A 143,197-nucleotide genomic window follows, 5' to 3' on the forward strand; every position below is an offset into this window, starting at 1 on the left:
AGAGCAAGTACAGATCTGGGGGAAGGCTGCATGTGAGTGTAGCAGGAACCAGGATGGAAGAGTTTGCCTCAGACCAGCTCAGGATGCTCCCCAGACTATGCAGGCCAAACAAAGAGAGTATCGTAGCTGTTTTTAAAGTCCTTGCTTTGAGCTGAGCCTGCAGTGCTGGGCTAGATGTAATCCCCTCCATGCTCCCTTTCCAGTCCCCTGTTGGATGCATGATAGACAGCCCTGGTGTTGTGCTTTGCCCTCCCCTTCTCCTCCCAGCCCTCAGCTCAGTGTGGAGCAGAGCTCGTGCTGCACCACATCACACCCACAGGTGCCCAGTCCTGGCCAAGGCTAAGCAAAGCTGACATTGCAATAGCCTGCTGGTAACTCGCTTCTGGGTCAAGTCACCTGTGTCTGGCTCTCTCACTACATTCACCAAACACTCAAGCCTGGGGGAGGAAGCCCTCACCAAACGTTCACCAGGAGGCTCTTGAGTGGGCTTGAGCAGGAACAAAACACCATCACAACTAAGGCTTTGGCATTTCTTACTAAAACAGCCAGAGGCTGGGCAGGTGGGAAGGTATGGATGGACACTGAGGTATGGATGCTCAGAGCAGGGCGAACATTTCTAGAAAGCAGAAAAGCACCAAACTGTTCAGATGCCTCTAAGCCACCCACAAGCAGCATCTGCCATGGCCTTCAGCAGCCAGCACTTTTGCTCTGCTCTGCTGCAGGGGTGACTGGGACTCAAGTGGTCCGAGTTCAACATGTGCTTGAAAATAAGTCTACATGCTTCAGCATCCCAGTGTCAAAGTAAGGCAATGAGTCAGCATCTTCCCTAAGAAGGGTGGGGAATTTGTACGGTGTTTCATCATTTGCTAATTTGTGCTTTACTGGCATTTTGTTACCTGTCCCTTGGGGCTGCAGGGCTCTGGACTGGTTTGACTCCCAGGAGTTGATGGGCCAAGGACCACCCTCAGCAGGGCCCCTTGGCCCTGTGGTTATCTTGGTGGGTAGGAGAGCTCCTGCTCCATTTCCAGCTCAGCTCTCCTCATCCTCCACTCCCTGACTTTGTTTCTTTGAAGACTCATACAAAGCCCAAGGGGAAAGAAGCTAACCTGGCAAGAGGGACGGAGGCAGCTCTGGGAATATAAATCAATGCCCTTACAAGACAAAAAAATGAAGTGTGTTTTATCTAATGCTGGTAACATGCCAGCAGTGGGAGGTGAAATTGGGCCTTCAGTGAAACTGAGGTGCTTAGCCAGAGATCCACCACCTATTTTCCACACCAGTTGGGCCCTGCCCTTCTGTGAAGAGAAAGGGGACAGGAGCCAAACATGTTAGATGCCGTAGGCACCTCTTACGCTCTTGGTGATCTGGAGGAGGGTCTGCTCCACCTCTTCTGGGCAGACACCGAAATCCTCTTCCCATCAGATCACTTCCCAGCCCCAGGGCCTGAAGTCTCTCGACATCTCATCTCTCTCTTCACTCCTTTCACCAACACTCTTTCATCTCTCCCCTTCCCTTCCACTCTCCCCCTTTTTCGGGTGAAACAGGGTGACCAAACAATTAGTGCTAATTATTCCTCCAGAACTGTGCTGCAAAGGTCATAGTTTTGCAGGAGGCCATAAGGCAAATTAACATTTTATCAGCCCTGGAACAGTCTCCCTTTGTCCCTGGGCCACACCCTGCTGCTTATCTTGTGTCAGCTCTGACTCTGGGAGCAGATTTAAGTCACTCAAATATCCCAAACTAACTCATTGCAAAAAATAAAAACCAACCAACCCTTAAGAGCGAAGTGGTCAGACTGCATGGGCTGGAGAAGGGGAGAAAGCCATGAGGACAAGGGAAGAAGGCAGCAGGAAAGGGGAACTGTCCTCTCAGTGACAACAAGTCACCGGGTATGTTCAGCCGCCAGTGGAATGACAAACGGTCAGTCAGTGCCCTCTAAAGGATGGCTGGGCAGGGCCATGCTCCCAGTCTTCAAAAACACCGAGTTTGGCCACGTTGGGTCCCAACTGTAACCCAAAATGGACTGGAAGCCACAGACACCACAAAATGCACCTGAACTTAGCACTTACTATGCTATATACAATGGCAGTACTCTACTTTCCACCTCTTACAGGTAAGAGCAGTGTTATAAGGCAGTTATTAATTGCCAGTACAATCTCTTTGAACTGAGAGAACTCTGCTGTGGTGTCAGTGGTGGAGAAGAGAACAAGGTCAGCTTTGGCCAGAAAGTCTGTGTCATGCTATGGGCAAGCTGTCTGGCTCCTTTCACAAGTGATGCCCACAGTTTGATGGTACAATAAATTGAGCTGTAATGTACTAAAATTGGGTTAAAAGCAGTGTGTGACATGAAGCACTCACTGACATAAACTCCTCATGGTGGATCACATTTGTCCAAACAATTATGGGTTTATATCATACTAGCAGGGCTTTATGCAGGTTCTGTCACCATGTGTCCAGGCCAGGGTTTCATCACACCTCGTACAGCTACCTTGGGGGTTTTGACATCTGTTCTTTCTTGCTCTCCACCTGCCCCTTTATCCTGGGCATCACCAGCTTCCTTCAAATGCAGATCCTTTCAATCCTGTTTGCTCCTTCTCTCTGCTATATGCAGGTCTCTTCCTGCCTCTGATCTCAGGTTTTGTGTCTGACTCCTCCAGAAGATGTTTGCCCAGACCATCTTGCAACTGATGCAACGATTTCAAGTCACCCTGGAAAGGTGAGCACACCACAGAGATTGTGCTAACAGTGTGAGAGGGGAGCCTGGCAAACAGATCTGCAAGGTCCTTAGGTGGGCGCAACATTGTGGAGGAGTTCAATCAAGCCAGCAGACTCAATGGGAGCTCATTCAAGTATGAGTCTCATTTTGAGGGTTCCATAGGGGCTTATCGTCAGCAGCCAACGGCTCATACTGTGCATGAGCTGTGTCTCCATGCCCTGCACACGCCTTCCTCAGCAGGCATCCTGATCCATGCCCCACTGCCGCTGCAGACCACCCCCAGTGCGGCAGCCCCAGGCTGCAGGAGGCACTGTATGGCTACGCACAGAGACTAGCCCAGCCATGCCACCCTGGCAGCCACCCTGCCTCTCTCTGTCCTCTCTCTGGCTCAGTTTCATGCAGGTCTGTGAAACATATTCTACTCCAGTTTCGTTTTGCCTTTTGTTTTTCCTCTTTGCACTTCATTTTCAAACAGTCCTTGCACTTTTCTTTGGCTCACCATGTGAACTGAGATAATTAGTTACAGGCTGCCAGGGCCTGCAGGGCTGCACTAGAGGAGCTGCAGGCTGACATTTCAGAGCCAGCAGGGTTTCTGCACTGCGTTAGAAGATGCCAGGCTACTGCTTCAAAGGTGGCAGGACTACAATAAAATGGTTAAAGGGCCTGGACTGAGACCTGTGAGAAAAGTTTAGGGGAAAGCATCATGCATGTAGTAAGAAACACAGAAATACGTTCAGCATACGGGCAATCTGAAGTCATAGTGAACAGCTAAAGGATTTTATGTAGAGAAATTGGCCAAAGCATCCTTTGCAATTTGGTCCTTCCAGTTCTCATGGCAAATGAATGAACTGTAGCTGGTCCAGTGACAGTCCGTGTTTCCTCTCGGGCAACACACTCTTACGCTACTACCATCAGCCTTTTGCAAAAGGAATATACACACAAAATCCTGACAAACACAAAAGGGCTGGCTCCCCATCATGCGCACAGTGTGCATGTGGCAGAGCAATAGCGGCTTGCTTTGAAACAGGGAGCAGCAGATTGGCACATGCTGGCACAAAAATCACTATCACGAATACGTGCCAATTCAGCAGTGCCCATCCGGAACCTGTTCACGCCAGAGCTCAATCCAGTCTGACCCACTCACTGAGCCAGCACCACAAGACCAGAATGAACATTTTCCAATGCATACCCTGCAAGAGAGACACGGCTTTGTTAGGAGAAAAGGAGTTGGGGGAGAAAAAAAAAAAAAAAGAAAAAAATGCTCTGCACTTCCACTGGGGATAGAACAAGAAGGAACTGCAAAAATGGGAACTTGGGTCAGATATTGGGAAAATAATTTCCACCTTAAGGAGAGTAAGGCCCTGGAATAGACTGCCTTAGAGATTACTGTATTGCCATCCTTGGAGGATTTCTATGAAAATGCTTGAAAAATATCGGTCAGGATGATACAGTGTTCTCACCTGGGGAGAGAATGGACTAGGACACTTACCATGCTTCCCCCCTCCCCCAATTCTGCATCTTTAACAGTCTACAACCTGCCATAATCAAGGTGTTTGCAAAGAAATACAGCAATAACTGTTTCCCCAAGTATACAATGCTTACCAGTCACTGCGCAGCGCTTCAAGGACACTGAGGAACAGCAGCATGATACTCAAAAATGTTTTTGCTTCAAGTATTTTGGCTCTTAAGGAAGAAATACTGTAGCTACTGATGAAGGGAGCAAGCCTCAGAGTTAAGCAATTCTGATTCTATCGAGTAAAGGGCAGAGGGAGAGAGAAAACACAACTAATCTGTTTTTCACAATACCTTAATTTGATGGTTTCTAAGTGAGGGGAGTGGACTGCATCTGGCAGAGGAGGACAGGAAAACAGAGCAGAGGATGTGGCTGAGAGAAGGTGGCTGTATTGGGACAGGGCAGCACAAAGCTCGCTCTCAGGGAAGGAAGAAGGGGTGAGAGGAAAACCGGCAGGAGACCCGGAGCAGCTGAGCCTGTCCCGCAGGGCACCTGGTGACAGCCAGGTGCTGTCTCCCCCAGCTCCTGCATTGCACTGTCCCTATCCTCCAGACAGAGCCTTCCCAGAACAGCTCGGTGCCCAGCCCCAGCCCCTGCTCTGGGACCTCTCCCTCTGCCCATCCATCTTTCCACCCCGACAGCATCTCCCGAGGCTTAATACTTAAACAGTTCTTAGAGTGAGGAGCAGGAGACAGAATATACTCTTGAGGAGATACGAGGGGAAAAATGCTGCAATATTCCTGATCAAACAGCTCAGCACCTTCCTATTCCTTCAGCTGCACTTGGCATTGGAAAAAACAATCCCACCGCACAAACCTGTTGCTTTGTTTGCTTCAGACACATTATAAAGTAATTAACTATTACCTTCCCCGCATCATGACTGCCTGAGGATGATGCTTCTTTCCCTGTCGTTGCCAAAATGACTTTTCCTCCACAAGTTCAGTAAAGGAAACAGACATACAGTTCTTTGTACAAGTGAAAAATACTTATCAAATAGCCCCAAAAATAAGAAATCAAAACTGCTTTTGCCCACATTCCAGAGGATTCAAATTACAAAGCTCTGAGACTTTGATCTAGGGGTTTTTTTTTCCTTTTTTATTTTTAATTAAATAAATTACTCAGAATTTGGGATTGGCTCTGCTCAAAAGATTATCTAGCACTGGAAAGCCTATCCAGGCTAGGTAGACTACCAAAAGCAAACAGTGTTATCAGCTAGGCGCTCGGTTTAAAGAAAGTGGCACTCCCCTTCAAAAGGTACATGTTCTTCCTTATCTCTTTAACACAGACCATCAACGTTTTAGCTTTCACAATGCAATTTTAGCATATGACATTGCTCCCTAGCTAAACAGAAAACGCCAAGATGTGAAAAAGATCATGCAGCTCCTGAACTCAGAAACACAGCATGTGCATTCTGAACTATAAAACTTTCTTTTTTAAATCAACTATCAGCTGTGTTTATTTAAAAAAAAAATAATCTTCAATATTAGCACTTTTCAGATACAATTTTTAAATGCTTCCTGTGGCTAACTACAAAGCTGGGTTTGCATAATTTCCAACAGCTTAGTGGAATCCATCATGTATCAAAAAGTCGTAATTCCTAGGCAACAAAGAGGAAATTTATTGAAGTCTGAACACATTTCAATAACTTCCCTATTTCCACGATAGCCTAGAATAAAAAAACAATTGCATTCATAAATCATTAAACTATTGGCACAAAAGAAAAATCTTCTTTCTGCTTAGAGCTTTAAGTTACAAAGGATCTTTAACTTTGGTAGAACTTAAGTTTAGAAAACACATATCTGTGTAGTCTAAAATATTAATCAATTGCTGTTAGTGAAAAATACTAGGTAAACTTTGCTCTTTTTCCTGTTTGGTAGTTCTATTAACATTTAGCTGAAAGGAAGCAACATGTCCATCGGGTAAATTGTCTTATCTGGATTGTGAAATACTTCAAAGATTTATAATTAAAGAATTATTACCCCTCATTCAATTCCTGTTCAGTTTAGAGTCCTTGAAGCTGGTAACAGAAACACTGAGTTACATCTTCCAGCTAAATCTCAAGCCTGGGGTTTCCCAAAACATCAGTTTCTGTTAAGAAGGCCACCTTCCAGGCCCAGCCACACATGTAAAAGCAGCAATGACAGGGCGTACACTGGGTCTGGGCAATAAGCCCAGCTGACGAGACAAGCGTGCTACAGCAACTTTTATCAGCCACCATATAGAACTTGAGCAGAGCTAAAACGGATCTTGGAGAGACCCAGATGAGAATATCAAGTAACACTCAACAAGGGGTCTCCTGCCAAGATCCCTTCCAGACCCCAAACCTCACTCGGGGCTCTGGACAGCGGTTCTGGGTGGGCAACCAGCAGAACCAAGCACGCAAGCATCTAAGTCCTGTATGAGATTTAATCCTAAATGACTAGCAGAATTTGCCAGCACCAGAATCTAAAGCTTAATGCAAATCTTGTGTCTCAACCACAAAACCATCCCTTCTTGTTGCCTGAAAACACTTAGGTCACATCTTGAAAAGTAAGTTTAATATGTTTGTTACAGGAAGAGGACAGGATAATTGTTCTGGGCACCATCAGCTAAGTATACCTACCTCCTACCGTGAAGGGTTTTTCCTCTTATAAAGGATATCTAAATTTCCCGTTTAACACTTTTTGATGGTATGGGGGTGTGGGGGAATAGACAGCAAAACTTTTACTAACTCTACATCCTTGCTTCAAGTCAAAGCAAAATGAGTGCAATCTATCAGGACAAGACTCAAGCAGCATATTATTTTGCTGAAAGAAGAAATACGAGACATGTTTAATTAGAAAGGTCCAGTGCTTTTGAACACTAATTTGAACTCTTCTGGATATCCACCTAAAGTTGAGTAGATTTTTAGTGCCCTAGTAGCATTTAGTGTTAGAAAACTCTGAAGTCATATGTTGTTATGAGGCTAATAGCAAGATCACTGAAAAGTCGCTCTCTGCTGAACAAAACTTGCCAATTTTTTTAAAAACCTGGGCAAGAGAGAAGAAATACCCTGCCATGCTCTGGGTTCTTTCTCGCCATGATCCAGGAGGACAGAAATGGAGTGACTTAACTCACATGAAAGAGGAAAAACATGCCTAGGCAAGAAGAAACATGTAAGAATATGCCCAGGAGCCAATGACAGGGAAGTGCGAAAGAAACAGTAGTATGAAAAAGGACAGTCTGGACAAAGGAGATGTGCTGAATAACAGAACCAGGTAAGGAAGGGAGAGAGCAGAAACATTATATAATACATCCTAGGGAGGGCATTATAAACCAGTATTTAAACTAGAGATCTTTTTTCCTCTATAAAAATCACAGTTTCAATTTTAATAAACACATCAAATGTCACTATAAGATACTGTTGCCTCTAGCCGCTTGCTTTACTCATCCGGCAGAAGTAACCATTTCTACAGCAGGGCCAGCAGAAGAGGACACGTTCATTTGTCAGCTGCTTCAAATCCAAAGTCGGAATCTCAGTTTAAAACACCCGTGTGGGGCTGGGAGGGGGGTGGGGGGTGTGGGTGCGGATTGAACAAAGATGTCATACTTTGCCATGCAACAGATGGGGAGATGCCAGTTCTGCCGTGGGCTTGGTGACCTACAACAAGAGGCAGTAAAACTGCAGCAGCTGCTGAATGCAAGTGGAATCCTTCACATGTGACAGCAGAATTCCGCAAGTACTCCCTCCTACGGCTCTATTTAAACTCGAGATGGCAAATGCTGGTGAAAGAAAAATAAAACAAGATACAAAATATGAGAAAATAAAACAACATAAGAAAATGCAGACAATTCTTCCTCTTTCTGTTGAAACTATGTAAAAAACAAACAAACAAGACCCCAAAAAACCCTAACCAACCGAAAAAAAAAAACCCAAAAACAGAAGAAAAACTATGTTAAACATAAAAGAGCTGTTAACTCCAAGACTTCTGCAAATCTAATATCTGGCTACATTTGTACTAATTTATTTAGCAGGAATGAAGTACATTTGATTCTATTCTTTTGTGTGAATCTGAAACACATTAAATTGGTTGGTAATAAAAGCCCCATAGAATTCTAAAAGACAGGAAAATACTTTCCTTTTTTGTGAAAGGCTTCATTTTTTTAGGACTGGAGAAGCTAGCTAAAAATAAACCAGCAGTACGTTTGTCACAGGGTTTTCTAAAATCCACAGGATTACTTCTCCTCTGAAAAATTCTTTATATGGCACAAATCACGATTTGACAAGCTTCTGATGGGACATTATTGCCGTGTATTACCCCCCCCAAACTGCCCAGAATAACGGCAGCTGCCCTACACACACGTTAAAACTACAAAAAGATGGTCAGCTAACACCCGATAGTATTCAATCCACAACCAAAACTTTCATGTTTTAATACCAAATACAGCAACAAAATACATTAAACTTAAGGAACAACGACAGCAGAACCTAAATGCTGTTTCTGCTAAACCCAGCTCTGCCAGTCTACTGACAATCCTCCTCCTGGAGATGCAGCTTCAAATTTTCCCCCAGTCTTTCACTGCTTCTTGAGCAAAATCCGCAATACCTAAAAGGCGCTGTTCTGGTTTGCACAGCTCGGGGGGTTAATTAAAGGCATCACCGGGCTTCTCATGAGCCAGCTGTGCTTCGCCAGCAAAGCTCCTGAACCCTGGCGCAAGCATACCAAGCCCATGAGGCGATGTTACCTAACGCCAAGTCGGCCTTGAAAACATGAAGAAAGAAAGAAACTTCCGAACGGGGCTCGAGCCTGTGCACCGGCAGGAGAAAGCCCTCACTAACTTTTAACAGCACGGCTGCGGCCCTGAGGACTAAACATCCCCCCCCCCCCCAGCAGAGGCAGGGCGCTGGGAGGCACGGCGGGGCCCCGGGATGCACCCGCGAGCCGCCACAGGGAGGGAGGGCGGACGCCCGTTTCCCGTGCGGCAGCCAAAAACCCCGGCACGGAACGGAAGGGGGACACGGGGCGGACACTCCGGCCCGGCCAGGCCCAACCGCGCTGAGGCACTGCTACCAGCACCGCCGGCCGCCGTTACAACGGCGCCGCCCCCGCCGCGGGAGGCTCCGACGTGCGGCCGCCCCGGGGCGGGAGGGGCCCCTCCGCCCACCGCCGGCGGAAGCGGCCCTGCGGCGCGTGCGCGCGGGGCCGGCCAGGCCCAGCCCTTTCCGGCCGGCACGCGACCTTCCCTGCCCCCGCGCGCCACTGGCGGCAGCGCCACCCGCCCGCTGCCCGCACAGGGGCCCGAGGCGCGCGCGGGGCGGGGCGCTGCGCACGCGCGCGGCCGCTCACCCCGCCCCGCCGGCCGCCGGCCCGCTCAGTGCGCACGCGCCCCCTGACCCGGCCGGCGCCCCGCCGCCCCCCGCCCCTTCCCGCCGCGCACATGTGCTCTCACGTCAGCGCGTGCGCCCTGGCGCCGGGCGCCCCCCCCCCCCCGCCCCCGGTGACGTCGGGAAGCGCAGGCGCGCTCCCCCCGGGCCGTCCCCCCCGGCGGCCGCGGCGCATGCGCCGGAGCCACCGTCCCCCCGGCCGGGCGCCGGCGCGGCGCGTCTCCCCGCCTTCCCCCGCGGCGGCGCCTGCGCGGTGCGCGCGGTCGGTGCGTGGCGTGCGGCGCGGTGGGGGCGGGTGGGGGCGGGGCGGGTATATATAGTGCGCGGCCGGGGCGGCGGCCTCCCCCTTGTCCCCCGGCCGCCGTCGGAGCTGTGTGCGCAGTGCGTGTGCTCCGGACACCCGGACACGCCGGCCCGGCCCCGCCGCACCATTTATTACTAAAAATATTAAAAAAGCCAAAAAAAATCCAAAAATCCTAAAAAACCTTTAAAAAAAAATCCCTCCCTCTTCCACCTCCCGTCAACCTTCTGCAACCGGCCGGTTTGATATAAAATAACCCGGTGAAGCGAAGCCCCCGGACCCGGCGCAGCCGAGAGGAGACACAGAGCGAGACCGACCCCCGCCGAGGCCAGCAGCAGCAGCCGCCGCCGCCACCTCCGCCAGGCCCGGCACGGAGTGAGCCAGAACCCTCCCCCCGCCCCTTCCACCCGCCGCCGCCGCCGCGCATCCGCCTCCCGCAGCCGTTAAGTTTCGAATCCGCCTCCGGAGTGCCCCCTCCCCCGCGCCGCCACCGCCGGCCTCTGCCCTCACGGACCGCCGGGCCGCCGCGGCCTCCTCGCCTCGTCAGCGCCCCCCCCTTGCCCTCCCGCGCCGGGAGACGGCGGCAGGATGAACCCCAGCGCCCCCAGCTACCCCATGGCCTCCCTCTACGTGGGGGACTTGCACCCCGACGTGACGGAGGCCATGCTCTACGAGAAGTTCAGCCCTGCCGGGCCCATCCTCTCCATCCGCGTCTGCAGGGACATGATCACCCGCCGGTCGCTCGGCTACGCCTATGTCAACTTCCAGCAGCCCGCCGACGGTGAGGGGCCGGGGGCCGGGCCGCGGGGGCGGGGGGCGGCGGGCGAGGCGGCCTGAGGGGAGAGCCGGGGCGGCCGCCGGCGGAGGAGCCATGTTTCTCCCCCGCCCCCACCAGGGCTCGGCGCGGCCGCCGCCGCCCCGCATCCATTTTCCCCCGCCCGGGCGCTGCCGGGGCCGGCGTCGGTGCCGCCAGGACGCGGCGAACTTGGCGCGGCGCGGGGGGAAGTTGGCGGCGGGGCCGCCGCTGGCTGACACGCGGCCGGGGGCCGCCCGCGCCTCGTGGCGGGGAGGGGGGGCGGGGAGGCGCTTCCGCGCCCCGCCGCCGGGAACCGAAAGCCGACGCGGCGCCCTCGGCGACGGGCGGGGAAGGGCCCGGGCGCCCCCGCCGAAAGCCCGGGGCTTGGCGGAGCTGCCCCGGCCGGGGGCCGCGGGCCGCGGCGGAGGTGGGGGTGGGGGTATGTGTGCAGGCGGCTTTTCCGCAGGCTGGCGCGTCCGTGCGCGGCTGCATCAGGAATCCGAGATGAAGGCCGGCTTGAAGAAAACACCATAGTCATTAACACCTTTTAATAACTACGCAGGAGCTGGGTGTGTATGCGTGATTAAGAGGCCAAAAGGAGGAAGTAGGACGCACCAGGGTGGCTTGGTGGTTTCACAGACGTCCAGCCAAAGAACAGGCCAAAGCATAATACGTTAAAACACCACGGCAGGTCTGTCACGTGTAGGCAGGGCTTGAAATGACTGGGGCCTTCTTTGCAAGCTGTATTCTGATCCATTTCTCCTTGAAGTAAAAGCTCTGTGACACTCTTTCCCAAGTTGGGTTTTTAGTAAACTTGCTTTATACGACATTCTCTAAGACGTCTCTTTACACGACGCTGCTGGTTCTCTAAAGTTAAATCAGGAAAGAAACTTTCCATGTAGTTCTGGTCGTGTTCGTGCTGAGTTTGGCAAACTGTCTTGTTCGTTTGGAGGGCGTTCTGATAAAAGAACCAAATGTGACCGGTTCCAAATTTTGTGGAGTCCAATTAAAAGCAAAAACAATTCGGCCAGCTAGAACGTATTTGATTTCAAGTACAGTTAAGTAAACAGCTTTCTATTATAATGGTTTTATTTTCAAGCGTATGAACGTGAGAGATTTGAATTACAAACTTTTCAAGCAATTAGATTAACTGGCTTTCAAAATTGGCTTTAGTATATAGCCATTATCAGATCAGACTTCGGTGTACCGATGATATCTGTATGTAAGTAGTGAAAGTTACTGTCTCATCTTTTTAATAGGCAGATATTTCACTTGTTATCAGCTTTCTTACTTCAGAGAGCTTTTAATTTATTCAGCCATTGTTTAGGATGAGACGGTTAGAATGTTTAACATACTTTGCTTTCATTCGACAGAAACCTATGGTACAGTTTACTCAAAAAGAAAAATAAGGGGTTAGCACAGTTCAGTACTGTGATGTGATAATGTCAAGGCAGAAGTTGAAGGTGATTTAAATGCTTCTCCTTAGTAATGACAGAATTCTGTAAGGGCGAATTTTATCATTGTCATTAGTTGAGCAACCTGTTCAACCCTACATTTTGTGACTTAGTTTATAATTTGTCAAATGTGGGAACAAATAGAGCTTTTTCACTTGAGCAGTGCTTGCATTCAGAGTTTGAGAATGTGCCTCTTACAAAAATGCTGTTACTCCAGATGTTGTAAGTATCTTTTCAGGCTTTGGGAAGCACACATGTTTTATTCTACACCTAGTCCAGTTCAGCTGAAAGGATTTCTCATCTGTATCAAACTTGCATCTGGCATGTATCTCGAAGCACTTGTTTAAAATATTCTTAAATAATGTTGTGTGATTATACTTCTATACTTAATTTGACGTTCTTGTCAAATACCTAGAAAGCATTTGCTGAGCTTTTTTTAATAGATCATTCTATCCATTTACTGAAACCTTGAAATAGGAGCTCCGAGGATGAATGGTTGTTATTACAGTAATACTGGTTTCCTTTTGATTCCAAACCAGCTGCCTTTTCTTGGTTTAGCCTAGTTCTTAGCTGCATCTCAGGCTGCGCTTATTAATCAGCTAGTAACAACTAGCTCGGGTTTTGAAAAACGTCTTTGAAGGTGTGTTTGACATTACCAGCTGTCTGTAAACTAGGTATCTCAAAGGTCTTCCAAAAACTAATGAGGCCTGATGACACATTTGTGAGGTATGCACACATTTCATAGTTGTGACTTTTCTGAATTTGAGTCATAGTCCAAAGTAAAACCCAGGCAATTTGTTTAATCACTAAACTAGAAATATTTTTGAGTAATCTGAAACTCCACTTCTCCCTTCAGATTTTCTGAATGATTGTTTCCAGAGGTTTATTATTTTATAGCTATTGCTATGTACATTTAGCATTAAGTGTATATTCCATGAGATTTTGAAATTTTTCATAAAGTGGACTGTCCAGTTGCTCATGACTAAAATGGGAACTGGTGACTCATTCAATAAAAGCTCCAGCAGAATCAGCAAAAGTACAGCATGGGTAGGTGTGTCCACTTGGTAACAAGTTAACTGCTGAATGGAATTGCCTCCTGCAAACTACTGTGCAGCCTTTTATGGCTAAAATGTAAGGAAAGTAAGCCAGTTTTACTAGTTGTGAATTTTAATGAGAGTACCTTGTACCTATGTATTCTAGTAATGTTTTAAAATCTGTGTGGAATGACGATGTGGTGTTCATTAAGCAGAAATCTTTAAATGTCTTGTGCTGCTGCTCCATAGAAGAGATGAGGAGAGCTGTTGAGAGTTTCCATGCTGTCCTTTGTGGAGGAATTGCATTGGTCTAAGATACATGCTTGCTATTAGTTGAGAGTGGTAATGTTTGGGAAGGCTAGTATGGACCCACCTGGAGTCGGATGTTTGGGAAATGTGTCCAGGAACACACATTTTTGAGGTGTGTCAGGATTATTCTAGAAGCAATTAGCATGAATTAGAAAAGCCTCTTTGCTAGTAAAGGAAGCCCTGTCACTACTTCTGGAAATAATGAACTGTTTGTTGCTGGCACTTTTGCTGGTGCTGGCAGTAATAATTGTAATGACTTCCAGGGCAGTACCAAAGAGTTAGATGTTTCTGCTGTGGCCACTCTGATATCCACAGTTCTTGACCATCTGTTTTTCTTTTTTTTTTTTTTTGTTTTGCAATGTAAAGCCTTCCAATGGTTTTTGTTTCTCAGTATCCAGGTTGTCTTTTCTCTCCAGCATAATTTATATTAAAGTTTGTGAAAGTGTTGTTAACTTATTTAAAAGACTGGCAATGCTTATGTTTGTTGTGGCTTCAGCTTAAATCAGCCGTTGACTTGCTACTGTCATGTGAATATGGTAATAGTATCAATAGATTGGTTTTTTAACAAGAAAATGTTAGATGTTTGTCGTCTTAACTTCTACAGACGTCTTTCAGAGAATATAATCTTCAAATTCACTTGTAATCTGAAAACATGGCAAGAAAAGACTTAGAAGTGTGGTGTAGCAGCTGAACCGAGGCTGATTGTAAATTTTCTTTGGCCATGGTATCCAACAACATGGCTAAAGATAAAAGCAGCACTTAACAAAAATATAAGGGTTTTCACAATGTGATTGGCTCTTGGTCTTTCTCCTAAGAGAAGCAATTAGCTGACATGGTTTAGCTGACATGGTTACTGTTTTTAAGATAAGATTGAACCAATTTCAGTCTTGTTAACATCACATTGTTCTGCTACATGTTCTGCTACCAATGGGTGTGACTTCAGATATTTGAGACGTTTTTCAGTGTTCTTCTAGACATATAGGGAGGATGAAAAGGAGCTAATGTAGGAGATCATCAAATATGTCTGCCATACTTGAGAACTCTTACTCTTTCTTGCTTAAATACCTGTTGACTTAAAACATCACAGGCATGTCTTGTTGCTTTGAAGGGACATATGAAAACTGAAGAAGTCTTGATACTTCCCTGTTCAAATACACCGAGATCTTAAATTCAGGCTTTGAAAAGTTAGTTATGGAGTTCTACTGGAAAAACTGCTCCACTGGAGTAACAAAACCTGGTTTATGTTACTTCATTTTGCTGTTTTAATGCTTACTCCTTCATTGAGCTTGTATGTATTTCATCATGAGCTTTTCATATCTATACAATTTCAGCTTTTCAAAAACAAGTAAGTGCTAATTTTAAGTCTGTTTGAACTGTCCCTTGCCCGGAAGTCTGTCACAGATCCCGTCACTAAGGAAGGAGCTGTGTGGAACAGCTGCCTGAACCAACTCCGCCTAGCAAAGAAATTTTGTCAGTTTAGGGGTATTGGTGACCTAGGAGTTCTTATGTTAATGTTTGCAAAAGGCCTCACAGGCACAAACCGTACCCCTAAAAGCATTTTTATTGATACTTCTATGTGATGTGGGAGCAGCCAACTGATTTTCACAAATGTCAAAACTTTTCCTCCTGTGGGATTGGCTGTGATTGCCATTGCTTGATAAATTTTGTCCTGTCATTGTACCATCTTTTCATAGTGGAGTGCAATCCTTTAGGCTACTGGGATTCCTACAGATTGTTCAGCTGACTTGTGCTTCTCCCTGTCTCCGAAGTGCAGGTTTTGCTGAGGAGTTTTTGCTGGTTTTTACTCGCATAAAACAGAGTGGGTTTATTTACATAGGAGGTTTGGGTTTGCATCTTGGTGGTGGTGCTGGACTTAAAATAGTAAAAAATTTTATGAAGACTTGTACTTCAAGTGCTATTTGTGTGCTTATTAAGATAACTTCAGCATTTCCTACTAATTCCATGATGCTTTTCCAGCTGAACGAGCTTTGGATACCATGAACTTTGATGTCATTAAAGGCAAACCAGTACGCATCATGTGGTCTCAGCGCGATCCGTCTCTACGCAAAAGCGGTGTAGGAAACATCTTCATCAAAAACTTGGACAAATCAATTGATAACAAAGCTTTGTATGACACATTTTCTGCTTTTGGAAACATCCTATCTTGTAAGGTTAGTGGAAAATGATCAGTGTGTTTAATGGTTTGACACAAAACCCCCTCTATTTACGCTGGAAACATTCCATGGGTATTACAACAGGGTTTTTCTTTAATAGGTGGTATGTGATGAAAATGGATCCAAGGGTTATGGATTTGTACATTTTGAGACACAAGAAGCTGCAGAAAGAGCTATTGAAAAAATGAATGGTATGCTGCTTAATGACCGCAAAGTGTAAGTACATAAATACGTAGTTGGGAATCAACAGACTGAAATTCATTTTACAGCAGACAAATATAGAAGGACAGGTTGTTCTAAAAATTTCTAATTTTAAAGAGGATTTAGAATTTTAGTGCTAGGAATACTATGAATTGTATCACCTGCCTATTCTAAAGGCAGAAAAAGTTCAGAAAAGGCTAATAATGGACTCGAGGGAAAAAATTATTGTACTGATTGTCTTGCAAGCCAATGCTGTAATGAGGATTTGGGAGCTTCTCTGGTTTTCTGATCTTACCAGTCTCATAAAATACAATAGGTTGGGTATTCTGAATAATACTTCCTTTGTAAGAGTTGAGATAGGTACGTGGTCCATTTTTTGGATGAAACTTAAAGCTCTAGAGTTACTCGGTCCTGAATAGTGGTCGGATTACACTAATATATGAGTGTCTGTTAATAGACATATCTAGGAAATAGGAGTAGAAAATACAACTTAATGTTTTAAACATGATCACTGTTCTGTACTGTAGGAAAAAACGTTATTTGGCTACTTGGTTAGTGATATCTAGGCGGAGAGGGAGCAAGTGTGCCTGACAGCTAGCTGTGCCTAAGGGATCATTGTGGTATTTGGTATAGTTGGAAAAGAATAGCTCTGTAAATACTTGAGAGGGTTTGGAAAAAGGATGACAGAAATCAGCATCAGCTTACCATCATGGATTATTTTTACATGTAAAGATGGATGGATCAAACCACATACAGGAAGAACATGTATTTGGAAACTTTTTTCCTGCTTGTTCTGTGCTTGACTGGCATACTGTGGATGTTTTTATTCAGCTTCCATCTTTATACAGCCTTTCTAAATTAGTAAAAAAAGGTCAGCATGTACTCATAAAAGCACATGATTTATGTAAACTTTGTTTGGTAAAATACATCATGAGAGTTAATTTTACTTTGAATTTCTATTCAGGCTAGGCTTTTAAAAGTAAATTAAAGTACCTCACTCACTACCAAAATCTGCTGAACACATTGTGCTATCAATCCTACCATCCTCGGTTACTATAAATTGGGTGAAGTTGTCTTAAGAAAATGTTGAGTTATTGCATGCTACTTTATTGGATTTGTCGTATTTGGAACTATAAAGTTGGGCAATACAATAAAATTTGAGAGCAAAAGTCTGCTATGATCAGAAATCTGTGTTAACCACGTAAGGCTGTACTAGAGCAGTTCCTTGGGTTGCAGAGTGTTGTGTTCAGTTTCTGTTCTTTCTGTGATGGTATGAACTGACCTTTGGTGTTCCCAGACAATATGGAATGGTATTTGACTAAAGAGAAAGTTGAACTATTTATTTCTCTATGCTTATTTAAGAGAAAACCAACCAAAAAAACCAACACAAACCAAACAAAAGTCTTGCTTTGATATAGGCTGGAAAGGTGTGTAGGGGAGTGGGGGACGTTAGTTAAATATCCCTTGCTTAAAAACTGGGTCGGAGAATGGCAACTGCTTTAAGGCTGCCAAATTTTTAGTATGGCAGAGGGATTATGCTGATTTCTGTTTAGCCACTTTACCTAGTACTTTCCCATTGTCCAGCTCCTGTTGTCAAAGGCTGTTTTATAAGAGTGAACAATCTTGCCAATAGCTTGAAAGCATTTTTATGCTAGTAACTGTGATAAGCACACTGATGTAGCAAAGGATAGTGAAATTGTTTTTCTGATGGAGTTTTACTGTAAATATTTTATCTAAAGAATTTCATGCCTATAATGGCCAATGAGACTGATTAAAATTTGATACCAGAGGATTAAAGTAAATTTTTAAACCTTGACAGACTTGCTTTAATCTACACTATTCTGTTCTTCTGCAACTAGATTTGTTGGAAGGTTTAAATCCCGCAAGGAACGTGAGGCAGAGCTTGGAGCCAGAGCAAAGGAATTCACCAATGTTTACATCAAGAATTTTGGAGAAGACATGGATGATGAGAGACTTAAGGAACTCTTTGGCAAGTTTGGTAATGTCTTAAACTTTAAGTTTATATAAACACGAGTGAACTTCAGGGTACTACTTAGATCTTACCTGTACAGTGCTTTATAGTGCAAGGAATCAGCTGGCTGTCTGATGCTGATTTAAAAAGAAAATAAAAAAGGTACTAAAAGTTGTGCTTAATTCTGATTTCACATTCAATGTGCAGTAATATCCACTGCAGAATTTTAAATAGGCAGAATAGAATATATATAATCCTGCCATCAGAATTGTTTCTGATAATCTGAAAATGATATGTTTAAATAGTCTTTTGAATGGGTTTTGCAAATTTTTTTAAGTTGCAAATAGGAGTGTTTTCTGTTTTAGTACAGATTGCTGTTATGAATTCACTACAGGATACATGACAAAGGAGCTTGCTATTGCTTTCATGGACCTGCAGACTTACCTTTATTCAGAGTATCTCTTCTTTCTTTATTCAGTTGCATTGTGGTGGTTGACCCAATACAAAATTATAAGGAACTTTTCCACTGGCAAGCTGTTTGGTTCTGTCATGATCCTCAGTTATGCAGGCTTATGATCATGACCTAGTAATGTATATGATGTGTCACCATCAAAATAGGAAATGGCAAACTCCTTAATTCAGTTACAGATTCTTATACTGGTTTATAGGGCACATCTATTTTATTTTCACACCTAGCATTTTTGTTTCCTCCATGTATTTTCTTTCCTCCATGCTTTTGCTGTTCTTCCGCAGATACCATGTAAAGCAAGAGAAAGCCTTGCATATGTGGTATTCTATAGCAGCCCTACACAGCATTTACAGGAAATTCCCTTCCTCTATTAAGTATCTGTGGTTGAAACAGTAGTGAATTTAGCTGCTAATATCTGTCTCAGTTGAGCCTGTGACCTGCAATTTTTCAAAGGTTTGAAATTGCTGAACTGGGGTGGCCTTTCACTGGGATAAATGGTGAAGCACGTACCTGATAGAAAGGCCTCCTCTCTGGCTTTCAGTAGCTGTTTCAAGGATGGAAGCCCTAAGGCTTTTTAAATGTCATAATTTTTAATGAGAAAACCAATTTCATTCACTCTGAGGTGAAATTCCTACCCCATTTTGGTTGAAAACACAGTAGAAAAGAAATACAGCATGGCAGACTTTAGCTGTAGAGACTGAAGTTCAGTGTCAGGGCAAACGAGCAATTTCATATTGATGGGTGATGTTTACTAGATACTCTTATTGGTGCAGGAGTCCTTTGTAATACAAGTGAAACAAACTAAATATTAACTTCTAAACAGGATGTTCCAAATGTGACAAGGATACACTCTGTATGCAAAGCATAAGTATTTCATTCTCTTTTTAGGTCCTGCCCTAAGTGTGAAAGTTATGACTGATGAGAGTGGAAAATCCAAAGGCTTTGGCTTCGTTAGTTTTGAAAGACATGAAGATGCCCAAAAAGTAAGCTTTTGGACTTCATTTTAGGAATTTTATAACTGAGACCCAAATAATACGTTTCATTGAGTGATTTGAAAACTTGTGAACTCATTAAGGTTTTTAATTGGTCAAGGACACTGCAAAAACAGGTGTCCGCTGCTTAAATGACTTAGCATGGTTTCTGTCATTTAGAATGCTTTCTTAATGATGATGTCAGTTGATCTGAGTCAAGATACTTGGAGACAGCTGGAACTAGTGTAGAAATGGGGAATCTTGAATAATTTAATAACCTGTTATAGTTGGGCTTGAAGGTCTCTGAGATTTGGACTCTCTCATGCTGGGCAGCATACAAGCATAGTAAATTATTACATCTCTGCAAAACCCAGATGAATCATTGAATCCAATTTGGTTGCACAAAACATTTGTGCAAGGCAGAAAGGATTGTGTTTTCATACTTCAGCACTGCTAAGTCAGCAGGAAAGCTATTAGTTTTATAGAGCATGTTTGGCACAGCTGTAAGAAAATAGTCAGAACCCTGTGATGTTGCTTTTACTCTGAAGAGTAACTTTGGAAGAAGGGTCCTTTTAATTCGTGTATATGTCTATAACATGCTGGTATGCTGTATAACTTAATTCTTTGTCAGCTGGTTGCTTTGATGTGTCAGTTGACTCTGGCAGTAGGGACATACCGTCAGGAGAAAAACTCAGCACAGAACAAATCAGGGCAACAAACGAAGTTTGCTTTTCAAAAGGCATTTTGGTGATTTGTCAGTACTGCAAGTGTACAAGCAAGAGATTAGAATAAATCCCGTCTGTCTTACATCTACATTGTTCAGTCTTGCATACATTCATTGATGAATTGTTTCTCTTTCAGTAGTCAGAATCACATGTTGGGTGTTTGAAATAACATAAAAATCTAATATCTCAGTAAATAGGTGTTTAATGGCTTTGGTTGTGAAGGTATACAATAAACTAGTGACTTCTGGTTTTAAATTAATTGAATAAATCTGTGCCAGAGTTTTCACATCTTAATATTTGTAAATCAAAACAGCATAAAGGAAGAAAGTTCATATTTTCATACTCTTTAAGTATTTCCTTAATGAAAGATTAAACATTAAAAAAAAAAAGCCATATATGCCACCTCTAGCTTAATATAAGACAATCTGGTAGATACTGTGGTTCCAGTTGTTACTTTTAAAAAGTATGAATTAGAGCTTTTCAGCTTAATTTGCTTTCTTTTTTCTGCCTTCAGGGAGATAAGGCTGGAGAAATAGTTCGTCATTATGTGACTTGATTTTTATTTTTTTTCCAACTTCATATAAGAAATGTTTTTTGCATCCCTTGTGACTTTAGCTGGACAGAAGCACACTCAGAAAGCAATTTCCATTTTACTTAAAGCAGAGAAGTCTTGGGGTATTTTGTTTCAGCTAGTGATATTTTAGATGGATTGACTCTTTTTGTGGAATCCTTATGTGACTTTTTATATTTGAATTACATTATTTTTTGTATTCCCGAAAACCACTGGAATACAAAGCACTGCTAACCTCTTGTTTATTAATGAAGGCTGTAGATGAGATGAACGGAAAAGAGCTCAATGGGAAACAAATCTATGTTGGCCGGGCTCAGAAAAAGGTGGAAAGACAGACGGAGCTGAAGCGCAAGTTTGAACAAATGAAGCAGGACAGGATCACCAGATACCAGGTTCAGTTTCAATTCAAGAGGACTAACTTTATTCTATGATATTTTTAGATTTACACAGCCCATTTGCTTTCAAAAATATCTTGCCTTTTTTTTAGGGTGTAAACCTTTATGTGAAAAATCTTGATGATGGGATTGATGATGAGCGTCTTCGAAAAGAATTCTCCCCGTTTGGTACAATCACTAGTGCAAAGGTAAATTTCAGAGATTCTGCTTGTCCTTTCTCTGAAAATGAACAATGATCCTTCACCAAGGAAGAGTGATTTCTTTGATTAAGGGATGGAACCCAGTCACTTACCACTGCCACTATATATGTGGACATCTGCTTTCTCAATTATCGTATGTCTCAGGTTAAATGCATATGATCATCCTTTCTTGAAATAAACTGAATACTGATATTAAGGTGAGAAAAATGACATCTTTTCAGTGCAATAACGTGCTCGTTACTACTTCATGAGATTTTCATCTGTATCCAGTAAACAGCTATTAATTAAGCAATTATATTCCTTTTTATAAATCAGTAAAACAAACCTGTGGTTTCACTTCGAGTAAGCTGAAAAAAGAAACTCACGTAGGTTGAGTAGGTACAGCATTCTCTTGTTTTAAAACTAAATTTTGTACTGACAGGTCATGATGGAAGGTGGCCGCAGCAAAGGATTTGGATTTGTATGCTTCTCATCACCAGAAGAAGCCACCAAAGCTGTCACAGAGATGAATGGTAGAATTGTGGCTACTAAACCATTATATGTAGCTCTAGCCCAGCGTAAAGAAGAGCGCCAAGCTCATCTCACCAACCAGTATATGCAGAGAATGGCAAGTGTAAGAGCAGTACCTAATCCTGTAATCAATCCTTACCAACCAGCACCTCCTTCAGGTTACTTCATGGCAGCTATCCCACAGGTATGTCTAGAGATGACTTAACCAAATGGTTTGTACTATGTATAAAGTCTGTTTACATTTAACAATAAATGTAACTATTACCATCTGTCAATAATTGCATCATTCTAATTTCATAGCAGAAAGGAGATGGACTGTTCAGCATGCCCTTCCAAGACAGCAAAATTACACAATGTTTTTATATTTGACAGACTCAGAACCGTGCTGCATACTATCCTACTAATCAACTTGCTCAACTTGCTAGACCTAGTCCTCGCTGGACTGCTCAGGGTGCCAGACCTCATCGTAAGTCACTTCTTTACCTTTCCAGTGATTGTGGTAACCTCCATAGCATTTACTTTTGCACTTTTAAATACATTTTCACAGCATTACAGTATCAGTCTTCTCTTTGTCAGAGTACTGGTATTACTTCTGAACTCTTTTCACCATTCCGTGTTTCAGCATGTAACTTAATTTATTTTCTTTAAAACATAGCATTCCAAAACATGCCTGGTGCTATCCGCCCAGCAGCACCCAGACCACCATTTAGTACCATGAGACCAGCTTCTTCACAAGTTCCACGAGTCATGTCAACACAACGTGTTGGTGAGTTTCATTTATGCAAACTTCAAGTATTAAACTTATTCTTTAATTTTGCTGATTCAGAATGATCTCTCAAAAGCATTCGTTAAGTTCAATATCACATGTGGTAACACTTCTCTCCTTTTCTGGCTCTTACTAAGTGAGTAAGCTAGTATCACCTTCTAGTAGTTGCTTTAAATATTGTCCCCGCAAAGACTAGTGCTGTGGCCCCATTTCTTTATCATGAAGCATTTTTTCTTACAGTGTGCATTTCAAGAATTCTGTATGACAGCTTCTGCCATTTCTAAACATTGTTGTGGCAATTGTAATAATAGGTTGCGTGTAGCAATACTGAGAATGTTAGCTTTAATTTTGTCATAGAATACTGTGAGCCAGTGTCATGTCTGCAGAATCTGCACATCACTGAATGAACCAGAATTGATTGTTAATGGAGTCTTAATTCTCTCAGAATGTATTAGGCAGTAGTGGTTTTTTAGCTCTACTTCATGAAAGTATCTTTTTTAGGATGACTGACGTAAGGTACTCAGGAAATCAAGTGTCCTTTGAGGTTAGAATTAAATTAATACTCAACCAAAGTGAATGTTTTCTCACAGATCTTTTTTTCAATAGCGTGTCAGAAAAGCAATTCATTAGTGAAGTGACTGGAAAGTAACATCCAGTGAATTTTGAGCTTTGAACCTTCAGATATGACCAGTGATGTGACAGTTGAAAATACTACTGAGATGAATCTATAATACAATACCTAAATTAGGTATTCCCTTTCGAGGCTGGTTTGGGATTTTTTTGTGACTTGTACAGTGTAGGCTAAATTAAAAAAAATAATTATTCACATACAGAATTGCGTTATTTTTTCAGCTAATACATCAACACAAACAATGGGTCCACGTCCTGCAGCAGCAGCTACTGCAGCTACTCCTGCCGTACGCACAGTACCACAATACAAATATGCTGCCGGTGTTCGTAATCCTCAGCAGCATCTTAATACACAGCCGCAGGTTGCTATGCAGCAGGTATGTAATTTTAGGAACTGGTCCATGCTTTTTCTGGTGCTTTTTGCAGAGGAAGGAGGGGGGGTGCTTATGGTTATGAGTTGTCTTTTTTATTCTAGAATTCAGGGTCTGCATTGTAGCAGCAGAGTTATAGCCTTGAGGTTTTAAGTCTATTTCAAGTTCACCTGGGACAGGATGGGATCCTATGTTACTTCATATTTTCCAGTTGCTTGATACCTTAGCCCGAATTCTCCTTGTGTTTGCTCCACAATGGAGCAGTTGATACTAATCTCCAGCATTGCTCCACTCTAACAAGCACTATTTGATTTAAATTGACTTAGTAGTAATTTCTTCCATGTTGATTTGTGGAACATTGGATATTTGAAGCTGCACCTAATTATGAATTAGAATTTAATTTTGAAATGGTGTTAAATTAATTTGCAGCCTGCTGTCCATGTGCAAGGTCAGGAACCCTTGACTGCTTCCATGTTGGCTTCTGCCCCTCCACAAGAACAAAAGCAGATGTTAGGTATGTACATGATACCTTTTTCTGCCTTGTAGCAGAAGGACAGTTGAACTACTCTTTTATCAATCTTAAAATGTGGAGTAAATGGTTTTAGCAGTAGAACAAGGTGTTTGTTTCCCTTTTCCCTTAAATCTAGTCTGTGTTTGTCAGATGAGATTTGTCACTGCACTTTTTTCTCTCCAGGTGAACGTCTATTTCCTCTCATTCAAAGCATGCACCCTACTCTGGCGGGTAAGATCACTGGTATGTTGTTGGAGATTGACAACTCTGAACTCCTCCACATGCTCGAGTCTCCTGAGTCTCTTCGTTCGAAGGTAGGTGTGCTTTTGCCTTACACTAGTTTTATCAGCAGTTAAGTCTACACTGATTTAACAGGTGTTCGTGCTGGCACGGTGAAGTAGCAGCAGTGCAACAGTGGCCCAGGGCAAGAAGTTAAAATATGCTCTGTCAGAGGGTGGCAGTGGCTTAAATTAGCATGAACTGGAACTGTAATGTTAACCTTTTCTTTTTAACAATGCAGGCATTGTTTGTGTGTATAGTTTAAACTGTTTCATTAACTTAAATATACAGAAATTACTAAGCTTCCCCTTATTAATTTTTCCTTTTTTACTTAACAGGTTGATGAAGCTGTAGCCGTACTACAAGCCCACCAAGCTAAAGAGGCTGCTCAAAAGGCAGTTAATAATCCCACTGGAGTTCCAAGTGTTTAATAAGTAAGTTTTCTGAGCACTGTAGTTTTATAGGTTGACTGGGGTAATTTAGTCCATGGCCTTGTAAGCAGCATGCCTCCAAGTTCTGTGGCTGCAAATGATACCAAGAGTAGCAGCTATGGTCACAGTTGTAAACAAATTTTGTGCTCAATCCTGTTGTCCAGTTCTGTAGCTCTTGGTCAGCAAATGCTGCTGACATTTTGTATTGCATATTTAGCTGGAATTAAAGCATTGTTTTTAACAGCATATTTAGCTGAAATTACTTCTAGGCATGCATGCAGAAACGTGCGGTTCTGTCAAACGCTACTATTCATACTGTTGTTCAAGAGGAACTTGTGGAATTGAAGTAAGCTTAAAATGATACTCCAAGCCTATTTTTCTTTAGAAGTGAAATAGCTTATTTACACTATAATTTGTATATACTTGCCAGAATCTAAAATTAGACAGTAATTAAAAACTAAAATGCATATTGTCTTGACTTCACTTTTTGGTGAATTTAACTTTGATGTCAATTAAAATCTTGAAGTTCTTTATTGCCTTCTGTGGGTTTAGTATCTTAATTTTTGCATGACAGGAAGAGGCAAAAGGTGGTATCTTTACTGTTTTGAAAGGGGAAAGTGTTGTGGAGTTGAGTATGATATAGAAGTCTGTTCTCTATTCAGTCTAGTTAGGTTTTGCCTGTCTGTGAATTTATTTTCGACATATATAGATGTCGGTTGAAGATGCCTGCTTTAACATTTGATCACTTCAAATGTTCTTTTTCCTTGATCTTTTCATTTCTGGAACTTTCCTTTTGGAGGCAGAATTTGAGTCATGTTTTTTCCACACTTCTTTCTTTTTCCATAATTTTTTTGCTAGTGACACTTTCACACTGGAGATAAGCAAGTGCTGAATAAGTTCTGTCTCCTAAACTGAGATGCCCAAACCTAGCATTACTCCATATGGTCCATGACGTTTTAGTAATTGGAAATTGAAAATACTGCTAGTGCAGTTACTTGATGAGCCTGGGTGTGCTGGCCTTAAGAGTAGAGGTGACCTGCAGTCACGCTAGTTACAGTAACAACTTACTGTGTGTAGCCATTGTCCAAGGCCATGCTGCACAGAGTACTGTTTAGTTCTAGACTCAGTTTTGTCTTCCAAGTATCACAGACTTGGGATACTTTACTTCCATGTCTCTAAAGTGGGGGATACTCCTGATACACTACTGTAGAGAACTTTGGTATGATTGATACTGTGAAAGCCCAAAGTACTGTCAGGCTTACGGTTGCAGAAAGCATGTCAGAAAACATAAGGTGCGGCTTTGATTCTAAAACCTAACAACATTGTTTTTGTTTGCAGAAAGATCCGGGACTACAATCTAGAACTTCGCTTCACCGAAGAAAAAAAAAATCTAAACATGGAAAAACTATTAAATATTGAGAAAAACATTGCAAAATATAAAATAAATAAAAAAAGGAAAGGAAACTTTGAAGCTTATGTACAGAGCAACGCCGGGGCTAGCAAAACAAATGCTAGTCCTAGATTACTTATTGATTTAAAATTTAAAAAAAAATAGTAAAATAAAAAATACAAATTAATGTTTTATAAACCCGGGGGAAAAGAATTTTCAGCACAGTACAAAAATTTAAAGCATTCCTTTCTTTAATTTTGTAATTCTTTACTGTGGAAAAGCTCAGAATATCACCACTGTTTTAGTTGACAGTGAGAATTGATAGCTGAGCAAAGAAACGTAATTTGGATTATAAAATTCTTGGTTTAATAAAAATTCCTTAAACACTGATTTACTTGTGATGGTTTCTTTTGTACAGTGTACTTCCGGTAAGGTTGTCATTTGGAATGCCAAGTTAGAAGTCCACTCTACAGTATGTTTTAGCAGTTTCTAGAGAAGATTAGCCTACATTTAGCCACCTGTTACTGATAATATAAACTTAAGCATTAAAACAAATCAAAAGAGCAGCTAGATCCATATCTGGGTTTTAAATCCTTTATAGCATGGTGTCTGAACTCTTGTCATTGTCTGATTAGAAATAGACCTTTAAATACCCTACCTTGAGATGATCAGTAAGAAATGTTACTATAAAAGGCTTGTGTTGGAATTGTGTAGCATACCAACACATGATCCCATCTGACCACCTGCACGTGGTGCTCGTTCTCACAGGTTTTGGTGGAAGGAACAATCTACATAGGTCTCTGACTGTGTCTTTAGATGGCTGATGAACCCTGAGATGGAGGCAGTGTCGTATGGACATAGGTGAATGAGTAAGGAGCGTCTACAGTAAGCAGTGTTGCAAAATTCCATTATTGTGCAAGTATGAACACAAGGCATTCCTAGAACAAAAAAGGTGGTAATGTATTAAAAATTGGATGCATAGTAATGGAAAGATCATGCTTTTCACACAGTAAAAATCCTGTGGTCAGGACTGCTTAATCCTGAGTTGGTATTTGTAATGCTGTGTTCCCTGACAAGTGAATGGCTACCCAAAAATGGCTTTTTCCTGTTAGTGAGAGACCAGTTGGTTTAATGTTAGCTTTGCTACATTTTGGGTTTTTTAATGTGCTGAACAAATCCTTCTTGTCCAGAGGCAACTTTGAAAGTCTCAGCTAGCTCTTTGGTAAGTAAATTATTGAATTATTACTGAAAAAGAATACAGTTAGGGTGCTTTAAATCAGCAGATTTGAAAAGTGAGTGTGATCTGAAACTTAATGCTGTTCCTTATTAATTCTCACTACAAAGATCTTGTCAGTAATTTCCTGTTGCAGTGTGTCACAGAACTCTGCATACAGTGAGCTTATGCAAAACTTAGTGGGTTTTTTTATCGAATTTGTGAATGGTGAAAAAATTCTAGCAGTTTTACTGGGTCCAGGAATCACTGTCCTGCAAAAGGTGACCTTCCTGGTTCGTCCTTATATTTGACTGTCATTTAAAAATAGAATTGAAGGGGGGGGTGGTGTGTGAGGGAATGCCTTTTTAAAATAAATTGCTGCTTGATCTACATCTGATCTAGTGTACAATAAAAATAATCCTGTTTTCACTCAGGGCTGATAGGTCCTTCGGGTCAGCTTGTATGTTAGTCACTAAAAAGAGCATCCAAGAAAATGGCCAATGGCAGCAAAAGTGAGAAGAGCCAACACTTGCACATGAGTTTGCTCTACAGGACATTACTGAGGTTGAGAGTTTTGCAGGATTAAAACTGTTAAATGCATAATCAAGACAGAGAGTGATGAGCTGTGTGAAAAGTCAGCAGATAACATTGAAGTTGGCCACCTACGGATGGGTTATCCTACAGTTGCTGCCTTGCTTTTTTTCTGTCTTCCTTCAAGGGAGTACTTTGTGCAGACTTGCAGAATGAGAGGCATTTTCTACCCAGTTTAGCCCATAATTGGCTCTGTAAGCTGCTTAATGAAAATTGATAATGGAGAGGGGGGAAAGGAAGCAGTGAACATGGCATGTCCTTTTACAAGAAGAGAGAAGAATCTGGCAGGCCGGGATGGGGAAAAGGAAGATCTGTTAGTCATGGCGGAAGGCATGACCCTTAGCACTGCAATCCATCAGGCCCCAGTTGCTGTGTTTAAAGGATACAGAATCACAGGAAGGAGTTTGTGACTTCTTTCTGGAAGGCCCTCTGAAATCCATGTTGCACGGGGGGAATGCCTGTGTTCTCTGGACCTGTTGTTGCAGTCTGCAAGCCCTATAGCATGCTTTCTGAAGTCCCCCAAAGGACAATTCAAGAGTACCCTTGTTTTTCCCCTTGCGCAAAGATCTTCAGACTGGATTTTTTCGTGTTAAGTGAATTTGAGAAATAAGCCTAGCATAGAGAGGTGAAATTGGTCTGGTGCAAATGAATCCTATTTAAAATCCCTCACTTCACTATAAAAGCATTAGGTTAAGCTTGTACAGTTCTTGCGCTCAGTCCTGTCCTGATGGAGGCAGGCTGGGTTAGCCTTTAATTTACAATCTTGCTGAAGTATATCACTGTAATTAAGAACTTTTGAAACTGGATGGTAAATCCTACAAAGGAAGTGGTTCAGACAAGATATGTACATGATAAGAGGTTGAATGTACAACCTTAATCTTACGTAATGTCAAATATGAAAACATTAAAGCTTTGGAGACAGTTTTAAAGACCTAAAAATATTTAGCACCATAATAGAAATGTTGAAGAATTGGATGATATTAAAGACTTAATGGAAGGTCTAAAGGATGGTATAAAGATCTAACTATTTGCAGGAAAGTAAGAGCCCACCTCCCTTCTGCTTGTTTCCACAGGTTAGAGTTAATGTCTGAGTCTGCTGCAGTTAACCAAACTAATCTTTATGTTTTGTAAGAGTGTGCAAGTTATTTAACCTCTTGCATATGGGGAAACTGAAAAAGGAGAAAAAGAGGGGTTCTTCCAGCTTTGTACAAGACTCTTGTGGGTGTGTTAAGCACTAGCAACTGTACCAGCCTGAAATACCAGGTAACTTGTGATGGAAGGACACAGGCAATTCTGCTGATCGTGACAGCTTAAGAAAACAAAACCCTGTGTTGGTTGGATTTATTCCTTCCCACTCTTGATTACATGGTAATTCCCCATTGTATACCACAGATGCCTATTTAATCAGTCTTCTATTTTTTTTTCTTAAATCTTAGAGATAGTGAACAATGTGTGTGTTAGCACCTCTATCAATGTATCTTTAGAGTACTACTGTAAAACAATGTGCCACACAGAGAAGTCAATTTATTCACCAGCAGTAGAGCATTGTTCCTTTGGGTTAATAGGCAGCCTCACTGGCAGTCGCTTCCTTCTGCAACACATTCCCTCTAGCATGTGGCAGAGGCTTACGCTGATCCTCTACCGCCCTGCAGCCACCCAGTGCTAAGCTGATTTTGCTGGATCCTCCGGTATTTCATTCCTTCAGTCCTTCCTGTCTTCCATTCTAACCAGAGTAAATGCTTGTTTAGCAGCAGCCAAAAGCTCGCTCCTGAACGGAATGGCGATTTGAATGAATAAATGGTATGATATTCACCATCCACTTTCCCAAGCAGAATGTGGCTTTATGGGCAACTCAATCAAAGGTTTGGTGCAGAGGTAACCTGGATTGCATGCATTCTCTTTGCTGCTCTGCAGAAGTCTAGGAAATTTGGATTTCACTGGGTCCTGGGGGAGGAGGGGACAAGTTGGTGGAAATCAAGACATTCCTGAGTCAGGCAATGGCATTACAGTTGCCATTTTACACTAATTAGGTGTCTACCCTTGAATAAATGATATCTTCAGTCCTTGCACCTGAATGTATCTCCTTCTTGGGAGCATTGTTAATGATTGCTATGGACAACTGGATGTTGAAAGACAGCCACTTGCCCTTTTGGATTAGGATTCTCGGCAAAAAGGTTTTCTGAATTCCGCATCTAATAGACGTATTTCTGCTTGGAATAACGGAAAAAAAACCCAAACCAAAACATAACTCCCAAAAAACAACTGGGATTTGTATTTATTTTCAATAGATCTGGGAGCTGTGGTCCAAACTGACATCTTAGAGAGAGCCCCAGTCTTGTCCTTGGGACCACAATTCACTAGGCTTTCACAGTTACGTGTTTCTGGCCATCCTACTTTGGATTAAGTAGGAAGCTCCATTTGTAGGACTGATCTTTCCATTGGAGTTGCTCCCTGAACATGAGCAACATTTTCACTCCCTGATGGGGTAGTTTAGTAGCAAACTCTTCATAGCTTCCCAGGTACATGAGTTGTCTCTGAGAGGCAATTCAAGGTTAGAAATGCTCCCTGAGTAAATCCACCACAGGCTTGGATTTACTGGAATCAGAGGCTACTCTCAAAAAAGTCTCAGTTCTCTCAGATTACTTTTTATGGTGTAAGTGGGCACTCTGAATTTAACTGCCTTATTTCCCTTGCCTCCTTCCCATTTCCCCTTTGATCAACTAGTCCTTTCCTTACAAAGAGAAACACCACATCCTATGTCCCATTACATCAGTTAGCTGCCTCATCAACAGCACAGCAAGTGATACGAAGAGCCCCACACCACCTTTGCAATGAAAAGCCATAGGAAGGCTACAGGGTCTGGCTGGGAAATGCTGCAGGTCTTCTCTGAGGGAGTTTCAAAGGCAGTGTGCTGACTTAGAGGATCTGCAGCTCAACTGCTGGTGAAGGAGGCAAGCCTAGGCCCTCCCTATTCTCATGTGAAGACCTGAAACCTGGGGAATCCTTGTACGCCCTACCTCTGCCAGCTGGTGATTTGCATTTGGGATCCTGTCTCTTCTGAGCCGCAAGTCAGCATCTCACTCACTGCCTCTCCTCCTCACAGGTTTTTCCTCAACTGACAAGCCAGGAGGAGCACACAAAAAAAACCCAAGATAGGATTCCCCAACAAGGCAGGCAGAGATTTCAGCACACCAGCAGCCTAAATGCTGTTCCTTAGGCAGCTGTGAGTCCGTGTGAAACGACTATCTCTGAGAAGGAAAGCTTTTAGTCCCACTTACCTTCTGCAGGATGTGGTCAGTAATGATGGGTAGTAGCTGTGTGCAAATGAAAATGCAGCTGTCAGGGTTACAAATTGTTAGCATGTGGCATTTGAAGTGAATACCAGTTTGAAACAAGTGTTTCAGCTACACTAAGACCACAAGGTGCACATGTCCTTGGAGCTCCCTTTGAAGGACTTGGGCAACAAGAACAAAGGAAGAGTATTTTCAGAAAATAATTTGAATTTTATATTTCTCACTTATTGTATTGGGATTGAATGTAATCATTAAGAAAAAAAAGGAAATTACAAGCTGGGCCAACATAATGGGCCTGTTGCACATTAAGGACTAAGAGCAGTATATCTATGCCAAATAGTTTCCTACTTCCCACATAACCTGAGAAAGAAACATCCCTAATCAAGTCATGTTCCAGCTGGCTATAGCTGTCCAGAGGTATGTACTTTTTTATAGCTCTGAGCACACTTTAAAACATTCCATGTGATATCTGAGCGTTCAGAAAACAAAAATGATGCCCTGGGCAGGCTAACTGGTTGTGTCACATCGCAGTAACTGGGACCTTGGGTTACACATGGTCTAGGTTAAACTCAAAGTCAGCAGATGACATAAAACAGAGATTACATTTCAGAAAGTGGGCCCCAAACATATTGCATTGTCACATCTGTAAGTGGAAGCTTGCCTAAAGCTGTCTCTTGTCACTGTTAGAGAGATTTGCCACCGAGGGTAGCTCAGTTTCTCCTCCTGTTGTTTTCCAGAGGGGAACCAGATTCAGGCAGATGAGGAGAGACCCCCAACCTGGAATGACAGCAGAAGTGGAAAATTCCTGCCCAGGGCCCAGAGTGTAGATCTTCCCTCTGTCAGTCTATACCTCACATCTTTCCATCAAATTCATTCTGCAGCTGCTTCGCCTCCCAGGTTACAAGTGGAGATGTGGATTTGCAAAGTGGCTTGGGAGGCAAACCAGGATGCACACAGGGGCCTTGCTCAGGAGGGGAAGGAAAGTTCTTCCAAGAGCTCCCCAGCTTGCGGATGCCTCATCTCCCAGGTACAACAGGGCAGCCCTGACACCAGGAGATACAAAGTTGGCTCCGTAAGAGGGTGGTTGCGTGGGTGCTCCAGAAGTCGTCAGACTGGTTATATTTGGCTGCACAGATGAAGAAGAAAAGCAAATCAAGTTATCAAACATGTTACACAATGTTATTTTACTTACTCTTCTCCATTTTCTCCAAAATTCCCACAGTTAACCCTGTTTCTTGAAAAAAATGTACAAACCTTGTTCCACCGTTAAGGGGTTTTCCCCAGGTGTTAGTGAATCACTGCCTTCCTGAAATAATTTTCTTCCCCTGACGAAGGGCCTTTTGGTGAGGCTGGAGTACTGCACTTATGTCAGGTCCCGGTTTGCAGGGGAGGCACTTCAGCTGCATTATTTCCACATTGATGAACTCATTTCATGTCTCCAGCAGCACTGCTTGTGTAAGACTTCCATGGTGATTCACACGAAAAGGCCCAGCTCCCGCAGGGGTACCAGAAATACACTAAAGAAAGCTAGGAAGTATGGCAAGTGTAATTCATCTTTACTGTCTGGCAATTAGTGATAAACAGAAGTCCCAGGCCAGAGATGGGAGCTGGCATTTTAACTGTATCTGACCTCCAGTGAGGCACTGTGCAAAAAAAGGACTTTTCTTATAAACCTGCTGCGTACCCCTTTTACCAGATAGTCCCTAGTTGTTGCTCCTTGAAAACTAGTGAATTACCATCACTTCGTAGTCCCCTTCCCCGTGCTAGTCGCATCTCCTTCCCTGCTCGGCACCGGCTCTTCAGTGCCCCGGGTCACCCCCGCTGCCTTTCCCAGCCAGGCCGCTTCCCCTGCGGGCACCGCTTGGCGCCTAATGACCATTAATGTCACTCCCACCTTGCCCCTGGCCCTAACGAGGCTCCCAAGGCGGGGCCGACCCTCTCAGGCCCCTTTTCTGGAGGGATTTCAAATAAAAGCCGCCGCCGAGGCTGCGCCTGAGGGATCGTCCCGCCTCTGTGCCAGCGGCCCGCACCGCGGCAGCGCCCCCTGGCGCCGCGCCAGCTGCCACCCGCGCTGCCCGGCGCCTCCCTCGGCCCCGCCGCTGCCCTCAGGGGACGGGACGGCCCGGCCCGGTGTCGCCATGAAGCTGCACTTCAGCATCACCGCCGCCGAGGAGCTGCGGGAGAGGCGCGGGGGCCCCTACGTGGTGGGCGCGGGGTGGGCAGCGGGCAGCGGGCGGCGGGGGCCGGCGGGCCGGGCGCGGGTCTGACGGCGGTGTGCTTGCAGCTGTACTCGGTGTGCCTGGAGGGCTTCCTGCTCGGCAAGGCGCGGTACAGCCAGCTCCGCCGCTGGGACGCGCAGGTGAGGGCCGGCCGGGGGGTGGCGGGGCCGGGGGCACCCCGAAAAGCCTCGGTGGGGGCAGCCTGCCGGGGTGCAGGCGGCCGTCGGGCCCCGCAGCCTGGCCGGGCCCCTGGGAGGGCTGCGGAGCAGGAGGGACTCTGCTGGCACTCACAGGCCTGGTGTGGGGTGGGGGCCGCGAGTTATTTCTGCCCAAATCCGCATTAAAGCCTTCCTTCATGCTAACAGCCCAGGGGAGATGTGCCTGGTCCCAACCCGGGCCCTGTCCTCCCACCTGGCCCTTGCACCCTGCCTGGTCCCCCCGATGCTGGGCTGTCAGAGGGGCTGAGCTGCAGCTTGCGGGGCACCTGTGTTTGCAGGGTGAAATCCAGCAGCAACTGAGAGGCAAATCCAAAAAAACCCAAAAAACCAACCAACCAACCAAACAAACAAAAAAAACAGCTAAGGGATGTGGCAGAAGAGTGTGGTAAGCTGGCTTAATGGGAAACATTGGTCAAGCAGCAGCAGCTGTGGACTCAAAAGTGCCTCTTTTCCTTGGCCTCTGGGAGAGGGGTGCAACTGCTTTGCTGGGGTCTTTAATCCTATGAACAACTCTAGAAAGTGTATAGAGGTCAGTCCAGGCAAATTGCAGTCAGTTGCAGGGTTTTTTGGACAAGCCAGGGGTTAACCAGTGTTGGATCCCTTGGCCCAAATTGCCTAAACACATACCTCAGGAGTGACCCTTTCCACACAGGCAGTTACTAGGCAATTACAAAACAGCTGGAACACAATCCTGGAGTATTCCAAGGAATAGTGAGTATCAGTAATCCAAACTGAAGTGGATTATTTAGAGTGAATCTGCCAGTTTATCTCTGCTTTTGTTTTGTTGTTGTAAGGGAGCATGTGATGTTGATCTCTTCCATGGAAGCAGAGTGGCTGCCAGCCTTCTCTTTGCTAGCCTGATCTCTCTGGCTTTTGCCAGTCCTTGGCTCCAAGTGAAATCTCTCCCAGTTCTTCCGTCAGTCTAGATGCACACTGTCATCTCTGCTGAGCAGCCTTATTTTACCTCGATAATCCTATTTTAGGGCCCTGTTTGATGAACGGTTCTCTTGGTAGTGGGTTAGGTAGGTGCTCCTTCTTTTGGCAGCCTCCTTCCTGTGCGGTCAGCTGCAGTGATAGGACCACTCTGGAGCAGTTTTTCAACCAGATAATCCCAGATGGGGATCAGTCCATCTCTCCCAACTCTGTGTGAGTGCACAAACAGTTGGAGCAGCACAGCTGAAAGCAGTTGAGTTAGCAGTAGGACTGCCATGGGTAGCAATATTTGCTGCAGTGTGCTCTTGTGCCCCAGCTCTGCAATTCTTTTCCCTGTGGGAGCTCTCATAGTAATACTTTGCTTTGATTAATGGAGCATTTTGGTAACATATCTGAACTCATAAACCAGCTTATGTACTTGCTTGCTTTTTCTTTAAGGTTTACTGTTTGTTGCTCAAGAGGTTTTAACTTCATTAATGCTCTCGGCAAAATCTTTCCCTTCTCTGCGTCCTCTGTAACTGACAGTTTGCCTCTTGCTGGGCTTTACAACTTGTTAGCTGATTTTTATTTTTAATTCCTTCATTCCTGCTGTTGGTAGCTGCCATACTTGGTCTTGAAGCTTACAACTACACTGCTGTCCCTTAATTGTCTTCCCCATACTTATGTGAGGTTGCTCGTCTATAATTATTATATCCTGTTCTGCTTGTTTTGCTTGAAATACTCTATTAAGGTAGAAAAATACACACATACAAGAAGTCTTAAACTCCAGAATACAGTAATTTTACCCTCCTGACCAGATCAGACATGGTGTCCACAAAGCCCCACAGATACAGCAATTCTGTGATGGCTGCAGGATGTGAATTAGAAATAAGCTTCCCCCTTGGACAGATTTCTGTATGATTATACTTGACGGTATTTCCTGGACACTACTCTGGAGGATCTCTCTCTGACCTCTGCTGGATGTGATGCTGGACTAGTTGTGCCTCTGATCTCCTTCAGAGTGGCAATTTCTAAAGCACTGCTATTCCACCTCTATGCGCTCCTCTCCTATCTTGTGATACAAAATCAGGACACGTAACTTTTGTTTGTGATACTGTGCCTTACTGCCCCTTTTCTCTTCCTGTGTATTTTCCAGCTCCCCATCACTTTATAATCTGAGAATGCTTCTGTTTGACACTCCTAAACTCTGTTTCTTGCTGTCTCCCAGAGCAGTTGTTATCTACAAAAGGGCTGTCTGAAGGAAGCAACTGTTTAGAGGCAGTGCAGTGTAATGGAGCATATGAGGTTTTGGATACGCTGTTGAATGGGGAGGTGCAGGTATACTAACTCTGAGCAACATTTCCTTACCTCCAAACAAGATTCTCAGCCTTAAGCTGAGCACCCAAGCCAAATGGTATAGAGAGAGGTGTGAACAACCAAGAATGATATCCTAAAAGACATCTTGTTTAGGAGGGGTTGCTTAGACAGGGCTGGCAGAAATGCTGAGGAGAGCAGTGCAGCATTAGCCCTTCTCTTGTGGAGACAGGCACTTGGCTGTGAATTGCCAGAAGGTGCCTGTCTTGGTCTGAGGATTTACTCCCTTGACATTCCTCTGGGAGATGGGGGTTTGTGTTGGCTGTAAGAGGGTCCAGAGATGGCTCTGCCTTCTTCCCTTTTGCCCCTTCTTTTAGGAGCTAGAGCATTCAATTGTGGGAAACCCAGTTTTCATTCCCTCCTCTGTCCTGGGTATTTAGATATTAAGCATTAGCAGTGGGAAGGACAACTGACAGACCAGTCTCCCTTTGCTCAGGATGAACACCATAGACATTGGGCAGCGTTCCTTATTGTTTGTGCTTTCTGAACTAAGACTTGTGTAGCCATTCTCTGCAAATGACAGTGAACAACTTCAGCAGGAGTGTTGATGGCAGATGGATGTGCATTTTAAGGATCTAACCTTTGGCCCTAGATTTATACAAGGACAGCTAGGCAGTGCTCTGTACTGTAGCTGTATTCTTCTTTGGCTTTAGTTCTGTGAGGACTGCACACTGACCAGAGCACCCCCAGTAGAGCTGTGGACTCTATTCTGCTTATGGAGAGGTAAGGATCTCTTGCAAGAATATACAAGTGGCAGAGTGGGGCTAGAGATTACCTGATCAGTGGTTTGTGCACTAAAAATGTTACTGGTTTTCCTTGAAATTGAACAATTGCTGTCCCTAGTTTCCACCTTTGATGTTTGCATTTGGCTTTTCAGTTTGGCAGCTGCTTAGCACATCCTTCATATCATCATAATGAACCTAAGGAACAGATTATTCCTTGCAGTTGTTGGAGTATTCGCTAGTTTACTTCAAGGCAGTGCGTAAATAGGAAGTGTCCTCTGTAGGATTAAGAGTGAAATGCAACACTGATGGATTCTGGTCATGATGCCAGCCGCTACTGAGTCAGCAGCATCTGTGAACAACTGTTGGGAAAATAGTTTAAAAAAAAAAAATCTGTTAATCACAACAAAACAATTGGTAAAAAGGAATTAAATATAGAAAATATATTTTTGAACTTCATTTAGCCAGTCATGTACCAGAATAGTCTCATACCTTTGATTGCTTGGACAGTTTCTGCATACATATATTTTAATTTTCACATGAAACATGTTTAAGCATTTTTAATCTTAGAATGGTGTCTCCTCTTTTTTTTTAATATTCAATAAGGTAACTGAGAAGGAAATGCCCAGAGGCCTGTTTATTCTTTATATAATCCATACATAGTAGCTTTATAGTTATAATGCTGCTCTGTTTTTTTCAGGATAGCACTTTTGTTTCTGGTGCTCTGTCTGACTGCACACCTATGATGGAGCATGGCCCTGGGTGAAATAGCTTGTCTAGACAGCATAGGCAGGAGGCAGGACCTGACACCAAAAAGCAAACCTATGGGACTAGACTAAGTAGGAGATGATTAATTCTGGTCAACTACACTTTAAAACTGATGATGTCTCCTGCTGAGGAGGGGAATATTTATTGCAGAAACATGAAGAAACAGCACCAACTATGGCATGTGTCTTTACTCCCCTTTTTGGACAGATTAGCTCTTAGAGCTTAGAACTGTCATATTTAGGAAAGCTGCCCTATCTATTTTAGGTGGAAATCTTGGAGGAAAAGTACCACTTCCACCAGACTGGAACATCCTGCCTGGGGTTCTAGCACGGTCAGATTTAAGCTTGTTTTTGTGATCCAGTCTCCTGTGGGCTTTCCTGCCACTTGCTCTTGAAGCTGCCTCTGGGGTGGGGAGCTGGGAGTGGAGCTGTGCCCAGCCTTGGTGCTGGGTTGTGGGCTGTGAGGCTGGACAGGCCCAGGTGGCTACTGTGTAGTGGTGTTGGGAGCTGGGCATAGTGTCTGCAAAGAAGCTGTTTGGTCAGGCATGCCAAGGCCAAAGGATGGGAGTCCTCCCCTTGGACAGCTTGTGGAGCAGGATGGCTTGGAAGTATCTCTCTGGTCAAGGTCCAGTCAAGGGAAAACAGCAGTGCACAGGGCACCCTGGCTTGGGGCTGAGCCATGGGTCTTCTGGGGAGTGGCATTAGGTTGCAGAAACAAACCCAGAGCCTCAAAAAAATGGCTGGAAGAAGATTTTGGGTAGGGGACCCATCTCCTCTGGTGGTGTTAGCATGACAGGGCAGCAGGCAGTTGGCACCACCAGCTACAGTGTAGTTGTTGACTTGCATTTAAAATATAGCCTAGGCTGTTTGGTTTGTGAAGACAAATATTGTCTAGTTTCATTCTGCTAGAATGAAGTTTCATGCTGGTGGCTGATAGTCTGGTAGACTTACAGCACTGTACACAAATTCACACTTAAAGTTTATAGACATTTTTCTTTACTTCTCTGAGAAGTTTCTCTTCTCTGTAGCCCAAATCCTGAGGACACACAATTGCATTTCAAGAAACTTACCAAGCAGCTGGCACTGAGATGAATTAATTATTTTTTTAAGTAGGCCAGAGTCTTGGGTTGTGCAAACTGATGATAACAGACAGCAACACTTTGTGAGGGTGAGACCTCCTTGTTGTCAGTGCGGCTCTGGCTTTCTGACGTCTGGCAAATTTTTTTGCTCTATCTCCTCCGTTTGCCTGCCTGTAGAGCAGAGATAATACTTTTCAGTCCCTGGGGGAAGATCACATATGTGAAGGACTTTGAAGATAAAAAGCACTCTATACTAGCTATTACTGTTAGCTTTACATAAAACCAAAGCATGTAGTGTTATCTAACACTTTTATGCTGTGTATCTCAGAGCGATTCACGTGTATCTAATAATCAAGAACTCAGAAATAGCAGTGTGTTGTCGATGTAGGGAAAGTGGAGCTGTGAGAATATGCCTCACTCCTGTTTTAAGCCAACAGACAGGAAAAGGTATTGCTAATTCTTGCAACAGTAACTTTTTTTTTTTTTCAAGCTTCAGCTGCTGGAGTCATGTGAAAGACTTGGGCAGCTGGGCCCAGAGGGAAAATGTCATCTTTCACAGGATCTAGTGACACTAATTGCTGAATTGAATACTGGTGCTTAAAATTTAGTAATAACGTCTCAGCATACTATAGGAGTATCACTTTTATGATCAGATACCATATTGTTTTGATTTAGGTGAAGGAATTTTTCCTGGAAAACTTGCTGTATTTTGCTGTGTTTAGTAATGTGCATATTGGGAAGCTCATCCTTCTCTTGGGATAATTTGCCTATAGCAGACCATTTTTACTCTTTCAAGTGACCAGCTAATGCCCAAACCTATACTGGAAGTGTCTTATGTTATCATAAGATAATGTAATTGTGGTTCTCTAGTCCTTTCAGATCTGTTAAAAATGAGGTAGGGACAGAGACATTATACTCTTACTACTCAGCTGATACAGCTGGAGGAAGAATCAAACTTTCAGACAGCTTGTGTTCCTAAATGATTCTCTGGTGTTTTGGGTTTTTCTTTTTTTTTTTCCTAACCTTTGACAATATCAGGTTATCTGATAAAAGTTACTACCTCTCACAGACAAAATAGTAAAAGCCTCTGAGGTAGCACAGGTCAAGGGGAGAAGTTACCAGCTCTTAAAAAGTAGTTCTGTGGGTATAGAACAAACAAATCCTGTATGGACATATTGGGAAGAGAAGACATCTGTAACCATATCTTGTTTGTCCATGAGGTGTATAAGACCTAGATGATAAGGTTAATACAATGCTACTTTTCTGGCTCGGAGCAGGAGCTCAAAGTGGTAAGACTGTAAAAATGAGAAACCCATCAAAAGAGGTCGCTCACTTGGGCTGTCTTCTGGTGGCTGCCTGGGCAAAGGCTTTGCCGTTGCGCTGGGCCCTGAGGACCATCAGGGAGGTGCTGGGGTGGGTGCCCCATGCCCTTTGTAGGTCATTATGTCTCGCTGTCAAAACAAGAGAGCATTGAAAGTTCCTTGGAAACTATGAATTCTTCTTCATTGATCCGGAACTTTCCTTTGGCTGTTTTGCAGCTGAGGCAGCTTTTTGGAAGTGCCGTGCCTGCTTTCCCTCCAAAGTTTTACCTGGCAATGACCAAGTCGATGGCAGATGAGAGACAATCTCAGCTGGAGCAGTACCTTCAGAATGGTGAGCTTGGCTATAACAACCTGGCCAGCTTTTATACGTAGGCCTTAAACCTCTGAGGGTGTGTCTACATTTGTGACTGCAGGGTGCTTTACCTTCTATACTGAGCTGAATAAGGGTGTATCTAAAAGGCTGGGGCTAAGCCCTGTCTTGTCTGTTGGTTCACTGCCTCTAGAACAGCAGCATATCATATTTCTCTTATTTCTGAAGCGGCTGCCTTTTTGCAGCTTTCCCAAAATGTAAGGGCGCAGTTTCATACTAAACTTAAGCCAACTTGGCCTTCTGGTGGCAGCCTGTAGTCTGGCCGTTCTCTGTTCTTCCGGCTATGAGCTGAGCCACCCATCCCTGCTGCTTTGCAACTGCCAGAGCTGACACAGGGCCAGAGTGTGAGAGTTCATGGCTGATCGTTAAAAGAGGGAGGCAAAAAAAGACAGGCACTCGGACTGGTAGAAGTGTAATATGGAACTGGGCTCTACGTAAACCTCTTCCCTTCAAGAGTTTCCAGGCAGACTTGTGAGAATTATAACAAGGGTTTGTAGAAAAATTATATCTCAGGTGCAATGTGTTGTGTTATAAACCAGGTCTGCAGGATCCCTAGAATTCATCTTGTGAGTTTCATGTAAGCCAAGAAATAAAAAAAATATAACCATTTCACCTACCCAAAAAGAAGGGGGTGTGAGGGGATGAGCTTAAAGAGGTTTTGTAGCCTCTGGTGTCTCAGATACTTTGAGCCAAGACTTACAAAACAGACTCAAAATTAGTCTTTAAAAATCTTACTTAGTGATTATTTTATCTTTTTCACTTGAGTATTCAACAGTTCCTTTTAGTTATTGGTCATGAGTGCCCATGGAGTTATGTGGCCAGGAACCTTACTGTAGTCTTGCTTTGGAAGAACAGCAACCCTACATGTATTTTGCACTGTTCATAGCTTCAGTGATTTAACAGGCTAGTGAAGGTAGCTGTGCAGAAACCAAACAATGAGTAAAGGAGCACTGACAGTTTAACCAACAGTCATGTTGTATACATCTTGTTTTTAGACACTAGCTATGGTTCTAATCTTTTGACTAAGTTTGGTTTCCTGCCTCCCTGTTTTCCTCTTGTTTTTCAGTTACTTTGGATTCAAATATTACCCATAGTGAGGTCTTCATAGGTTTTTTCCGAAAGCTACAGCAGGTAAGTTTTGAATTTTTCAGCCAAATATTTTATTAAATGAGAGAATTGAAATATTATCCTACCTCCTGAGTTCAAGGCTTCCTTTGCTATCTTCCTTTCCTTGTGTTCTTAGCGTATTGGTCTGTCTTGTAAAGCAGCGAGTTCTGATGACAGAGTGCTCTCTGTGAAGCCTGGGTGGCAATAATAATAGTATTGCTATTGTTTTGTCCATGTACAAACTTGTTTCTCTCATGGAAAGAACTATTTGCTTTGTTTTTATATCCTGTGGCATATCTGATGAATCTTTTGCCTCTAAACAGTTCCCAGAAGAGTCTTTGTGAGAGCTCAATAGAAGGATTACACACATTCTTGGGTTTTGCAACTGTAAATGCTTTTTGGTAGTGTCAGTGCTTTGGACTGATAAGTGTATTGATGACTGCTGTGAAAATGTCATGTTCTCTTACTTGCAGCTGTAGTGATGGGCAGAATCTGTCATGTATTTGAGCTGTTGCAACCTAGATGACTTTTGAAATCCATTTTAATGTGGTCCATGACATGTATGATCTTTCTTGGCAGGCTTGGAGCCTGGATAGCTTTTGCTTGTGTCTGACTACTGCAAGGTGCTGTATGTCCCTTTTCTTCCCTTACCACCTCTCCAACTGCAGTGGTTCTTATGAGGAGAGTAGTGTTTTGGAGCAGGTGGCTGCAGTATGACTTCAACAGCATTTTCAGGGAGGGGCTGCTGCTTTAGTTTTCTGCAAAGTGCTTGGCATGCTGCTGTAACTCTACTTGCAGTGAGTTGTTCTGGAGAGAGGGGATGTTTTGAAGGACCGAGTAAGTTTTGTGACTTGAGAGGTTTTCACTTGCTATGTGTGATGAAGGTATGTAAGGGGAGTTCAGAAAGCTTTAGAAAATGGTGTGAAGAAGTTTTCCTACCAAATTCTAAAAAGGTTTTTCCTATGTACTTTGTAAATAAAAAGATACAATTCATTTACAGTCTCTTAAATTCAGACCTACTGAAGTGCTCAAGACAGGAAATGAAAAGCTCCTTTCTGATTACGGTTGGACTAGATGATCTTCAAGGTCCTTTCCAACCTAGATGATTCTGTGATTAGGCTTTTTTTCGAGAAGCAGTTTCTCTTAGTTCTGATCCAATGCCTGCTATAGCCCAGCAGACAACTCCCAGCAATTACTGCTGAGTCTTAATTAGTCTTGATGAGACTGATAACAGGTCTGCTAAAGAAAGTTAAATCCATCAGGAATGCATGCAATTTGCCCTCAAAAACTGCCAACTGACTTTCTTTGACAAAGTTCTGGCAGGAAATAACTCTTCAAAATGCCTGTTTGCAGTGTTTAAAGATGCCTTGGCATGCCAGTACTGTGGATTACTCCTAACATGCCATCAGAAATGATGTTGTATATTTAGGTTTTTCTTTACTGCAGGCCCTTTTGGTGAAGAGGGGTGACTTGATAAGTACATGGGTAATACTTACTTGATTTATGGGTTATGTATGTATGTGAGTGTGCTTATTAAGGCATGTGATGACTGTGCTGCCAAAAGCAGTTATTTTGCAGAGTTCAAGGTAGGCATTGAATTATACCTTAAATGTTAGTGTATGGTCAGTACATTTTCAAGACATAAAATTAACCCAAATTTTTGTTCCACAATATGATGGATTTTCATACATGATGTTTAGGCTTTCTGCTTGGCAAAGACAGTAGTTCTCCGGCTTTTTTTTGTTTAAAATTTAAACTTTAAATGGCTGTACTTACATAAATTACTACTTCATAATACAAATAGCAGTAGTGCTGTATGTGCTCTTTCATTACAGTAAAGAACAAACTCCTAAGAGAGATCAAATAACTGTGAAAGACAGGAGTGCATCCACTGTCATTAGCTGTGCACAGTGCCTTTAATTGGTGTAACTGATGGCTGAATAAGTATTCATTTTGGCTATTAAAGAATCTCACTCAACAAACTGGCTTTGTTGTGCATGTTCCAGTATTAGTATACTGTGACTTGTGAGATGTTTTATGGCAGAGTGACAAAATTTCTGTAAAGCATTGAAAGACATGGAATGAAGTTCATCTTTAAAGCACTTCTGTACTGTTCTTTCCTTCTCCATTGTTGAAGATGTGTAGGCAGCACTCGGCATCCTACACGTTGCTTAGGAGTGAAAACATAGTTAGGGTTTCACTGTTACTGCTACTTAGTGTTAAAACCAGGCATTACCCCAAACTTGCTCTTGTTTATGTTACATTGCAAGAGGGATGATTAATGGAAGATTCAAGAATAAAACGTCATTAAAATGATGAAATAGCATGCTCTTTTGCTGTCAATGACAGGGACTGGCTTTGAGTAGTCAGTCTTGGTTACCAGAAATGAGTTAGTGCACATCTGTACAAGCAACCTGCCAGCTAATGTGGGAGAAGTGGCAGAGGGATTGCGCTGCAGGTGGCAATGAACAGGGAGCAGTTGGCCACTTTTCTGCCACCACAGCTATTTATGGAGCACAGATCTGTCTGCAGGTAAAACTGCAGCTTTTATAGTAGAAACCTCCAGTTTTAATGGAATAAGATGGGACACCAGAGTTGAATGCGATTGCTAGGCTAGGGTTTTTTGCCAAAAAACTCTCCTGCTGAATCTTTCCACCTTCACTTCTGTCTTTCATTATGAGAGAGAGTAGAGCTGTCGTCTCAGGCAGTCTTGCTAGTGCTTGCTTCATTTTCTTGGCTTGTCTTAAAACCAGGAGTATTTAAGCTTCTAGCTGAAGATATTTGTATATGTCACTGACTAAAATAGAAGATGCAAAGGAAAAATCAAACTGAATTTAAGACCTTTTTGGTCTTTGTCCTGTGTTTTACTTCTGAATGGGGTTGTGAAGAGTGTTCCAGGACCAGCACTCTCTGGAGTGGGAGTGCTGTGCAAGGACCATGGCTTTACTGCAGCTGCCCGACAGTGTTGAACATGACTCCTCTGTGACTGCACTTGGCATTGCCCCAACCCCCAGCTATAGCACCCTGATCATATCTAAGAGAGCAAACTTTCCAAGTGGGGACAAGTCTATGCAGGTTAACCCTGCTTTCCAGGCCCCTGTTTGTGCCCAGCACCACCTTTACCTGTTGCATAGGTTGTTATGGTTTTCTCCTCATAGCAGCTGTGCTCGGGCTGTTTCCCCAGCAACCTAATCTCATGGGAGAAGTTGTCAGGGGACAGCAGGGCTCCTGACACAAGGGGAAGGAGCTTGGTACCATGGATGTTTTGCTCAAAGTGAACATTGCTGAAATAGTTACCAGTACTGTTGTGTAGCAGAGTTGAACAACCTAACCCATAACCTCCCTGCCCCTCCACTCTTCCAAACTCTGCAAACTTGATTAGTGACCAAGCTGGAGAGACAGATTATGCTGTCAGTATATGCTCCACTATCTCCAGCCCCTAAAGACAAATGGCACAGTTCTTGCAAGAAGTCATTAACAAGATGAGACCACTCTGGCCGTGTCTTCTCCTTTTTCATCAGGAGAAAGACAGCATGAGCAGGTACATACATCCCTGTCAGTCTCATTTTAATGCAACTCATCTATATCCTTGAATGTAATCTGAGATCATGGTCTCTCTCTGTATTGGGCACCATGGAGTAACATGGTGTATTCAGGGTGCAGCTGTGAGGACAGCCAGTCATTATGCATTTATGAATAAAATGGAGACATATTTCCTTGCAGCAGCAGAGGTTTGGAGTTAGTGACTAGGAGGCTGACCTTTTCCAGTCTGTGTTGCTGGTAAACAGCAACCTTTAGCATGAGCAAAAGGATTCAGGTGTTGGTGAAAGCACCAATGAAAAGTTTGAGTACTTGAGCAAATAGAGCCAACCAGTGCCAGATAACAGGCAAAAAGCAGTGTTCTTATGTGGTCCTTCATCAAAGCACTCTGATGTAAGGTGGTTTTCCTTATTGAAGAGCAAGTGTGAGGCCAAGAATTGAATACCGTAAGAGGTCTGTGGTGTGTATGGTATGGAGAGTGTAGGTAAAATGTAACCCAGAAGTCTGCAGGTGTTACCAGGAATCAAAGCTGGTCTGATCATGGGCTGCATTTTCTTGGATAGAGCCCCCGTCTCTGACCGTGCAGCCCCTGCTTCTCTGCACTCACAATGCACTTACCATTTGTGCACGTAGGGGAGGAATGCACATTGTACAAATGTGTTTGGATGTGTATGTACACAAAGAGAAGTCACGCTGAATATCTATGATTTCGGCTCTGCTCTAAAAATGTTATTTCTTTCATATCAAACTGCATTGGGTTTCTTATTTATGAACTTCTATTTCAAAAGTGCAGCTGGCCAGAAATCTGAATTTCATGTGGGAAGTTCCCATACTCAGAGACTTTTATTGTGTGCTGGCCAGGGGGGAAGGTTTCTGGCATGGGAAGTTCTGAAGCATTTTAATTCAAGGATGTCTGTTTTATTTTTGTTTCAATACTAAGATGCAATTCAGTCCCCTGACCTGCTGTTCTTTGAAAATGTGTTGTAATAAGGGCCTCCATTCTTGCCCTTTCTCCTTTTATGGCCCATGCTTCTTAGCTGAGCAACAAATCCATTGAGATCCTCTTGAGGGTTCAGATTGATGTTGATTTCTGTTAAAACAAAATCACTTAATTTTAAGCTTTCTAATGGAAAACTGGGAGGGAACTATCTATCTATATATATGTATTTGGGAGGTTTTGTTTGGGGTTTTGGTTTGTGGTTGTTTTGTTTTTTTTTTTAACAAAACTGTTCTTTTCATCAAAACCAAAAAATGAAGAAAATCCCTCACCAGCTCTGTATTATTCAGTATTCTTATATTAATGACTGACCTGTGCTTCAAGCTACTGGGGCAAGCAAGTGGGGACTAGGCAGCAGTTCTAGATATTTCAGGAGATTTTAACACGGGTAGTAGTGACAGTGTTAAGGGAAGATTAAAATAAGCAGTATTAAGGGATACAAGAGAGCGTCCAATTCTAGTTACATGGCATGTTTCCTGAATTTCAGGAGCAAAAGTGTAGGAAATGCAAAAGGTACTACTGAACATGTACTGCTGCCAAAATACAGGGTTTTTAGATGTTGGTGCCTGTTTTGAGTAGATGGGATGACGACTCTACTGCTTTTTCCAAAACTAAAATAGCAGCCTGGGAGAAGATCTGAGCTTTTCTGTCTCACTGCTGCAAATTTCTTTCAAAAGTATTCTTCTGTCCATTTTGAAAGCAGTTGGGTTGCAATGTGCACTTACTAAATGGATTATCACTAACACTGCTAAATGCTCTTCCCTTTGTGTTTGTATTAAACTTATGCTGGATTCTCTTGTGTTGTTTTAGGGACATGTCTGTATTTCTATTTCTTCACTTAACACTGCCTTCTGCCTTACAGACTGCACTGTTTCCTCCTTTTGTTTTTAATGTAAGTAAATCTTTTTGGTCTCAACAATACTTTGATAAGAGGCTAAACAAAAATATTTAGAACACTGTACAATGGAGTTTCTGGTATGGACAGTTCTGCCTTCTGGGGTAAAAGCAGGTGATAAAGGGGGAAAAACAATCCCCAAACTCAACAATTTAGGATAATTCTTAATTTTGGATTGCTGTGTCATAGCTGTATTAAGAGAACAGTAATCAAAAGTTGGAAATAAGGAAGTAGGTAATTTGTCCCCAAGACCATGAGATGAAGCTGTGCCTGTAGTTCAGTAGAGTCAAGTAATATAAATCTAAAGCAGTTTTAAAAAAAGACTGTAGAAACCACTGGTTTAAGTATTAAATGGTGATAATGCGATCATTCTGGATGGGACAGATTTCTCTAATATATCGTTTCTTGTAGATCCTCAAATTAATCTTCCTACTAGTATGTTGCATGGTGGTTTTGGAGAATTCAAACTGCTTGGGAGTAGCTTGAAAGTTTTTGAAGTGTTCTTCTTTCCCTTATGACTGCTGAGTAGTGGGGGAGGTCCCAAGTAGGGTAGGGTGCTGCAAGGTGTGGCTCCCTTGGAGTGGCAGAAGGGCAAAGTGACCTTTGTCTCTGACTCTGGGTTGCCACAGTGGACAAGGTGGCCTGTACCCCAGCTGTGAAAGTTGCAGGAGCAGCCATGAGGATCTGGCAGAAGTAGATGCATAAAGCCCTCCATGTCCTTTCCCTGTGGGAGCTTTAGCATTAGCAGCTCACACCCAGAAGCGCTTACTGTGGTGTGTGAGCTTTTGCACTTGCCTTTACCCCCCAGCACTGCTGAGTCCTGGGTAGTAAATTGGCCATATAGAGACCTGCTTGCTCCTTGGGAGTCAGTATGAGTTACGGGTCTTTATCACATTCTGCTGTTTGCATTCCATGTTTGTTCCACATTTCACATGCATTTTTATCACATGTGAAGTGTTTCATACCAAAATATCTGTGCCAAAGGCATTTGTGAGTCTCTGCTCCTTCCTATTTGAGCAAAGTAGTAAAGTACTTGGGCAAGCATAGGAGATGATCCCCGATGTAAGAGAGCAAGGGGCTTTTGTATCTTCACAGATGCAAAGTAATGCTTATTTTAATTAAGAGGAATGACTAGACTTGTCTCCTGGATAAGAAGGAAATTAGTTTGGGGATAAAGACTAAATCTGTATGGATCCCCAGAAGGACTTCAGACAGGGCATTGGTTAATGTCTTGAAGTGGTTCTCTTGTTCTTTAGTACAGGCAAACAGATGTGTAGGCATGTAGTTAGGTGAGATACTAGGTGTCAGGAAAATCCATGGGAAGTCTGCTTAAATAAGAAAGATTGCTTTGTTTTGGTTTTCCTCAAGACCCTTTTTCCCCCCACATATCATTCTACAAACTTTTGACAACATGTTCTTAATTTTTAGATGTTGTGAAAGAAAACACTTTTTGTTAGCACTTGATCTTGCCTTGAAATAACTCTTAATTAAGCCAGATTTACTGGAAAAGGTGGTCTTTCTGACCCAAAGAAGTTGCTAATCTGAGCTGAGTTAGTTAACTGGAGTCATACATCCTAGCATGTTCTCCAGGGTACCCAAAGAGGGGTAATGGAGCACACAGCATAAATGTCAGTCCTGCCACCCTGCTTTTGCTGACATCACAGGAGTTGGGAGATGCTCCTATATACAGGCACCACAAAGACTCTGCAGCAAGATACAGAGAGTACTTGAAACCTATGGGGCTCCCAGGGAGTCCTCCATATCTTCTACCAGGCTAGCAAAAATGGATACAAGAAATTAAAATTTAATGTTGCATGCAGTATGTACAGCATTTTCCTCCACTATGAATCTCAAGGGAAGTACCTCTCCTTAATTAACAAAAATGCCAGAAGGACCATTGCTGTCCTCTGATACAGGGCAGTCAACAGGAAGAGGAGCTGCAGTGATGGGTTTGTTTCCGCCACCTCATCCAGATGCATCCCTAAGAGAGTTCTTAAACTAGTCTCCATCCTCTTGAAACAAGTAACTGACTTCTCATGCATAGCAAGGTGTGGGGCTTTCTAACTTTGAGCTCAGGAACATCTTTTAGGGAAATATAGTCTTGTTATAAACCCAAAGGAGAATACCCCATTCCTGTGCACAACCTCGCTGTTAGAAATGTGTGCTTTACTTCTAGTCTGACTGCATCTATCATCAGCTGACAGCCAATGGATCTGGCTTCTGTACTTTAGTTTTCCAGATTGCAAATCACCCCTTTCATGTCTAGACATAAGACAGTTCTCTGAGGTCACTTATGTGAAACAAGTTTTCTCATTACCTAAATGCTTTCAGGTTTCTTCTTTATATCCACTCTCCATTTGTGGTGGTTTTGAACCTTGGGCACTGGCACTTTCCAGTATTCCAGTAGCAGTGCCTCTGTTATGTTAAGATACCCTGGCCTCATTATTCTCACTGGAGATTTTCCTATTTATGGGTACAGCGATGCATTTTTTTCCTTTTGGCAAGACTGTGGCTTTGAAGATTCACATGCAGCTGTTTATTCACCTCCTCTTTTTGGAGTCTCTACTTCCTAGGACAGTGACTGCGTTTTTCCTACAGACACTGAGACACTAGCTAACCTGTGCTCAACTTAACATTGAAGTGACCCTGCTCTAATTCTGCAGTATCTTCCCACTTGTTGCTCTGCATATGGGTGTTTTTTTTTGTAATCTACAAGCTTTAATGGTAATTTTAGTAACTTAGTGCTTAGTAAATAGTAACCTCAATTGTTTCTTTTACTTGAGAAAATAGGGAAATGGAGCATCAGCATCTTTGGAAGGGCTTCAGCAATATGGAAAGCAATAAACCAGTGTTCTGCTTCTTCCTAACAGGATACATTTAAGATCCAAACCCAGACAGCCTTTCTGGATGTTTACCTTGCTGATGGCAGCAATATTAGACTTGATATCCAGACGTCGGACACTGCAGAAAGAATATTAGAGGTAATGGGTTTCTAGATTTGTGTTTAAATTTTCCATTTGTGACAAGTGGGCAAAAGTGAAGATAATTTCAGTCAAGAAAGAATAAAACTCCTTTTTGAAGACATACGAGAATATCTTCTGTGGTTTTTGAGGGGTTTATTGTACCAGGGGCAAGGGGTCCGGGGCTGTTGCTGATTTTGCAGATGAGCTTTTTTGGTTCTCACATTTGTCCATAATTAACCTCTTCTTAATGTTATGTGCCCTCTGCTTCTACAGCATTTGGCTGTCAAGTTCAGGTTTCCTTCATATATGATAGAATCAGAAAATATATACTATTCCTTATGGGGACACATTCTTAATTAACTCCCCCTTTGGTTTAGTGTAATGTGGGTGAAAGTGCTTGAACACTGTAGTCAGAAACAAAGGTCTAGTCTTGGCTTATGTCTTAGCTGGTGCACTGCTACTGAAACTTAGTGTGCAGCTGATATGTCTTGCTTTTCTGCGTGCTTCTTCTTTGCTTGTTCTGTGTCCCTTGACGTTTGCTGTGAAACTGTAGGACTTTCTTTGCAGTATTGCTGCAGTTCTAGCACCTTGGCTCTGGGGTGTCTGTAACAGCTGTTGTAATACATAGAGTAAACAATTGTTAGTTGCATTTTGAAACCAGTAGCAACCAAATGTTGTTTACACAACTGGCTGGCTTGTGTTTGAAACTTTCAGCTGGGGTTCCCTTCTTATGCCAGGAGAGGAGGAGCAGCAGTCGCTCTGCATATTTTGTGTATTTGCACGTGTGTGTGCATGAGCAAGACTGAAACCTCTTCCTCAGTTGCTCCCATTTCCTAATCTTAACAGCAATAACAAAGCATACACCTGCCAGATGGATACTCTTCTTTGTCATGGGAATCTGAAATTTCCTCTGATCGTACAGAAAACTGTGTGCTGTGTTCCTGTTGTGCCTTTGCCATATGAGTCTGTGAAGGTAGCTCTCAGCTGGCCATAGGTACAAGCCAGCCTAATGTGTATTTGCTCTCCTCTGTCAAGCTGACGTGTGTTAGCCTGGCCGCAGAACACACAGTATTTGTGCACAGTTACTGTGAGTTGGGTAACACAGGGTAACCCCTTGCCAGCTTTGTTCTGCCATGGGGTTTGCACTGTCTGAGGCAGTGCTGATTCTTCCAGGAAAGGTAAGTGTCAGAGCTGGCCTTAGACCCTGCAACAGGAGATTTGTGGAGGCTGAGGGTAGGGTGGGAGATGCTGAAGGCAAAAAGTGTTGTGAGGTGGCAGGCAGTTAGGAATTTTGATTTGGGGAGGGGGAAGTAAGTGCTAATAAGGTGGAAGAAGTAAGGAGACATTTTTAGGTAGGACACTTGCACTGGGACCTTGAGTAAGGAAAGGATTTGCTAATTTACTTTTTTAAAAATTACTAATAATTCGGGCTTGATAAACTTGCTAGCTTTGCAGTGGGTCAAGGCAATTTCTAAGCCAGACAGTGTATGTTGCTTTGTATATTGTATTTATAGATGTTTAAAGTTTATGTGGCACTGTGAAGAAACAATGACATTTGAAATGCTGCAGACACCATTTCTTCTCTTGTGGTCTTAAATATGTGATAGGACTTTTAGGAATTATTTATCTTTTGTCATTGTAAATGTGCTACCACATTCACTGTTTTTTTGCAGTGTAGGTAGATTTTGCAACCATGACTCCCTAACATCCCGGTGTTCAGGCAGCATATGCCAGCTTGTGCTTTGATCCAAGAGGTAAAATAAGTCAAAATCCTACTGAATCAGAGATCTGTGTTTGACATTCCTGGGAAATGCCATATGGTACACAAGGGGTAGCATGTTGAAGCTCTGTGGCTAATTTCTTCAAGTAATTTGTGGGGATTTCTTAGCACAGAGGCGGACAGAATGAAAGGTGGTGCTGCCAATATTCACTTTTTTCTTTTGTGTTTGGACTTCTGAAACTTTTTTCCCCATTATGCCTGGTGTCTGAACTGAGTGTGAGGCAAGTGATTTTTATGCTCTGCTGCCCTCTCCGGTAACAGCTCTGATATTAACAAGTATAAGGAAAACCTTATGAATGTGTTTTTTAATTTTAACTTGGAACAATTCTTCCCAACCTATATTTAGCTTGATGTCTACTTTTTTCCATGCTTAAAAACTTGTCTGCTTTTTAAACCAGCTGCTAAGCTAGAGAAAACCCTTTTGAACTGTGGCGATGAGTGAATTTACAATGCTGTCACTGTGACACAGAGCTGGAAGTGTTTTGGGATTCGCACCCTTTGCAAGAAGACTGAAAACCGGTACTTCCACTTTATGCTCAGACAAAGAAAGTCCAGCTTCTCTGACCAAAGCATGACTCCTCTATCAGGTTGCACAATCTGCCAGATGAGCTATGATGGGAGTGTGCTCAGGGGTGGAGAGTTTTCTTACAGTTGCCACACCACTTTCCTGAGTGAATTCAGATTATGGTTACTGCTTTTAGGAATGCTTTGATAGCACTGTTCTCTTTTAGGTTATGGCTGCTTTAACTTATGCTTTGATTTTTCAGGACTTGGAACAGAACAAGACTGTTACCCCAATCTCATTCAGTGGTTTCTTTGCTTACCTCTGCCTGATTTTTCTGTCCTCACTATCCCATTGTGTAGCTGGTCCTGCAAGTAATTTCTGCATTTTCTGTTGGTTCTACTTCTGCCTTCTTTCAGAGAAGATGTAGAGGGGCCAGAGCAAGCTAAAACAATCCAAATGTCAAGATGGATAGGATTTTTCCTCCTTGTACACTGTCAATAATAAAAGCTCAGCAGAGCTCAAGTCTGCTCTTGTCAAAAGGCTTCACACAGAGTTGTAGAACCCTGCAAGTAAGACCGGTGCTTTCAGTAAAGGTGTAGGACTTTTAGATATTTCCTAGAAAAACAAGAGGACTATCAGCTTGGAAAATACACCAATTCTGTAAAAATACATATTTGTGATGCTCATGAGCAATGCTGTTAGCTCGGAGCACACAGTGCTCACTGTACAACAGGATTTGAGGATTTGTGTAGTAAAGATCTGGAATACATGGCAGATGCCTTGTGTTAGAGGATGCTTAAGTGCATGGTACAGTAGTAAACATTTTCCGTTTTATTACATTTTTATGTTCCTTTGAAACTTATGAAACTCCTCACAAATTCAAATGCTGCAATATGGGAATGGTTATATTTGCTTTTAAACGGGCAGTTAAATGGGACATAAGGGAAAATTTAAAACCAATTAAGTTACGTTAACATGTATTCAACATTTCTTCCTTATGCTAATGGATAGCTAAGCTTCTGACCTTCTTTGTTTTTAAAGGTTACGTTGTGCAGGATGGGGCTCTCAAGAGAATTAATAAAATATTTTAGCTTATTTTTCTTTCAAGATCATGATGATGGAGCTCTCTCTGGTAAGTTTTACAAGGTGCTTAACTTAGCCCTCCCTTCAATTTTTTTTTTTTTGGCTGCAGTGACTGAACCTGGAGTCTGAACAGAGCCTGCAGGAGCCTGCTCAGGCTGAAAGACCCATTCTGTCTGATAAACCCCCTCAAGCCCTCTCCCCACATGCCTTGGAAAGAGTGGTAGTGGGGAACAAAGATAGTGTGGTGCAGGGGTGAGACTTTCACATACAAATATCATGTCCCTTTCAGTTTACAAGTCAGGTAGCAACTTTACCACATGGGAACTGTTGGGTGTATCTTCTGGGTAGGCATTTAATCAGATGGCCATACCTACATAAAGCAGTTCTTAATTTACAGACCACATGTGGAGTTTAACAATGGGGCAGGAAACTCTTTTGTTATGTTTATAAACAATGTCTGTGGCTTACTTTCCTTTATATCACAACATGTTTCCTTTCTTAACTGACAGAAACTTAAGTTTAACCATGATGGTACTGAGCAAGCTGTAAATCAGGGTTGTGAGTCTCTTTATGGTCATAAAACGTGAAGGAGCTTTTATGCCTCATCGGTCTGCTGATGTCCTGCTTCCCATGTGGAAGGCTGGATCCAGGCCTGGGATGGGGATAGGCTCGGGCCACATCAGGGAAGTGAAGTCTTTGCTGTTGACTGCAGTAAAGTTAGGCATTGCAGCCTGTCTGAGTGGCCTTCACAAGTCATTTAGCTCTTTTCAGTCCTTTCATTGGCATAAAGATGTTAATGCTGTCCTGAACCTTTTCAAGATGAAGGTCCAGTAGTAAACTCAGGTTTATTCAGTGGGGTAGGAACCTTACTGTCTCTGTCTATTGCATTTATTGTTCCCCTGCCCCCTTCTCTCTGGCTGTGAAAGGTATCTCTGAGTACGCAGAATCCCTGCCTGTTGTTACATCTCAGATATATCTGGATATAACACGTGTTATACTCTTCTACAACAGTTGCAGATGGATTTATTTTTGCCTTGTATTGTGATATAATCAGACAGGAAATAGAAAAGTTTTTTTGAATTGATTACATTTCTATGCATCTTTATTTCTCACAAATACATCAAGTACAAATGTAACCCACTGTCCACTGCCAAAAAGTGTTTAGATGCTTACATGCTTAAAATCACATATTTAAGAGTTCTGCTGAATAGTATTGGCTTAGAAATAAATGTTTACAGGTTTGGGCATTTAGACTTACTCTTTTTTTTTTAAGTGAGCAGGAAAGTAGTGACATCTGAAGAGTGACGTGCTTTTTTTGCTGTACATTAGTTATACTGCTCTTGTCTGGTGTTCTGTTCAAGAAAAGCATCAGTCCTGGAAGCTTGCATCCACATGTCCTTTAAATGCAGAAACTTCTATCCTGCTTAGCTGTGTTTTGAGAGAAGAATGTTCTTATGAGAGCATAGTCTAGGGGAGTAGAGATATTCTGTAAGTGATAGAGCTATGTAAGTTTAGACTCAGAAAAGTGAGGAAGTCAACTAACTTGTCACCTTACTTTACCCCAGAATTTATATTTAAGTTCTTTTTCTTCTCCAAAAGCATATTGCTAACCAGCACTAACTGATGTATGAAAGGAGCTGGACTATTTCGCTAGATTTCACCAAATGTCTCTGGTTTTTCTTTTCCCAGTGGTGAAAAAAGTGGCAGAATTTGAACTTCCTTATGTGAGCCTTCAGAGCATGAAAGAGTTGTGCTGTAAGCTTGGGATCAGAAAGTGGTGAGCAAGAAGCTTAAGAGAAACTACCAAGAGGTACAACAACTGCTATGAACAGAGAGAGAAATTCCTTTAATAACTTAGTTTCAAAGACTTCAAGCCTCAGCAGTTGACTGTTTTTTCTCTGAGACCAATTTGTTACTGGAATTGACTGGTTTCTGAGGCCCTGCATGTTTTAAATTTTATCACTGTAGTATTCCCAAAATGTCCTTTACTGTAGCTAGTTATTTATTCCCTCTCTCTTTCAGAATCTATAGAGAGGTTCTTTGTGGGTGCTTGCCTCCTGACTTTTATACCTGCATAACGTAGTGACCACAAATGGGAATATACCTGTAAACTTATACATAGAAGAGAACTTTGAGTTCTGAGTTGCAGGCTGCAGCTCTGTTTGGGCAGAGGTGAATTACTTTTTATATGAAGTGCTTGCTAATACACATAATATCTGAGGCCATGGCCTGAGTATTTCTTCTGGTAGGTGGCCTGGCTTAAGCAGCAGAGCACTCTTCCCCTTTTATTGCTCTTCCTCAGTTATGCTGGTAGAACTGTGTGGTGAACTGGACTGGTGAACTAACCTGGCCTAAAAATAAGTTGCTGGCTGTTTGTTTTTTGTTTGGTTTTGCTGGCCTATTTTTGGCCTGGATCGGTCCCCCAGTCTTGTTTACTGTGCAGCAAACAGTTGTGCTGACTTGTGGGTGAGGATAAAGCCCGGGGACAGGGAGTCTGCTGCCAAAGTCCTGCTTGTCAAACAGTGCCCTGAGGGTGCAGTTAAGTAGTATAGCTGAGCCAGTCTGCTGTCTCACTGCTGTGGTTGTGGTCTGGTCTACTTCTCTATACAATGAAAAAGAAAAAAGGGAATAGATTTTTGCATGCTTAGTGAGTTGTATTGGCTGCATCAGATGAATGTTAGAGCAAGGACTGTGGTTGGGAGCAGAAGAGGAAGAACAGACCATGCCTCTTGGTGGCAGCAAGCAAGGTTGCCTGGCTTGAGGGTACACAGAAACCTGTTGTTTGATGCTTGTAATTTGTCTGGTTTAAATCTGCTAGGCTAGACCTTGGCCTCTACAAAGCTTTCTCTGTTTCCCTGTATGTGCCCTTATAAACTGCAGAACCTAGCAGCCTAATGAAAGAACTGTGTGGTTCTAAGCCACGACAAAGTGACTGTCTGAGTAGATGCTTCTCCATCTAGCACTGCTTCAAAGCACAGAGGTAGGAAATGGCAGTCCTGGGCTTGTTTGCTTCAGGGAGTGTATTGCCTGTGCAGTGTGAGTACTACAGCTGTGCTAGCCATGGAGCCCCCAGCGCTCTGTTTGTACCGTCGTGTAGACTTACACAAGCTGCTTTAAATAAAACGGCTCAAGCTAGCTGTTGCAGCATGGCACTTGGATAACTGAGTATTTAACTTGCTTTGCTGTCCTGATCTGATCCTGCAGCAGTTCTACAGTAGTTGGTACTGCAGCTAGCTAGCTTAAGGCTAGATCTTGTATGTCAGCACTGCAGCACGGCAGTGGATGCTCTGGGACTCTTACCAGCTGAGCTGCTTGAGAAAGGAGGAAGAAAGTTTTAGTTCTAAATTGTAACTGTTATGTTTGGTACCACTAAAATCAAAGTGGAGAGATTGGATAACCTCACTTTAGTTTATTTCCATTCTGCTACAATGTACAAAGAATGAGTATAGTACTTCAACAGCAGAATGATTTTTGGTTGGGGTTTGTTTTGGGTTTTTTTTTTTTAATTTGGTAAGTAATGGGATCTTTCAGGGTTGTGCTCCCATCATATTTAGTTGAAAAATCAAAATGCCATATTTAGAAGCATATCTTCATATTTTATTACTTTTTTCCCTTGGCTTGGAAAAGGTATATGGATCCTTCTCTTGATACGCTGCTGATGGATTGTAGAGCTTCACTGAATTTGCTATATATGCAGGTAAAACTGAAAGGTGTTTGTAATTTTGGAAGTTAAATTTCCTGCATTCATTTCATCTTTTTTACAAACATTTCAAGAATTTGTATATGATTCCTGTTTAGCACTGCTCTGTGGTGCTTTTCTAAGTGCTGAGTATAGCTGCTGTTGATCATGTGTTTTGATGGTTTGTTTTTCCTTCAAACTCATGTACTAGATGAGTTAGAATCTCTGTTTTGTGCATGGGAAAAGTATTGCATGAAAAGGACATACTTAGATATTAGTCCACTCTTATTTTCAAGTGTATGTGTGTCTCTAATATGTAGGCACTCTGCCATGATATGAGAGCATTTGATTTCCAAACTGTAGGTGTGTTGAGTTTTACTAGCTTTGGAAACTATTAATTCAAGAGGAAAGAACAGCGCAGAGTGGACTTGACCCAAAATCAAAGGCCTTGTTTAAAAAAAAAAGCTTTTTGTGTGTGTATTTCTGAATGTTTGTGTGTGAAAGGAAACAGTTTTTGCTGACTTTTTTGCTATTTTAAAAAATTCTTTTAAGGCAATCCAGGAAGTTAAGAGGAATTGGCTTAAACCAACAGAAAGGCAGATGCAGGAACTTGAATTTCTACAAAAAAATGCAAACAAAGCAAAGGTAAAATGGTATTTTAAAAACACTACAAACAGATCAAAGGAGTGGTTTCTGAAGCAATGATACTAGAGGCTGTGACTTTAAAAATAGGGCATGGTTTTGTGGAGTGGTTTGAGCTAGAGAACCAGGTCTCCCATCTCCTGGTCAGATACTGAGCCACCAAATAGAAAAGGAGGTTCCCATCTCTGATAGCATTTATCCCAACAGAATGACTTGGATCCCAAGGGGTAACAAGAGGTTTTTGACTGTGAATCCCAGTCTTCTCTATTTGCTAAGCTCGGGTGCAAAGGTTTGTCATCCAGTTTAAGAAATCAGATGGAAATTCAGACTGCTGTTCTCAGTATTTCTTTCTGGTTAGTTTTATTTCTTCCCATCATCATATCTGAAAAGCATCCAAAAGACCTGGCTTATCATATCCAGTGGGGAGGAAAAAAAAATCAACCTTCCAAGTCTGGACTGTATTCTCTGTATGAAGCACTGACGTGTTGTGGTGAATCTGTGTCTCCCAAGAGAAGGAGTATTAGGAATCTAAAAGATTTGTCTTGTAGCCCTTCCGCCCCCCACTACCCGCCCCCCCCCCCCCCCCCCCCCCCCCCCCCCGCTCCAGATCACTAGATTTCACTTGCCTTTACAGCAAATCATTTTAGTTCTCTTTTTTTTTGGTGCAGTTCCTGGAGCTGATTCGAGAAGTGCAGTTCTATGGATACATACGGCTTGATCCTTGCATTTGTGACTATCCAGAAGAAGGTTGCTCAGCTGACATCTATGTTGGCAACAATGAGATTAACTGCTGCATAAAACTGCCTACTAACCAAATCAAAGACGTTAGCTTTAAAATCAACAGGTTAAGAATTTGGCAGGTTGCTTTTCTTGTAAGTACTTCACTGGCTTTGTATCTGAATTCACTTTCTCTTCATGAAAACTAAAGTTGTCAGGGAAGAGCAGGTCTGGGGAGAAGGGGGTGGTCTGTTTTAAGTCCCTCCCATTTGCCCATACTCCACTCCAAACCTATCCTGAAACATATTCGTTTGGCAGCCTTTAGCAGTAAACTCGTTAGCAGTAAACTATCTAGCCTTACTCTGCTATGTTTTCTCCCTTCCCTGGCATTCCTTGTCATACTTTACCTGCCCCTTTCCTTTCCTGTTGGAGGTAGAGCTGTCAAGAGTTTTGTGTGGGAGCAAAAGAACTGCTTTAGCCAGCTTTATGCTTGTAAAGACTCCCCCTTCCTACCTCCCACTTGCTCCCTCCCCCAGGAGAAGTGTTCTGGTACAGATCTTCAGCTGTTTTATTTATATAATGTATAAAATGAACCTAATTGACTAATTCTAATTTAAGGCTGAACACCTTAATGCTGTTTTTAGCTGTTTCTTCTGTTCATTGGTTGGTTGTTTTGGGGCTTGTTTTTTGTTTTTTTTTTTTCAGGGTGCTACAAAGGATGGTGGAGATGACACTCTGGAGCTCCTATTTGAGTACAATGATTCAGGCACATGGCAGTGGATAGTTTTGTACACAAAACAGGTTAGTTCTCAGTCCTTTTAGGAAAGGATCAGAGGAAAATGTAATCTTACAGCCACAGGGCATCTTCAAAAGTGGTTAGTCCATCTGTACAAGAGTGCAGTTGTTATGCTTTCAAGCAGGTTAGCCTAGGGACAGAGTTATCTGGGGAAAAGCATTTGAGTTTCTTGTATACAGGGAAGAGGATGATTTTTTTTTTCCATTGAAGAGAAATGTCTAGCACTCAGCAGCAAGACTGGGAGGGAGTGTGGAGAGATGCTGTTTATTTAGTGGACTCAGTAAGTATCCAAAATCATTAATTGGTTAGACGTGCCTAAGGTAAAGGGCTCCAATTTTCCAGAATAAATTCTATTGTTCTAATATATGCCATATTAACACGGGTTAATGGAGGGTGTGAATATTTTTAACGTATAAATAATTCTTAAATAAGATTTTTATAGGGTGCTATTCCTCCCACTATTTTCAGGCAGCTCTTTAAAGAGAAAGGTATCCAGGAATTCAAGTCATCCATCTGTGGTTATGCTGCTTAGCAAATAATCAAAGCTCTGCAGTATCAAGACAGCACCAATCTCAGTTTAGGTACAGAGCTTCTATAAAAAATATAGAGCCTGTTATTCAAGTAAACTGCTTCTCTTGCCTCTGAGACCAGCAGAGAGATTTTTTCAAGTAAAAGTGCTTAATTTCTCACATATGATTTACGAATTCTGGGGTGACAATGCAGTTCATACAGCTACTTAGTAAATGTTAATTTCCTGCCATGCTTAAGTTTTTGGTTTTTTTATGAGAATGTGAGCCATAAGCAGTAAACTTCATAGTTTCTGTGCTGTTGGAAACCAAAAATCCCTAGAATTACCTCAGTCTTAATTCTTCTGTGAAATCTATTAGGGTGGTGCTTGATGTAGTGACTTGCTGATTAAAAAACCTGTGTCCCACTTTCCTCAGAAGTGTGAGGAAGAGCTAAAGGCCAGAAGGGTGCTGCTGTGTGGAAGAAACAAGGGTTTGATCCAAGAACCCACTTTAGAAAATGGAAAGACTGGATGATTTGGAGCTTAGTCAGAGATGGCTCCCCCCTCCATCACTGATCTTGTAGGATATTTTGTCTTTGATTCGTCTCTCAGGGCTTGATGCCCTACCTGAGATGCTTCATTTTGGAGAGTAAGTAGTAGGGTGCATCTCCAGGGTGCAGTTCAGACTTTAACTTGGGCTGCACCCTCCCATGGAGGTGCACATGCTCATCAGACAGCATAAGGAACTAAGAACAACTCCACTCCCCTCTGAGGTGCCTCTGCTGGATACCTAATATGTGGGATGAATGCGTCTGGCTCTGTTCATATTAGCTGCGCAAGATGCAGCCTTGTGAGCGGCTCTACGGTTGCAGCCATCTTGTGTAACCACCAGGGCTTTGATTTTCAGCAGTGCTGAACGCCTGTGAACTCCAGCTCGCTTCATTTGTTGAAGTGGTTTTGATGCTGATAGTGCCACATTTGGTTAACCCTACTTAGCCTTTGGCGTAATTTGGCAGCTGTTAAGGTAGGAGCCACAGGCGACTAGGGAGTCTAACTTGCCTCGCAAAACCAGTCATAAAAGTTCTTATTCTCCACTCTGAGCAGTGCCATGAGGGTTAGTCATGCTGAGGCTGGGCTTTCAGCAGCTGCAGCTAGTTTGGTGCACTGTAAGGATGCTAAGCACAGTAAAATTAACTGAATTAGGGAAGTAATAGTTCAGTAGTTAGGGATGTAGTTTTCTGGTGGAGGAGGAATGGAAGAGTCAAGTACATCTTTTAATAGAAGAAATCAGAGTGTTCTCTGGTTTATCCTCTTTAGGCCTTTTTGCTCAGTAGCTGCTTGAAGAAAATGATATCGGAACAGATGATGAAAGCAGCCAAAGAAGGCCAAGAAATGGTGAGCATGTGTGTATGTTGGTATCTGAATTTGTACTTAAAAAAAAATAAGCCTGCTACTTGATCATTCTTTCAAATGGGCTGAGAGAAGTCCCACTGAGGAAAAGGATCTTGCATGTTCCAACATTTCAGTACAGAATTAATTGGCTAAAAAGTACATCTTTGCTCAGTTTTACTGAAATAATATTCTGAATGTTAAAGATGGTTTATCACTGCAGTTTTAATAATCTGTTTTGCATTCTCTCTCCTTGACTTTAATTTTTGCTGCGTCTGATAAAGGATATCTATGGCATAATTTTTGTATGTTCTGTACTACCCTGTTGTATCCATTTCTGGTTTTCACTCTTTCACCGCCTCACTTACTTGCTCCATCTGCTGCGTCTGTTAGACCAATTTGAGATCTGTGACATTCACACCAAGAAACTTTCTGGTTTTAAATAGAAGTGTTAATAAAATAAAAATCTGATTTGTAGCTAAAATACTTCTGCTGTCTTTTGTGCAGGCCTTTATTTTTAAAAATAACAAGTATCTAAACGTATTTTCATCCTTAATTTCCAGCATTAATAATGCCTTTGTTTAACCTTGTGACATCTAAAGACTTTGAATGTCTGCTAACTGAAAACTTCTGAAGAGAAAAAAAGGAAAGGAACATGTGTGATCTTCTAGACCCATACTGATTACATTGAGCAATGAGGCAATGAACAGCATATTATTTTGTAGCTTTATAAGCAATTCAGAAGAACCAATTTTAATTTTGGAAAAGATTTGATCTCTTTCATTCTAAGTTTATTTGTAATGGAAGTACTGTAAACCTCTAACTGGGAAGATGAGCATTCATTACTTAAATAGTCATCTGTTGATGGTATTCAGGTAGCTTGGACTAAAACAGAAATGTGAGAGAATGGTAAATATGCAGTTCATTTCTTACACTGTTTCTGCTGAGTTTAACTGAATGCTGATTTGCTCAGCGTATTTTGTTAGAGTACTTGGGGGAGCATTTAAGCTTATTATAAGTTTAAATTTTTCAATCTATTTAGGAGATCAAGATGCCTGAATCCATGAAAAACAGTAAGAAATCCAGCATCCAACAAAAGCAGGTTAGTGAGTGAGAGAGTGTCTCTAAAATGTAAATATAGTATCTTGCTTGCTAGTGGTGTTTAGCCCAACCTCTGTTTTTCTGGTTAGGAATACTCCTTAATAAATTTCATAGTGATTTCTTTGGGTAGGAAAAGGAACTAAACTTGAATTTTGGAAGGAAGAAGAGGGCAAGAAACATGTCTGAATAAAAATGTTATTTTAGTTCGGTGGGTTTAATGACAACTTGCTTCATTTTATTTGCTTTTTTTGCAAGTGTTTCTGAATGAGACATTTGAAGTTTACAGAAAGCCAGAATCTAAACAGAGATCAAGCTGTGTATATCCCCATGCAACTACTGATGTAGTTTACAGACTTGTACTTGGATTCCGCACTGGGATTGTTTATGCATTCATTTTCCCCTGTAGTTGGGAGTTGTACCCCTTTGCAAATTTGACATGTTACCTGATAGGAATGTATACATATAGATATGTAAAAGATGTAATTCCAAGTTCATTGCTGGAATCAGTATTCATAGTTAATAATTCCTGAATAGCTAAATGGCTAAAAGATGTTGCTTTTCCAAGTCATTTGTTGAATATGAGATAATAAATAAATGGAAAGGGAATAATGTAAAGTGAATTAAAATAAATACCTCTATTACAGTGTGTGATTGGCCAAAGGGGAAATATTTCTAAAAGAGAGAGACCAAAATCTAATCTGAATTCAGAAAAAAAGTAATGTTGCTATATCTTCAGAAACAGCACAAAACCAATCACTAACTGCTCCTCAATAAGCAAATCAATTAACCTGTGTGGTGGGTTTTCTTGCCACTTTCTTTCAAGTGCTCTGTATGTGCCACTGCTGGAGCAAGATTCCAGGTTAGGTGTGGCCTTCGGTATCCACAAATAACTTGGAAATAAGGGAGACAACACTTTGTGAATAGACTTGTATCTGTGATGAAGGCTGAAGGAGCCTCACTGTGGTGCAGCTTTAGCAAGGACTAAGTTGTGCGGTACTCTGGGCTTGAGGCAATTGTTCTGACATACTTTACCATACCTCCTCGACTGTGAGCAAGATGAACTGTGAATGCTCCCTCTGCATTTTTGTGAGGAGAGCAGCCTTGGACAGGGCAACATAAAACCACTGAGCTTATCAGCTGTGTCCTGCTGGTGCAACGTCTGGCTGCTGATATGAAACACGGTGAACTAAGAAAATGACAGCTGATAATTAGAATGGAGTTAAAGCAAGTCAAGGTATGCTGTTGCGTTAAACAGCCATTGTATGGCGTGCTATGCCTCATTTTATACAGCATATTTAAAGTGGCTTAGGTCTTCATGCACCAAACTGTTATTAGATGGAGAATTAATATAAAATCTGAAAACATGCTTAGCTAACGTCTAAACACTGTGATTGCAATATTAAGGTTCTTAATGCTTCCCTTTCCTATTCCTCTATTTGCAAGACACTTGAAAAATGTATTAAAAGTTTATCTTTGTACATTCTCATTTGAAAGTGTTGTTTGAGTGGGGTCTTTATAATTTTGCCATTAGTATCCCCGAGAGTCTTACAAGTCTTTGCTCCAAATTGGCAAAAAGTTTAACTGACTGCTGTCCAAAGACACTGAAACCTTAAGCCAAATATTTTCTGCTGACTCATGAGAAGAAAATGTAACTTTGGTTTTCTTTGTGATCCTGTAGGAGCATAGTGATACTACTAGATCAGCATAACAGCCTGTAAATTCTTGTTTGAACAGACAATCTTGTGCAGCAGTAAGATTCAGTAGGAGAATCAAGAACAATCTTTTTGAATTGAGATAAAAATGATTTAACTAGTGTGCAATAGTTGGACTTGCAGATAGGGAGGCTGTGCTGTAGAATCTGCCTGCATCTAGGCAATTTTGCTGTTATGTCTTTTAGAAACCTTGAGAAAAGAGGTATGAAAAAAAACTTCTACAGAGATAATTATGCAAAATTTGGTTCCAGTTTCCTAACGCCTTAATGTTAGTTATTGCAGTATGGTTGCCATAGCTTTGTGATAGACACTTTCAGTAGGGTTTTTCAGGACATTTACGTTACATATATATCAAAATACCATGTTGCAAGAAGAAGAAAAATCTGTGCCATAAATTTTCTTAGTACAACAGACAACTGCAGATACATGCGATGGAGTGGTATAGCTTGCCTGCTTATACCTTGGGTGCTTATAGTTGGCCTGCTTATACCTGCTGGGTGATGTGGTGTTAGGAGGTTTCAGACAGTACATGGTACCTTTTAGGAAAAGTAGACTTGAAAGATATCATTTATGCAGGTGTTATGGTTAAAGTTAAGAGTGCGTGATTAACAGCAGTCAATCTAATTCAGAAGGCCTAGTAGGCAGTTAAAGTACCTGTCTGTATGTCTTTGTGGCCACTATAATGCCAAATAACATTGATGTCAGCACATCTGGAACGGCCATTCAATCTGCACCACATGTAGTATGTTGCAATAAGCCTTAAGAGCAGAAACAACTGTTCTTTTGTCCTATTCCAGCAGAAAAAACCAACCTGCTCTCTCTGAAAGCTCTTGGAGGGATCAACCACTGCACCTGAACAGTATCATGTCAGATTTTCTAGCTTATATTTGTATCTACCTATAATTATTGAAATGCATATACTCTTTTTAACTGTTTATTTGTTTCATTGCAGGTACTTCATTCAGGGTTTATGTCAAGGAAAAGATTTTTGGTTAGGCCAAATGAAGACGACTGTGTATTTGAGAAAATAAGAGAAGAGGACCTGTGATAATTTATTTTAGATACTGTCTTTCAAAATGAATTGTCTGTGAATAATAAACCCGTTGTTGAAACATTGAATTATAAGGGGAAAAAAAAATCCTCAGTGTAATTCCTTGCCTTTGCAGTGTTCTTTTAGTAGTTACAACTCTAGCAAGCCAGTTTGAATGGGTGCTGAGAATCTGGAGATGTCTTGCATAAATGCTTTTTGGGCTTTTTTTCCCCTAGACTGAAATTGTTGAGGCAGAAAGGAGAGGGTTAATTAGAAATGGTGGTACAACATTAGAGGAGGAACAAGTATTTACATACCAGTTTATGTTTCTGTGAGTATTGGTGTAATTATTGTGATGGCTGAGCAGGCTCTTGCCCATCCAGACATTGTCTGGAAAAGGCAGGTATCTCCTGTGATCATTCCCCTTACCAGGACCAGTCATTCCTTCCCAGCAGAACAGACTGTTGTGGTGCCCTTATTGACCTGCGGAGAGACATCAGCGCTGATGCAAAAGCTGCCGGGCTTTGGAGAACGAAGGTATTCGTTTGCTCTCCAGCAGAGCAGTGGGGAGGGCTATCAGTTCAATGTGTGTAGCTGGGCTTCAGAAATTGTGCTGTTTTATACTGATGACCCTGGGGTAAGCAAGTACCTGCTGTAGCTGGGTAAAGGGGGACGTGCCCACACCACATCCCTGTGCTGCTTCCTACTGCAGGAAGACTGAAGTGCCTAAACCATGATATTCGGTACCAGGCTTGAAGGATCTTTGACTCTTCTTAGGGTCCTCGCTTTGAAAGGCAGGATCAAGTGTGAGAACCAGGGAAAGGAAGTGAAAATTTAAAAAAAAACCCAAACCTCACACGAATGTTTTTGGGGAAGTCAAATAACTTTGTTAACATTTTCCCCATTTACTTATGCTCCCAGAACCTTGCTGCTGAAGGGGCTCCAGGGGCAGAGGTCCTGCACTCTTGCCTGAATTTTTAGCTTGATGATTTTGTGGTGTTATAGGGGTAGCGCACAGAGCAGCATCGAAAATAAAGCTCCCCTGAAAGGCATTTTTTTGAGAGTTTTGTGGCATTTCCTTTATTTAACGAAAACCATCAACTGTTTAAAATTTGTGACCTTTTTTTTTCTATAAATCAGAGACCTGCTTCTCTTCATTGAAGCTGCTCCTTTCTCTTCTCGCTGTTGTTTTCCTGCCTCTCAGCTGCCTGTGGTCGCGTCCCTGCCTGTCCCGTCTCTGTGCCTCCCTCCCGCCGGGGGGGGGATGGCCGCGGCCCTCCCTCTCGTGGCAGAGTTCATCTCCCCGCTGCTGCTGGAGGCCGCCCACACACCAGCTGGGGAAGGATTTCAAACGCAAAGGCAGGGTTGTCAACAGCGTCCTGTCAGAGCCGGAGGAGGCCGCGTCTCGCCCAGCCCGGCCCTGGGGAGGCGGCAGCCCTGCGAGGAGCGGCGTCGCTGCGGCCGGCCTCCTCCCCCCGGCCAGGGACGGCCCCCTCACCGCTACCCGCCGGACCGCGGCAGGCGCCCTCAGGGGAGCGCTGGGCGGGCGGGGCGGGGCCGGGCCCCTACCTCCGGGCCTAGGCTCGCGCTGGCTGGGAGGCCGGCCCGGCCGCTCCCCCTGGGGGCGGTGCGCCCGCGGCTTGGCACCCCCCGCCCCTCCCCGCTTCGCCCGTAGCAGCAGCCCCGGCCGGCGGGGGCGGGGCCCCGCCCCAGGGCGCCCGGCGGCGGCCTCCGCCCAGCAGGGGGCGCGCGCGGCCTCTCCGCCCCGCCTCTGCCGCCGCCAGCTTGCCCGACCGACCCCGCGCGCCCTCCGCGTGCCAAGCCGCCGCCGCCGAGGGGCAGGTACGGCGGGGAGGGGGCGGTGTCCACCCGCCCGTCCGCGGGGAGAGGGGCGCGGTCGGTCGGTCGGGGAGGGGAGGGGAGGGGAGGGGTGGCGCCGGCCGGTGCGTGTGGCGGCCCGGGCCCTGCTGAGCGCTGCGCGTTCGACGCAGCGCGGAGCGGGGGGTGAGGAGCAGCGTCGGGGGAGGCACCGGCACAGCCCGCCCCGAGGCCGTGACGCCCTCGCCGGAGCGGCGGCGGGGAGCGGACGGCCGCGGCCCCAGCGCTGCCCCCAGCCCCGCGGCGGGGCCGTGCGGCGGCTCGGCTGGGAGCGGGGCCGGGGGGCGCCGCGGTAGGGCCCGAAAACCGGCGGCAGGGCCCGGCGGTGACAGCCACGGCAAGCGGCGACAAAAGCGACGTGGGGCCCAGGCAGCGCCCGGTCCGAGGCCTGACGAGGTGGAGCCGAGTCGGTGCTGTTCGGTGGGAGGAAGCGAGTGCCCTGCCAGCATTTATGGCGGGAAGGGAGGGAAATGGGGACGGGAAGGCGGCTGCCCTCCTCCTAGGGCGTTCAGAAGTAGGCAGCCCCTGCGGCGTGCTGCTTGGGAACATACTTTTTAGGAGAAAGCAGTGAAAATAAGAGGCAATACGTATTTTTGCCGGAAGAGCTTTTTTAACCTGTCCTCAAAACTGTCTTTGATAATTACTGTTTTTAAGGGAAGTGGAGTAGTTATCTTTGTTTTCTAGACAACACTAAAGCTTTTGACCAGCTGCTGCAAAGGAAATTGTTATTGCACTGAAAAGATAGGGATAGCCCCCGAATTGTAGAGAGGATGGAGAAGTAACTTAGAGACAAACTATGGTGAGTAATATTGAAAAGAAAATCCATCAAATCTGAGTATAAAAGATTATAAAAGTAGTTCTTTGAAGATCTGTCTTGAGACCAATCTTAATAAGTATTTAATAAAGATCTTGATGTAGCAATTAAAACTTTACTGTTTTAATTTGGTAGTGATGAAGAGTCAGGAGGCATTGGCAATATAGAAGAGAGTTACAGTACTACCCAGAAAGAACTGGGTGATCCTGAGAACTAGAGTATGAAATAAGTACAATAACAATTTAAAAAACAAGGGTTTGCAGTTGCAAACATGTAAACACACAATTTACAGAAGAAATTCTTATTGGTTGAAAGCAATACAAAACCAGAATATGTGTTAGGTAGTTACAAGATACACAATTGTAGAAAAAGTGAATGCTGACCTGTGATGATCCAGAAAAACAAGTTACTATTAACCATGAACAAAACTCTAGAATACTTTGTGTAATGTTAATAATTCTCAGGTAAAATGGTAAAGTGGAACAGATGCAGGAAGATGTGCCTAGGACAGGTAGCTAAATTAAGAGTGTTGTGAAAGAAGCATTTGGCTATTTTAGTTCTGCAGAATAAAGGTCTTTTTTGCTTTCTATTGAACCATCGAGGTAAACACTGTGAAGGGAATAAATTGAGCCAAAGAATGATGTCAATACATGAATAATTTAACATAGATTTAAGGAGTAATAATATATGAAAATTTCTAACCATCAGAGAGCACCGATGTTCAGGAGCAGCCTTCCAAAAGGTCAAGGAGGAGCAAAAACCCAACACTTTTTACATGGAATGTGACTGGTTTGTAAAAGTAATGCTTTTGTTTGCTGCAGCAGGGGACTAAGCTTAGTGTTATCTGTAGACTTTAGATCTGTTTTTCTTGTTTGTTTGTTTGTAAAATAGATGTTAAATGTGTTTTTTAGAAGAAAGATATAATAATGTTTGCAGTCTGAATGGTGACAATCAGAAAATGACACTGGCTAATTGCTCTTTTTTTGAGTTGAAGAGAAGGTAGTGGAGAGTAAGCTGAGATGAGTCAAAGGCTGAAGTGTAGTATGTGCATCTGCTGTCTTCTTACCAGAGGAATGTTAGTTTGTCTCTGCAAGAGGGGACTATAAAAATCAATTCTGATCTGCACTCAATGCTAGTTTTCCTCCCGGCAGGTTTTGGTATCCTTAACTTAGCGCTGCCGCATCAGCAAGAGCGAGGGATTCTGAGTGATGCCTTAAGTTGACTGTATTATCCCACCTCATATTCTTGTGCAGTCAGTTTCTGAATACATGTGGCCTTGAAGTCCTCATCTGCAGCCCAGGACCCGACATACCTGGTCATCCAAGGAGTGAACTACTAGTGGTTCTTGTAGGGATTTGGGTATGCTGGAATTTTGAGGGCTGTTTCTCTTTTCTTTTGATCAGTCTGTCAGTTGGTTGCCTCCCACATGATCTCAGTTGTAGATGCTCCACTTCCAGATGGGTCTGTTAATAGGCACATAAACTATTTCAGAGGGCATTGATTTGCACACAGTATGTGAAATACATGATCCCTGATGCAGTCAGCTTTCATGGCATGCTGTTAGTGTAGATGACAGGCTGACAGGCCTGTTCCACGGAATTTTGATCGTTGGTGTTTACTGAAATTCTGCTGTCGCTTAAGTCAAGAGCACAAATACTGTTCAGATTTGTTGTGGTTTGTTTTGCTATTTAAAGATGATACTTACTAAATACACGGAAGAAAGTTTGATCTCATGCAGTACCTCACTGGAGCCATATCTATACTTATAGAACTTAGATTCTGGCTTTAGTTCATGTATCAACACCACTTTTCCAAGTAGCATTTCTTTATCAATAAAATTTCAGTTGACTAAGTGGAACAGAGCTGCTTAAACACCAGTTTTGTCGCTGAGCAAATTTCTCACATCCGAGTAATGCAGCTACATCAGCTGAATTTTATAACATAAAGTTAAAGGCATCTTTTAATGTTTGTTGATGGGGTTATATTCTTCAGCATGCTCAAGACCCCTTATAAGTGTTAGACCAGCAATAATAGATGGTGACAGAGAAAGGGCAGCAGCACATTTCAGGGAAGGTTCCTGGTGTATGGTTTTCCCATGGGTGGTGCAGAATGCTTGTCTGTCTTCTTCACCTCCACATTTTGTGTGCAGAGAAGTGTATGTCTGTCCTTGCTGTGTGATAGTATGTTAGGGACTGGTTCTGCCTGAGTTTGGATACATTTTTAGAGGTTTACTACATCTAAGGCTTGTCAGCTTTTATGGAAGTTTACCGAGTAGGATTGTAGATGCAGGTGATGTGATTTATACAGTCTACTTGGATTTTCAGGAAGCATTAAAAAAAAAGTACCCTACCAGAGGCTTTTGAGGAGACTGGCAGCTTGTAGCATAAAAGAAATTTCTTACATGCAGAAATAGTTGAGCTGAAAAATTAAGAAGAGGGCAAAAATACCAAAAAAAGGAAGGGAGCAGAAGGGTGGCACATGAGCTTCAGTGTACACAAAGGTAAGATGATGTCTTGGATAGAATAATCTAAACCAGTGATTCTCAACCAGTGGTCCGTGGGCCCCCAGGGGGCTGCGATGTCGTCAGAGGGGATCCACGAAGGCTTAAAGCAGGGGTGGGGAATGTCCAGCCCAGAAACATTTGGTCTGGCCCATGGCAAGCACTGCATCTCCTTTTCCCACAGCCCCCTCCCCTCAATGCTCCTCTCATAGGCAAGCCCCCCTGCCCTGACGTGCTAGTATATTTGGTGCTAGTATGGTTGGTGGGATGCCCTTTAACTAGGAGGTTTTTCTCTTAAAGACATTTTCTTAACCCAACGGCCCTCTTTAGGGCCACAACGGGGCTGAAGTCTGTTCCTCCAAGTGGTGGCCCTGGACCTGTAAACAAAAATATATGGTGACTGAACACAGACAAACAAGGGGGGAGGTGAGAAAAATTGTAAAAACTTTTCATCAAATTTTAATGTAAAAATTAGCATCGAATTCGAAAGTAGCACGTTAAAATACCATAAAATGGGCCATCTGAGCAAGAAGAGTGTTGATGCTATTATTTTAGATTCATATGGAATCATTGCAATAAAGATATTATTATAGCAGTGTGTGCATTAACAGATTAACTTATTTCCCCTTCTCTCCAAATTTGAAGACCCTGTATGAGAAAATTGAAATAAATTTTTGATGCAGTCTAGTGCTTTAAATCTTGAATTAAGTCTTGGTGGTCCGTGGCCACGAAATATATTTAAAGGGGGTCCATGGTGAAGGAAAGGTTGAGAACCCCTGATCTAAACCATGCTCACGTGGTGCTGAACTCACAACTGGCAGCCACCACTCAAGAAAAAGCTCTTGGAGTCACCACTGACAGTTCCCTGAAAGCCTCAGCTCAGTGTGCCGTGGCAGCCAGAAAGCCAGGAACATGGTGACTGTCCTCAGGGAGGCTACCAAGGAAAAGGCAGAGAGCACCATTTTGCTGCTCCAGCTTGGTGTGCCCACAGCTGGGGTCGGGTGTGTGGTTCTGGTCTCTGCTTCTGAAGAAAGATACAGTGGGTTAGAGAAGGGCAGCCAGAAGGGCCAAGGGGATCAGCTTCCTTAAGAGGGAAGCCAGGACTGTTCACATTAGAGAGGAGACGGCTGGGACATGATCAAGACTTATGAAATGAAGGCAGTGGTTAAGGTGAGTTACTAATTCAGTCTTGTGGCGCTGGCATGGGGCTTGCCGGGACTGGTGGGAGGGCGATTTCAGGTGGATATAGGGAAGGACTTCAGCGGGGGTGACAGAGGGAGCTGTGGGGGCAGAGACTGTGGGCAGGCTCAGGAAGGGATTAGAAAAACTCGTGGGCAAGAAGTTTGCTGAGGGGCTGCTAAAAGGACTAGTCAGGGAGGTCCCCGATGTGACAGTAGTGGCTGCTGGGGTGTGTGTGGGGAATGGGCTAAAGGAAGCAGCCAGGCTCCTCTGCTGTGCTGAAGAAGGATCTCTGACTGCCACTGTTGAAAGCAGAGGGCTGGGCCAGCTGCATCAATCTGATCCAGGACAGCAGTTTCTGTGAACTTATGATCAGTCTTTTGAGTGGAAGAATTTTAGTTCTGCAGGGCTCAGTTCTGGATTCTGAACTGTTAGCATTTCCATGAACAGCCTAGAAAAGGCAGGGAGCAACAAGGTGATAGTGTTTGCCGATGACATGGGTAGTAAAGATAAGGTCAACTATGAAAAGCTGCAGAAGGACCCTGTAAGACTGAGTAACTGGATAATATAATGTAATGGCACATGAATTCAGTGTGGGTAGAGTGATTCAGATAGCATAAAGAGAATCCTGACTTCCCATATGAAATACTGGGCTCTCAGTGATGTATGATGAATAGTTCCATGAAAATGGAACCACAATGCTCAGCAGCAGGCAGAAAGGTAAACCAGGTAGTAAATATTATTGGAAAACAAATTGAAGAATTACTGTTTTAATCCATAGTTCACCTCAGACACCCTCTGTGGTTCCCTCACTCTGTCTCCCAGCTCAGAAAGCATATAGTAAAAATGAGTGAGATTTGGAGAAGCAAAACAAGAATGGTCAAAGACACAGACCACCTTCAATATGAGGCATGACCAAGAAAGCTGGGACTCCAAAATGCATCCTGGAAAGGGATGTCTGACTAGGATATGATGAAGTCCTGTAGAATCATGAGTGGCATGAAAAGAATGGGCAAGGGTTGACTGTCCATTCTTCCAGCAGGAGAGCTGGGGGTCCACAAGTGAAGCTAATAAGGCCCTGATTGAGCAAGTTCAAAAGATGTGGTTCTTCACAGGTAATTGGGTTGGAGAATTTATGAGAGTATGTTGTGGATATTAAAAGTATATGTGTTGAAAGGGAAAATGGGCAGATTCAGGGGGGGGCACTGAGGGATGCTAAATACATAGGAACCCCATCCAGCTGCGAAAGATTTTGAATGGAAAAAGCAGTATTACATATGCTTGCCCTATTCTACTTTTTTCCCTGGCCTTTGCTTTTGGCTGCCATTTGAAAAATGATACTAGGCTGAAATGGACCTTTGCTGTGATTGGCTATGGCTACTTTTATGTTAGCTTCTTATTCACAAGAGTAATAATTGACATGGACTTCCTTCTGTACAGTGTCTCTTCACCCTTTCTCAAATAGAACTGAGTATCACCTGTCAAATCTTTTTAAAGAAACACGGGTTTTACTGTTCATTGTCTGGACACCAGCTTTCATGTTGAATATCGAGTCTTTTACGGATAAGTTACTAGTATTTACTAAGTTTTCTAAAGATGGAAGCGTTCCCTGTACAAGTGACTTTAAAAGTGACTTCCTGTAAAAGTGTCTTTTTTTTCTAGGCTCAGCAGGATCCATTGATGCAATTGGTAAACATCAGTTGAGCTACCTCACTCTCAGGTTCCGTAATTGCAGTTTCAAATCCACGAATGTCTTTTCAGTCATCTTCCATTACATTTTTGGTTAATTCCAGACTCTGTGCAGATCAGGAGCTTAAGGGTGGCCTCCCTGATTCTCCTCAGACTTGCTGGTTGCCCTTGGAACCTGTAGGCTGCTGGTTTACCCCCTTCCGTCCCTTAAGACACAGTGTTGGGCAGACACTAGTACTACAGGTTTGCTTACATGGAGAGATTTTTTGAGCCTAAGCATGGTGAATTAACTGTTTATGAAAAATAGCATCAATATGTATATATTAATTAGAAATACAACCTTAGTACTTCTGCTGTTTCATCTTACCATGTTATAACGTGATCCAACATGGTACAATTAAGTATTTAAAGTCATACTGTGTTGTTACAGATTTAGAATATTTTAAAGAAATAAATATATCTGTTAACTATTTGGCTTTGATAAACTGGTTTAATGATTTACTGGGTGAACATGAAAGTTTTGAGCATAAATATCTGTATCCAGCAGTCATAGTAAGAGTTGTGTATCTGACTGACAGTGTTAGTTGTCCTGGTATTATTTGTTGATAGAAAATAATAACTTAATGAACAAGCAGAGCAATATTTTATTTTAAAGGTAAAGTCAAACATACAGTTATATATAAATGACTTATAAATTTAGGAGACATCTGCTTTTTTAAAGTGACCTGCTTCTCTAGCCATTAAACTTTGATTTGATGTTGCATACGTTTCTAAAGCTATGTCATTAAGGTTATGTATGACTAAGAGCATGTAAGCTATTATACACATTATAAGAAATAAAGTAAGAAAATATGGACTGTATAATAATAAGCGGTTTAGTGACAGGTTCTTAGTTTGCTTTGTTGCTGGAATAAAGCTGACTAAGCTCTGGCTTCTGATGATTCCTGTTGGACGCAGAAATCCCATTTTAGTAAACTTCTTGTCTCAGGCTTCTTGTTTGTCTAGGTAAGGACTGGGCTTTTTGTGGGGGGCGTGTTTTGGTTTCAGTTTTCGAGTTTTTTTAAGAAACGGGCATAAATGCCTACTTTTTAAAAGGAAATACCTTTGTCTTCAGAGCTCAAGCCTCATACCGAAGGCCTCATTTCCCTAATCCCAGATCGGAGCTTAAACGAGAACGCTGTTTATGCCACAAGGAACAGCAGCTTGGATTTCAGAATTCTTTTTTACCAAGTTTTATAAAGCCTTGTTTTCAGGCCTTCCGTCATTCCCTTCTCCGGAAAAGGCGAGCACCCCACCGTGTCGGAGAAGCGGCCTGTGTGGGCCGGCGGCTGCCGGGCGCGGCCGCTGCCTCCGCCCGCGCGGGGGCGCTGTGCCTCCAGGCGCGAGGGCGGCGCGCGGCCCGCGGCGCGTGGCCAGTTCCCTCCCGCCCGCTCCGGGCCAGGCGGGAAACCAGCCCCGGGGCAGCGCGCGGCCCCGCCGGGGTCTCCTCGGCAGCGCGCAGCGACCCGGCGCAGGAGCGAGCGGGAGCCCTGCCAGGGCCGGGGAGAGGCCGGCAGTCACAGCCGGTGGAAGGGGTGCAGGAACTTTCTGTAAAAGCAGATGTGTTCAAGCTGGCCTCAGTGATCAGGGAAGTACTGCGGTTATTTACTGATTTACCTGAGCCGGCTGTGGGGAGTTAAAGTTACAGATGGTTTGAAGAAGGCTGTAAATTGCCTTGCTTCCTAATAGTTCTTTTGCCAAAGATGAAAAATGAGCGAGGTTCAAAAATACTTAAATGTATATTTGACAGAAGTTAAGTGCACTGAAACATGTAATGCAACCGAATTCCAGTTAAATGTAGTAAGGATTAAATGTTTGTGAATCTGCTTTATCAATAAAGATGTTTTAAAAGAATGATCTCTTTCCTATCATTCCCTTATTTTGTGTACATAAATACACAGTGCATGTGTATTATGTTATCTGAGGAAGCATTCTGCAACCCTGGCTTGGCACGTGAGATCGTTTGCTTTTTATCTTGTAATGTTGACATACTATACAATGATGAGCAAAGCGCACCGTTTCTCAGTGCCATTGTCTGCTGATCCATAAATGAGCAGCAATAATTATTCTAATTTTTTTCATAAAGCACTTTGTAGCTTGTATGTGTATATGTAAAGCACTATGTATATGCAATGCACCAAAGATGCTACTTGCAGGATGGTTCTGACATCAAAAGAATATACCTGTATGTCTTGTCTGCAGAAGGGAATGGCAATGACTGAAGACAAATGGCATAAGTTATATTCTTGTATTACCACTTACCCATGTGTCTGGCTAGAGATCTGAAAGGAGAGATAGGTCTTATGAACCTGCTGCGATGTCTTGAATCCAGGAACTGTTAGAAAGCTAACTAGAGTTAGGAAGGGAAAATGCTGCAAAATGCAGCTCTGTGTAAAACAGACATCGTGCTGTACTGGATCCGGGGTGCTGCTTTTAGCAGCAGATCCATGTTAGTAGAGCAATAAAATGTTCCAGTTGGACTGAATAGATAAAAGTTTTTAATAGAAGATACAGACCTCTCAGTGGAACTCGATGTAGATAATGGGGTTCTTTCCAAAGAAATGACAATTGATCATCAGATTTTTTACTGACTATAACATTTATTCAGTTGAATGATTTCTTAGTAACTTACACATAAATACAAGTGTGCATGAAAACTTAACAAAGAATTTCTCCCTCAGCCTACATAGGAAAGGAAAAATTATAATATTGCTGGGTTTACATTTCAACATCTGATCAGTGTTCAGAGGCTAGACAAGGAAGGTAACATGGGTTTGTTTTGGTTTTTTAATTATTAAAACACACCTTTTAAAAAAAATTATCTTGTATATCCAAAGAGAGTTTATGTTCACATAGTGTTTTTAGGGGAACGATCACATTTGACCAGGAAACTTCGCCTTCAGAAAGCGTGGGCTTACAGTTTAAGCAAAGTACTGGAATGTTTTTCATTCATTTGAAGACTGAAGAGGAAGAGCTCTGCCAGCCATTGCCACTCTCAAAGTGTGTTACTGAAAGAGGAAGCTGTTTGCCATGAAGGAGTTGGCAAATGTAGATTTTGCAAGTAATGCATGTTATGTGTTTTGCTGACACTGGGTGGGGGATGTTAGTTTGTCTTGGTTTTGTTTTAGTTTCCCTGTCTTGGTGGTGGCAGTTTCTCTGGTGGTAGTCTTACTGATGCTTAGGTTCTAAATGTCAAAGTTTGTATTAATATTGAGAAATCTCAGGTACTGAGCGATCTGATACTGTTCCGTTATCCTGACATCTTGTTTTAAAATAAGGACAATTACTTCAGTTTTTCTGAATGTTCTTGGAAATAATGTGGTTTTGCAGAACTGGTATATCCTATGTAGCAGTGACTGGGTGATTAATTACAACTTGTCATGTTCGTTAATATTTTTGTAGTGGAGAGACTGGTCCCATTAGTGATTCTCTCACAGTCTAGGTGTTCCCTCCTTTTTCTGGAGCTGTTTGGTAGCTGTTGAACTTACTGAGAAGGTGGAGACAACAGCATATATTTACTGTAAAATAAACATGTCCACGGTTAGTGCAAATTTAGGACTAGTTTAAGAAGTGACAGAACTTGCATCTAGCTCTATGGTTTGAATTATTCAAGATCACTTCTGGCTTCTGCAGGTGTGAACATGTTATACAACAGATCAGCATGTGACACTGAGTTACCATTGTACACAGTACAGTGAGAGACAACTGACTTCTAATAAATAAAAGGAAATTATTCTTACAGAATCACGTAATATAAGCATTCCTTTTGAAAACAGAACAGTTCAATTAGATTTTCTTATCCTGTACTAGCCTTCATGTGTCATTGAAGAAGTGGCTTACAGCATAATTTCTAAAATTACTAATAAAAGTACACTGTGCTCAGGCTATATCCATGTTGTATAAATTTAACAAAAATGTGTTCTTACATTATGCCTTTCTAATGGGTATCCTTCTTGCTTGGGAAGACGTCTTTGAATTTACTTTTTTCCACAAAACTAATTTTCTATCAAAGTACCAAGTTATTAACAGTAAAACCTTTTTTTTGAAACAAAAGTATAATTTAAAAGATACATTTTCAGTAGATAGTGATGCATTTTTAGAAGCAGTCACTTACTGAACCAAATTAGGTTTATTTAAATCAATATTAGTAATTTATAGGGTTACTCAGAATGCTCACTTCGCAATACTTTTGTGTCTTGTTACTAATGCAAATCTGTTTGTCCTAATTTGTGCCTGTGACATTAGTGCTTAACGGTAGGTGTACCAGCTTTTCAGCAGATTCAGAGCTGTTATCTGATTCACCTTTCAGAAGCAGTTTAAAGAGAATGGCTGATGCTTTGGAATTTTGTTTCTAAAACTGCTGTATTAGATACTCATTACAGCAATAAGCTTTTTGATACACACTGTGGACAGAAATGTAACCACTGTATGTTTATTCAAAAATATATAATTTAGTCGACTATTGTAATTTTTTTCTAAGTTTTGTTAGACAGGGAATTTTGCTAAACTGGGTTAAATCTGAGGTAATTTGGGGACTGGCATTTTGAAGATGATGTATATAGTTAAGCTTTGTATGCAGTTCATGTCTGGCATAGGTTAGGTAGCCATATGTGAAGTAGAATTGTGTTTGTAGAAAAAATCTTTTTAATCACAAAGATAAATCAAACCAGATGGTCCAGATTTTTTTTTTTTTTTTTTTTTTTGTGAGTGCATTTGCTTAGTCCGCAGTCTTCAAGTGTTGGGAAGAAGGATATGTTGCGTTTCTTGTCTTTCTTACTGTGAAATACTAAGATTTCACTTTAGTCTTCTACACTTCAGTGATCAGTTCCAAAAAATTCTAGTGATAATAAATTCTGAATCAGAATTACTTCCAGTTACACTTTCTGGTAACTGCTAATCTTTGGGCTTCCTTTCCTGAGAAGATAAGGCGGTGATGGGTTTTTCTAATAGCTAAAGTTTCATCAGAGTTGTAGGGGAAGTGAGGGAGAATTCTGTAAGGCTTTACCAGACATACGCCTGGAATGAAAATCTAAACATTAGCTTACATTTAACAGAGCGTGCCATACTGTTTCGCAAATAGCGTAAGTCTCTTCCAGTATAATATTCTGTTGTAGATTTATGTTAGGCCTTGTTTTATTAAACAGGTTTAAACACTCAAACATTATTTTACAACCAAAGCACGATCTTTTTATCAAGTACAAGTAGGGTTTTGTGCTGTTGATAAGCTGTTACTATGGCTGATAATTGGAGGTTTTAAAATGATTTATGGTCTTGCTTTAGGAAAGATTTAGTGCAGAATGTAAAGGTCACAATCACATCATACAGAAACTGGGCCCCATATTTTTCTCAGCAAAGATTGGACTAGCAGAGTTGAAGAAGAATTCTTGTATCATTTATGATTTGAGTGGGAAATAGTCAAGAAATTGAAATTGCTGTCAGCTGGGAATCCTAGCTTTGTAACATCCAGGGTTTTGTAACATTCCTTAGAAATATGAGTAAGTACATTGCCCTTTTTTTCTGTGTAGGGTTATAAGAAAGCTGTTAGTGGCCTAAAAGACACCAGTCTTGCATGAAATTTTTTACAGTACATCAGTGAACCCGGCCTTTTGCTGTTGGAGATGATTGTGGAAAAGGGTGCTTGAGCCGGTGATATACCATCATGTGCTTAAAAACATACTTGCAGCCTAGGGGAATGTACTCTGCTTAAAATCATTCCTTATACAGATACTAGGACGTGGAAGTTATTCCTATTTCTTTCTCTTCTGTGTCCAAGAAAGAAAAAATGTTGTGCATTCCTGCACTGGGAAACTAGACAGTGTTGATACATGTAGCAGAATTTGTCCAGATAGGAAATACAACCTAGTGAAGTTTAAATATTATTTATTTACCTCAACAGCCCCAAATGCTACAGCTGTTAATCGGACCAGTGTGTAAACGTTTGGAAATTACTTCTGTAGGTACTTTGATCTTGAATTTGATCTAAAACATGGGGGAAGAGCTATAAAATACAGACATTATAAACCCTCAAAAAAAAGGAGAGGTTTTAAATCGAATTCTTTGGCTGCTGGCCATGTTTCCATTCTCCCGGCTGAATGAGTGCACTGGTGTGGAAGGATACCTTATATAGATTAGTAAATTTAAATCTACGTATAGCAGTCTTAATAAGAGGTTCGTATAGTTAATCAGAACACTGCTACATCATGAGCTGAAAATACAAACCCTGGGCAAATGAGATACACTGTTTCAAGTGAAGTTTCAGTTCAATTTCTGTTCAAACCTTACCTAGTAAAATCTCTTCTTGTCGCGTGAACTGTGTCACGTCTGTATTGAGATTTCTTCTAATGATTTTTTTTTTCCTTTTTGTTTCCTCTCTGAGGCTTTGCTGCTCAGTCTCCTAGATGTTTTAATTTCTTCTTACCATTGCCTCATGCACATTTTACCATTCTCTTTTTTTCCTTATTGTTTTCAAGTCATCTTTTCTGTGTCCTGTGAGCACGCAGTGTCATCATACCCTCATTATTTGACTCATCCTTAAAATATTCTTCTGCAAAACTTAAATCATAGTTCATGAAATATTCTATATCATGAAATCCATGGTGAAACAATATTTGTCTTCCTCTTTTAGGTCCTGATACAGAAAAGGACTTAATCTTTTATTTAATATTAAGCTAGAGAAGCTACATTTGTGCTTCTCCATATTGGGGTTCTAGTTGAACCCACAGTAGCTCCGTACTTGATTTTACCACTGTCCTCCTTTTACCCACTTCCAGTTTTCAAGCATTTAGTAATCAAGCATTTGTATAGTAATCAAGCATTTTCAGCAACTGACTGCATCAAAGTTCAAATTCAGATGGTAGAAATCCCACTGGAGTAGCTTTGCTTATAGCTAGTAAGAATTGCAGTTAGCGTCACTATATCTGTTGACTGAATTGTTTATAGGATCCTGATTTGTGAAAGGTGATTCTCTTTCAGTTCTGATCTACAGTGTTTTGCCCTTTAATATCAATACTACTACACTGATCTGTTATTAGGTGAAAGCTAATCACTTGTCTTGCATTTGTGGCATTGATCTTACTGGTTTTCTATAATAAGGAAGATTTGCTGCTGTTTCCAGAGGTGTGAGTAAGACTGAAAGGAGCTCTTTCCGTATGTGCCAGAAGGGAATACAGCAGACAAAGTTAATATGTATGACAGGAAGATTTTGGATTTGGTTTATAAGCTAGTTCATATTCTTGTTGTCTACCGAATATTTGCACTGTGTTTATTTGCCTGGTTTCACCATCATTTCTTCCCACTTTTACTTGCAGGTTAGTCACCTACTCCAGAGAGAATCAGAACAATGTCCTACGTTTTTGTAAACGACTCTTCCCAGACGAATGTGCCACTGCTGCAGGCTTGCATTGATGGAGATTTTAACTATTCCAAAAGACTGTTAGAGAGTGGTTTTGACCCAAATATTCGTGACAGCCGAGGCCGAACTGGCCTTCACCTTGCTGCAGCCAGAGGAAATGTAGACATCTGTCAACTCTTGCATAAGTTTGGTGCTGACCTACTAGCCACTGATTACCAAGGTAATACAGCCCTTCACCTGTGTGGGCATGTGGACACCATCCAATTCCTAGTTTCTAATGGACTTAAAATTGATATTTGGTAAGTCACTTTTTTTTTTTAACAGCACATATTTTATAATATATTAGTCTTCTGTCACCAGAGCCTTGCATATAAATCTGCTGTTGCTGAAATGCTATATTTGGTGCAATTCAACTTTTTAAAAATATCACTTAATTAAAACATAAAATAAGAAGTCAGGGAAACAATAAGAGGCCACTTCTGCTAGTCTGTGCAACAAGTAAAACAAATAAAAATAGCAGCTGCTGGTGTGGGCTGCTGTATCTAATTCTGCCTAACTGATGACATTGCTATCCTGGTTTGGCCAGACAGCCAGGTGTGGGTGGTTGGCACCAAAGAAAAAATCACATTGACTACTCTAAAAGAATTTTCTTCACCACAGTTCTATTGTTTTAATTGTTGTACTGTATAAGACAAAGAAAATACAGTATATGCATGTGTCAGTTCATTCCCATACTCCTTTGGTAACAATGCTTCCTTTCAGTGTTTTCCCCCACCCTCAAAGTCTGTGACTCAGTCCTTCTTTTAAATATTGTATATTCTTTCCTTCTGGCTTCCAGCAGCTGTCAGATGCCAGTGCTCAGATGTAAGCTCTCAAGCTGCAAAATAACTAGCTGTTTCATTGCAGTAACTGAATTATTTTGTTTGTGGAACTTTCTGTATATTCACAACATGTGCAAAACCAGTAATAACTTCAAAATGTTGGTTTTTTAATCTGTCCCTTTTTCACCTGTCCCTCGTTAATGTTTTCAACTCAGCAAAACTAGTTATTGGCAGACCAGATTCTGTATGGGTTGTGGGCTGTTTGTTTTTTTTTTTTCCTCATTTCAGATAACTGTTGAAAATCCCTAGTCTGAAGGCAGCTCTGGTCCTATTCAGTATTATTTTAATAGTAGTGGAAGGACCATCTGTATCTTATTTCATTTTTGCCTGATGTCCTTATACCCACATGGAAAAGGAACTATGAGGAACCAGATTGCACAATTCCTTCTTGAAATTAAGCTTAATCTTGAACGTTGCCATAAATCTACTGTTTATTTTTTGTTATAACACCCAGAGATTCCAGTTAGATTAGAATACTAGGAATTTTGATTTTGTTTTGAAGAAGAGTTGTGCAATTTCAAACCTAATATACTGGTTTTCTTCTATAGCCAATTACGCTATAATGTGTATAGATAGGAATTTCTTAATGTCTCACACGACAGAAAATAGTTCTGAGGATTTACTAAATTGTGATGTGTTGTGCTGAGTTGTCTTGTTACAAAATTTCTGTATTAAAAGTTTCTTTTCTTCTTATGTTCTTTTGTGGGGTTATTTTAGCAATCACCAAGGTGCAACACCGCTTGTTCTTGCAAAACGAAGGGGTGTGAATAAAGATGTGATTAGACTGCTGGAATCTTTAGAGGAGCAAGAGGTGAAAGGATTTAACAGAGGAGCTCACTCAAAGCTGGAAACGATGCAAACTGCTGAAAGTGAAAGGTATTTGCAAAACAAAAATAATTACTAGGAGAAATAATGTTTATGGCTTTTAGATTTTTGTAATTGACGTGATTGTACCTCAGAACAGATATCACATTAGGCCTGGTATTAGACCAAATCAAAATAAAATTTTAAATTTTGGAAAAATCGAATTAAGGTAAAAAAAAGTTTTTCTATTGTTATTTTCATTTTATGATGAAAATTTTTAAACATAGTTACTCATTTTCCATTACAGACTCCCCAAAATACCACTTATCACAGAGCCAAAGGGAAAATGGGGTGAATGCAAAATGCCAGTATCACAGGCTAGCCTAACGTTCTTTCGATAAGATGGATTGTCTATGCGAAGAAGGGACAGCAGACTTTTCATCCATCTGAACTTCAGTAAAGGATTTGATACAGTGCCATATATGAAATTTCTATCAGTAGTAGTCCTGGAAAGGATGGAGAATAAAATAAGAATTTCGTGGAGGCTAAAAAGGTCATTAAAGGAGAACTGAAGATTTCAGGAAAATTGCTGACAATTTTAGGGAAAGTATTGGATTAGAGGGAAGTTATTAATGAATTCTTGAAAGTCTGGTTCTGGGACTGTGCTTACTTAAAATTTTCGTAAATGATACTGGCATAGAAAATAGAAGCATGTTAGTGATACTACGAAGTGAGATATAGGCAACCCAGAGGAAAATCTGGGATGACAAGGGAGAGGAAATTAATAGGAATAAATTGTGATTCAGTAGCACAAAATACAACTTCATTTACCTAAAGCTGTATGCCTTAAAATGGGAGTTCCTCAGTGGAAGGGCAGGGTATAGGAGAAAAGACTTGATGTATTAGCTCCAGGAGTTGATGGTACCCTGAAAAAGGCAATGAAGTCCTAGAATGCGCAAAACAAGATATTTCCACTACATAAACAAAACTGTTAGTGCCACTTTAAAAAGCAATGGTAACTTCTGCTGTGTAGTACGTTTTATAATGCTGTTGAGCCCCATTCAAGAAAGTTTAATTTATCCTTTAAGAAGCGTGGAGAAGCATTACTTCAGCGCTCAAGGGAGCAGAGCGTCTGCTTGTGAAAGGAGGCAACTAGAGCTTGTTTTAGCCCGGCAGAGTGAAGGCTGAGAGGTGTGTGATTGCTGACAAGAAATACTGGTTTTGAACAACATGAAATAACTGTTTAAGACAAAAGCTGATGATAGCACAAGAGCCAAAGGATACAGATAAACCACAAGTACTTTTTTGATTGAAAATTGGGAGTGTTTTTTTACGATGAGCTTCCAAGGCAGCCTTCTTGTACGATTTAGATGAGGCAAGAAGCCTCACGAGTTTCAGAGGAGGCTAGTTCTCTTGCAGAAACCATTGAATTGCCAGTAAACGTGACAGAACATGGAACTGAGATTAATAATGCAAGAGATCTTTCCAGTACTGTTTTATTTTGGTTTTACTTTATATTGGAAGCAGGATATCAGTGTTGTTTGGAATACTTGCTGTTCTACTGAATTTATTCAAATTTGTAATTTTTTTAGTATTGTCTAATAATTATCACAAAAGACAGGGAGTTTTGTCACATAATTCTTGTTCAGTTTGTGTCAAAATGTACACAGCCTGTACTGTAAATGAAAATTAAACTGTGTAAATGGAGTTGTTCTCTTGAGTAAAAAGGTGAAACCAACAAAATTACATATATCATGCCTAATACTCCCAGTGAGCAGGTTGGAAGTTTTCTCATACATTGGGTCACCCCACTTGTCAGAGAGAGCGTTTTAAGCCCTGAAATAGAAAATTTAATATTATTCTCAAAATTACATGGGTACAAATTACAAGAATTTGTGCATATTACCTTTGTGACTTAACTAAATTTTATTGAAAGGTGCTTGCCACACAGAAATGCATTTATGCTTTTTTTGTTTAAACATATGGACCAACAGCTCGGCCCCATTTAAATTACAATTTTTGATTTAATAGTGTCCCTTTAATGAACGTAGCTTCCTTTCTGTTATTTGACCTTCATAAACGTTACATTGTTTGCTTTGGCAAGGAAGTCAGCAACTCTCCTTGGGGAGAGGCACAGAGACATAAACAGTGCACTACCCAGCTTGTTTGTGAACATGTTTAAAATGTCTGAAATACATTATTTTTGAAATAACAAATAACAGATGCCTACAGCAGCAAAAACAAGTGAGCTTGTGTGCTGTTTGCTTTGTAAATAAATAATGGCTTTGTAACGGCTGGCTTTTCAGACCTCCACAGTTTCACTCCTCCCTCTCAGTATTATTTTCGCATTTTAGAAACACTTAGATGAATGTCTTCTGTCCTCTCCCCCACTCCCCGACTCTCTTACATTATGTATGAACCTATGGAGAAATAATGGTTGCTCTTTCTGAAAACAGTCTCTGACTTAAGTTTTCTGCTCCTTATTACATACAGTTGCTGCTGCTCTGGAAGCAGAGGCCAAAGCTAGGTTCCCGAGTTGAATTTATTTTCTCTTCCTTTGCACTCCTGTCAGTGAGGAGTGGCACTGTGCTGTCAGGAGGCAGAGCTCGCTCTGTCCGTCTTTCAGCACAGACGATCTGTCCATCTACACAGCCCAGCATGCCCCGTGACTGCACCCACAAGTGCATCCAAATGTGAACTTCCACGTTGTGTTGGAAACAGAAGAGAACATCTGTCTGGGCTGTGTGGCACACGCTCTTCTGTAGGATGCATTGCTGCATTACCATTTCTTAAGCAGCTGTAATTCGTAATAAGAAAAAATATTTTGAATAAGATTGATTTTAATTGGGTTGCAATATAAAATAGCAAAAGTGTTTTCTATGTACTCTTTTGTATTTAATGAGCAAGCATGTGATCTTTTAATTTAAATTGCATTGCACCTTTATTTAACCTCTCTGGTTATGTATTAACTAGTTAGTACTTAATGAGTGAGTAGTTATTTTCTACACCAATGGCTGTCTTTTATGAAACTCTTTGTTTTGCTTGGGAAATTATAATAAGCAAGGAAGATGACTAAATCCTGCAGCTATGGGCAAGCAAAAATAACTTTACAGCAAGGTAAATATTTAAAAAACAAAAAAGACAAGCTGTTTAATAGGCATTTTCTGAAATCTTCAGCATGTGATGCTGCAATACTTCAGCAAGGTATGCGAGTTCAGGCAAATTATTCTTCAGCAGCTGTACTTCTTAAGAAAAAATACCATATGAATAGTGTGAAGTTTTTTCATGGCGTAATCTTAGAAGAGAGGTTCATAAATGAGACCTTTTTCTGATAACAATCATTTGTCAATTTATTATTGTCACCAAGAACAATAGCATTTCTACAGTTAATTTTGACTTGGAAATTACTTTTCCCTGAAATGTTCTCTTTTATTATTGCTATAAGAGATATCTAGGAATATGGTAGCTGAAAGCAGTTAGAAGGGAGGAAAAAAACTGGTTTCTCTCATCTTACCTTCTGCTGTTGACATCATTGTGTACGTAGTTGGCTTCACCATTTCCTTTCAGTGCTTGTCAGAAACTGATCCTGTAAACGCCTGTGTATGTAATTTCACTTAAGTGAGAAGTAGTAGGACTGTGCAGATGGCTAAAATTTTACTTAAGTGAAATCAAGTAATGAGAAACTTTTCCTAGTCTTTGTGAGGTTTTTCTTACAGCAACAGAGAAGGTTTCCTGTTTTAAGCCAATTCTGAAACCAACAAAACTGGGAGAATGATACAAGAAGCCATGCAGTATTTGAAAGAGCTTACATTTTTTCTAAAGGTGATCCATTGTCAAGATGACTGGCTCGTTCTGATTTTATATTTGTTTCTCATTTAAAAGTAAGAGTTCCAGTCCCTAATTTATAGTCTGACAATTTAAGGGGGGCTGATGGATTGGTAGTGGAATGTTTAAACATCAAAGCGGTTTCTGAACGCCATATGGCAGAAAACACAGCAATGCCAACTTGTCTTGAAGATCAGAAAGTTTCTGAATTTCTTGTTATCCAAATTTATTGGTTTATGTGATATTTTTATGCTAGAGGTCTCTGTAAGAAAGACATGCAAGAGAGTAAAGATCACTACAGAGTTCAGAATCTAAATTATATTGGTTAAAGTTTCCATTTTATTCATCAGAGTTTATTTTTAAATCATGATTTGTTTTATTAAGAAGATCTGTGCCCCCTGAGGTTTTATCTTACGCTTCATTAGATTTTACTAAGCCATATTTAGTAGAAATTATGAGGATTGACTTTTGAAGGCTTCTAGGTGGCAAGCCTGCAAACTCAGTGCAGTTGTACAGATGCAAATATCATTCTCTTTACACAGGTTAATAAAACATCCTTTCACCTAAATTAAGTTTAGAGTTAGGAGTCTTTTCCTGATCTTCTTTGTCTTGATTTAGCAGAGGCAATGCTATAAATCTGCAGGTGAGTTTAGTTTTTAATTTAGAATGTTTCGGTTGGTCTTAGGAGGATTACTGTTGTATTTGAAGGTGCATTCTTTTGCTCTGATGTATTTTTAACTTTAATCCTTCGTAGTGCAATGGAAAGCCATTCCCTCCTTAATCCAAACCTACAGCAAGGTGAAGGAGTTCTTTCCAGTTTCCGCACGACATGGCAAGAGTTTGTGGAAGACCTGGGCTTCTGGAGGGTGCTGCTCCTGATCTTTGTCATTGCTCTTCTGTCACTTGGAATAGCATACTATGTTAGTGGGGTCCTTCCTTTTGTAGAAAACCAGCCTGAACTGGTGCACTGAAACAAATGCAAAGAAGTACACTGTGCTTTTCCCTGTTCTAATCTTATTTTGAGCTTCTTGGAATTATTCTCTTGGTGCAGGCAGTGGCAGCTGTATATACTGTTTGCCTTTTGTACTTATTATTAACCCTTTTGGAAGAGGGATAAATTAATTTCAAGTAAAACACTAAATTCTAAAGCATTCCTAAGCTACCTCTGACTTACCTTGACTTGCAAGCAAGATGTGAAGATAATCCTCTCTGTTGATAAAATATTATGATTAGAAAAGGCCTTTCATAATGAATATTAAATTCCTTGGCATGCAAAATACATCCTAGTACAGAACCAAATTTGATTTATTTTCCCTATGAAGAGAGGTAAATCTGTTGTTGGATTTTTTTGTGTGCACTTCAGTTGAAAGAAAAATACTGTTTTAAAAGTCCTCCTCAAGAAATCCAAATAATATAATAAAGCATTCTGATATATCGACAGTAATAAGCTGCAACTTCATAGTTCTTTTAATGCCTCCCCATAGTGTCATATCTGCTAGTTTATAAGAAGAATTAGTTCAAGTTTTACTATGACTTTAATGTATAGATCACTCCTTTATTTATTAGGCTAATGCAGTGTTTCTTCCCTGTATGAATTTAATGTTGTTAATACCTGCCTGAAGTAAATTTTGTAGAACAAAGCTGTTTGTTGTGCTTTGGTAGTAAAGTTGTTTCAGCCTTAGGCTGAAGATTTTGCCTTTTTGTTGAAATGTTACTAAGCAAACCTTTCTTTGTAAGGGTGGTTAAAAAGTGATCTAGGTGTTCTGCTCTGTATATAATAATTCTGTAAGGTAATTTCTTTGTGAAATATGTAATGAAGGGTGATTTTTTTTTTTTTCCTCCCACAAGGACCAGACTGAACCATATGATTGTATTGTTTTCATGTTTGTGGAGAGGACTTGATTGAATAGAATTCCTTTCTAGAATTGTTTTCCATGTCAGCATTTACAGGCTTATGAATTATTTTCTGACTATGCAGAATAAAAGAATTAAAAATGTTAATATTTAGGAACATTGTATGAAAAGAAATCTTGACCCATTCTGTGCTTAGCTGTGAAATCCTTTGTTTTTAAATAATCTAGGGTTATGAATCAGTTAGATACTCTTTTATGAAGGCTAAAAAGGTACTACATACTAAGTTGGAGGTTTTCAAAGAAAGCAGATTCTCTCCTCCCATGCTGATTAGACATTTAACTCTCTTTGTTGCCATTGCCTTGAAAAATCCCAAACAAAATGAATGCTGCAAACCTAATGAATTGATTTTTTTTAGTCACTCCTAAATTGTTGCTAAACAACATCAAACATTTATGAAAATATAAATTACTATAAGTATTGATAGAAGTAGCATACATCTCTCTCTTCTGCTATCAGGTATGTTCTTCTTTCTTGTTTATCAGTTTGAGTGAAGAGGGTGGTTGTGTTTGTTTTGATGTATGACATGAAGGCACTTCACTGAACTGGGCACTGCTCTAAATTGCATCTGAATGATTCTTGATCTCATTCCTTAAACTAGAGGTTCATGAAACGATACTTTTGTAGTAGCCACAATGCCACAGAAAGGAAAGCCTCTTCAAAACAAAACAAAACAAAAAGCGGAGCATACTCCTCTTATGAATATTTCAATTACTGTACATCTGTTCAGGAACAGAGAAATATAAACTCATAGTATAACTAAACTTCTATTTACTTCTCTAAACAAGTACATTTCTGTTAATAGTACTCTGTATCGTGAATAATCATATTGTCTTTCAGTATGTATTATCTGCGTAATTTGTAATTGTATTCTCATTATGGGTGAATGCCACAAATAAATATATGTAGTAAATATGTTTTGTTTTATTATTACATTAGTGCAGCGGTAATGATGCTACCCCATTTGACTGAGTTTATTTGTTTGTTGCGCATTGATAATGAGCATTTCACAAGTGGGGAAGTTCCCTCCCTGAGAAATGGCAACCACGCTGTTGGTATAAATGAGGTTTTAGAGCACGGTTTCTTTAGATTTGCCTCTTTTATCTTCAGTATTGTCACTGAATCAAGGTTGCTGTCTGTCTGTCTTTTTCTCTTATCTAAGATTTCAGGTATTGAACATGTGTTCTAGAGGCCCCTTGAGATTTAAGATTAACTATGAAGGGGTACAAAATAATATAACCAAGAAGGCCAAGCCTGAGCCTGCTGTACTTTGTTTATGCTCTATGCATAAGCATTTTCAAAACTGCACATTGAAAAGGTTTGAAAAATTGTGTGTGTGTGTTCCAAATTAACGTATGTCACTTTTTAAACTGAAAGAAATCCAAAGCACTGTTTGAATTTCACTGTGTAATGACTGCTACTCTTTGAAATAAGGACGTAATAAACGTCTGACTAAAAGAGGAGTTTGTTCTGTATATACCTCTGTTATTGAAAAGGGACAGCTGTGCCTTTCAATGTATCTATAAACATTAACAACTTCCTTTTCAAAGGTTGATTCTAAAGAATGAATTTACCTCCTGTACGCTAGATTTCAAGGAATACAATCTGTCTTTCTTACAGGAACAGAAAGAGGACTTTAGCCCACTTCCTCTTGAAGCTGTTGTCACAGGGAGTTTCACCATTTCAGCATAATGACAGAGATCAGTTTAGATTGGCTGTAAGTCATTAAGATTTCTTTTACTTACTATTGCAGTGGTGTCTAGATACCTTGATCCAGGGACTCCACTTTGCTAGGCGCTCTTCAAATCCAAGACAGATTGTTGTCTTGAGCTGATCTCGGACTAATGAACTAGAACAGAATAAGGAATTGAGAGAGAAAACAATCATGGAGGGATGAAGTGATTTCTTCCAGTGTCATAAAACGACTTGATGGACAAGATAGTACAAGGTAAACTGGAGTGTAAAATGGATGTGTATAGGCTACTCTGCAGTGGGCCGTCCCTGTGCACACATTTATTCCATGGCAAGATCACACCTATCTTACCTCATAGTATCTTGTTCATGTACCATATCTTTTTATCTTCAAGGGTTTCTGTTTTCACTCATATTGGTACTTTGCTTTGTAGAAGGTTTGCTGTTGTGTGACTGTCATGGGTAGGTATTGTTTCTGGTTGCCACAGTACAACAGGTAATCATGAAAAGCTCCTATGAGAGAAAGAACACGGTTTCACTTTGAAGTATTGAAACAGATCGAGGCAGTTTCTGGATCTGCAGCTGATCTGGAGTTTGATTTTAGCATGAGTCAACTAATCTCTCTGGTTGTTCTTAGTATCTTAAGTAAGTAAAAATGATCAACTCTCCAGTGTATTGTAGATGGGCTAGTTAGCTAGGTAACTCTTTGCCTAATTAAAATATGCTTGGTCATAATACGTTAGAGAAATGCAAATTAAGTAATTTATTCAGAAATCCAGTACCATCTTTTTAAAGTAGTACTTGAAAGTACAAATTGTAAGTGAAAACTCTCCTGCAAACTCAAAAAAAAAAAAAAAAGGATAATATTGTCTGTTGTCATATTCAGAATTTTCAAAAGTCTAGCATATATTTAAACATTACCTGAAGTTGACTTTTAACAGGACTGATTTCTTCCTCAGCTGACACACAGGTTAGCTTGTTTCTGAAGCCATTTTTTTCTGAAGTTGTTCCTAAAGCCAGCTCTTTGTTAAATTAATATTTGAATTGGTGATTAAAATAAGTCTTAAATGATGTGAGAATTAGGTCAGAATGCTTTTCCTTCATTCAGTGTTCTTTTTTTACATTTCAACATTAATCCTTGTGGATTGGTTATTTGGGATACACTTTGTAAAATTCCCTAAGGGATCCAAAATGTTACAGAAATTGTTGTTGCCAATTGTTACTACATTTTTCATCCCTGGTGTTGGGGCTTTCTAGAATTCAAACATCATTGCAGAGCTGTAAACTTTGTAAGTGCTGAAGTACTGTTGAATCATGAATCTCGAATCTCTCTTAATATTATTAAATTAATTTCTGGTGACAGTAGAGATAATTCTGTACCTGCACTTGCAGAGCAGTATGATGCACCTGTTATCTGAAACATATTTAAGTACTTCAGCTGATTTTAGTGTTGCCTGGCATCTTTTGTACTGCCCTTACAAATGCTTCAAAGGAAGAACACTTTTAAAATATACAGTATGAGGAAACAAATGCAACTAATTGGTAGTTCTTTGCTATTTATTGCCAGGAAGTGAAGTGTTCCCAGGTTCACACTGCCAGAGAAATCTGAGATGAAAAGTAGAAGTCTCCAACTGACAGTGATCTGGTATAGTCTGTGCTGTTATGCAAAGCAGAACTAACGATCTGATGTTGCAGCTGAAGCAGTCTGTGTGCAGAACCCTGGAAAATGTGTCTCTGCTGTAGGCATTTATAGTTTTTAAACCATTGTTGTAACTAAGCATTAAGCAACCAATATTTCCTAATGACTATGATGAGACAAAACTATTGTTCTTCATTACTGCCAAGGGAATGGGAAATCTACTGGAAGTTGCCATAACTAAAAAGTAACAAATCAGGATTTCTTCTGAAGTCAAAGTGTGAACAAGTCACAACTGTGGCTTCAAGTGGCATGTTCTGTCTGTGTGTGATTTTAAACTACCTTCTGGGAACGGGAAAATGAGGAGACATTTGGAACAGAATTTGTTGTGTGGTATGTATGGTTTGCAGAAAATAGGAGGGAAATGAATGCAGTGAGCCAAGGCAACAACAAGGGAGGCAGAGCAGTGTGATCCCTTCATGAATCACTGCTTAAAGGCCAGTCCCAATGCTTGTAAGAAGTGCAAGGAGTGACCAGTAATAGCCTCCTAGCAGGAGAAGGATTTCACTGGCTTGTGATTACACCATCTCACAGGGGTGGCCATGCAGCCCTGCAACCTGAGCTGGCCCTTCTTGACTTTCAACGTCTAGAGCACTGCTATTTCAGACAACTGCATGTTTGAATGTGTGCCTACAGTAACAGCTGCTCATGTGGAAGCCGAACTGGTTCCTCTTATACAAGAATCTTTCTGCACATAGGTTAGCAAAAGAAGTTTTACCAAATGTGAACAGAAGCTCTTTGTAAAACATTAAATATTTCTGGTGTATTCAATTATGTTTATCTAAATATCAGAAGGCAGGAATCCAGATGAAGGATCGAGTATATGCAATAATATCTCATTTTCCTTTGCTAAAGAAAAAAAAATCGGTAACATTCTCTTAATGCAAAGCAAGAAGAAAATCATAGTAAATTTGTTTTGAACTGTGGAATATGAATTCGTTATTGAGTCAAATTCCTTAGTATAAGGAATTTTTCAAATAACAATCTCTGACAGGTAAGTTTTCTAGTAGAAAGGCTGACATAGCCTTGCAGTGGTGTGAATATAGTAACATTTAAAGGTTGTGCTGGCTTAATGAAGTGTGCATATTGAAACAAAACTAGTTAATAAAGAGAGTGGATTTCTGCTAGAATGTAATAATTGAAATGCCATATGGTCATCCTCATACTGTTGTTGTCTCATTTCAGGCTGAACATCTGGCTTGGTTTGTTTTGGTACAGATATTTTCAGACAAAAAATGAAGTATATAGACATGCATAGGTTTAAGCCGGCAAGCACAGTTTCTGCAGCGGACATAAAGAATAGTGGAGCACGCCACTGAAAGTCGTGACAGCTTGTATGTGGACTGCTCAATCCTGCCAGACGTGTTCCTTACAGAACTGGTCTTTCTCCCATTTATGGTACTGGTTTGAACCCTTGTGTCAGTCAGTGAACACCAGTGGTTAACATGGGGCTTGAACTGAAGGCTGTTTTCAAAAATTTTAATTATAATAGAAGTCAAAGCTTTATTCTTTATTTCAAAGTTCAATGATTTTTTTTTTTTTAATCTAATGTTTACTAGAATTACAGCCTGCAAACGTGCACAGGTAATGAGCATGTGTGTGTGCTTACTCTGTGCACTCTTATGCCAAAGGAGGTTTAGGAATAGCAAGCAAGGCCTCCAGTGAGATCTGTTTGAAGTAAGTCTGATCTAAGGAATTCTGGTTTTTGTCATTTGTCATCAGATTGGTATTTAATACACCACCAGCTCTGTTTTTCTGCATTGCACTGACTTACTGACATATTTTCTTGGTCTCAGTGATACAGTTTGGGAAGTGTAGATCATGTTACCTACCTTGCAGAAGTGTGCTTCATCCACCAAGCACCATTATTTTGATAATAAGTGAATTCTTCAGTTTCAAAATGTTAGTCAATTCTCTTTAGTTTTTAGTTATGCTGTCTGCTTTGCAAAGCGAGCAACTTATTTGCTAGTCCGGTACAGCTTGTTTCACTAAGGACTTGGTTGTTTTGTCCACTTTTCATGTGAAATGCAACAATGGTTAGGGGAACTGTTGGTCTTGGCTTAACCTGGTCCTCCAGAGAGCCTGTGCAGATGGAGCAAACACTTTGAGGATTAAAAGGCGGTCTGGCAATAAAGCTGGAGGTATCTATTCCCTGCATTTTCAGGCTTTCCAGGACCCTTGGAATTTCATACTGGGCATTTGGAGTCCCTCTGCCAGAAGAACAATAGCTTTGTAGAAACTTTTGGCCTTTATGTTCTGAAATTCAAAGGTGTACAGTTCTGAAAGCTCTTGTCTTCCTCCAGGCAACAAACTATACTCTAGTAGAGCAATTAGGAATACTCTATATGTATTTTTAAGTCAAGAAAGCAATCTAACTGCAAGTCAGTTTTTAAATCTTAACTAACATAAGGGTACAAGTCCACTGACTTCACCTCCTGCTGGCACCCAGGCATCTCCTACTTTATTCCCAGTGTGCTTCCCAGCCCTGGCATTAGCGCTAGCACACATCTGACCCCAAGGTCCTGAATTGGGAAGTTGTGCCAGTTAGCCCTACCAGAAATTTATTCTCACTCCCACTGCATTCTTCCTAACTCTGCCCCTCCCCGTTGTTTCATCTCCTGCCCTCCACTCTGTGCCTTTGTCATGCCTCACCTAGGCTTGAGATTTACCCCATTTCTTATGCACCAAGGATTCTGTTCATAAAACAAATTTCTTCCTGTAACTTCTTTCCATTTTGTTTTCTTTCACTGCTTACAGCACACTATCCCACATTTTATTTGAGCTGTTTTTCTTTACCAGGTATCTTTATTTGCCTAGCCTAGTCTATGCTGAAAGCTCTTTATGGGATGGAAGATATCATATTTTGAAGAGAAGGGTTATCACTTGGCTCCAGTTCACCTGTTCGCTGCTACCAGTAGTAGTAATCTTTTTAATTTATGCTTTCCTGTAGTAAGGATACAGGAAGCTAACCTTGTTGTATGAGCCTTGTTTTCAGTTTTACTTCCTTTGTCTAATGCTGTAGTTGATATGGTACTTTCATTAAATCAAACTAAGTCATGTGTGGATTGCTTCAGCTTTCAATAGAAAATGTCCAAAATCTGCCCTGTGAACAAGCTGAGCTTGGTTTAGGTCAGTGGATATGAGGAATCTGTGCACCACTTGTGAGAATCTCTGGGTAGTGGGACTGGATGGAGACCGGTCTCTGCTCTATGGAACCAGGGTGTTGTAGCCTCTGGACTCTTGCAGTCTACAGCAGCAGCATAGATCACAAGAACAGCATACAGGGATGCCCCAGGTTTATCATCCTTCTTTTGGTTATGGCTCCATAATAGTCTTATGCTGGGTGTATAGAGGATGCATTGAAATAGCCTCTAGAGTGGACATACACCACTAGAGATACTCCCCTTCTGTTACAAGACTTTTGACATAGGACAGAGTTAGTCTGTCAAGGCCAAAACAGATGTTAGGAGATGAGACCAGTGTGGTTCCTAGTTACCAGCAAGTGTCACTGAGCTGGTAGAACCAGCTGTGCATCTACTATGGGTTATGAATATACCTTGGCTTTTTCAGCTGTGCTCAGTCACTTCACAGATGAGACAAGGATGTGCACCTGGTGCAGCAGCAGGAAGGAGAGGAAGCAGAGTCGGTGCTGTGTAGTCTGTTATCTCTGCATGGCCAATTAGCAAGCAGGTTGGAGGCCACAAACCATATGTGAGAGCCACTGGTGCACAGGTTGGAGCTTATATTCTTTGTAAAAAATATTTTATGTAACTTCCCCTGGTTGGGGCTTTTTTGTAGGCAACCAAGCATTAGTATCTGAGGTTCAGTGCAACTTTTTGGCACATGAAGGAAGAATGCTGAAAGTAATGGATCAAATCAAAAAGAGTAAGGAGAAAGATTCAGAGAGAGAGATTAGCAACTTCCTTAGAAACTGCAGATGTTTCTGAGGAAAACTGGGCAGATGCAGACATGCTCCTGGCAAAAAGAACAGGTTTGGGGAAAATCTTTTCATCTTCATTCTTCTAGTTATAGATATCTAAGTGTCATTTTACCGGAGCTATCAAAATGAGCAAAACATTCCCAGTTTTGTAACAAAAACCAAGCAGAACTAGATTTTTTTCTCTTGACTAAAATTGGTAAGATTTTTATTGTGAATTTTATTTGTAACATCATTTAAGACGTTTTTGTATTCTGGGACTCAGAAGGCTGTGTTTCTGAAACGATAATGCATAGCAGGAGTAGTGTCTGGTTCTGACTTAACTACCCGCAGAGTAAGTTTAGAATGTCAGGTTCTAAATTAAGTATCAGAATATGTGATTTCCCTGTCTATTTTTTACATGTGGGTATTGGATCAGGAGCTCGTTCAGCTGCTTGACTTTAACCAAAGCCAAGTTCAAATAGGGCCATTCAGTTCTTTATTCTCTTCTCTCTGGGTTTTTTTTGTTGGTACTTTGTCACTTGAATCTCAATCTCTCCAGTCTCTCAGTCTTTCAGTGCACAAAAGAGATTGTTACAGGTACTTAAATTTGAATCTGCCAGCAATAGGTTGGGATTTATCCCACGACATAAGTTGCATAAGCATAAATGAGATGCAGTCAGAAGAGGGTACGTGGAGCAGGCAGTTTGCAACTTGAACTGCACTGTGCATTAAGGCCTTTACAAGTCCTGTCTGATTATTCAGGGAGCTATGTCAGGTTGGGCATCTCCCTTCTATTTACCTATAAAAGGAAATGAACTTTTTATGGATGGAGACTCTTAATGGAATGGAAATGTATTCTTTATTCCCTCTCCAGAGCCAGATTCCAGACGGTCTGGTTATAGTATTGTCACGTAATCAGCACTTCCTTTCACTCTCATCTTGGTTAATGTCTGACTTAAAAGGTCTTTGAAATTGCAGGGTCAGTTCCATTTAATTTTCTTAGTTTTCCTAAAATATTTAATCTTTAAGAGGAGTAAATTAATGTTTAAATTCTTAAGGTTGGGTTTTTTAACATGATTCAGTACGTACAGATAGGTCCAACACTGAGGAGCAGACTTATAGAGCAGTAGCATTGAAATAGTCTTCCAGAAGCTGGAATAACAGTACCACTGCTGGTTTCTTATGGTCTTGTGGATGCCAGGATCTGCATGGAAGGGAACAGTTCTGGCTTCTCTGAATGTTAAAGCTACCTTGGGATAAATCTCCATAAATGTCATTTGAAATCTCAGACACATACTAGGTTTTCTTTATACTGAAAATCTCATGGCATAAGGCTGTTGTGTCTGACTTGCAGTTTTGTTAAAAACACTGTCAGAACAATATCTCCCTCATGTTATTCTAGTGCTCCTGTTTCAGGCTAATGGGCTTGTGAGGTGTGACAACTTAAACAGAAATTGACTCACATTTCCTGAAGGGCAGAAAACATTTATTTTTTAGAATTAATGCTTACTTTATCTGTAGCTTTTTTTCTTTTTGATTCTTCTTGTCCCTTAAGAGTTCGCTGGAAATATGCATTCCACAGTGAGTCAGCATGGCCTGCTGGACTGAGCAGAAGGCAGATTTGGGAGTTATAAATCCAAGCACTTACTTGCTGTGTGGCCTTAAAAACTTACTTAACCTCTGCTTCCCCACCAGTAAAATCAATGTAACTTCAATTTTTGAGTGATGTCGTCATTAATATGCATAAAAAGACTTTGAAAATAAATACTGGTACTGATAGCCTGTGGGTTTTTTTGCTCAAAGTAACTGTATTAATTTTACCCAATATGTTCTAAGCATAATCTAATGACAAAGGGATATATATTCCTTGATATGTCAATTATTAATCTCAGTTGTTTCCTATTTTTTCCATAGCACTCTTGGGCATGCATGAATTACAGACAAAAGCTCTGATCTTATGTCACTCTCCGGCTGAGACTCCTGCACAAGTGTGTGAAGTCCCATTGATTTCAGTGGCTGTGGGCAAGAGCAGCTGGTGTCCAGAGATGATTTAGATCCAGAATCATGGCCAAACATGGAAGACCATCCTGTTTTCAGCTAGGCATAATGGAAATTGAAGAAGACTAAAGTACAGAAGCTAATCCAGGTGTCTGCCATTTCCTTAAGTTTTTAAGAAACCCATTCCCAGGGTCAATGCCTCTGGCTGAGGTTCAGTGTAGGCAGAGTAGGAAGGATTGTGACCAAGCCACTTCCCTTTCTTCTTTCTGGTGGATGTAAGGGCTCTCACATTTCCCTGTTGAGCAGGGGATCAGTTTTCATTCTGGAAACAAGTTTGGCAGCAAGAGGATGTATGAGCTATGGAATCAGAGCTTTGGAAGGTCTTCAGTGACAATTCTCCATTCTTGGCACATCATTTAATGACAGCACTTGATGGCCAGGTCCTAAATCCAGCACCCAGTCTCAGAAGTCAGGCCAGACATTGCATGTTTGTGTGCAGGAAGCTAGGGGAGTGCTCTCCAGCCGTGTCTTGGACTAGCTGTGGAACTACTTTGCTCAGACTGCTCCAATCCCACAATTATTCGAACTTCCACAGGGTGAAGATGAGTTTTTAAAAAGAGGCTTCTTTCTTTGTCCTAGCGTTTCCAAGTCTTACCCGTTCTGCTCACTGGATTGCCAGTCCACGCACTCACCCAGGATCATATATTAAAGACCTTATACAGCTCTCGTACAGCCCTTGCCAGCACCTGGTCCTGTGCAGCAGAGGTTAGTCCCACAACCCTTGGCCTTGGAGGAGGCAAGTTGTTCTGAGAGCAGACAGGGGCTGGTGGCCCAACATGTCTCCTGGTATCCAGAAGGAAGAGGCTCAGGAAGCTTCAAGAATAAAGTAAAAGCAATCAAGAATGAGCTGAGAGACAGGAGAGAGGAAGAGTAAGGGGAACTCAAGGTTCTGGTGACAGGTAGTACTTTACGAGGCTTTATTTTGGTTAAAAACTCCTCATTGCTTGCATCACCACTATGCACAATGATAGACTGTGGGAACAAAATGCTGGTGTTCTAGCTGCTGCATTGTGAAAAGCTGCCAAGAGATGTTGCCTTGATTTTGGTGGGGCTCTTGGTACAACATGGCTAACATTAGAGACGCACACCTAGTATGGAAACAGCCAGGCTAAAGAGTGTTCTGAGGACTATAACAGTGTAAGTTAGGCAGTCTCAGAGCTCCTGTGTAAGCTTCGTTGTTTCTGTTTTCATTGCTTCTATTTTCTTTTGTGTTGTGCTTTATAAAATATCCTTTACCACAGATTTTATTGCACTGGGCTGGGGCAAGGTCAAGTGTGAACAATCTGAACATCTCTCATTGGGTGTTAATGTCTTAGCCTACATTGGCCACATTGACCACTAAGAGATTGACACTTGTATTGATTGTTAAATTTAAAAATAATAATAATTATGATTCTAGAAAAATCTTTCTTCCTCTGCAATCAAAGGTCCATCTTCCTTTAGAGCAGTTGTATCCTTTGCATTCACTTACTTGGCTGCTTGCTCATCTTTCATGAGGATAAACATAGAGTTTGGGGGAATTTCCCAGGTGGAAACTCCCTGTTCTTCATGAGAACAGTATGTGCAGCGTTAACTGTGTGCAACAGCCACTTCACCTTACTTTCAATCCAGTATAATTTTTATTAGCTTCATTGTCTTTCTTGGGGGGAAAAAATAGTGAGAAAACGATTTACTAACCCCTTATTAGTTGTCCAGATTCCAATCTCACTTTCCTCACTGTAAATGCAGAGTAACTCCACTGAAGCAATGCTATTACTCCAGCTTTTGACTATGGAATTGCCCATCTTCATTGTCTTGAAGCATATTGTACATAGAGATATCCGGTTGAGATAATAAAAAAACCTGTCTCTTTCCAGCTGTGTGAATTGCAGGCAACTCTCCAACTGTTCACAGTCCAGAAAAGTATTTTTGGATATGGGCAGCTCATCAGTTCATCAGAGATACTGCTGTGCCTTAGCAGGGCAGCTAACTTAAGACAAGTAAGTTACCCAGTGGATTTTGTCTTAGCAGTTCTGTGAATGTAAATATCTGGTTATAATTTATGGTAGAAAGTCAAAAGGGTTGGAATACTAATTGACAGTTACTCTAGGAATGGGGGAAGAGGTGGGTAAGCTGAATTACATTGCTTAAATGCTGTCACTGGTGGACTATAAGCATCTTCAAAACCCCATGAAAAGTGTAGATTCTTCTTCGGAAGACAAGATTAACTGTTTTCTATTGCCAAATACTCTTCAAGGAGTTGTTACAATTTGCCAACAAATTTCTTTGCCATTACAAATCACCAGCTCAGGCAGATTTTAGTCAAGTGTGTCCCCTTGTCACCCTGCTGCACTGTCCATGTTGAAGACACACCCCTTTTATTCTGCTAAAGCTGGGTTGTTGTTTTGTTGGGTTTTTTAATGAATCGTCTCTAAGATGAGATGCTTGCCTGCTTTTGCAAGTCTAGATGACAGAGTTGATCCTTTGGTTGAACTGTACTGATGAGCAGACTGAGGCTTTCCGAAGATCCTTCAGTTTAGGTCCATTCAGCTCTCTGTGACACCAAAATAAGCTTAATTTTGGAAGAGATGGTTTTACAGCCAAATGATCCTAATCCTTTCCTAAGGTATTTTAAGAAAAATATCTATAACAAGGGCAAAGTGCAAGACTCTAGGATGTTCTCTCAGTCCTTGCAGGTACAGGTACTAATGTGCTGGAATTCAGCAACAGTGCTTGTATTGGTAAAAAATGCTTGTAAAACTAAGAGGTGCAAGGTAATTCTCAATGCATGGAACTTGGCTACTCAGTGTTGTGGTGAATCTAGCTAAATTACGTATTTATTAAAATGCTTAGGCTCTGCTAGCAACATCTTTAGCTTTAAACTCTGAATGCGTTTTCTTTGTATTGGGAAAAAGAAAAAAAAAGGTAACTTGGAGTTTTAATAATGAGGTGGTTTGAAGACTAAGTTCTGAAACAAGTCCTGAAAGCAGGAAAATTATTCTGAATAGCATATTAGAAAGTGGATGAAAGTACAGCCAGCTCTCCATCAGGAAGGGGAAGTTGGTTAGCCATCTTAGCTGAGTAGAAACCAGAAAGCCTAAATGAACTAGACTAGATGTCTTTCCATGTAAAGAGTGACTTAGACCAAGTAAAAAGCCATGAGATTCAGGCAAGGAAAAATAATGTCTTGCTGGGAATAATGAAGTCCAATTCTTCCTAAATTAAAAGTAGAATTCAGTTCTGTAGTTCCCTCACTCCATTTTAATGGCACCCTGCTCCATGACTTTTCAGTGGCTTTGTCATTACTTTCCATGTTTATCGATCATTTATATTAGACTGAAGGCCTTTTTGTGAGAAAGCAGTATTGTCCTGCCATCATCACTTCATGGATATTAAAAAGGGAAATAATAAATTCTGTGCTGTTTTCTTAATTTACACACCAGGTATCTTTTTACCCTATGCTAACAATGAAGGACAGAGTCCAGCACAGATTTTATATGTCACAGGCAGTATAGTTCCAAAAAGGCTGATGTACATGAGCTTATTATCGCAAAAGACTTCCAGAGACCTTGCAGGTACCTGATTCTTGAGAGGAACTGGCTCCTGTTCCAGCTAATTGCAATGCAGTCTTTATGGACGTACCACAAATTCCTCTGTCAGTGGATGCAGGCAGTGTGCTTCTAGAACTGTGCAGCATAAATGTTATGGGTCAAAGCCATTCTCTTTGAGCTTTGGATTGTGAAATACAGTAAAAATTCCTGTAGCCCCACTGAAATCCACCTCCTGAACTCCTGAACAGCAGAACTGGGTTCTGCTGGTGGCAGGTAGCGCGCTGTTAGCCCCAGCAGCCCGATCTGCCACTTGGTTCCTAAGCTGCTCGGATAGCTGGACTCATCTGAAAACTTTAAGTTGGTCTGAGTGCAAGGATAGTCAATGACTAGCACCGTATAATTGACCTGATATTGTAATTTGTCAGAAAGACAAATGTTGCTTTGAGGGGCAATAGACCCAGCCCGCTAGCTCTGAGTAGTGTCAGAAACTACACCAAGGCACCCTAGTTCTTCGTGCCACTTGTTTGAAGTGGCACCCCACTTTTTTTGGACCATTATAGTTACTTTAGGAACAAAGATGTAACAGGTATGCACAGAGCTTTATAACACTGTGAGACAGACTGGGATGTGCGAAAACGAGATTTTTTTGTGTAGACAGTATTTATGTGCATAACTGTATTATGTTATAGAAAAGTACAGGGCAAGTACAGAAAGAATGTAAACATGGATGTAAATGGAATGTGCTAAACCAGTGCAAGCCTGGCTGGTGGATGCTGAGAAAGAATGCAAAAAAAAGCAATGAAAAAAGACAAACTATAGCATGGAAAATCAGGGGCCAGTTCTATCAAACTAAAATTAGACAAATATGAAGTAAATAGATTCACTGTTGGTGGAGTTACTCTGGCTTTAAATACCTGTTTCCCTAAAAGCTGTATCTGGCCTTAAGCACTGACTTCACGCTTCTCAATGGTCTTCTAGTTCTTGTCCTGAAACAACCTCTTTCTATCAGTATAACATGATTAATCATTTTACAAAGAGTATCCATGTTCTTTATCATATGCAGCCTAGTTCCTCAACTGAAAGCAGGAGCAGTTTGTGTTGGGCATGGCACAAACATCCTGTTCCTCCACTGCATGCAAACCCTATTCAGATGTTCCTCAAGTATTAATCACCACGGTACCCTAGAGCTGAGACTGCTGATGGCAAGGTTTGGTAATAATAATGGGTGTTTTATATCTTCAAGAAGTGCATCAGGAAGTAAATTGTTACTGGAGAGATACCAACTGACATTACAGGAGTTTTAGCCATAGTCTGAAGGAGTCAGCAAGACATTTTCTGTAGACAGCAGTGTTCCTGACCAGAGTTGTCTCTTTTCATGCTAAACAGAATGAAAAACACAGACCATTTGAGCTGACCTTCACATTCCTCATTCTCTGACAAGCATGCACGTACAACATTATGCTGTATGGACAATTGTCATCTTCCACCCCAAAAGTTACTTCGATCTGTTTCCTGTCTATGGCAGTAATTTGCAATCAACTTTGGGATTTCTTCTAAAGCATGTCACTTGTTTTCAATTTATAGTTTTTAAATATCACAAAAATATTTGCATTAGTATTAAATAATAACCATCACTCATGCTATCCAGCCATCAGGTACACGGCTTGCTATGAGGGTGATCCACACGGGTGAGGAACACAGTAAACCATGGCTCTCTGGGTCTCTGTCCCAATGTATGTTTTAAACTCAATGGCAAAAGCAAGAAGGTGTTTTCCACTCTAAGATACACCTATCTGAACTTACAGCAAAGCCAAATTTTACAAAGCTTTCATTCTATAGGGGCTTTTATGACTAGCCACATCCCCATCATCTTCGAGTGCATTCCAGTAATGCCTTATGCACTGTGCCTGACATCTGTCCAGTGGGGTTTGATCTCTCACTCTTGCCATGTGTCCATGCTTTCCAATTAAGCTTTTCAACAAAAAAGCATCAGTCTCTCTAGACTCTGCTTCCTGCTATTTGTGCTCAAACTTTCCTTCCTCAGATAACGCCCATTTTCATCCAGATACCCAAAGCAACTTAGCAGGCAACGGAGTAGCTTCAGCAGTTGCAGTTGCTGTGTGAGAAGATACAGAATTTTTTTCTCAAAATAGCTCTTCTGTGAACTTGTGTGGTATTTCCTTTTCCTGTCTCCTAAGACCTTGAATAGTTCCCTAATTTTGATTGTTGGAAAGCTGTCACTAAACTCTTCTCATTGCCTAAGCAGAAACAAACCAGAAATTTCAGTATGCATGACCATCTCAAAAACAGTGCCTGCTATGAGCCTATAATTCTAGGATAGCTCTTCTCATGATGAGACTCAGTCCTGATGGGCAATGATGGCAGTCGAGCTGCATTGACTCCACTGTGTTTGACCCATTCAGCAAGGGAGCTTCTTTGTGTGTGTCTATTGTGACATGTAGGGCTTTCCACCATCCAGACCTGCCCCAAATGCCTACAGCTAGTCCTCTAGCACCAAAGCCTCTTCTTCAGAAGTGGATGTTTTATCCTTGGAAGACAGCAACTAACTGTCACCAAAAGCCCTGTCTGCCTTTTTGGCACAGTAAAGATCCCCTGAGCTTTCTCAATAAGTTTTCTTCAGTTTCTTTGCAAAAAGCTTTCCCTCTTCAAGTGCAATTTTTTCCATCCCCCCTGCTGTCCCATTCAGTGTTAGGCGTGAATCATGGTTGTGAAGTAAATTCATCATCTGTTCAGATTGAGTTCAAAGTTTCTCAGCACTCTAAATGAAACTGATGTTTTGCTGTTGCAAGGATGGCCTGGCCTAATGTGAGAACGGAAGGAATACAGGGAAATTTTGGGGTGGTCCTGAAATCAGACGTGCTGCTTCTGCCATTGCCAATGCAATGAGAAGAGGGGAGGGTGGTGACTGCTGCAGCTGGGTGGGCTAGGTAGCAGGTAGCACAGAGAGGAACAACAGTCATGGAACTACACAGGCAAATGGAGAGAAACCTGAATAACCACATAATCCAATACCGCAGGCAGGAGTCTTGTGGAAAATTAGTACATTAAGAGTATTGGTCACTATAATTGCAGTTAGTGAGATTCATTAGGAACTATCACTCATAGTTATTCCTGCAGTATCTTTGAACTATGAGATTTCAAAACATCTACCAGGAAAAAAACCCAAAACAAACCCCAAAAAAAACCCACTAAGAAACCCCCAACATTTAAAAGGTTTTGAGCCCCATATCAACACTTCCCACTTGATATAAATAAGAACTCAGATAATTTGCTGGAAAATGTTACAAATATATTTCTCTCCAAAATTATTGTGTTGTTTTTTACAAAGGGGTGCAGCTCTCAAAGCCTCTTACAAACACCCAAAAATCTTCACTGTGCCTCTGTAAGAAGATGAGATATGGCCTGGATAAGTGGCAGTAAAGTGGAGGGAAAATTGGCTGGACTGCCTGACTAAAAGGTTGGGATCAGCAGTACAAAATCCATCTGGTGGCAGGTGACACCACAGTGGTGGTGTCCCTCTGGGACTGATACTGAGGCCAACACTGTTTAATGCATTTTGGAACCTGTGGATGATACCAAATTGCAGGGATGTGGTTGATATGCTTGAGGGCAGGGCTGCTATTTAGAGGGACCCTGGCAGTGGGAGGAATTGACTAACAGGATCCTCATGACAATCAGCAAAGGCAAATGCCAAGTCCTTCACGTGTGTTGCAATAACCTTGTGCAACAGTATAGTCAACTGTCTAGAAAGCAGCTTTTCAGAAAGGGACCTGACTGTTCTGGTGGACCTCAAGCTGAGTGTGTGGCAGCAATATGCCACTGTGGCAAAGACCAGCCATGTGCTGGGCTATATTAGTAAGGGTATAGTCAACAGAGGTCGTTCTTCTCTTTTATTCCACACTGGTGAAACCACAGCTGGAGTACTGTGTCCACTCTGGGGTTCCCCAGTTCAAGAAAGTAGTTGAGAAACTGGAGCAAGACCAGCAGAGGGTCACCAGTATGGTTAGGAGTCAGGAGCACATGGTGTTTGAAGAGAGGCAGTCAGAGCTGGGTTTGCCCAGTCCCATGATGAGAAGGCCACAGGGAGATGTTTTTGCTCTTCACAACTCAGTAACAGGAGTCAGACTCTTCTGTGTGGTGCATGCTGATAGGATGAAAGGCAATGGGCACAAACTGCAGCAAGGGAAATTTGTTCAGGTGTTAGAAAGATCATTTTCACCATGAGGGTAGTTCAGCACTAGAACAGGCTGCCCAGAGAAGTTGTGTCATTTCCATCCCAGCAGATGTTCAGAACTCGACTGGACAAGGTCTTGAGACATCTGATCTTGGCTGGACTAACTTTGCATGGGAGGAGGTACAAGATGACTTCCCAAGGTCTCTTCCAACCTAAATAACCCCAATTCTAAGGGGAAGGGCTGCTGAGGGGAAGTTCAGCCCCACTAAAAGCTGTTGCTTCTGATATGAAACCTACTGGTTGAGGGGGATGTGAAATGCTTTTCATACCATCAACGAAAACAGTTAAGATTTTAGAATTTTCAAATTCTTTTAGTAGGTCAACGCCAAGGCCTTTTTCAGTTTTGTCTGGTTTGGTTTTTGTTTCTCTCAAAGGCCATGAGAAAAGATTAGCTATTTGCCTGGTAATCAGATAGTAATTGAACCTGAACCTGGACCTCTTTCATCCAAGAAGAGTGCCCTGATCTTCGGGCCAGACCGTGTTAGCCTCCCTCCACTTTCCCTGGCACAGGATATACTATATCAGGAAAAGTAGCTCTGAAAAGGGTAAGTGAGGCATTTTGCAGGGAAAATAACTTAGTTGGAAATTTCTGACCAGGTCTATATGGTCCCTGCAGTGCAGGACCACACAGCAACTTTAGAACAAAAAGTAAAGAAAAAACTCACTCACCTTGCAACCAGTGTATTTCTGAAATAGAAGGAAATTGTGAAGACTAAGAAGTTGGCCAGTATTTTGGAATTAACACCTCTGAGATGTGAAATATGTCCCAAGAAAGATTTTAATCATAAATGATAGAGCTTTGCTTTTGTGTCTCACCCAGTAATGATGTATTTGATCTGAGCAGGGACTTCCCACAGAAAAAAAGCAAGAATGAGACATCAGGCCTTCGGCTCACATGGTCATGAGGCATCTTGTGACTGTGGTGCTTTCGTGTGTGGCAAGAGGTGCAGTGGTAACTGCAGTTTTGGAGCAGACTGTGAGCAAGATTAAAATGCTTTCAGTGATAAAATCTCTGGTGTTACCTTTCTTGCATCATTCAAACAGTGCAGAGAGATGTAAATCTGTCATAAATATCACATCAAATCTTTGTTGGCTGCTTCTTCACCGCCTTTTTTGCCAGAATTGGTTAGTTACAGCTGGGAGATGCTCTTATTTGCACGATAGTGTCCTGGACATCATCCTGTCAGCCAAGTCCGAAAAGGTGACATAGCAGAAAAACTGGCCCTTGTGGTTCTTATTGCCTTTCCTTCAGTTGAATCCTAACTGCATTCAGCTGAAAATTTGTTATTAGATCTTTCCATTTTAATCTTCCATTGCAGTCATGAGCTCTTCAGGGCAGGCATTGCCCCTGCCTGGGTGACCAGTGCTTACCACAGCATGTTCCTTGGCCCCTGGGCACTACTGCAATAGAGTAATACATATCCCCAGCCATCCAGATGTCAGCACAGTTGTACTGTGGATAGTGGTGATAGCAAAATGAGAACCAAGAGGAAGTTATTTTTATGCTGCTGGCAATTACAGGGTATTTGGGGAGAGCATGTGGAACAGCAAAAGTCATGCTGCTATGCTGTGTGTTAGCTGTCAGTGTTATACTGTGTTGAATGTTACAAAGACTTTTTATCCAGTTCCCAAATTGTTTGGTGAATACAGGGAAGGTTATGCTGAATGGATTTGATGGTCAAAAATTGACCATCCTGACTTGTAGCTCACTGGCACTTGGGTGAGGCCCAAGGAGGCTTAAAGCTGTCCTTTGTCTTCACAGGCACATTTGGGAACTACCAAGGAATGTAAGAGCACTTGGCTTCCCACAGCCACTCTGGGAATCCCAGGAAATCTTTTGTTACAACATATTTGCTGTCTTGATTCTGATTCTGCTCAAACACAGATCCTGGATCCTTGCTTTGACCCCGTATCCCACTCCCCTCCCTGGGTCTTCGTTTCCTGCCCCAGCCGTTTGCACTGGCCCTGCACCCCAGCCCACACCCTCCTTTGGTGTGGAGGGGGAGGACGACCCTGCTAGACTGCTAACAAAGTTTTTTTCAGAAAAAGCTTCACCACATCCAAAGCCAGGATGTAACTCCAGAGAAAAACATTGTTTTCCTGAACGGGGCCACTATGTTCAAATCAGGGAAGAAAAGTTTTTAAATAGCTTTAGCAAAGCCTGTTTACCAAGCCTGTGAACTCTCAGGCCATGAGAGAGAGCTTTTAAAATGCTCATGTACAGGAAAGCCTTTTGTCTTCAAGAGTTCAACACAGGCCCCTGTCCCAGCTGCACAGTCCTGCTTACCAGCAGGTTCCCATTCTTTGCCCCTCTGCTCTCCACTGCTTGCTGAAAGCGAAAGGTGCCGGCACCACGCAGTGACACAGCCGTCTGGTTTTGGAGTGGTTCTTATCTCGTGTTTATACTCTCAGTGTATAGTGTGCAGTGGCAAAAAAAGCCTGCCCCAAATCTGCCTGCTATGGCTGGCAACAGAAAATGTGCTGCCTGCTGCGTTCAGAGGGGTGACTAAGTCAAAAGGGTTTCATTTCTTTCCATCACCCTGATTTTTTAATTTCTTCTTTCCCTTTTAATAAATCTTTAGCTTTAGAAAGACATTGTGTGTGAGAGGTTATGCACAATTTGCCAGGGGCTGCTAGTTGTTAAACTGTTAGCCTTAATAAATGGTTTTATCTCATGGTGATAAGATCAGTATTTCTGATAAGTCTGTAGCAATGGACATAAGAAACCCCATAACCACAGTTAAATAACAAGAGTATCTTACAGCTTGGAGCCAGGGGACAAGGTCAGGCACCCAACTGCCATGGCACCTTACATTTAAACAGTCAGCTATGCTGCTGTGGTAGTTGTCATCAGGGGCTGATGTTATACACAGTTATTCTCTCCTGTGGCTTCATTTCATGTCTCTGTAACCCTGGGGTCTTCACCAGAGAAAAAATCAACGTGATACAGTGAGGAGCAAGGCAGATATTTAGATATGTGAGTTTCTTAATTGTGTTTCTAGATTATCCAGTGTTCAGCGTTGAAGGAGATGGTCTTATTAAAAGAGCTTAACTTTTGAAGTTTCAGAATTTCTCATTTGCAAAACAACCCTATCATGTTCTTTTACATTTTGTACCTGCAAGTAGATATACCTATATATAATAGTAATGTATGTAAAATATGCATGACCAGTTTATAACATTTTCATACATGGTCTTGTTTTTGGAAGATGGATTAGAACATTTTTATCTTTAAGTTAGTAATTTTTCTTACAGTGCAAATCTCCGCAGAGGAGAAGTTAGATTTAGTTTTCTTAAGAGGACCTCTCAGGTTTATAGCCCCCACAGGCTGTGTCCTATATGGGGACCATTTAATGGTGTTTTGGAACATATATCTACAAAGTTATCAAAGCTCAAATATCTGAACAGTTCCAATATAGACAGCCTCTGCTCAGATGCTCCACCATCCATCCAGTACAACTTGCTTCTCCTTCCTTTGAATCAATAATGGCTAATAAGGATGAAGGTAACACATAAAACTCCTTCAGCGTACTATTGCTGTTTTCTGGCAAGCTGTTAGCTGAAAGGAGGGACCCTGCAGGCAGTTTTTGTTAAGAAGAAAAAATAACGACAGTTTTTTTTTAATGGAGTCCCTTTCATTTACAAAGCATGTGCAGAAGTCTGTTTCTTTTAGAGCAGAAGAAATCAAATAGGAGTGACAGCATCTTGGAACTGGGAACAAAGACATTATCTTTCAGCCAGAAGTCTGTACTAGAGTGGGGGGATTTTTCCTGCTATGAAGACTTCTGTGTTTGTCTGCACTTAGTTGCTATCTTTTTTCTCTGCTGTGTCTGCATGTCTTTTACATTCACACAAACCACCAAAGATAGCAAAGGAGCCACTCTGCCTTTGTTATGAGGTGAAATCTTTGTTGTTTGAGTGCTTCGGTTCCAGAAGGGAGCCCAAGCCTTTCTGTAATGATGGGAAGTGACTATGTCCAGCCCCTAATGTTAGTTATCATTGTAATAGCTGTGAAGGTCTGAGGGCACAGACAAGGAAAGGATTGTAGGTTGAATTTTTCAGGAGACCACCCTATGCACTCAAAAACTATACATAAATCTTTGGGCAACCAAGCTTTTTTAATAGGTCTGAGACAGAAACTGCAATTTTCATGGTACTGGTTGGGAATGATCACTTTGAGATCAGTTTACTTCTAATAAAATAATTTTAATAGACTAAGGTGATGACACCCATGGACCACAGAGGGTGTTGGCAAGGGGAGAGGTGATATGATTGGGGGATACAGTGACAGGTAGGGAGCACTTGAGGACTGAGAGGGATTAGCAGTTGAAGGATGTGTGAAACATCGCAGGATGACATGAAGCAAATGTCTGTGCTGATATGATTTTTAGTAGCTAGTAGAGGTGAATATTATTTCCTTGGCTCATTTTTTATAGGTCTTTCTCAAGCACTGGCAAGTAGAGATGTGCTAGTTGTTTTATGAAAAATGTTCTCTCACAGGAAGCTGGGTTAAAAGTTGTCTTGGAGAGATCATCCCATCGGGCAGTGGTCCTGGGCTTGCTTCCTCAGAGACCGCACCACATCACAGCTGGAGTCTTCCCCCCTAAAATTCTTCTCTGGGAAAAGTAGTAGTAAGCAATCCAAAATACAGTCACGTGAATATTCTTGTTGTCTTGTCTTGTCTGATGAGCTTGTCCAGCCATCCCCAAGTCATTTTGAGTATCTTTTCTGACACATGAAAAAACACACTACCGATTCCCTTCAGGTTAGTTTAGCTTTGAGAGGGCGTGAGTGTGGTTATGTGTGGGTGTGGTGCATGGGTGTGCTTATCAAAATCAGATAACACCAGAAAACTAATTACAACTTTTAACTGTCATGGCAATCTCTTCTGTGGAAGAGAAGTTTTCACATGAATATTTCTTGCATTAGAGGTGAAATCAAATCCCCCTCCCTGCACTTGCTGTGTTTGGAGCATTGCCAAAAAAACTCTTTTAAAAAGGCATTCCTACTGGAATATGTCATGGACTATTCTCTCTCCCAGCTCTGACGGGCTTCAGATGGAGAGCTGGAATGCAGACCTCCCAGTCATACACAGGAGTGGTGGCATTCGGGGGGCTCATGTTGCAATCTAGAGAAAATAAGCATCAAGGCAAGGGCAATATCGCATGAAAATGACAGGGAGAAGTAAGCAAATGCCATGTGCTGTGTGTAGGGAGCTCAGCAAATCCGCAGTTCTACAAATCTGCATTTAACACTAGCCAGAGCTTAAGTCAGTGTAATGATTAGCTAGGATTTACACATACATACCTCTACTAAAAAGTTATTTTTATTGCTTTTAAAGGTGATATCCCCACAATAGAATGGGCTGCCTGAAGAGTAGGGTGAAAAACAAGGAGAGAAGGAAACATCTGAGCTGAGTAAGGTGAGAATTATATAATGGAAAACTCTTTAAGGCAGAGCATTAGATGGAGAGTCCTCTTCATTAATCATCCCTTAGAAGGGACTATCCTGCTGTAGCTAGGGATAATTTCATTTTAGGTTCTTTGTTTCCTTGGTTTGTTTTAAACAAGCAGACCCACCCTCTCCCAGTAAATATTTCCTACTTCCTTTGGTGTCATGTCAGATTAAACCCGGAGTATCTTTTAGAGATAATGTGAAAATGGTTCTATTTTCACCGGGTTAGTGTCACGAATATCAACATACCAAGTAGAACAGACTGTGATAATAAAAATGTTGATCTCTGTGGCTGCTGAAAGAGCGACATTAAGTGAATCTCACTGGTATTTAATTTGCAAACTGAATTGCACCTATTTAGGGAGAGGAAAAACAGCAACGCTCATATTGATGAGAAATTCTGCATTTAAAAACACTCCTTATTAATGATTCAAAACATACAGTTCCTAGGAGCTGTAAACAAGTTCAGTATTCTGCACACTAATCCATAACCATTATCATATGTAGAGAACAAGAAGTTACTCACAAACAGATGTTCCCTCTGCCAAGCCCATTCATTTAATGCACATTTTACTTTCCAAGTCCTAGTTAGCAACTTTCTGTGGTGGGCGGATTACATGAAAGGATGGAAAAGCAGGGATTAGTTTGCCTGCAAAGGAGCAATGTCTTCATGTTTGTTCTGGAGTCTTTTCCATCTTGCCTTGCAGTGGAAGAGTTATTCATCTTGGGCTTGCTCTCACTGCCCTGGAGGGCACTCAGCTTTGTGTTTCCAGGCACTGTGAGGCACTATGAGATGCCAAACTTGTTCTGTTACCAGAGAGCTGCATCATTAAATGTGCTCTCTGCAGTGACTGGTAATGAAGCCTGGCATTCACAAATGCTCATGCCCAGAGAAAGCAATTAGCTTGCCATAAGTTATAGGTGAGCTTTCAGGGAAAGGTATGCCAAAAGCTAAGGGTGGAGGAAGAATTACTGCTCAAAGCATAACTAATTTCAAAGTTACTTCATGTTTCTCAGGGCCTAGTTCAGTCAGGTGTTGAGTATCTCCAAGTATGGAGCTCCCATCACCTTTCTGGGCAACCTGTTCCACTGGTTAAGTACTCCGGTGAAAATTTTTTCCATATGTCCAGCTGGAATTTCTCCTGCAACTTGTAACCACATCTACTTTCTTTTTGCTATGGATGTCCAAGAAGCATGTAACTCAGTCTTCGCTGTAACTCCCTGTTAGGTAGATGTAGGCAGCATGAAGACCCTCCTTCAGCCTTCTCTTCTCCAGGGTTAAAGAAATCCAGATTTCCAGTCCCTCCTCCACAGTGTGTGCTGCAGCACTGTGACCATCTTGGTGACTCTCTACTGGACTCTCCAATTTGTCGATGTTTTTCTTTTACTAGGAGCCCCAAACTGGACACAGTACTCCAAATGCAGTCTTGTGCGTACTAAACAGAGGGGTTCCTTACAAGGAAAAGGGCTGTCATGAATTAAAAATCTGACCAGGCTGTGCTGAGCCCTCTGAGAATTCTATTACTTAAAGAGGGCTTATAAGAAAGATGGTGACAGACTTTTTAGTAAGGTCTGTTGTGATAGGACAAGCGGTAATGGTTTTAAACTAAAAGAGGGTGGATTTAGACTAGATATAAGGAAGACATTTTTTACAATGAGGTCTATGAAACACTGGAACAGGTTGCCCAGAGAGGTGGTAGAGGCCCCATCCGTGGAAACATTCAAGGTCAGGTTGAACGGGGCTCTGAGCAATCTGATCTATTGAAGATGTCCCTGCTCGTTGCAGGGGCAGTTGGACTAGATGAGCTTTAAAGCTCCCTTCCACCCCAAACCATTCTATGACTCTGTGATTCAATTAGCATGTTGCTAACCCTTTCTCTTACCTGAATACTTTTTGAGCAAGCCAAGGGAAAGAAGACAGAGCCAGACTCTTCTCAATGATATTTAGTGAAAGGACAAGAGACAATGGGCACAAACTGAAATACAGTAAATTACATTTAAACGTAAGAAGAAAATGTTGTACTGTGCAGGTAGTCTAACACTGGAACAGTTTGCCAGAGAGGTTGTGAAGCATCCATCCTTGGAGATACTCAAAACACAACTGAACACAGCCCTGAGCAACCTGCTGTGGCTGACCCTCCTTTGAGCAGGGGTGGGTTGAGGAGCGGGTCTCCAGAGGTGCCTTCCAACGTCAACTATTCTGTGATTCTGTGAGCTGCTAAGTGAGATTAAAGAAGCTATACATTTAGGGCAGGTTATAGGAGGAGGGTATTTCAGTTACCCACATTTGGATCAATGCCTCATCAACATGAGATACAGAGACAATAAATTATTGTTTCTTAAAAAATCTAGCCATAGAACCCACAAAAAGATGCTATTCTAGATTTGGTGTGAGGTGGCGCGCAGAACCTACTTCAGATGTTAATGGGAGAGCAGTTCTGTGATAATAATCACTGTACAGTGAGGTCAGTGTTGCAATGGGAGAGAACAGCCCAAGCATATTGAGCTCATGGATATTCAGTTTCAAGAGACATATATCAAAATGGGAAGGAAGGAAGGAAGGAAGGAAGGAAGGAAGGAAGGAAGGAAGGAAGGAAGGAAGGAAGGAAGGAAGGAAGGAAGGAAGGAAGGAAGGAAGGAAGGAAGGAAGGAAGGAAGGAAGGAAGGAAGGAAGGAAGGAAGGAAGGAAGGAAGGAACCAAGAAAGAAAGAAAGAAACCAAGAAAGAAAGAAAGAAACCAAGAAAGAATCCAAGAAAGAAACCCAGTGTAGTTAGAACAGGCCATTTCACAGCTCAGTAGGAACATTAGGGGTGCTATCACAGGCAATGAGTTAATGTTTAAAAAATGGGAAGCTTACCCAAATTAGGAGAACAGGAAAGCCCATAAAATATGGCAAGTGAACCATATATCAGAAATTAAAAGGTCTAAAAAAGAATGTGAGTTGAGCCTTGCAAAGACTGATAGTAAACAATTCTTTACATAGCAAAGGCAGGAAGCCAACTAATTTGATGACAAATGTGTAAAAGGGCACTCAGGAAAGACAAAGAAACAGCAGAAATGCTCAGTGAGTTTTATATACCAGTCTTTCCTGCTGAAGACATAAGAGAGAGCCCCAAACCCAACATATTCTTAATAGCAATTTATCAGAAGAGTTACACCAATCTGAATTAAATTCACAGGATATATCAGACCAAAGACATAAGCTGGACGTCAGTAAACCAGCAGGACCAGGCACCGTTTACATGATAGTTCACATGTGAAGCTGCAGAACTGCTGGCCAAGGTGTGTAAACTGCCATTACAAATGGCCTCTGTGCCGGAGGGCAGAGTTGCTAGTGTAGCTGCCAGCTAGAGGGGTCTTGGGGGTCACAGGCCAGTGAGTCTGACTTCCATCCCTCCTACAACAGCAGAACCATAAGACCACTGTACACACAGGGAAAGGTGATGTCAAGTGAAGCAGTCAACACAATTTCTGTAAGGAACAATCCTGCCTCACCAATCTGCTGGAAGTCCACGGGGGTGGTAACAAGTACACAAATAAATTGGACACAATGTATTTGGATTTTCAGATAGCTTTTGACATTTTTTCAACAAAGGCTATGAAGATACTAAGTCACCATGGACTGGAGAAAAGGTCTTTTTGTGATTTGAAAGTGGAAATGAAAGGTTAGGGCTCAACAGTGACTTTTCAGGATGGACAAGAAGTAGCAACAGAACCCCCAGGAACTGGTTCTGGGTCTGGTATTATTCAACATCTTTACCAGCAGCCTGGAGTAAGGGTGTGTGTCATGGGATGCCCAAGTTTGCAGCCAATAGCAAGCTCATTTGTCTGGTGAAATGCTGAGCTGTTGGTGAAAAACTCCAGAAGAGCTTAACAAAACCAAGGGAGGGGGCAGAAGGGTGGTACATGAGCTTCAGCGTACACAAAGGTAAGATGATGTCTTGGGTAGAATAATCTAAACCATGCTCACATGGTGCTGAACTCACAACTGGCAGCCACCACTCAAGAAAAAGCTCTTGGAGTCACCACTGACAGTTCCCTGAAAGCCTCAGCTCAGTGTGCCGTGGCAGCCAGAAAGCCAGGAACATGGTGACTGTCCTCAGGGAGGCTACCAAGGAAAAGGCAGAGAGCACCATTTTGCTGCTCCAGCTTGGTGTGCCCACAGCTGGGGTCGGGTGTGTGGTTCTGGTCTCTGCTTCTGAAGAAAGATACAGTGGGTTAGAGAAGGGCAGCCAGAAGGGCCAAGGGGATCAGCTTCCTTAAGAGGAAAGACTGGGAAGCCAGGACTGTTCACGTTAGAGAGGAGATGGCTGGGACATGATCAAGACTTTTTTTTGTGAACTTACCTTTCAAAGAATAGGGGTGGATGCAAAATCTGGTCACCTGGAAGGGAGGGAGTAACTTGCTAAAAAGAAAAGCAATTGTTTCCAAGAAGCCAAAGGTTTTGTTGATGGTGTTGGTAGTCCCCCAAAGGAACTTCTTGTCACAGGGACCAGGATTGTTCCTCTGATCTCATCACACCCTGTGCCCAGGAGGCTCTGCAGATGGCTAAGCAACGTCCTGTGTTCTGCAGGAAGTCAAATTTTTGCTCTGTCACTCTTTAGCCAAGGACTGATCCAGTGCGTGGGTGTGCAGTAGTGCTGGGTGTGCAGTAGTGCTTTATTTGAGAAGACGCAGAGGTCCTGGGATCAGTAACAGGGCTGAGGCATTTCCATTAAAGCCAGGCATTTGCTCCAGTCTTCTGGCTAACTTATTTTGAGTGTCTTTTGCCATTATGTGGTTTGCAGTTGTGTCCCAAAGGAAAAGAAATTATATGCATGCCCTTTAGGCTCTTTATAGTATATTAAAAAAGGGGGAAAAAACCATTTTGTTTTGAGTTGCCTTCCAAACAGGATTTTTTTGGTTGTCTTTGGATTTTTTTTTGCCTTGTTTTGTTTTACTGGTTAATGTCATCATTCATCTTTCCTGTTTTTGCTGTAGGACTTCTTAGATGGTTCACAGATGTGCCCTGGAAATTATCTCACTGGAAATTAAAAGGTAGCATGCTGAATCTTGAACGCAAATAATCTTCATTTGTAACTTGAGTTGTTATTGCTCACATAAGCAGACAGAAAAGAGATTTCACTAGAGCTTGCTGCTTTGGTTTCCCTTTTCCCTGGAATTTTTAAAAACTGCCTCCCAGTACTTGCGCAAGCCCCAAGATAGGTTTTTCACAATAACATCACAGCTCAGTTGGCAACCTTCCCCAAAATAAGTCTTTCCTCATCCCATACTTTCTTCAGCCCTTTGCTAAACACAGTGGAACTTTCTAATCAACAAAACCTGTTTTTTTATTTTCCTTCATCTCTTCCCATTTGAAGCAGCTTGTTGCCCTGTTCAAGTATCTATTTATGCTGTTTACTGCAAAAAGCCAGGCTGATTTGTAGGCACATTTCCCTGGTTGTCCCTATCAGCTGTTCTTCTCAGGATCCCCTTCATATCTATTTCTTCGCTCAAGCTTGTACTTGAGCTCCTAGATTTGACCTTCTCTCAGCTTTCCAGGTTTAAGCAGAGGAGTTTCTGCCACATCTGCTCCACATACTGAGCTTCTTTGGAGATGCTGAACCTTTTATCTCTCCTAATTTTGCATCTTCCCGTTTCAGACGGGACATCCTCTTTTTAGCAGAAAGCCATGACTCTTTGGGCCAGCAGTGACAGCCCTATAACATCTGTCCCAGTAAAATAATATTCTCAACTATTTCTATGTGTGTATAGCATGTCATATTTTCTTTATAATGTGTGATAAAAAATACTTGGTTGGAATGTGAACTATTCACTGGAGACGGTGGCAAACATCCCCATGCCTGCTGTCTCACCGAGTGTTAGAGTTAATCAAGTTCCTGCAGAGAATCTGCATGACGATTCAGCAGAGAAAGGTGGCTGAGCATCAAGCGCATCAAGCATCTCTGGAAATTGTATCATGTTGTTTTCATTAGTTTCCAACCTTGGTAAGCTGGGATTGACTGAATGCTCTGAGGGAGTTCAAAATGAGAACGGCTGAATCACAGCAGACTCACTGGAGTGATAGAAGGCAAGGGCAAGCAGAAATCTGCATGAGTCATCCTAAAGAAAGAGGCCAGAGAAAAGGGTGGGTGTGCTTTGTACTGAAGTACATAGCTCTTCTGGGAACATGAACTTCTCAGGAGCTTCTGCTTTCTTACTCTGGTGTAAACCTGAAGGGAATCCACTGATTTCTATGAACTGCTCTAGATACGGATGGGTTCTGCTGGGAACATGAGATACAGCCCAAGCTCTTATACCTATTCTGTCCTTAGACCTGTCTGTTTTTCACCTGCTGCAGATCCATATACATGGGAAGGCATCACTCCAGAACAAAGGCCCAGGGCTGAGCAGGGACAAAACTGTACCCAGAGACATTACGGGACCATGGCCTCAGCTTCTTCCACTGTGATATCCTGAATGTGTGGCGAAAAGGAGCTACTCTCCTGGGGCAGAGGCTGAGAGCACAGTGCCTCTGGTAGTAGGGCCGTGCCTTGCCCTCACGTTGCTGCTTTGCACAGGCTTCCTTTCACACCCCATCTGATCAGTCATGCTGTTCACCTTTCTACACCTTCCATGCTTGCCAGCACAGGCGGGAAAGAGGAATAACAAGAGCTGGTTGACTTCACAAGGGGATACATGGGTGGTTTTGGTATTTTCAGTGTGGATTAAGGGACTGGCAATGCCATGAAGGGTGTTGGTCTGAATCCCACACATCAGAAGTGTCCCACCACCCTTGTGTTTTGACAGTAGCTCTATGGTCTTTGTAAAACTGGTGTCGTCTAGTTCATAGCAAACACCTGCCTGGTAAATACAACCACCACTAAACCTTTGCTTAAAATCCCAGAAGGAAACTAGCTGCCCCATCCTCTACATATCCCATGGTTGTTTCTGGGAGAGTGTTTGGTACCCTGCCATCCTCAAACCATGTTTGTCATAATGAGCTGGGTGAGACCAGGCAGTTTAAATCATCTGTCATCTTGATAATTTGGCTCCTTTTGACCCCAGAAGGTGAGGGATAGCCCAAATGAATACCTGCCCGAGCAGTCTGCCAGTGCATGGGGGCTGAGCAGCCAAATGCTCACTCACACGCTCCCTGCTGCTGAGCACTGGGCAGCATGTTTGAGGGACTCCTTCACGGTGACTCCAAAAGCTTCCTCTGGCCAGGCTCCTGTTAGTTTATTTCAGGGCACTGTTATCTGCAACGTGTCATGCTTCCACAGCATGGTCCAAGCAAGGATCTCAAAGCTCTTTATAGATGGAAATGAGCACCATCTCAGCAGTGCCCCTCCAAGAGGAGGAAGCATCAAAAGTCTCAGCTTGGAGCTATAGTAATGGAGAGGTTTATCTTGGTCCAAGGATGCACCACTGTACCTTCTATCAATGACAGGACACCCTCAGCTACAGCCAGGGGCAGAAAGGGCTGAGGCCACTCAGCACACTGGCAGAATGGGCTCCCAGCCTAGCAGGGAGAAAACAAAGACCAAAAACGAGCCAACATGTCAAAAGCATCCCACAGGTTATACTCCCATAAAGGTGCCCACGAGTAAACCTCAGCGCCTGTGGATACCTGTCCCTTCTCTGAAGGAGCAGCTAGCAGGTGATCAGGTGACAAAACCAGTCTGTCTTCTGTCCCACTCTCCCAGCTGCTCCCACAGCTCACCTCCTCTCTGCCTGGCTTTATCTTCCCAGGTATGTTGCTTTTGCTGCTCTTTCTGTTTGTCACAGGAAGAGTGCCAGCATGACCATAAACTCTACATTCCTCTGTGGCAAGGTTCCTCTGTGTTCAAAGGAACAAAGTTAGTCTAATATTTACAAGAAATATTCTAATTCCAGCATATGAAACCATCGTCTTGACAACTTCTTTCTGTGGCTAAGTATTAAAATATTTATTCAGACTGGTCCAAGGTCTATTTCAGGTCAAAACCCCACAGTCAGACATTCCTGCATCCTACAACAGCGTTCCCTCAAGCCGACTGTGACAGGGCAAAGCTGGCTGTAGCTGTCTAGGGGACAGAAAGGTCCTCTCCTGCTCATGCATCATCTCCTTGTTTCTGAAATGTGATGCGCAGTGACAGTCAGTGGTGGCTTAGTACCTAAGAAGCACTGCTGCTCTGCACATGAACGAGTGCCCAGCACTTCCAGGAAACTGTGAGATGGGCAGTTCCCCTTTTTAATGCTCTCTGATGTCCAATAAAAATATATATGGTAAAATATATGCACCAACTGCCTCCATCTAAGCATTGGATTTACCTGCATGTTCCCACCAATCTTCAACAGAAGAAAAATATCTTCTGGAAGCTTTCTTCATTTCCAGTTTCTCCATATCTTGATTTGAAAATCTAGTGTCTGATGAGATATGAGAGCTGTTTTTTTCAGGTTCTTTTTGTCTTTTTAAACAACATTATTAGATGTGTCCCAGAAGGTTTCTCCTTGTGATCTTATGATATGAATACTCTTTGGGGTATTATGGCATGCATCTTCCCAGACTAGTCCAGACAATGTAACCAGGTGAACAAACAGAAGTATATTTACATATTCCCATACCTTCTATACATGTAAGGGTCCAATAGATATGTAAAAATACAAGGCTTGCATTTATAAATATGATAAATGCAAAACCAAAGGGTATTCTCTGCAGAGAGACACCGCAGCGACACATGGAGTCACATGTACGTATGTGTACATGTGTATATTGTGTCTTCTTGTTCTGGACTGTAGTATTACTAACTTGGGAAACTAAAAAATAAGAAGAAATTATCACACTTCCTTAAAATTTATGAGATTTTAAAAAGTCAATATATAGTGAATTCTCTGTCTTCCACTTTTTCAGCCTTCAGGTTCTGCTCTGGGATATATTTTCAAGCTTAAAAAAAAGCATTGTTGAGATTCCTATATAATCAAAACAGGGCTTGAAAAGACACCATTTGTCATGAGCCACACACTGAAGCTGTGAGAGCTGACAGCAGTGACAGTATTACAATTAAGAATAACATTTTTTCCAGATAGGATAAACACCATTTGTCAGTTCATAAGCTTTAGGATTTGAAAATGGAACTACAACTATTTCCTTTTCTCCTCCAGATGTAGATGATGTTGCTTCATCTTCTAACATCGCAAGTATTAGTAGACATTGCTAAATGAAATTAAAAGCCTCCTCTCTTCCAGCTCCACTCCCTTATTCCCCAATTTTGACACTGTTTTCTTGAGCATTGATGTAGAAGCCATCCAAGTGCTTTACTACTGATTGGCTGTATCGCTTCAGACTCAAAACACACTATAATAGAAAAGAAAGATCCAAAAAGGATGACAGAGAAGTGTGTGGAAATACTTTAATTTCTTAGTATCCATACTGGGAAAATCTGGTATTTGTTATGGCAGTACATTTCAGAATTGCAGGTCTAAGGTCTGTATGACAGAGGTAAATTTGCAGCTAAATTGGATTGCCTGAGTATCTTTTTGTTATGACACTTGCACCCTGGATAGAAATGTCAATAAATCTGTTAGCTATTCATTCCATATATCAGCGAACGGGAGAGGGATGTGACCGTGGCCATGGGTGTGGCTGGGAATGCTTACTGTAGTACCACGGAGCAGAGGAAAACTAGAAGGAATTCTTGCCGGGATTTCCAAATATTCACAATGCAATAATCTGGTGCACATCACCCAGGAAAGCTGTGAAAGTGCTGGATGTATTAACAATTTTAAACAGCTTTGAAAATCCTTCAGCCAAAAGAAGTATGCCACTAAATGAAACATAACTGCAGGATGCTGGATAGGCCATTATTTTTCTCAGCAAAGTTAAAAAGGGATTTTTAACGACCACAGTTAAATAGGATCCAGGTAATGCCTCTTGCTGCTGAGATGACATAACAGGGTGTCCCCTAAGGGACACAGAGGAAAATCGGCCAAATGGGTGGCCAGCAGCACTCCCTGTAGTTCTCATGTCTTTCTGAAATCTCTCTCCTGCTCTCGTGTGCCTGGCTCCAAGCCAGAGGAGGATCTCCAGGCTCCCCAAGCTGCAGGACTTCTCATTTTACCTCCCTGAGTGACTGTCAGAGCTCTGCTTGCTGGCGTGCTCTGCTCCTGCCTGGGCTTTGGGCACTGACAAGTCATAATCTTTCCAACTGTTTTTCTTTTATTGGTCTTGATTTTGTTTGTTTTTTTTTTCCCAGGCAGTGCCCTCCAAAGTGAGGGGCAGCCTCGATATGGATGCCAGGCCAGAAGCTTCTCCCTCTTGCAAAGCTAAAGAAAATGCACATTCCTTTGCAGCATCATCATGAGACACACACAGGTCCCTTCTGCCCAACCTGCCCTCATACTGGCAAAAGGCAGTGGCTGTGTTTGGGGAGAGAAGCACTGCTGGGCTGCTTCCCCTCTGCTCTCCATCATGGAGGCTGTCCTTCCTGGGTCCTGAGTACCTATGACTCAGTCCAGCTAAAGGAAGGTTAACTTAAAAGAAGGCACTGCATTTAGGTACTGTTCTTGAGAGAATAACATCCTAGAGCTACCACTAGGAACAAAGCAACGGCTTAGTGGGGGACAGAAATCATATGCTATGTACAGAAGATGAGATGAAAAATTGTTAGAAACTGCAAAGTGACATAACCCAAAAAATTAAAGTAAATGCTGAACCGCCTTAGCTTAATTTTGTGCACTGCAATTATCTTTCCTCACATCATTATGCATGATGCCTTCACCAAGACCCCACCACACTGTGATGGGCCATGAATGAGACAAGTGCTGTGCCCAAGCTTCACCCCACAGTTCAAGGCCTGATTCCCTGTCTCAAGGGCAGCCCCAACCTCACCCTCTGCTGCCACACAAGAAGCAAGGACCCCTGCTTCATCCCCCATACACCGTCCCAATTCTGGGGAGAACAGGAACCAGCCAGAAGGACGGGCCTTTCAGCCTCTTCTGTTCCCAAAATACCTTATTTATAATCTTAAAACAGCCTGGGAACTTGCCATCTCCACTGTCTTTGATCCTCTGACATTCACTCTGGCTGCCTGCAGTTCCCAACCTGGAAAGGATGGAAATTTCATGACAGTGCCCCTCCATTTAAGCACATGCCTGCCTTGGGGTTGAGTCGTCCCTGGTGAGATGATTTGCAAAGCCAAGCCTTCCTGACCTGAGCTCATTGGTTTTTGGCCATGCTGCCTTGCCACACTGCCAGGCCCCCCTGGGCTGTGAAAAGAACACTCACATGCATAAGCCGGTTCATGATGCACAAGCTCAGAAGCAGCAGAAAAAGCATTTGACTTGTATGTCAGGCATGCTAGAAACAGATCAGCATGTGGCAGCGAGAGGCACAGGTCCCTTTTGCACAGAAATGAAAAGGAGCATCGCAAGCCTTTTGATGTGTCTCAGCGAGTGAGCAGCAACATCAACAAAGACAGGAAAAGATTTAGAAAAGCATACTTGTAATAGCTGAACACAAAAGTGTCCAAAAGTGACGATTTTGATAGCTTTGAAGACAATTTGCTTTATGTTGTGCCTGATTTGCCCATCATTTCACATAACATGAAATCTTGAAAATAAGGCACAGTCAAAATGTTCCGGAGAGGTAAATGGCTGCTTTGTTTCCCTAGTGCTAACATCCTGCCTCCATTCTGCAGTCAAAGGAGGGAGGTATCCATAGGCCTCAAGGTGGGGATGGTTTAGGCTGTATTATTCAGGGCACTTCTGAGGGAGGGGAGAGACAAAGAGATGGGAACAATCCTCCCCTTTCACCTGAAACCTTTCTGCTTGTCCTCCTGCAGTGAAAAAAATCTCCACAGCCATTGGTACCCACCTCCCACTGGCTTTGCTATGACCCTGGTCCAGGGAGACCTCAGCTGTTTAACCAACAAAGTCAAGCAAAGCAGAAACTGAAATGAAGGACTGTGACTAATTAAGATGTTATCTTGTGAGCACATTCAGAGGAAAGTTCCTGGGAAGAGAATACAAAAATCCTAAGTAGCTGTGAAGTGGCTCTTTTCACCAACCTTAAAGCACAGTACCACATAATAACTCACAGCTGTGCATATTTGATCCTCATCTAGCATCAGCTCATACATTATTTACATCCTTATTACTGGCAGTGGATATGAGCAGAAATGACAGTAATATCTGTTACACCTGATGGGAGACAAGCATCTTGCATAGCTCACACTTGTTGCTGAGCATGGCCCAGAAAGGCAGGGGAGGACGAGGTGGGAGATCAACTGAGCTTGGAGAAACTGGAACACTGAAAATCAGAAAAAAAGGCAAAGGAGGCATGTTTTGGACTGTGAGCAGGCACTCAATGGATGGGAGAAAGAAAGAAATCTTGCTTACTTTGCCTTTATGCAGCACTGCAGGAAAGAGCAGGTGACGAGAGGAGAGGAACAGGTGGAAAGTCCTGCAGGATTAGCAATTCATGAAGCAACTACATGCTCTCAGAGAGGGAGCTGAAGCCCTTGTTAGTAGTGTCCTTTGATTGACACTTGATGGCTTATGATAAAGGTAAGGGGTCAGGCAGGTTTCTTGGCCACTGGCCCAGGCAAGGAGCTGCTTCCTGGCTTGGAGGCCTCTAATAGGCACAGAGGGCCCTGGCATGCCCCTAAAAGAGGTGGTGAGGCACACCCCACCCCACCCTACCCTACCCTGTGCTGCTCAGGTAGCCTCCTGCCATCAGGAATCCTGGGACTGCTGTCGCATAACCTGGTTGTGAAGGTGGCTGGTGGTGACTTTTGCATGAATGTCTGCTCATGGGGAAATGGATGGACACCACCAATTACACTCCTGCAGAGCAGTCAGCAGCTGGTTACAGCTGCAAACTTCCCCTCCTTTCCAGTGAGGTCAAGAACAAAACCATGAAAAGCTGCATTTTCTGTGCCTGAAACCCATTTTGGCTCCTGCAATGCTGTCCTGTGGGCAGCATGGAACAGATTATTTCTGCTGTCTTTAAATATCTGCTCCAAAGTCCTTGTGGGACAGCAGGGACAACCTTCCCAGAAAGAAAGGTTTGGCTCTGCTGGTGCCTCATGGTTATCACCAAAAGGGTATTCCAGGACCACATCCAGCTGCAGGCAGAAACAGACAGGAAGCTAGCACACAGCCTCCCATACACCATCTGCTCCAAAGACTGGAATCAAAACCCAAAGCAGCAGCCCTTCAGTCAGCAATGTGACTAAACTCAGGTCATCTGAAGCCAAATCCTCTGTGTAAACAAGCAGACCTCCAAGTATTATTTCTCTGACACATGTGATAGCACCACGCTGGATCATTGCTCACAAGATGAAACTAGCCTTTCTCCTGCCCTGAACCCTAAGTCAGAGGCAACCTTTCAATGAATCATGGATCTGTCTGTTCAATTGCGTCTGATCTATGTGGGTCATGAAACAGGAGCGCCACATTGCAAAAGCTCTGTGTGCGGGCCTGGTTGCAGAGGAGGAGCAGGAGGAAGGAGTCATCAGTGTGAGGCTCACGTCAGGTCAAGTTCCTGTATACATAGAAGGTTTAGACTCAAGTATGCTACCAGCTGCAGCCACCCAAGGCAGCCAAGACTCAAGGACAAGCAAAACCTCTGTGGGCGAAGGTCACAGGAAAAAAAAAGGTCCAGAGCTGTACAAAAGCACCCAGCCCATTTGGAGCACCTCTGAGCAGTGGCCCCCAGGGGAGGCATAGCTGCCAGTGTGCATAATTGCCCAGAGTTTTAAAGGGAAAACCCACAGCACAGCATGACTCTTGATGTTGTCCAGATCAAAGCAGCTTTGTGGTTTTGAAAATGTGTCATCAGAGGGAGGGAAAAAAATTAATGGCAGCCTCTTCCAGGACAGCCTAGTATAGGTAAGAGATAACCTGCTTGGGACAGATGCCCCATATGAGATTTGTATAACCCTCATTGACAGCCTGGCAAATTGCCACTGGGCTTGAGAAAAGAGGGTACAGCATGCCCCAGACCAAAAACATGCTTGGGTGCATGGGCAAAGTTTGTAGGCTACACCACATCACAGCTAGTTCAGCTGGCTTCCCCCTTCCAGGGCCCTTGACAATTTTGCCTGGTCTTGCATCTTCTCTAATGTCTTATGGTGATTTAAGAAAATGTAGGGAGTCAAAGCCTCAGCTTTCCAGAAGCTTCCCTTGCAAGGTAGCCTTGCATAGGCCAGCTATAGAAAAACTCATATTCCAGCCCTCTCTCCCCAGGTTCTTCTGTGCAGGGGTGAGGTACAGATGCACCTCAGCGTTTGCTGCTTGGAGACAATCCCACACTTGAGACCTTTACCTGACTCACTTGATTTGATCTGGCCCCAGCATGTGACTGATGTAAGTGGTAGGACAAGCCTGGTGCAGGGGAATATGTTCGTTAGCACATTACATCCATCCAACTGTCCACAGATGCTTAACAAGACCCAGGAAGGCATCCATGAGGCCAGGCAGCTCAGGCCTCATCCATAATTGCTTCCTGTGCAGCAAGTTGCAATCATATGAGAGCTACAGACATTAAGACTGTTGCCCCACCAGGAACACAAGCAGGAGTAGAGACTTCTCTGACATAATTTTAGTTCAAATCATCTCAGAATCCACATGTGCTACAAGAATCACAGTTCATGGGCTAAATCCTGAAGGCCTTGCTCAGCACTTTTTCTGGAATTGAAAAATACACTGTGCAGAAGCCTTACCTGTCTAAATGCTTTGAGACCAGGTGTCCTGCTTTCCCTCAGCAGCTACATAGCACCACAAAAGCTTGTTTTAGAAAGTACAGAAGAGAGAGGGATTCTCTGCCCTGAGGAATTCACGGTCTAGGAAGTGTCAATAAGAGGATGGGGAATCTCTTAGTCTTGTAGTGGATTAGTCTCCATTAATCTTTAGGTCTTTCTGATTTTGCCATTTTTTGAAACAAAAAAAAAAAATCCAGTGCTGTTGTGAATCCCTTTAGAAACCTAAGATAGCAGACCAGTCTTGCGTGTTTACTGGTGAGACTTGACAGGAGCAATGGCAGGGCAGCTTCAGAGGAGTTCACACTCTGGAGTTCATAAAGTGATGGCAGGCACTGACTGGGGGTACATTTCTCAACCCTATCAGCAGGATGGAGAGACAGCTGGGAAAGAACAGGCAAGTGATTCCTTGCATTAAAACAAACGATTAAGTACCGTGCAGTGTAGTACTGTGTGTGTTCTGGCAGTGTCTGCTGAACCCAGTGAAGGCAAAGGGTCCCGTAGCATTCAGCACAGGTACTCAGCCTAATAATAGGCTCTCCCATCATTTCTTACAGAACATGGCAAGAGGTCACAAAGAAAGATGTCTCTTCTGTTTAATATTTATCATTAGGGCTGAGGCTTGTTCAAGGACTCCCTGTCCTCCCATCCCCAGCAGACTGAGGTCGAATGAGAACACAAATCTCACTGATAAGGTTGTCAAAACATGCCAATTGAATGTCAGATGTGATTAATAAGGAAGATAATAGTGATGTGATAGGTCATGGGGAGGAGACTGCTAAACCAGTTGTAAAAACGAAGAATATGTTAAAGGAGGCAGCAGAGCCAAGCCAGAGTGAAGAGGTTTACAGTGCAGAGCAAAAGTCAAATCTGGGTGCTGGTGCAGGAAACTTTAGTATGAACACACTGGTCACCATGAGAGGGCTTGGAATGTCTGCAGGAAAGTCACCCTCTTACAACATCCAAATGGTTTCAGGATAACTTCCAGAGACACCTGTGATTTCATTGCAGTAGTGTGTTGCATTGCCTTCCCTGGTATGCTGATTTTCAGCCTGGACATCTATTTAGCTGAACTATCTCTGAGTGGTGGTGGGAGGTGTCCTTAAAGAGTTTAGTTCTTTAACACTGTGGTTATGCAGCAGACCAGGGATATAGCAGGGAGAAGAAATCCCTACATATACACCGTTTGCAGGATTACAAGGACAAGGCCATAGCTTCCCCATTCCTTACTAGCATCAGCTGCTGTGGTATACATACTCCAGTTCACCCAGGAATGGCCATACTGCTCTTGTCACTCAGATTACAGTTGTTTCCAACCCTACACATGTTTGCACAAGAACAGGCTGAAGGCTGAGGTGAAGGAGGAAGGGAAAGGCTGGGCACAGAGTACTGCACTGCTCTATCAAAGGGAGTAGGACAGGTTTTACAGTGCCCTTTCAGTCATCCCAAAGCACCTCAGCAGAACCGAGGTGATGTAGTAGGGGTGAAGAGCACATTGCCTGTACCTCAGAAGAAGGCAAGGAACAGGGAAGAGCTCTTGCTTTGCTAGCTCATGATTTCTTACTTAAGCTGCTTCTGAGACTGTGACCCCACGTGATGCTTCAGGCACAGAACAGGCCACTTCACCCAGTTTCAGCCTCATTTATTGCCTTGGGTTCCAGTTCATTATTGTGAAAGAGCTGGAGAGGGCATACCCTGGCAGCTCAGCCTGGCACACCCTCGAGCTCTCTGGGCACTGTAGCTGTACGTACGCCCTGCACCAGGCACTTGCTTGGTGTGCTCTGCCTTTCCCTTCCCAGCTGCACTGACACCCTCCTCTTCCCCAGCACACCGGCACCCCAAGACCTGTGGGTCTCCACTGAGCCGGTGCCACCACCTTGGCTGAGCTGAGAAATAAGCAGCAGAGAAAGCAAGTGCTTTGCATCCATGAGAGGGTGTTTCTATGTAAACTGTCAGTATACTGAGTTGCACTGACACACACAACCCTGGCACAAATGCACGCAGCTGTAACCTACACACAACAAAACTCCAGACAAGCATAAGTGGGAGCTGAGGTCATGGCAAGGGAGCAGGTTTCTGGCCACCAGGAGCAGAAATTTGGGTTAACTCCTTTATGCCAACAAAGCTTCCATTTTAATTTAAAGCGTGCTCTCATCTTTCTGCCTCTTACTCTAAACCAAACATGCTTTTACCTACTCAAGACTTACTGCCAGTGAATCAGATGAAAAAACACATTTTTTTTGCACTGTCACAAAGCCCTATTCTGGGGCAACTGCGTGTGTGGAATTTTCCAGGTGGTTGTGATAAGCAGCCCTTGTGAACAGAAAAATAAACAGTACGGCTTTTAGATGCTACTCGAATTGCCCGGGATTATTTCCGCAACACCTGTACAGGCCCTTAACCAAAGCCTCTGGCTGCCTCCAAGTGAAGCACGGTGTTCGATGCTATCAAGACAACCAAATGCCTAGCAGAGAATTTAGAAAGGATCAGCAAACAATACCGGAGTTGTTGGGATATTTAAGTGTCTCAAGCAGCTGTAGCCAGCTAAAGTACATAAAAGGGAACAGCAATTAATTCACAGCAGTCCACACCACTGATTTAATGCACACAAACTGGAGAAGCAGGTGCCTAAATGTCATACTCCTGATTTGTTCCTGAAGCCCAGGTAACAGATTTCCATTTCCTTACCAGACGTGTAGAAAAAAAAGTGTGCAGTGATTTACTGCAGTGGCTGTGGAGTCAGATAACTCAAATACGAGGGGTTATTTTCTCTTATCCACAGACAAATGTAATGAAGCACCCTGTCTCTATGTAATATAGAAAAAAGTCCAGTTTCAAGTCAGCTGCTTGCCTCCTATTGTTTTCTTGAATGTATTTTAATTTTCACGTTTAGTTGAATTATTTCCAATTGGTGGCACGTTACAGAAGTCCCTCTTACCTGAAATCAGAATTTCACAGATTCCTCAGTCCACTCCCACTCTTCTTAAAGCCAACAGGAGTTTTTCTGATAGTCAGTAGGAGAACTAGCTCCAGTGCAGACCCTGATAATGAGATCCAGTGTATAGGCATCAGAAAGGTAAAGAAATGTATATGGGAAAACTGTGTACCTCCCTCCACACCTCTGCTTTAGCAAAAGACACAGAAAGGGCATATGTAGAGGTCAGTCCTGCTTCTGGATTTGGCAGGGATGCTATGCTTGCTATATGAACCTAATGCACCCAGATGAGGTGTTAGACAGAGATATATATGCTCAAGCTAGAGAAAAAGGGCTAGAAGGGGCTCCTGGGATCATCAGGCTGAGCCCCTGACTGCCACAGGCACTGCATCTTAATTCCCAGTATGAATTTTCAGACATGACAAGAGGGGATATACTCACCTTCCCCTTACACCCGAGCCCTGTGGCACCGCTCATCACATGGTGGCCAGGATGCTCAGCCCCTCCGTGTGTGTGGGAGCTGGGCTTTCTTGTCACTTGTCAGAACCTCCAAGGTTTTCATGTGTCCCTGAAAAGTCTTTGAATGTCTTGGAAGACTTGTTCCCTAGCCTTAAGCATTAAGCTGCATAAGGGAAAAAGGCTGTTATCTCATTGCTCCTGCTGGCAGGCCTGTCGTACTGGCCTCCCCTCTGATCCCTCCTGAAATCCTCAATTGCCAGTTTCCTAAGTGGACCCCCCCTTCACGTCCTTCATAACCTGCCCCACACCGAGAACTCTGTCCTCCCTCATCTCCTCCTCTGCCACACACCTGAGACTCTCCATCCCTCGCATCTCCGGCCACTCATGCTGTCAGCCTGCATGCTCCTTCCCTGGCAGTCTTCTGTGCTTTCAGACTTCCCAATCACCTGGTGAGCATCTGGCTGCAGCACCAGCTCCATGGCCCACAGGTGATCCAAAAGGGGTGAGAAGAGAGCAAGCCCTGTGACACCAAAGCCTACGTCTCCCTCTCTTTTCTTGTACTGTCGTATAGGACTGAAGGGTACCAGAAAGGTGCAGGCATGGGGCACCATCCAGATACAGCTCATGTCTCTTCTATGAACCACAAAACTTATGGGGTGGTTGTGAGTAGTTTCCAAAAACAGCCTTGCTGATTTTTGTCAGCTGGCACTGCACCTCAGGTAGTCCTTAAAGGCTGGGGCTGAGGCAGCACGCAGCAGCTTGGGGACTGCTCTGTGCGTGGGCATGAATTCAAAGGTCACAAGAAATGCAGAGGCTCTCGCAGTCACGCACAAAGGCTGGCTGTGCCAGCTGAGCCGGGAACAGCTCACAGAGAGCAGACAGCAGAGCCAAAGAGCCCGTGAAAAAAAAAATCAGCCCGAAGGCTTGAAAGGAGACAAATTTCTTACAAACCACACTTTTTATGCAATGCTAACAAACTGTGCTCAAGAAATCCACCTCTTCTTTTAGAAAAATTCACCCAACTTGCTCCTTCACTTGAGAAATGTTTCTGAGCCCAAAGTGAGTGCAAACAGATGTGAGTATGTCAGAGGCTGTGAAAAGCTGGAGAATCTTTGCGGGAAATGGCAGCCCCACAGAAATACACCCAAGATTGACTTTGAAACTTAATGATGGTAAGTCTGAGCTGAACACCAGCAATGGTGTCAAGAGGATGACTTTCATGAAATATCCAGACAGCTCACCCATTCTACAGCTCCCAGTGCCCCTGCTACCTTCCCAAGGGCTGTTGGCTCCAATTCTTCCTGCCTGGCTGCCAAAACCTCTGTCACTGCTCCCAGGATGTAACCTGGCATTTTTGCTTTAGCATTCTACAGTGCAACAACAATGTAATATTTAAGAGGATCATGAAATTAAATGTGGTCTCAAACTAGGTCTCCCCAGGCATGCTGTACAAGGTGCATTTTTCATTTTCATATTTAATTCATTCCAAAACTCCATTTGTGGATCCCATGACATGTGCTGACCCAGAGCAGCACAGAATCAAGGTTTCTCACCATGGGACATATGAGGACGCACACCACAGGATGGAGAGCAACTGAAGAGGCCTCATCTACTTCTTGGGTGTCTTGAATATAGCTACATAGCCACATGCTCCTATGGCTCAGTGGCTTGGGCTTGTGATCTGGGGTTAAAGGTCTCTTCTGGTGCTCTCTGGGCTCATTTTTCAGAAGGGCTGAGAAGCAAACTGAAGTCTTCTGGAGCTGAGCTTTGAAATTATAAGTATTATTTGGTGATGAATACTGTGAAAAAATAGGTATATCTCAAACTGTGTCCCCAAGTTTTTTAATTTTTCACCTTAATCTATTTAAATTTTACCAAATCAAATCTACATTACCTTAATCTAGATCAGTTTGTCATCAGCAGTGGACTTCTTTTCCACCAAAGAGAAGATGTTATGAGCAGAAACTCATGAGGCACTCCAAGGTGATAGAGATGAGCACCAATGATAATAAAGAGGACACAACAATTCCCTCTCGGTAGTAGGGTTTGAACAGCATGCAGTAACTAGGATGTAAATTCACATGTGGAACAGTCAGGGGAAAACCAATCTTGCCTTGTTGGTCGGTAAGTTAGTACTGCACATTTCATACACTGAATGAGGCAATGAAAAAGGAAAAAGCAGAATATATGATCAGGTAATTAGCAGTATGCAAAGGAGACTGAGTTAAAGTAACACAGGACTTCCTAAGCCTGGTCTTTCCTATCTTTGACTGCTTGACTTTGCATCCTTAGTGTTCTTTGAACACAGATTTTGGATTATAAATTAGTATTTATATTACAGGAATACCCTCATTTGCTGCTTAAGACAAGATACACCAATACAGGCACAGCATCTTGTCCAGCAAGCTTACAATCTAAGCAGACTAGTATAGAAGGAAGAGGATGAAAGAGAAATAAGAAAAGCTTAAATACATATGGTTGTGTGTGTATCTATATATGCACACACACACACACAAACACAAAAAATGTATTCGTATATACATATATGTGTATGCATAGAGTATCTTCAGAATTTTATATATGTATGTCTAAGTATTTAATGAAGCACTGCCTTTCCCCAGCTGCCTCGTAGCCTAGCTAACATACAGTGGCTGGTTTTCCTCTTGGCATCATAGCATCAGCAAGCTGCAAGAGGCATATCAAAGACAAGGCCTTCCAGATTTCTTTAGGGAGATGTTCCATGCATCAGGTCAAGTACAGTGATATTACAAAAATGTATGTGAAAAAAATGGGCAAATTTCCTGAAAGCTTCTAGGAAATTACCTTTCTAATGAGGTTTGGCTGAAAATGTTTTGAAGAAGCATTTCAATGAGAAATTATTTTAAAATTTCTTCTATTTACTTGTCTTTTGTGGATATTGTCCCTTTTGCTTACTGAGTTTTGAAGGAGGAAGAGCAAAACCTTATTTTTTACTTTCCAAAATTATTTGTGTGTGCATTGCATGAAAATTGAGACTTAATATATGAGTTTTAAAATAAAAACCACTTTTTCAGTGTGAGGGTGACCGAACATTGGCACAGGTTGCCCAAGGAGGTTGTAGAGTCTCCATCCTTGGAGACATTCAAAAGCCATCTGGACACAGTCCTAGGCAACTTGCTCTAAGTGACTCTGCTTGAGCAGAGCGGTTGGACCAGATGACCTCCAGAGGTCCCTTCCTACCTCAACCACACTGTGATTCTGTGATTCTGTTTGTCGGGGCTAAATATCTATCTCTGATGATTTAGATTTCTCATTTATATAATGTAATTTACTTTCATCTGCAAATGGCAAAAGTGGTACTCAGTGTTTATTTATTTTTGAGTCATTAAACCCTAAATGTTTTCCAGTAGAAATACAGATTCATCTACAGTGAAATGAAACATAATCACAGGAAGTTTAGTTTTCTTACTCATGGTTTACTGAATCTCCTGGTCTTGGGTCAGAGGACCCCAGCAGGGTTCCAAAGACCCCAGTAATGTAATTGTTATCATTAATATCTATTTATTTTCTTAAAAGGACTTTGAGATCTATAAGGCACATTTAAATGGCTACCAGTGAGTAATATTTGTCATACGTGCACAGAGACACATGGCACTACTCCCATCCTTCAGGTCCTAATAGAGAAGCCCTGTAAACATCTGTGGGCTATTCTTGGGACGCATGATTTCCTTGTCAGTCTCACACACAGCAACCCTTTCTTCTAACCTCCAATGTGGTTTGTTTCTGGAGTTTCATCGATTCATTTCTGAAGTGGACAATTACCTATTTTAACCAACCTTATCAAAACCAACACAAGGGTTTACAAGAGCGCTGAACATCCCAGGAAACCCGGCAAACACTCTTTTGCTTTCTTGAAAACCTGCTTGTGCTGTGTACAGACTAACAAATCAAAGTGGCTGCAATGGTGACTAATGCCTCCCTTGAAGAAAAAGACTGGTTTCATGGGATCTGCTGTACTTAGCAAACCTGCCTTTCTTCATACTCACCAGTGTAAATAAAGACTAATTTAACTGAAATCAGTGGTTACACCAGTGACAAACTGGGGTGTAGTAGGATCTGATTCAAGCCCACAGGGGTGAATATACAGTTGTTGACAAGTGTGCATATCACAGGCCAATGCCTCAGCTTTCAAAAAGACTAGGAAGCCTTGAAATAGGCTTTGAAATACCCCTTCTCATGCTGACCCAAAAAAGAAAGGGAGATAAAAATTTCCCTGTTCTCTTTATTCTGTTGCTAGCATTTCTCTACATATTAATAGCACTGAAAGTGCCCACGCTTCCTTCAGGGCCTGCTATGAAGGGGTGAGTGAAAGAGGAATGACTTTTCAGTGGAGGAAACTGCTGAACTGATGAATCAAGGAGACGGCTCCTTCCAAAACGTGGGGGGAAGACAAGGAGGAGATGGCTGAGAGGAGGCAATTGCTCACATGCCACATGCTTCTGAGAGTCTTTGCAAGTCTCTTTTTTTCATTCAACCTTATTTCACAGCTGCATTCAGTTGCTCCAGCCTTCGCACAGACTTACATAAGCACAATTGTCAATCAGTGTTACAAATGGTCTAGCTCTCAGTCTGCAGTTGTCTGCTGTCACACAGATTTTGTATTAATCCTGACTGCCTGGAGCATATGGCTCAGAGTTCCATCTTGAGCACCTTGCCTTAAGTCTAAAGTTAAACGCAGGGGGATTTTTCGTATTTCTGATATAATGTACTTGAAACACATGTACTCAACTCAGGAAATTTCTACTGCTTTATATTCCTTGATAAAGGCACTTCCAAAAAAAGCACCTGTGTGTGTTGCAGTGTTTGCTAGAGGCACACTGGTAAATGGGTACTCTGTGTCCTTTTGGTTGGCATTAAGATTGTAATGAATCATTGATAAAGCTAATAATGTACTCAGTTTAATCTAATATTACAGCACAGTAGCTGCACCCAGTGCTTACAGCACAGGAATATACAAAAGTAATTAATTTTACACTACTGAAGCTAGCTGCAGCTGAACCTCTCCAAGTTATGAAAGTTTGCCAAAGTAAGTGATGAAAGTGATCACTGTAAACTACGCAGGGGCTGAGTTTTAAACATCTGGGCCAGACTCAGTGGCACTTTAAAGAAAAGAGGATATAATATACATCTGATGTATCCCAAGCAGCCCATAAAAGAGCTATCGACACCTACATATGAAACTGAGCTACATGGGAGCGCATTTCAGGCAGGCATTGTTGCTTCCCAAGTCTTTCATGGAGCATGACTGATGTTTACTTTATGAGCAGACTTACTTCATTTGCAAAGTAAGAATAGATAATATGGGCCAAAAGTAATCATAGCCCTGAAGCCAGGCCCTTTGTTGGTATGTACATAATAGCTCTTTGACGGAGTCACACAGTCATGGGCCAGATGAAGCTCTCTGATCCACTCACATCCTGAAATGGCAAACTAAGCATTGCCTTTTAAATTAACATCTTTTACTTAAATCCAGCCTACTATACATTTAAGTAGCATCCATAGACAGACAACTCTCATCAGGTATCATATCCTATCCATGTCGAAAAACTTAGTTGAACTCATTCTTCTGACAGCAGAAGACAGAACCAAATTTAGCCCAAATTTATGCTGGTCTGTGGATCATCACAGCCCAAGACATTCACAAGGGAATTTTCTGCTTCCTCACTAGCAACAATGATGCATTTTCTGCCTCTTCAGGAACTGTAGTGTTAGCTACAACATAAGAAGCAGGGTAGGATAAGAAAGGAGAGGACAGGACAGGACCAGGATACATAATTGGCTTGAGCTTGTGAAGCCATCAAGCCCATTCTCCCAACACATATAATTCTTTCTGGAAATCTTTCCAGCTCGGAGACTATCATCACATTACCCATCTGCCAGGCTCACTCTCAGGGGTGATCAAGCAATCAGCACCTCAAGCCCCCAGCCAGCCTCTGAGGGAAATCATCCTCTTCCTACCCAAATGCCCAGCATGTCACATCTCCAAAGGAAAATCAGACAGATGGACTTGACCAAACAGGAATTTATTGGGCAGGAGAGCTGAAGAGCAGAAAAAGCTTCCCAAAGACAAGCAGACATCCCACAGTCCCAGATGAATAAGAGCTTCCCTCTTGGTGGAGGCCTGTTATTCCAGATGACCACTACACCTCACTGCATAGGGCGGGCTAAGCAGAGATGTCCTTCTCTTCAGCCCCCTGCAAATTGCTCTGTTTTGACCGCCACTGTTCTGCAACAATTTGGCCGTATGCAAGGAGAGCAGTGAGTCCCCTGCCTGGGAGGAAGGCTTGCTAAATAGTTCCTCACTTTCACTCCTTGTCCGTAATTTCTTTGCCTCAAGATGGAGAAAGCAGATAGTGTTACTACTCACCCTGCTCATGAGGTGTTGTTTTTCCCTCTGCTATCATAACAAAAGGATGTATTTCACATTAGGTTATGACATGGCTACTCTTCCTCCTCAGGCTACCAGGGCTAGGTCAAGCCAGACATGGTGGGACAGAGCTGGACATCAGGTCCTAGCAAAGTCAACAGCCCCCGAAAACATCTGCCAGGCTCCGGCGTCATGTTTAGTAGCAACGCCAAGGAAGCAGGAGAGCTCAGTGGAAGCAGGAGAGCTCAGATATAAAACGTTAACAGAGATGGAACAACACCAGGAAACAAGAGTACTGTAGCCAACTGAAATAACAGTGAACATTGGAAAATTGCTATTAATCTAGGAGATAGCCTGTCAGAGCTGAAAAACAGGACTTCAGCACAGTCCCCCTTGGTTTTGCCACCTCTTGGTTCCAGCTTTAAAGCTAATCTACTTTGTTGTATTTATTTTACAAACCTTGTCCAGCTGGGCCATGGATGAGTTTTACAGAGAAAGTTCAGTGTTGATCAACAACGGGGTGAGTTTTGCCAAAAACACAACTCTACTGGCAATCTGTTGAGTTTTATAGTGATAGTCACTTCGGGCTGTTATTTTGAGGGTTCTGTTGGGAAGCCTTTATCACCAGGACCACTTGTTTAAACAGAGAAGATTCTTACAACCACACAATGTGGCTTTTTAACAGGGAAAGTTTCTACAGACTCACCATTTTATCTCTAAAGTTGCCATAAATTTCCATCAGCTACTTTCGTCTCTCTTTAGAGATCTATAATGATAACAACAACAATAATAGATCATAAGCAATTATGAAAGGTCCTGGCCAACTCATTTCTATCCAGAAAGATAGGACCTGCTTTGACTATTGTCACTGCTCTCTACAATTTCCTCTGTCAGCTGAAGTCTCTTCTGCTCCTGTGCTCGTTTTCTCGCCATTTGGCCTGGCTTTCTTCAGCTTCTCTCTTGAGTCACATACAGGAGATTAAAAGAGAAAAAAGAATAACGAAGAAAAAAGACCCAATTGCTTGAGATGATTTTTCTTCTTGGTGAAAACCTCTGTCTCTTCAGAGAGACCAATTAACATTCTCATCATCTCTCCAGACCTAATCTAAATATGAATAAAATATCAAACCCTTTCTAAAATTGTTCTTCTTACCACACCGAGATTAACTTTTTGACATGATGCCAGGCAGAACTTCAATACAAAATTCACAGTTTCTCCCCCTCTCCATTTGCATACGGAAATGCCACCCCATGTGTCACTGGGCACTGCTACTGTAACAAGGGACAACCAGCCCTCCCCAAAAAATCGCAACAGTCATGTATAAACGTTCAGAGCTGTCCTCAGAGATTGGGGCTTTTGGGTATCTGGATTATGACACCTCATTTATGAACGTACAACAGACTCTTTCTTTGATGTAACCACACCTTTTTATTGGCTTAATGAAAGGAGCTTGTACAGAGCACTGAACATCTCATAGAAAGATGAAGAAAATCTTGATATGGGAACATTTGCAAGGTTCTTGCTCATTTCTGGCTAATTATGGTCATTTCCACATGTAATTACCCAAATTGCTCTTGCAATCAATGTAATTGTGCTAAGTTGTTTAAAAATCAGCCTCATTAGATTTTGCCTGGTAAAACGTAGTTTTTCAAAACCTACATTTTGATCTTACGTTAGCTGCCAACAGGCCTTTAAAAGTAAATAGGTTTTCTTTTGTTTTCCTCCTCCCTTTTTTGTGTGCTGGTGTGAGTTTTTTTACATTCATTACAGCTTAACTGTAGTCAGAAAATTGTCTATAACCTCCTGTAAAAAGCTAGTATGTGTGTCTGCAAGTTATTGTACGGTTCTCTTTCATTCTCAAAACTGTAAAATCTCGTCTTTATGGTTGTGGAATTAAAAGAATATTTCAAAATATTGAGTGTTTAGGCAATTCTACCCTGTCTGCAGTGGGCTGAAATAACAAATAGCCACACAATAAGCAGAGCTGTTCACTGACTCCTGCTACAACCACACAACCATGTTTTGCAGGAACAGAGCAATATGACAGAAGCGTGCTCTCTCCCAGCAGTTTTGATTGCATTCTGACTAGGGCATAATATGCCGCCTCTCCCTATCTGACCCCAGCATCTCTGCCTGACCATCCACCTTGTTGCTTTCATTTCCTTTCCAAAAAGTTCCCTCTTTCTATGCAGTCATTTACAAGGAGAAGCTGTAACTCCAGTAGGGTGCCCAACGTGTTCTTGACTGCAGCTAGCACTGTTTCATAGGACCTGCTCACGCTGTTAGCAAGCATTTGGGCTGGCATCATCCACTGCTCAGAACTAGCAAGAAGTGGGGCTTGTGCTCTGGGGAGGGAATGGCGCTGGAGTGTGAGGGAAGAGAGGTGCTGTGAAGCTGCCTGAGACGAGGCTGAGGCTGGCCACGGCTCTGCTCCAGCAGTGCATCAGAAAGACATTGTCCCTTCAGTGGTACGCTTAACTTCACTGGCACCCTCTGCGGTGGGAGAGCCTGCTCCCCGCTCTGTATCTGCTCAGCAGCCCTGGGTTACGCCGGGAGGTGATAGTTGTCGAAAGGGTAGCAGTAAGTGCCATGCTGAGTGTGAATATCCACTGATACGTCTCTGCAATCCTCTGTCTGAAGATACTTTTTCACATCATGTTTTCTTTTAGATTAAAAGATATTTGCTCTTCACTAGTAGGTACCTGAGTCTGTCTTCTCTGTTTTATTTTGGCTAAAATAAACCTATTGTAGCCCTAAGGACATGCCAGGGTCAGGATTTGTTCTAGAGGGGAAGGCACAAAACAACAGAGGAAGACAGATACAGAGAGAATTTCATTAAATAGGACCTTGAATTTGGTGTGGGGCACTGACTGAGAAGTGTGAAAGGGGCTGTAGCATGAAAGGGTCTCTCCCCAGCTTCAGTGCTGGGAGGTGAGTGGCATATCAGGAGGCTGAGCCCCAGGCAGCCCCTCGGTGAGCTGCAGGTGAAGCCAGGCTGAGTCCCTCGACTCTCCAGCCTGCAGTGCAGTTGCAGGGGTGTGAGAGCAGGATTTTACCCATGTCTTCTGAACAAAAGTAGGTGACAAACCTAAGCACAGCTACAACTGATTTTTCTCCTACCTGAAGATTGAAGATCTGTTACTCTCCATGCCTCCATTTGATTGTAAAGGAGGTTATGTCTGAGTCATCGGTAACAGCGGCATTGTAAAATACCTCAGTCATGTGGTTTTAAGCAACCCAGACAAAAAATACAGTTCTTTATTTAAAGATACATGTATTCTTGTGACATTTCCATACAATTGCGATTTTCAAGGGAGCCAAACACTCATTACTACACAGACTGTTCTTTAGAGGCCAAACCTGACCTTTAGTCAGAGAAAATTCCCATTTGGCTAGGCTTATTCATACAGCCTACAGTTTTGTTTGAATTCTGCATTTTCTGAGAAAATTTTAAACTAGACTGGAGAAGTAATTAGGAGTAGGACTATTAAAGAGTCCTGCACTGGCAGAGAAATGGCCCTGCCTCAGGAGCTAAGGATCTTATCCTACATGTAGTTTCCAGGGATCTAGATTTAGAGGAAAAGTGCTTTATAACAGTGTATTGCAACAGTAGGGAGGAAGGTGAGGGTAAAAAATGGCCCTGAAGAGGTTAATGGAACTAGGCCTTAAAAGGCCACTCAAATGTCCAACTTTTCCATATGGTAGATCACAGGTCAACAAAGAGACTGTCTTGCAGACTCTGTCTCCCCTGCTTTCAGGGTTGTGGAGATCATCTTTTCTCCAGTACACATTCACATAATACCCCTGGGGCAGCTGTATTCATTATTTCTGTGGAATACCGTTTTTCCCCTGCTTTTATTAGAAGCTAGCAGCTGGAAAAGATGAGGAGCCAGCAACATGTGATCGGACGAGTCTGTGGGGACCACCAGGCAGCTCTGCATAGATCGCAATTGGAAATTTCTAGACACATTGAAAAGAACCGGTCTCACTCTTGCTCTGTGCACTGACACTGAGACACTATCTTTAGTTGTGCTAGGAAGGATATTTAGTAGAGTATTATATGGGTTAAGTTCTGGTTTTTGTGAGTTTTTCTATTAATAATATAAAGGCAGGCACAAACAACAGGCAAATGAAAGCTCACAGCATGCAGTATTTCCAAAGCTGTACTAAAGTCTTGGCCTTATGGATAAGATGTTAGGAAGCATGATTATTCATTTGAAAAACAAGAAGGGAAAGGACAAACGCCATTGCAAAACACCAATGAAAAATAATCTCATTAATTTGGAAGGGACGTAAGAGTTGGGGAAGTGACCAAGCTGCAGAGAACTGGGGATGCATGGCAGAGCTGTGCTCTGGAAAAGTCTGGCAAAGCCAGTTAGAATAGCTCCCCATATTTCCCAAAGGCAAGTAAATGCCATCAACACTCTCCTCCGAGCCTATCTGTGCATATGAAAGAAGGGAAGGAAAGAGTCTTCTTTCCATACAGCTATTTTCAAACTGTCTTTCATTTACCTGCCTCTAGAGAATGGCACTAGGATTAGATATATACCAGTTTTATTTATTGATCAAAAATTTGCCCATTGATAAATTCTAATGTGAAGAGATCCTTGGGCAATAGGGATGAAGGAACTTTGAAATGGAAAATGCCCAGAAGGTACATCTCGGTGCTTTTCTTTAGCAACAGGAGCACTGGTAAGTTTAGATGCCCAAAGATTTGCTTAACTCCTGTAAAAACATTACATATGGTTTTCTTGTTGCCCTGCTACTTCATTCCATACACGAATCATTGTGAATATTTCTTTGACAGTTGGTATAGAAGTACCTCATATTCTGCTAGTGTCCATTTCAGTTTTAGGAAACATAATATTTAGATACTATGAATTACTCTTCTTGCAATTAAACTAGCTCAACAAGTTTAATTGCTCAACTTGTTAAGCTCAACTCCATTTGTGGCTTAGAACTTCTCTGTTTTCTCCAAAACAGGGCATACTTCAGTGAAGTTCCACTTGCCCTTAATTTCCCCTTTTCTATAGATAACAATCTATTTTCTCTAAGCATTTTGCTTAAATTGATTTCTCAACTGAACTCAGTGTTTTGCCATCTTCTTCAGAATTCTGCAATATTATTGAGATGGCCAGAACTGACAGCCTCATTGCTCTTGTTACATATGTGTGTCTATGTGTAAAACAAAACACTAGAGCTTGCAACAAAAATACATATTCAAATTACAGGTTTACTGGCATTATGTCTTCATATTGTGCTAAAATAATCTCCTGCAGTCTATATTCAGTGTTTCTATTTATGCATCCTGTATTTTGCTTAGCAGTAAGACAAAAAGAAAGCAGGCCATCATGGGCATAGCATTATGAGGATGTTAATGCTCTTCTCTCTGGGCTCTTCTAATATCAGTATTGAGGGTGATTCTTGGTTTTAGCAATTTGTTTAGAATTATTCTTTTCTGGCTTCTGTGTGGGGAACATGGGCTTGGACTCAGAAATGTGATGAGGCTCAAGAGCAGATGCTCCAGAGTAGCGTTCTGTCTCCTGTTTTTATATCATTCACTCCCTCGAAGTCTTGTCTATAACCAAAGGGAATCATGGAAAACCTTTTACTGTCAGTTTATTTGCTGCTGAACAGCCTTAGCACATCTCTCCGAGGCATTGGCTTCAAGCCCCTCAACAGCTACAAAGGCAGAGCCAATGCCTGCGAGCTGTTGGGTCTGGGTGCCCGTGCCAGCTGCATCCCACACATGCCAGCCCCTTCCCTCTCTCCAAGCAGGAGATGCAAATGGTCTTTTGGGAAGCCCTACCTCCCTTAGTAAGCTTTATAGGTCAGCCTGGATCCTTCAGGAAAAAGGGAATCTGAAACGGGTAAAAATGACAGTTTGGTATGGTGCAAAGACCTGTGATCTTGTACTTTCTCCTTCTACTCATTCTAACCCTCCATTAATCCTGACATGCTTTAATCCCACATGGGGCACCCTCAATGGCTTTTACTTGGCTGTAGTGTCCCTTACACATCTCTGGTACTGCACAAGCACTAAATCAAGGTTTCATGAGCAATAAAGAGGAATAAAAGCTACCAACCAGCTAGCCCACATCTTCACATAGCAAAAAAAACATCCTTGCAGAGTCCTCACTGCTTCCCTCCAGTTGCCTGCTGTGATCTGGCTGGCAGAATCCTCCAGCTGTGGAAAAATTGGTTTAAGGGTCTTAGAAATGGGATAAGAGTTTATTTGTAAATTAAACTATGTAAGCTATCATCACTGACTAATTATAGCACTTTGCTTTTAAGTATGAACATTTATTATACCAAATAATTCTGCAAGAATTACTATCTAGGTTTTTAGTAATGCTGTGGAGGAAGGAAGAAAGGAACGCTTGATATCTTTTCTGATATTTGACTAATCTGAGGGCAGAATTCATCTTACCTAACCTTAACTGTTCAAATGGTTAGCATGAATCTAAGATCATAATCTGTGCTTTCTCTACACTGAAAGAAGAAAGACAGAGGCAGCCCAAAGACGATTCATATAGTTCCTTCACAGACAACTGCTTGACATGAAGCTACAGTATGTCATGGGAAAATGGCATGCCTTGGATATGTGATGAAATGTTTACATTAACCTATGACTTCAGTGTTAGAATATAAACTGTTTAAGTATCTCCAGTCTTCAGAACAGTATGGTACATCCTTCATATCCTAATTGAACATGCTTAGGCTCCAAGTGTTTTGTCTTACCATGGTAAGTAAAAAAAATATTTTTAAAAATCGGTCTTTATGCATTCTTATTACCAGATGATAGGAACTCTATTTGTGAGCTGGAGATTTTTTCCTTTTGTGTCAACAAAACTAAAATAAGCAAGCATCCCTCCATAGCTTTGACAACTACCTTAAAGTCACTTTTGGGGTAGGGAGGTGTTTCACTGGTGTAAATTGCAACCTAGTAAAATGCTAATGGTGACACTGGATTCTGTGTTCTAGCAGCACACAGAAAGAAATTGCAAACTGGAAAGCAATCACATCAGAGTAATGGGAAGTTGCAGGCAATGAAAAGATTCAGTCCCAATAAATGTAAAATCCTGCAAAAAGAAAAAATAAAAAATACAGAAAGCAAATAAGAAATGGCAAAGAATCCAAATATTTCATAAAAATAAGTTTATTGTCATTTTGTCTTCCTCTTAGGCAGTGATGTTGTTTTTTTCATGTAACCAAGCGATACAGTTGTCACGAAGCAGGTGGGGAATCAGAAGCAGGAGTGTGTCATGAGATCTCTGCTGTCAAGCTGTAATTCAGCATTATGAAAAGGATTTACATTGATGGCATTGGAGTATCTGTCATTATGACTAAGGTAATTACTCCATTGAGCCCTGTCTCTAGCAATGGGCAATATCAGAGGCTTCAGAGGAACTGCTGTACTATGAAGACTGAATGCACATGTGGAGGTGCAAACTCTTCCCTGGTTGGTGGCTAGTAGATTGTGTCATTTTATTATTGTCTTCTTCAGCTCTGTAGTTACATTAATTTCTTATCAGTCATAAGCTCATCCAGCCTTTTGTAAACATCAGCTAAATATCTGGGTGTAATAATGAATTTCAGTCACAAATAACATCAGATTCTATATTGCATGGCCCAGATCTCACAGCTAAATAGGTCGTGAACTGAGCTGACCTAAAGTTTAAAACACACACTCCTGGCATTGCAGAAAGACTTCCACATGAGCAATGTGTGTTGCCAGTTACTGTTCCAGGGAATAATTTTGTACCAAATCTCACAATCTTTGCTGTGTTCTAACTCAGCATTCCCTACTGAAGTGAAAGACAGAACAATCAAGCAGCAATGGCAAGATCTCAACTGACTCGGTTACTGTCAGCATTAATGCTGCAACAGCACAGAACACTTCTCAGCCTGGAAGGCTGCTGAGCTGTGGTTCTTCACTGGGCTCTATGCTCTGTGGTTGCACAGCTGGCTGAACCCACGTAGAGCTAGCCCAAATGCATCTACACACCCCGCATTATAGATAACCCGCACAGCAACATCAGAGAGCCTGCTTGCTGAGCAGTACGGCTGCCCTTTTGTTGCTTCAAATAGAAACCTGGACTATCTCAGTGCTTAAACTTTATTGAAACTTGAAACAACAACAAAAAAAATTGAACAAGTTTCAGTGTCAAGTGTCAGTTTTAACCCTTTAGGGATAAATGTGGTGCAGAAACACCTTCCAGAAAGTGATGAGTAGCACTGCAGTCTCCAGAGAGGATTCACTTCTGCAGGTCTTGTGGTAGACTGCATCTGCAGTGAGTATAGGATTAGGAATGGTATCTGAAGGAGAAAAATATTTCCCAAAAGGCAGGTGAAACCCTAACCCTTCCTTCTAATCATCCAGACTTTGTGACTCATTACCCTTGGGTGAGAGGAAATCTCTGTCCGTATATCTTGGCCAGAATTGAGTGCAGGGGGTGGAGGGGGTGCAGGGTGAGTGAAGTCTTAGGTGTCATGTGTTTAGCTGATCTAATGCAAAATTAGAAAGGAATCAAGGGGAAAGAAACCCTGTGAAGACAAGCCAAGGAAAAAATATAGGAAACAACACCAACACACACAGTACCTTCTGGAGAACTTGAGGCAGACACAATCCTCAGACAAGCC

The 143,197-nt window shown here is 42.2% G+C and overlaps 3 protein-coding genes and 1 long non-coding RNA gene across 24 annotated transcripts; 3 read left to right on the forward strand and 1 right to left on the reverse strand.

Annotated features, from left to right (window-relative positions):
• Nucleotides 1-5,309: 5,309 nt before the first annotated feature.
• LOC141919317 (uncharacterized) lies at nt 5,310-9,336 on the reverse strand. The gene is made up of 2 exons (XR_012621927.1): nt 7,798-9,336; nt 5,310-7,701 (listed from the first exon to the last, which is right to left on the reverse strand). It is a non-coding gene; the product is annotated as an uncharacterized LOC141919317 (long non-coding RNA).
• A 565-nt stretch (nt 9,337-9,901) lies between these two features.
• Nucleotides 9,902-26,423, forward strand: PABPC1 (poly(A) binding protein cytoplasmic 1). The gene is made up of 15 exons (XM_074814639.1): nt 9,902-10,655; nt 15,445-15,638; nt 15,742-15,857; nt 17,702-17,841; nt 19,172-19,266; nt 20,805-20,942; nt 21,038-21,133; nt 21,567-21,839; nt 22,028-22,121; nt 22,311-22,421; nt 23,274-23,428; nt 23,852-23,936; nt 24,117-24,247; nt 24,551-24,646; nt 25,982-26,423. The coding sequence occupies exons 1-14, from the start codon at nt 10,463-10,465 to the stop codon at nt 24,641-24,643; spliced, it is 1,914 nt and encodes a 637-aa protein (XP_074670740.1). The 5' UTR covers nt 9,902-10,462; the 3' UTR covers nt 24,644-24,646; nt 25,982-26,423.
• Nucleotides 26,424-33,234: 6,811 nt separating this feature from the next.
• Nucleotides 33,235-64,646, forward strand: SNX31 (sorting nexin 31). 8 transcript variants are annotated; one of them, XR_012621965.1, is made up of 15 exons: nt 33,235-33,334; nt 33,415-33,489; nt 39,960-40,074; nt 41,180-41,244; nt 49,523-49,633; nt 52,942-53,032; nt 54,673-54,760; nt 56,611-56,680; nt 57,215-57,307; nt 57,973-58,176; nt 58,727-58,822; nt 60,643-60,720; nt 61,757-61,816; nt 62,872-63,049; nt 64,480-64,646. XR_012621965.1 is itself a non-coding variant. In XM_074814820.1 (14 exons), exons 1-14 carry the CDS (start codon nt 33,269-33,271, stop codon nt 64,573-64,575), a joined length of 1,308 nt encoding a protein of 435 aa, XP_074670921.1. In that variant the 5' UTR covers nt 33,235-33,268; the 3' UTR covers nt 64,576-64,646. The 8 variants fall into 8 exon arrangements, 7 of the variants coding, with proteins under 7 accessions (XP_074670921.1, XP_074670986.1, XP_074670935.1 ...); XM_074814820.1 differs by lacking the exon at nt 62,872-63,049; XM_074814885.1 differs by lacking the exons at nt 33,415-33,489; nt 62,872-63,049 and having other exon boundaries at nt 33,235-33,345.
• A 1,637-nt stretch (nt 64,647-66,283) lies between these two features.
• ANKRD46 (ankyrin repeat domain 46) lies at nt 66,284-120,720 on the forward strand. 14 transcript variants are annotated; one of them, XR_012621938.1, is made up of 9 exons: nt 66,284-66,399; nt 79,964-80,306; nt 81,606-81,764; nt 89,049-89,145; nt 92,002-92,214; nt 96,650-97,930; nt 98,650-98,772; nt 109,079-110,000; nt 115,014-120,720. XR_012621938.1 is itself a non-coding variant. In XM_074814702.1 (5 exons), exons 2-5 carry the CDS (start codon nt 79,996-79,998, stop codon nt 96,686-96,688), a joined length of 606 nt encoding a protein of 201 aa, XP_074670803.1. In that variant the 5' UTR covers nt 66,284-66,399; nt 79,964-79,995; the 3' UTR covers nt 96,689-98,646. The 14 variants fall into 14 exon arrangements, 5 of the variants coding, with proteins under 5 accessions (XP_074670803.1, XP_074670812.1, XP_074670750.1 ...); XR_012621941.1 differs by having other exon boundaries at nt 109,920-110,000; XR_012621937.1 differs by having other exon boundaries at nt 96,650-97,692.
• Nucleotides 120,721-143,197: the final 22,477 nt, after the last annotated feature.

This window comes from Strix aluco, chromosome 1 (genome assembly GCF_031877795.1).
Source record: "Strix aluco isolate bStrAlu1 chromosome 1, bStrAlu1.hap1, whole genome shotgun sequence".
Classification (NCBI taxonomy): domain Eukaryota; kingdom Metazoa; phylum Chordata; class Aves; order Strigiformes; family Strigidae; genus Strix; species Strix aluco.

Coding starts and splice junctions, on each gene's coding strand:
- PABPC1 (XM_074814639.1), top strand. CDS start 10,463: ATGAACCCCAGCGCCCCCAGCTACCCCATGGCCTCCCTCTACGTGGGG. Junction 15,858..17,701: donor CTGCTTAATGACCGCAAAGT/GTAAGTACATAA, acceptor TTCTGCAACTAG/ATTTGTTGGAAGGTTTAAAT. Junction 23,429..23,851: donor CGCAGGTTGCTATGCAGCAG/GTATGTAATTTT, acceptor ATTAATTTGCAG/CCTGCTGTCCATGTGCAAGG.
- SNX31 (XM_074814820.1), top strand. CDS start 33,269: ATGAAGCTGCACTTCAGCATCACCGCCGCCGAGGAGCTGCGGGAGAGG. Junction 58,177..58,726: donor TTTGGCAGGTTGCTTTTCTT/GTAAGTACTTCA, acceptor TTTTTTTTTCAG/GGTGCTACAAAGGATGGTGG. Junction 58,823..60,642: donor TAGTTTTGTACACAAAACAG/GTTAGTTCTCAG, acceptor TATCCTCTTTAG/GCCTTTTTGCTCAGTAGCTG.
- ANKRD46 (XM_074814649.1), top strand. CDS start 79,996: ATGTCCTACGTTTTTGTAAACGACTCTTCCCAGACGAATGTGCCACTG. Junction 80,307..81,605: donor GGACTTAAAATTGATATTTG/GTAAGTCACTTT, acceptor GGGTTATTTTAG/CAATCACCAAGGTGCAACAC. Junction 81,765..86,271: donor CAAACTGCTGAAAGTGAAAG/GTATTTGCAAAA, acceptor AATCCTTCGTAG/TGCAATGGAAAGCCATTCCC.